The following is a 144,179-nucleotide window of genomic DNA, read 5'->3' as shown; positions in this document are numbered from 1 at the left end:
ATCCAGAAGGCCATTGACAAGACTCAATCCAAACATTGTGTTCAAAGTGCCAACGTCCTCACTTGCCCTGCCACAGCCTGCGCTGCCACCCAACATTGCATCAGTGCCTAAACCATCAAAGGAGGATGCCACGACTTCTTTCAAAAGTCGCTTCTGAGACTGACACTTTATAATTATAATAATAATCACCTCTTCCCTGAGTCCTATTGCTGTGTCTAATCAGATTCTGCCACCACTCTTTATATTTATATTATTATATACTGTGTGTGTATATATACACAATGTTTTTGTATATATTTTTGCTTTGTTTTTATTTTGTGCAGGACATTTTTAGATGTAAATTATGTCATTGTTTATTTTAATGTGTTCTTTTCACTGGTGACACAATATTTTTCCTTTGTGAATAATAAAAAATAAATATCTTCATCTAACCCTGTCTTTTGTACACCAAATTTATACATTATAGACTTGTAGAGGCGCAATGATTACTGTTACTGTGATTTAGCTGTCATTACTTACTTTACAAAGTCATTTGGGTTAAAAATAAAGCCAAATATTATGTTTGTTACACAATTTAGACTTAAACTTTTAAAAAAAGGCAAGAATGCTTTCCTCAAATTGCAGTCACTCTATGTAGCAGCAATAAGGACTATAACACGAACCACAATCAATGTGAGTTTTAACTTTTTATTAAAAAACATAAACAATTCACACTTATAGCTCATCCAGAGCTTCATCCGTTTATTTATAGTCGTTATAATGTCCGTGAGGAGCTGGATATCTACGTCTGATGTCCTGGACAACGAACACAGGCAGGTAAAACAAGTCGATGTCCTTTCCCCAGTCTTTCGCCTTGCAAAACTCATTCCAAGAAATGACGATAGGATGCAAGTCGATTGTCTAAAAACAGCAAGCATGACGTTAGCAATGAAAGCTATTTTGAAAAACAAAATACTCACTTTATACTCATGCCTCCGTTTCTCCTTGCCGTGTTCAAGAAGAAAATGCCATCGCTGAAATTCGCGACAGCAATATGATTCTCTTTCAGTGTCCATAGGCGCACAGCGAGAGCGCTCACACCACCAGACCGGCACCACCTTGGCTACAGCAGCCGCGGTGGCAGCCTCTTGTTCCTCATTCATCCGTAACTGTTCCTCGTTGTATTGCGGCTCGTACAGGTACCACAACCATCAGATTCGAGCAACAGCGAGGCGCACAGCGAGAGCACGTAAAACCACCAGACCGGCCCCACCTTGGCTACAGCAGCCGCGGTGGCAGCCTCTTGTTCCTCGATCATCCGTTCTGCTCCTCGTTGTATTGCGGCTCGTACAGGTAACCACGACCATCAGATTCGAGCAACAGGTCATCCTGGGCAACAAAATCCCCTTCTGCCATCCGTTTTCAAAACTACACTCTGCTGTCGTGGTTTGTTTACTCTGCTTTCTCCACAAAGCAAGATCCAGGCTAGCTTAGCTTAGCGAAGATTAAAGATGGCTGACTCTCGTTTTGATTCGGGCTTTTCCGAATGGACTCGCAGTCCAACCCCTATGGGCGGGGAAAAAAACATGCGGAAGTAGCTCCTAATACTGGCTGTAGTCTTTGCCTCTGGACAAAATCTCCTCCGATGACGCAAAAATCTTCATTTTGCGTCATCGGAGGACTTTTTTGCACAACCAGAATACAGATATCTCTCCTCTCACGGGGACATGAGGTAGGGAAACACGTTCATTCAGAAATACTGCCAGGTTTCTACTGATACAAAGCTGAATGCTAAATTGGTGAAGTATTCCTTTAACAGTGACCCTAACAACTTGCCAAACAACCAGTAGTCTGTGGACATTGGCATATGGCCAGACATGACTTTTCCTGACATATATGTTTGTCTTGCCTAACACTATTAAACCATCCCACCTTTGTAGAACACAAGGCTCATATTAATAAATGTTTTTTAATGAAGGCTCACTGACAAAACTTTGCAATTACAAAGAATAAGAGTAATCATCTATGTGTATTTCATGTTTTTTTTTTGGGGGGGGGGTTATCACAAAATTTTAAATACCTGACATTTGGCTACTGCAACTGATTTACTTCTCCTTTGAGTGACAAAACATTCAACAAAATGGCTGGCTGTTCTAGCGGCGGCGTGAATATGTCAGTATAACTGACAATAGGCTTTATGCCCAGCTGCACTACTTCCTGAACTTCAGCCAGCTCCTTGTTTCCTGTCTGCCATTATTGGACAAACTGATTAATCTAGGTGTGCCTGACCTCAGTAGTCACAAACAAACTGATTAATCCAGGTGTGGCTGACCTCAGTAGTCACAACAACAATAATCAGACACACCTGGATTAATCAGTTTGTCCAATAATGGCAGACAGGAAACAAAGTAGTGCTGCTGGGCATAAAGCTATTATCAGCAAAAATTAAACTTAGTTGCACTTAATAATGGCCCTTGCAACTTGTCAACCCACCTGTGGTCAGTGGACGTTGGGATTTCTCCTTTCGGTGTTTCTTGGCAGTCTGTAAAACAATAGCTCAGAATACTTGTTAATCTGTTCGTACAGTCTATCGCACAACAGCTTTTTCCAATTTAGACGTGTTTTCCCCGTGTTTTTGCTGATTTCACACTTTACACTAATTCTGCCGCTTTGTCTTTTGCCATGCAGTGGGCGTAACCGCAGTAATGTTAGCCGAAGGTGACGTCATGTGTATACCCTCTATTCCCTTGTCTTTGTCTAGTTTGTTAGCTGTAGTGTTCTTCTGTTTACCCTTTTCATGCCAAGCCATGCTTTTGTTTTGTTCATGTTTGCTTCAAATTTAGTGCTTGTGTTTATATTTTAAGAAACTGCACTTGGGTTCACAATTCGCTCGCCTCTCAGTGGACAATTATTCCAATAATGCATCTGTTTTACATGTTCATTAAGCATCATCTTTGCAACAAATAGTTTTATCTTGTTATTTATTTTACAAATTTCAAAGGCAATGACAAACCCGGGTACACTACATTTAAATTTCTCCCAGATGGATGCCAAATGCATTCATAATTATAGGATTTATTCATAACAGGGACCAGCTGCCAAAACATATCAGCCTTGCAAAGGGTGCAAAATAAGTTTAACATGAGAACAGCCATGTTAGCGACAGTAAAACAAAAAAGAGCACTGAGCAAAAGAAATTAAATATATGTCATATACAACCACATACACAAATTCATTGATATTGTTGACCAGATTGTCAGAGAAAGAAGCTGTTTACACTTGGTATTATTATGTGTTTTCGTCAATCGGCTCACAAGTGCACAAGAGAGACACATCACGTTTACACCTGGTATTTAAATCCGTCTCTTTAGTCCAGTTTTGACCGCTTCTGTCTTGAATACTTTGAAGGTGTAGTCTGAGAGAGACTGTGGGCAAGTCATTTAAACTCAGCTGTCATTTAAACGTGAGTGGGAGTAATGAATAGTTTATGGACGCGAACTAATATTATGTCAGAGTCCACTGCTTTTGTTGTAAGTAAACGTGCTGCACAGTGTTTTGTACATGTATATGTTAGAGCTTTCTCTGATATTTCATCGCAGTTGATGAAATAAGATCGCGCAACTTTCACATGCTTGTAAAATGAAACTATGCGGAGATCAGCCACTGTACACTGTGTATTTGCACCAGAAGTCAGAAAAGACGTAAAACGTTGTGTTTAGTACCTCAGATTAGATAAATGGTCGGAGAGAAGGTGGTCCGTGTGGCTGTTCGAACACATTCATCCACCTGTGCGTTTACACTACAAAAGCAATCCGATCGAAAGGGGTTATGACTACCTCTGAATGTGGTAGAAAGTGGACGTGCTACAAACGCTTTGAACACCGTTTACACTTGGCATTAATGTCATCCACTTGTATGGAACGTTTTTGCTGACAATATTAAAAAGGAATTGCAAATGGTATTTGCAATTGCGTTTCCTACTTGTGGGTGTAAAAGTTGTGACTTAATTCAAACGCAAATGCAAACTGTTTGCATTTCCGTTTACGCGAACTTACAAAATATGCCAAATTTCAAATGTAAAATCAAAGTCCATTTGCAATTTAATTTCCTATGTCTTTCGAGTTATGACCCTGCCATATTTCAATCTCAATTGCTATTCATCATTTGCTATTTTACTTCCTCTAGCGTCGCGTACGGATCTTGACAAAACTCAAATGGAATCGCAATCCTCTTTGCATTTGCGTTTCCAATGCCTGTACTTAAACTTGTCAATCACATTGTTGGGGGTGGGGTTATATTATAGGGCGTGCTTGTATTTGGAAGCGACGTCACTCACAGTTGATCACGCTTCACTACGCTTAATTTATACCATTTGCAATTTCTTTTGAATAATGTCCGGAATATCATTCCATACACTTGCGATCCGATCGACGAAAACGCATGTTAATGCCAAGTACATTTTTCGGCATTTTGTTAAAGAAGCTAATAGGAGGACAAATTTATACATGTTTATCTAAATGTATTCTGACAGAATTCAGCCGGTTATATTTTTAAATAATATCAGTACTATTAGTCACATACATGACTATTTAAAATACTGACCTGTTACAAATCTGCTACAAAATCTTACCAACAGTACAACAGAGATACAGGGTGTGTGTGCTGTGGAAAATATTTTATTTTAATGTTGTTTATACACACCCCTAAAACTTCCCAACTCTATGCATTATCATGTCTGTAGTTAAACATGAAATTCCTCTGCACAGCAATAGTGATGAAGGTTTAAGACAGAGAGAGATTGGTATTCAGCACAAATTCACATCTGCATGGAAGAGATAACAGACAGATTGACCAATCAATTTTGTAGCAGTTAAACACACAAACTTTCAGCTTGGTCAATAAAGAGATTAGACTTCAGGGAACATTTGTACATAAAATTAGTCCTTCGAGTTTGTGACAATTGGTTGAGCACCATTTGAACACTATGAAATGGTCTCTCCTTCTTCACAAAGATTTTTAAACACAATTATTTCAAAAATAATTTCCACCATTGTAACAATATTACAACTACTAATCGTATGCACGAATCATAGTCATACTATGAAATATTCAATTAAAGGAAATAAATTGGTAATTTGGGATTATTTATACAAACTCTATTATACATAAACATAAATATAAACACTCTGTTTGGTCATAAGCAGAGATACATGCATACTAATTTTTAAAAAGATGTTCCAACAGCCTTCAAACTAGCAGTTATTAGACCACTTATTAAAAAAACACACCAGGGAGATCTTAATAACTTTAGACCAACCTCTAATCTCCCTTTTCTTTCTAAAATATTAGAAAAGGTAGTGGCAAGTCAGCTCTGCACATTCTTAGTGAATAATAGTACGTATGAAAAGTTCCAATCAGGATTCAGGCCCCACCATACCACAGAGACAGCACTGCTTAGTAGGAATGAGCGAGTACAGCATTATCTGTATCTGTTAACCATATGAATTATCTGTAGCTGTACTCGGAATGGGTGTGGCCTAACACGGAAGTAGGCGGAGTTTGACTGAAATGGGCGGGTCTTTAACCAGAATTTTATTTTAAGCATGCAATTAATATATGGGTTGATCAGAAATTGTTATATTTATTGCAGATTAGAAAAATATTTACAGGACAGCATCCGGATTGAGCTTCAGATCAATGATTTTGATCACGATAGCAAGCAAACTATATTACAGAACAAGTTTTGCAACAATGAAATCAAAACAATGCAGTGCTGCAGTATGCAATCATGAAGTAAAATGTAATGAACAACATAACTTTCTTTTTTAACTTTTGTTTTTTATTATCAGTGGTATTTTATTTTTATTTATTTTTTGGTTCTTTTTATTTTTTTATTTCCAGGTGTGTGTGTGGCTTAATAATTAATTTGTAAAATTTATAACACTAGCTTAATACCTTTATTTTTTATGAAATACAGCAAATGTGTGTAATTGTATAGCAAGCTACATAATATTTTACTTCATTATATACTTCATTACAGCAGTATACATAATTTTATCCTTTGTACATTTCTCCTTATCTTTTCTCTATTCTTAACCTGGGCACTTTGATGGCTCTTTTCTTATCTGTAGTTTAAAATGTGTTGCATTACTACCTCCATATGCGGTGTCTCCATTAGATGCTGTAATTTGATGTGAACTAACCCCACCGCAGCTCAATTTTCTCTGTGTAACAGCTGAGTATCCACCCGGAAGTAACAAATCTTCTCTGGACAAACACTAAAAAAGTCCCGACCAGATTAACTGATCGCATGGTTACAATGATATGATTGACGCGAGGTTCAGTTGAGGAATTCAAATCCGATCACGCATTCCGTTATCCTCGACCTCACAGAGCGCGCGGTTAATGGCTGCGTAGCAACGGGTGACGCGACCCATGACACGGAGTGCAACTTCCGCTCCTGAGCACTTTGGAAAGTAATGCTTTGACTCGTTTTAATGCGTTGTTAGACGCGACATGTGAACGAACACATGAACGTTTAAATCAAAAATCAAACGAATCTAAAACAAAGTGAATAAAAATCTTTCTGCGGGCCAGATTATGTTATATTTTTGAAAGGTTACGCGGGCTGCAGAGAGAGAGAGGGCGGGCCGCAAATGCACGTTAATGGAAAAGAACCGCGAACCCGAGTGACTGAGGGAGAGAGACAGAGAGCTGTTCTGTGTGTGTGTGAGTGAGCAACACTATATCTGTATGTGTGTAGGGGAGGGCGCTTTTACTACTAGCCCGGGTGTGGGCAGGTTCGGTCCTACAGAGCCGCAGTCCTGCAGAGTTTAGTTCCAACATTAATCAAACACACCTGAACAAGCTAATCAATGTCTTTAGGATTTAGACATCAGGTTAGATTATCAGTGCTTAGGCTAAAATATGCAGGAATGGGGCTCTCTAGGACCGAACTTGCCTACCCCTGTACTAGCCTATCACAGAATGCTGACACAATCAGCTACCCAATGATGATTTTCATTTAATCCGAGCACAGATATTGACTCGTATTACTCGTATAATACTTGTACTCGGCAGAAGTGCTTTATCCGTACCGGATACTCGTTTCAGCCGATTATCCGGCTCATCTCTACTGGTTAGAGTTACAAATTACCTCCTTTTAACATTCAATCGTGGTGAAATCTCAATTCTTATATTACTAGAGCTTAGTGCAGCTTTGACACAATAGATCACACAATCTTACTAAATAGAATAGAAAACTATGTTGGCATCAGTGCTCAGGCGTTAGCCTGGTTTAGATCGTATCTAACCAATCGCTATCATTTTGTTTATGTAAATGAGGAAAAGTCATGTCACTCTCTAGTTAAATATGGCGTACCGCATGTATCAGTTTTAGGTCCTATCCTGTTCTCGTTATATATGTTACCTCTAGGAGACAGTATCAGGAAACACAAGCTCAGTTTTCACTGCTATGCAGATGATACCCAGCTTTACATCTCCTCTCATCCTAGCGAAACACTCCAGACAGACAAGTATACTACGATTAAAAATAGAACTTTATTTAAATAATTAAAAGTAAGGAAAGGGGAGGGGAAAAAGGGAAAGGGCACTTTAAAACAACTTCTTCTCGCCCCCCAGGGCAGCTTGGACCATGAAGCGGGTCTGGGACTCCTTTCCTACTTGGTCCTATAATCCGTGGCGCCCTCCGCTTCCTCCTGGAGGCAAAACAGGTAAAACAATTAGTGGCTTACTTTCTGTACGGGGTTACAACTGGCCTAATTTCCCCTCCGTATCTCATGCACCCTTAGGTCTTCCCCGCTGGGACTTCCTGGTCTCTGGGGCTCTCACTGGAGCACGGGCAAGGACAGACTCTCTTCGTTCCTTCCTCTAGGCGTTGCTATGGGCCAAGGTAGGTTACATACCAAGAGGGCAAGTTACTCACACGACTTGCAATCTTTTCACTCCAGGACACTCACGATGGTACGGGGCGATTACACGTCACCAAGGTAAGTTACTCACAAGGCTTGGACTTCTCATTCACTTCGAGATGGCGTACTAGGGCAAAGGTAAGTAGTTCACACTATCTCCACAGTTCGTTCTTCCTCAGGGCGTTGCTGTAAGCACAGATAGATAACACATCACACAGGTAAGTTACTCACGGGGCTTGAACTTCTCGTTTACTTCGGGACGTTTACTAGGGCAAAGGTAAGTAGTTCACACTATCTCCACGGTTCGTTCTTCCTCAGGGCGTTGCTGTAAGCACAGATAGATATCACAACACACAGGTAAGTTACTCACGAGGCTTGGACTTCTTGTTTGCTTCGGGACGTTTACTAGGGCAAAGGTCAGTAGTTCACACTATCTCCACAGTTCGTTCTTCCTCAGGGCGTTGCTGTAAGCACAGATAGAGAACACGTCACACAGGTAAGTTACTCACGAGGCTTGGACTTCTCGTTTACTTCGGGACGTTTACTAGGGCAAAGGTAAGTAGTTCACACTATCTCCACGGTTCGTTCTTCCTCAGGGCGTTGCTGTAAGCACAGATAGATATCACAGCACACAGGTAAGTTACTCACGAGGCTTGGACTTCTCGTTTACTTCGGGACATTTACTAGGGCAAAGGTAAGTAGTTCACACTATCTCCACAGTTCGTTCTTCCTCAGGGCGTTGCTGTAAGCACAGATAGATAACACATCACACAGGTAAGTTACTCACGAGGCTTGGACTTCTTGTTTACTTCGGGACGTTTACTAGGGCAAAAGTAAGTAGTTCACACTATCTCCACGGTTCGTTCTTCCTCAAGGCGTTGCTGTAAGCACAGATAGATATCACATCACACAGGTAAGTTACTCACGAGGCTTGGACTTCTCGTGTACTTCAAGACGTTCACTACAGACAGTGGGTTTTTGCAACAATGTTCATACACAGTATACCTCCACCTGTCCGCTTACGCCTCAGGGGTGTCGTGGGGACTGATGGGTCGAGTGCCACGGAGCCGACCGCTTCCCTAGCTCCCCCTCCTTGCTTTGACGACCGGGGTCGCGAACTGGGGCGAACTCTCGATGAGGCTCCGCACACACCAGTGGCTTCTGTTGAATGGATCTTAACACTGCCACGACCCAAAATCCGTACCGTGCACTTGGTTTGCTACTCACTTTGACGTAACGCTGGGCTTCACCACTGTCTGCTTTCGGAAGTGATGCGGTTATTGCTGACACACAGGGGGCCGAAAAGTTTAGTCTCCTCTTCTCACGGGGCGCAGGCCACAACGTGTTAATATTCCCTCACGAGCCGTCCGAGGCTGGGGCAGTTCTGGTCACTACAAACACAGCATACACAGCAAGCTTTGTGTAAACACCAAACGATAATTGCAACTCACCCACAACACTCGGCACACTCTCACGTGAATTTTCAGACTGGACCGCCTGGCCTCGACCGGTCAGTGAGGCTGGTTGGGCATTGTTCTCGCCTCAGGAGAGACGGTTTAGTACACGATTGCAATCAGCACAACCCCTGTATGTTTCTTGGCTACCTGTTTGGCTCACCCACGCTTCTTGTATCCGCAGGGCCAGACGACATACAGCAAACGGCTCCCCAAACGAGCTTTCCTGTTCGTGCTTCCGGTTGTTCCACGGCTCACCCACGCTTCCCTCTACAGTGGGGCCAGGTACCTTTAACACACTCAGAATACACAACAGCAGCCCTTTGTCCAATACTTCATCCACATACAACAGCTGTTACTCACTCGGTGTTTGTCCACACAATCCTGTATTAACTGCACTCGTTGACTCTGAATTAACACACTCACAAGTATATCTGCCCGCAAATCTCTTCGCCTAGTCACCTTCTGCCTCTTTCTTCCCCAAGGGATCGATGTGGGTCAATACAGCGGGTCTGCACAGCAGCAACACAGCGCACACAAAGTACACCAACAAGCACACCGTCTGATGTCTTCCAAGGTCTTTTTGTACTCTGCCTTCTCTCCTTATCGACCTATCAGCAATCGCTGTGTTAATCGCCTTCACCTGTACGTAATTCAGCTTGATTTGGTGTTCGGGGAAACCCCGGAAATTCCGGTGTTTGGAGTTGGTCGTCCGGGCGGAACCATCGTTGGGCGGAACCCGTCTTCCACACTTTTGGTTCCGCCCTCACAGATCGTCACCTGGTGACAATCGCATACAATTTAAAATACTACTAATCACCTACAAAGCCTTAAATGGCCTAGCACCCTCGTATCTTAGAGAATTAACATCAGAATACAATCCATCATGTACACTGCGATCACAAAATTCTGGCCACTTAATTATCCCTAGAGTATCAAAAGTGTCTAAAGGTGGTAGATCCTTTTCCTACTTAGCCCGTAAGCTCTGGAATGATTTGCCAACCAATGTCGGAGAATCAGACACAGTGGATCACTTTAAGTCTAAACGTAAGACTTTCCTCTTTAACAAAGCATTCACATAATGTGTCTAGTAAATGTACTTATCTTGCAATAGTTAGCCTGTACGGAACAAAGCATTCACATAACTCGTCTGGGTAATATACTAATGCCGCAAAAGCTACCCTGTCTGGAACCGAGCAGATATTAAACCACAACACTGTGTGACACTTGCCTTACATGTGAAAGGCCCCTACGCTAATAGGATATTGTTTTTCTCTTCCTGTCTCGTCCTCGATCCCAAGGACATTGAGACAAACAGACCCAGTATATATCCCAAGTTTTTTTTCCTCCTAGGACTTTTTCCCCTCCTGGCTAAAAATGCAGAAGGTTTTTCTCCTAAGGGGTTTTCAACCCGAGGAGTCAGCCAACATTGGCTTAAACCTCTCATATGTTACATTATTTAACACGCTCGCATGTAAAGTTTATTCATAGCCGCTGTATTTTGCTACTTATGTTGTCTGTCGATTTTTCTGTGTTTTCCCCTGCTATTAATGTAAAGCTCCTTTGAAACAGTTACCTTTGTTTGCTGTTGTCTTTTGTTGGTTATTGTTTGTAGGTATGTTATTGTTTCATCTTATGCTTATGTCTCATGCTGATTAGATGCATTTACATTGAGCGTTGTATTCCAGTTGTGATTGGTTTAAACATTTAATATGAATGTTCCACATAAACAACTTGGTTGTGATTGGTTTAAACATTTAATCTGAATGTTCCACGTAAAGAACTCAATCAGAATAAAAAGCCAGTTTTAAAATCTAATTGTTTAAAAGGGGTTGTTTATACCTTTTGGAATCCATTCAAAAGGACATGTTAACACTTGATTGGATGGAAAACTGCAACTGGGACTCTCTGCAAATGTGCAAAGACATAGTATTGGCTTAATAATGTATGACAAGCAGATCTATCAGATCTTCGGACAGAATGTGTTCTCCAGGGATCAGGTTCTGTTAGGGACTTTACAGTTAACTTTTCGAGATTCCAATCACAGTCCAATTGTCTCGGGCAGTGCCTGAGATTCTGGTATTGAATAAGACTTACATGGATTAAAGTTCTCTGTCGCTAGAGGGATTTCCGTCAATTGCAAAATTATTAAATTAATTTTTCATAAAGAAGATGTGTATTCACCTTTTTAAATAGGATGTGATCAAAGCCTGGAGTGGAGCTAAATCACGTTTCTCTTTCTGCTGTGAGCATTCTGTAATCACTACGCACCTTATCCACTTCGGGTTTTCTGGCTCTAGAGCGTAAGATGAGGTAAAACTTTATTTCAGCTAGCATGGACATACTTATAATGCAGGAAGGCTCCAAAATTTTGGAGATCGATAAAGGTGTAAAAGACCAATGGAGATTGACTTGACTTAGCGAAATGATGAAGATTGGCAAGCCTTTCAGCCAGGTAACTACTGTCTTTGCACAGTATAGGTGTCCTGTATTTTGTGTGACTGCTATGCTGATCTAACCAGTGGCTGATAGAACTGGTTTGTTAAACTTGTGAGTACACTTCATGTGGCGCCACAAGAACCAAGAGGCAGATGACATCCAAATCCCATGAGAGCAGTTCGAGAAATCATAACAGAAGACTGCTTCCGAAATGCTCTCGCGGTACTTTGATATCATCCACCTGTCGGTTCTTGTAGTTGCATTTGCGCGTGGTCACAAAAACGTAACGTTTGTACATCTATTTAAGCACCGCAGTTCAAAAACAAGAGATTTTAAGCCATTCAAACACAAACAACAGTGCTTAATGCACCCGCTGTTTCTGTGTCAGAGGAGTACGCAAGCCGCGCATTTGCTCCTCATTGAGCTTGTGAGCAGGGTTTTAAATTAACTCTTTTGACCACCAGCCAATGTGGCTGGTAACTTTCTAAAGTTACCAGCCAATCAGCATTTCCACTAGCCAAATTTTTTCCGGTGAAAATAAGAGAAATTATGAGTGCCACTGAATGCAACAATGATTCGCTTTTTCTTTCGCGTACATGCGACAATCCTGACAAAACATGACAACATTTTTGTGATCAAATACAAGCTTTCTTCGTTTCTCTGTCGATAGACATAAAGCTTTACTGGGACACAGGCCCCCCATTTTTTGCTAACTTTTTTTTGAAACCCTGCTGTGTGCAAGAAGTGTGCAACACTTCTATACAATGTCCTTTACTTAACGCACTATTCTACAGTGCAATAGGTACTGTGAAAGATAAATATGTATTTAAAAATATTTAAGTATAATCTTCATCATACCTAACATTATTAACATGTTTAGAGGCATAAATGGCATAAAATGTTTGGAAATAATGACAGCAGAGAAATATTTTCTACATTATACAATGATAGCAATGAATTATAAATAATTTTTACAAGAATATTTTAAGAAACCAGTCATTTTATGACTCCTACACTAAATAATCTCAGTCACAGTTACTGCTAACTGTTTATGTAGTGTCCTAGAGTTAAATATTAGTAAACTAAATATTAATTTTATATCTGAAAATACAGAACAGTATAACACATACATCTGTTGATTTTCTCAGCAACAATGCAATCCTATAGACTTGACAAGAGGTTTTCTTGAGATTTTTCCTCTAATGTGTGAGACCTGACAGAGTGAGGATGTAGTTTGTCTTACCTCCCTTAAACTCATCATCTCTCCTTTCTTCTTCCCTTTCCCTGCTTTGCACAAAATATTTCTGATGTCCATCTACAGAAGCCAATAATGATTGAATCAAAATAAGATTAGCATTATTATTTAGAAACTTACTTCTCGTCATGTTTTCATAATTACTCACTCGTGTGGCGTCACCATTTGAATGCAGACGCACGTGGACATGGTTACATGCGGGCACGCGTCAGTGCGACTGCTTCATCGCTTTTACAAGCATAAATTGGGTAACTGCATTGCATATAGATCTGTTTTTGCCGCTATTATCTTTGTGAAGGAATACACTAGTTAACTGCTTAAATTTAAACTTGAGATTTACACCTGGGCACAAAAGATTTACACTGGGGCACATGCCCCAGTAAAAGGGGTGTGGCGACACCCCTGTCTTTTAGTCTATCCTCCCTGCTCTGCCCGTTCGTTCTCATTCTTCCTTGTGCTTTCTAGTGGACGCGCTCAGTTAGTTTCCATGGTTTCTCGCGCTGGTTTCGCTGCAAACTGCGCGCAGCCAAAGTGCGAATACAACATAATCACGTAGAATTACGGCACAATGTTCATGGGAAATGTAGCAAGTACTGCCAGAGGGATAAATGTCCGAGAACTTTATGTATCATGCATGCAATGCCTCATGCATCACCGGCCAAACTGGCTAGTAAGGTTTTATTAAGGTGTTGATTTAGAACCCTGCTTGTGAGTGTTTTTGCCACTTTATTGGCCTTAAATACACATATGCGTCAAAAATCCAGTCTTTGCAAGTATCCTTATAAACACGACCATTTAGGTCTTAGGAGAAAGTAAACAGCAGAAAAAGTAGCCATATTTTGGATCCGGACTTTCGTCTTAAAAGAGAAGTTGCTGTGAACAAGTGCACCAAGGATGCCATTTGTGAGGCCAGGAGTAAATGCACCATAGTTAAGCTTTATACCACAGGGCTGTTAAATGCTTTATTCTTGAGAAATGTTCCACTGGTGTTAATTTTCTGTAAAACACACACCTGCCCTGTCTTAAAATTACCACCAGAGCAATGTCTGTGGTAACCGTGGTATAAGCAGAATAATTGACTACGGTCCTTTCAAGTTTTGAAAATAATGCACACCTATTTTCGTATAATTCAACGGTCCGTCATCAATAATTCATTACGTCAACCACAGCTTAATTGGGCTTATTGTTAGCTATTTCATGTACTTTGCAAGACTTCATAAAATAAACACACAGCATCAAAGTTAATAAGATAAAGATAATATTGTTAAAGTTTTAGAATTAGAATTAATTACTGTATGCTTTTTTATATTGCAATTAAGAATTGCACAGAAAAATACCTGTGAATAGATCAAATGTATTCTGTATTTTTTTGTTTGTTTAATGCCATTTAACATGAAACATAAAAATGAATGCATATGCATTCTCAAGCTTAACTTGAAGACACATTGGTTGTATTTATATACTAAGATGTTTTTAGGACTGATCTTGCAAGCTGCATTCATGCAATCCATTCCAAAATTTTGCTCATCACCCCACTAAGATGCCTCAAAAGAACATCTTGGATTATTGCTGTGTTAAATAAAAGATCCTTTTTTGAATAATCCTCCTAATCTGTAAACATGCTGGAATCCTTTCAGTTCAATTGCTCTTAAACAAGAAATCCCGTAAATCATCTTACTGCCAAACGACATCTCAAGCTAAACTAGGTCGTTTCCCTTAATTCATTATGCAAGCCTTCTCATTTACTTTCTACAACCTTAAACAGTCGCAGTTCTAAAATAAAAACCAAAATCTGCAGTACAGAATCTGAAGCTATTGTGAGAATTACCACACTTTAAAAATACTGAATTGGTTTATTGGTAAAAAAAATTGAACCAACTGTTGGGTTATAAATAAACCTATCTATGCTGTGTGGTTTTTAACAGAAATGCTTGGTTCTTTCATGGTTGTGTAACAACAATCCAGCATAGATTTATTTATAACCCAACTGTTGGTTCTGTACAATATTTGAAGAGTTTAGTTCCAAAACGCAATAAACCCATTTTGACTAATTTGGTTAAAAACGTGTTTTCTATATCAAGAAAGTGACAAGATGAAAACCACTATTTTCTGTTACAAACTTTCACATAAGATGACTTTGAAAAATTTATTATAAAAACTTAATTAAATCAATATATAAATGTGCGTTCATCTATGCCATGTTATATTCATTTAGTTGACTAGTGGTATACACTGATTAAAAAACTAAACATTAATGGCATTTATCAAAACACTTATTTTGTCATATTAAGAAAAATTTTATTGCTGCTGTTACGCTTGGGACGTCGTCGCTTAACTTTTTTGACAGCGATCAGCTGTAAAGAGAACAAGCAACAGCCAGCATTTTTCCTTCGCCCGAGTGCCTCTCGCATAAATTATTTGATTTTGATGGCTTACGTTTCTTCCCCGTGGACCTGAAATCTAGGCCCTGACCCGGCTATGGCCCGAGACGCTTAAGCCCTAGCCCGGCTCTTCTCCGACAGCTTATCAGAATTCTCAACCTAAGTCTGACCTGAGTCCAACCTTTTTAATCCTCCCCATTAGAAATCTGTGACCGCAGATGTTAGTCACTGCATGTGCTGTTTGCTGTTTTTTATGAGAGAAAAGACAAACCATTTGATATTTGATATGTAAAACTTGAAATAAAACTTATCGCAGCAAAGTTAATGAGATCTCTATCGTCTCTGTTGCTATGTGACGCAAAAATTATTTATTATTTCAAATCTGTTTACATGATAAATATATATTAGGGGTGGAACGGTACATGTATTCGTTTCAAACCGAATCGGTACGGGGGTCACGGTTCGGTGCACGAATTTAAACGGAGAATACACGGTATGAAAATAAAAAAAAAACTTGTGTGCAAAATCATTAATGTAATGCGGAACTACTGTTAGATAGGCGGGCTCTTTAGGGATCTGTAGCCTCGCTTTAGCTCTGATTGGCGCAGACGCAGCCAAGCTCCGCCTATGTATCCGCTCTATCAGAGCCCTTCTACATTCTCTGGCACTGCCTGTATTTCTCACGCTGAGAAGTAGGAGATCAATTGTCCTGCTATATACAATTAATGGACGAAGCGCAGGCATACGCAGCGGAGTTCTGTCGAGTTCAGCTGCTTTCATTTTTTTAAGTGTGCTCAACTTTACGCAGCGCCATCAACGTCAGAGTACCGCGAGAAATCTTGCGGAGGAGGCTGATTTCAGATAGCTCTCGCGTTACTCTGACGTCATCCACTTGTCGTTTCTTGCAGCGCCTCATGAAGTCGTACACTATGATGGCATTTCTGTGCCAAAAAGAATCGAGCGCATCACTGATACCCACGCGCGCGCAAAAGTGTTATCGCGAGAGCATAACAGACATATTTATAACATAACATTTATAAAGTAGGCTAAAACTACCTGAAAAGATAATACAGCTTTTAATGTAGGTACGTCATAAAATTTACTGATGATTTAATGTGAGAAATTATCTGTTGCTATTTTCTTGTCTGGTTGGTCTGTGAGCAGAGGCGCGGGAAGATATTTTCGGTAGGGGGTGCGGCGGCGGGGGGGGGGGGGTTAGAATAGAGTTATAGAATTCTAATGTTCACAAGCTCTGTATTGTGCAGACCACTCTACCTATGTCTTCTTTTAAAAGAATCACTCGCCCCTCCCATCCATAAAGTAGCCTACAGTTGAGCTGACGGGGCATACAAACTATATAGCCTATTGCAACATAGTAGAGATTCTCTGCCCAGGACGTTATTTTCCGCTACTATCCTATTTTTAATCATTACTTTATTAGCCCAATTGGGGAGAAAGCTATGCCATAATCAGAAATATTATATATATACTATATTTAGGCCAAAGTAACAAATGTCTCCAAAAAGTTACACAAATTACAAATTGATTTGTAAAAGTTACAAAATGCAACGCGAGTCAGGTGCGGAGTCTCCTCTGGCACGCATCACGCACCGGGCATGCTGTGCGGTATGGTGGAGCTTAAGTGCAACACGGAGTTTGAAGATGTAAAGAAAAAAGAAAAAGAGGAGAATTAACTTTGAGCAAGTTTGGAGGAAAGTCGGAGGTATGGAACTAGTTTATGTACACATATGCATTCTCACTGGTCCCAGTAGTACGCCTTTTTGTTGTCCTTTGGTGAAGTTTTTAATATTTCTAAACTCTAACATAATAACTTTATTGACATTACTCGAGTTAATATACGCGATTATAGTGGACCTTTCAATTCACGGGTTTCATTTAATTCTATTTTTACACGTAAATGTAATATTTGTGTCTTTAAGTTTTGTTTCACTTTGCCATGGCTCCTGCGGTGTAAAAATAAGATATTTTTCGACTTTAAAATTCCAAAATCATGTCCTAAATTGTCGAAATATATTCCAAATGGATTCATTTGAATTTATAGACGTTTAACATTAAAATCGATGCATGGGAATAATTCATATAATTTTTTTGAAATACCTTCTAAATGTCGCATGCATGTTCCTTATTGTACATATATAATTTAGTTCATTTTACGTCGTTTTAATAATTTAATTCAACCGTTTATACTTTCATTCAATAAAGCACATGTTCTGTAACATTTACAAGTGCGTTTAACACCGCAAAACAATTTGGCTATATTTTTAAATATTTTTGAAAAGATGACGAACTAGAAAATCGTTTACTGAATCTAGCTTAGCTTGGACGCATTTTTCCATCGGAATATGTTTAAAATATAAAAATGGGCCAACATAATTTGATTAAAATATATTCTAAAACCATGCTAAATTATTTTAATAGTAGTAGACCTTCTCAACCACACTCCACAGTTCATTCTTGTTCGTTTTATATGTGTTTCATTGTTGAATGCACTTTTTAAGAATGCAAAATAAAATTTTATTTATATAGTGCGACCATTAAATCAATGCGAATCATTGTAAAAATGTATTAGCAATACATGCCTTAATAACTAGTCCTTCTCTTTTTAGACATTGCGAAGCTGATAGTTAAATTCATTCGGTGTTCAGTATGTGGCTGTGAGTGTGCGTGCTTGTGTGTTATGCTTATGCCTATTACAGCATATTGGCTGAATGCAATCACGTCGTCAAGACAGAATCTGATAGAATCTGGCTAATACACACTGAAATAAATTAAATCATTTTAAAATTACTAAAATTATCCCTCTCTTTATCACACACCCAAAACATGGCATACAAAATGTCTTTGTACAGAAACAAACCAAAATCAAGAGATATTTATAAGAAATAATTTTACTGTCATCGCAGTTTTAAATCTCTGCCACCAGGGGGTGCTGCAGCACCCCCAGCACCCCCCCTTCCCGCGCCCCTGTCTGTGAGATTCATTCATGTTAGAGTTCTCTCTAAAGCCCGGAATACACTGCACGATTTTTGTCCTCTTATAAGATCATTACCTTATCACACTGTGCGACATGTATCGTTTAAACTCGGGTACGAGAGGCATGTAGACTGTACGATGATAACACGGAAGCTTCGGCGGCTGCGTCACACATTGCGCAACGTCACCAGCATGCGCTCGTGGTAAACAAATACTGGCACGCAGGTCGTAGCAGCAAACACACTGTGCGGTGATCATGCCGAATTTCTGACACTGCCAGAAAAAAATTGTAGGCTATCTTTGGACGCAATACCGGGAAAACGGCCGTCTTTGAACCTCTCTCACTGTACGACATAGGACCACAGATGGAGAGCCACGATCACAGAAATCGCAACGATAGTTTCACGATGGCAATCTTTCGTCTGGGACGGCCAATTATCGTGCCGTGTATCCCGGCTTTTAATTACAGCTAAGAGTAAAGTGATATGAGTTCTTCTTGAGTTATAATAACATTACACAGTTTCCCAGGAGGTACACATATTACATGCAAAAATAAGTTATCAATGAAATAAATGAAGTCACTAAATATATTTAATAAGCTCATTGTAATTACTATCATATTCATATAAATCATTATTATGGTTTCTATGGCTAGGACTTGCAGTTTCTAAAAGGAATGAAGTTGCTATTACATAAAAAAACAGTTAAAAATAGCAATAAACGATGAAAGAGATTTGTACTATCACACTAATAGTTTTTGCAGTGGATTGCTGAACATGTTTTAATTCCACTTTGACTTCTCTTTCGTTGTCATTCTGTGTATCTGTGCTGTTGTCCAGTTGACATTTTTGCCCCAAAATGGCGGCCGCTGATTACCACGACTGTCCAATCACAACCGGTTTTAAGAATAGTGTAGTAACCAATGACATTTGAGATTACATGTAAAATAATAAGTCCCGCCCCTCGGCTGCCAAAAAGAATTGTATTCGTGCAAGCGAAAAGTAGCAGGTGAGAGAGGATGCAGCGCGAGAGTGTGGGGAGGATTTTGCACATGCTGTAAGACACATCTCCGCGCGAGGGCTTAAATTACGAGCATATGAGATGGCATGCGCGCGCGAGGGTTTAAAAGGAGCTCGCAATCTTTTGTTTCCTCGCTTGCAGATCTGTTGTGCTCTTGGGATGGCACTTTTGTGCGCACGCGGGTGTCGGTGGTGCGCTCGATTCTTTTTGGCACAGAAATGCCGGCATAGTACACACCTATTAATGCATCCTACAAGCCTACATTTTTTTTGTTCTTTAGTACATTAAATGAAATAAATGTGCTAAAACGTAATTTAAAAATGTATTTAGGTAACTTGTAATACATTTGAAACCCATCTTTGTATGAAAGATGAGTACAAGTTTATACATTTTTGCTATACGAGATATGTTAAATGCATTTCAGTTCATATTCATCACATCTCACAATAACACAGATAAGGACACATATGTTTTTAAGATTATCTTAAGTACTAAAAAAATTGCCTTCTGCATTTTTGTTTTGCTTTTCCCTCCATTGTACCGAAATTAAACCGAACTGTGACGTCTGAACAGAGGTACGAACCAAACCGTGACTTCTGCGTACCGTTCCACCCCTAATATATATATAAATACAGTTATAAAACTGATGAAATTATCCTGATTTATGTTACATTGATTATGAGAAGCCTTTTCTTTTACTGTTACACTGTAGACAGTAATATATATGTATTTATATAAAACCTTATGGTCATGACAGAACATTGTCTGTTGGTTCATGTTGGTCCAGTTTAATTCAGAGTAATTCTAAAATAAAATTTATAATAGGCTATAGTTATAAAATATTTTATTATTGTTTTGTAATATTCACAGCGCTTATTCTCTCAGATCGTTTTCAAACATTTTATTTTATATCATTCAGCAAAATTCTGCATAGATTTTGCAAAAGAAATAGCAAAAAATAACTCCTTACACAGATTCCTTACACAGCTGTACTACTTTTGCAGCAATTAAATAGGCCTGGCAAACTCGACTCCTTTTAAGGATCCGGGTTATTGTGAGTCACTCACTAAAGTGATCCGGGTTGTGTGAGTCACTTGAATCACTTGAGTCAGTATTGCTAAATCGCCAAGGAAACTCAGTACAGACCCACTTGTAACCGGCTGATCCACGCGACTCCAGATTCTCAGAGCCGGAAACATTGCAGACTCGCAGACCATGGGACTCACTCTACAGATCCACTAACCGGCTGATTCGCGTAGATCAGCCGGAGCCGGTTAGTGGATCTATAGAGCGACTGAAGTCTCCTCAAAAGCAAATCCACAACAAAAGCCTTTCACTTCTGAGATAACATGCTTGTAGGTTTTAGGTTTGGTGTGTATGGTCGACCATTTAAAAAAATAGGCCTAATAATAATAGCATAATAATATAGAAAAAACTGTGTCCTGCTTATGTAGCCCCCAGAACCGGAGAGACAATTTGCACGGATCAGCCGGTTACGAGTTGAAAGATTCTCGAGTCAGAGCAGATTCGCAGATCTCTCGAGTTTGCAATGTTTCCGGCTCTGAGTGAGAATCTCGGGTCAATTCGCGGCTCACGCGAATCCGCGGGTCTCTCGAGTTTGCAATGTTTCCGGCTCTGAGTGAGAATCTCGGGTCAATTCGCGGCTCGCGCGGATCCACGGGTCTCTCGAGTTTGCAATGTTTCCGGCTCTGAGTGAGAATCTCGGGTCAATTCGCGGCTCGCGCGGATCCGCGGCTCTCTCGAGTTTGCAATGTTTCCGGCTCTGAGTGCGAATCTCGGGTCAATTCGCGGCTCGCGCGGATCCGCAGGTCTCTCGAGTTTGCAATGTTTCCGGCTCTGAGTGAGAATCTCGGATCAGTTCTCGCACAGATCAGCTGGTTACGAGTGGATCTGTAGTGCGAGCGAAGTCTCATCAATAATGTTGAAAGAGGTTTGTGTGTGTGGTGGCGCTGTTTATGGTTTTACATTGAATTGTAGTAGGACTCAACTGATCCGGGTAAATGACACTAGAGACTCGCAACTCATGAGTTAATTTAAAGATCCGGGTTAAAGATCCGAGTGAGTCGCGACTCAAACAGGTCTACAATTAAAGCAGTCCAGTTTTGTTTTAAATGGCAAAATAGTTGAAAAAAAATTTAGAGCATTTTTTGTTTGTTAAAGTTTTTTATGATAACCAACCGGTTAGCTGCCGACAGCAAGTTGACGACATATTTGATCAATTGTGCCCCTCAAATCAACACTTAACTTGCCTACAATAACATTTATATGAAACATATATTTTCATATAAAAACGTTAGTTTACATGTTTATTATCAACACACACTATAAAAAAAGCCAGAGGTCTGGCCCACGTATCAGCTGTGATGTTAAAATTGGTCCGAAACCCGACCAGAGGGGGGTAAAAAGGTCAGGCCCCGTCGGGCTTGGGCTGAAATGCAGGGCTCTACACATGTTTATCAATGCCATCAAAAGTATTATTTTGTTTTTGTTTTGTTTGTTGATCACGAAGTACAAAGTAGATGAGATGTCAGAGACGTTTCAGACTTTTAAAAATAAATATGGAGCTTGATATTTTTCATTTTATTTTAGAGAATGAGATTAAACTACCTAACAGTATATAAAATGTAACAACCTTAGAAATGAACCTTACAAAAGTAAAACGGATCATGCACACTATTGCAGCAATAATCACATCACTAAAATGTCATTTATAATACTAAAACAGTGAGAAGGACCTTGCATTTGCCAAATATACACTTTTATTTAACTACAGTTATGAGTGTTTATTTTAAAACACCCAGACATAACAGGTGCGCGTTGAATCTTGGGATAGCCGAGGCCGTGAAGGGTTCGTCTTTGAATCCTTGGTTTCAAGGGAATCTAAGGGGGCATTTGGAGGTAAGCAGAAGTGATTAACCCAGGGTTCCGCTTTGGTCACTCAACATATACCCTATAAAGCTTTGTGGTAAAATCTCAGATTTTTAACATAGAACTGGTAAGATTTGTACCTTAAATGTACTGTATGTTGCTTTGGAATAAGGCGTATGTCAAATGCATAAATGTTACACTGTTACATAACTAAACAGTAGTAGCTTTTCAGTTAGCTATGCAATTGTGTGTTTCAGATACAAACTCTCTGGTGCATTGCCAGTAAAAAGACTAAACCAAGCTGCTTCCTCTTTTTGAAGGGAAAGCTCCTTTATTTCCCCAAGAAGTTTTTGTTGTTATTTTACCCTTGTGGATGGTACCATAATGGGCATGGCTCCACACACTTCCCCTGCAGGGCTAGAGTGATATGCACAAACACAGTGCATGATCCTCTTACGCCTGCCTGAGCTCTCATCCTCCTACACGGATCGTGCAGTTAACATAAGCAACCTCTTAGAGCTGTGGTCTCTTGCCAAATCTCGCCCCTCCCTGTTGCCTTTTTGTTCCCTTTGCTTCTCATAGAACTCGGTGCATTTTACTGTAATGGCAAGAGGCAATCAGGATTATTCCATGTCTGAAGTGTGTGTGTGTCCTGGCTTTGGGATTACAGATAGTTGAAATAAAACACGTCACAGCACATACAATTACCAGGCATCAATTCAAGACCTCATCAGATAGTATTACATCATAAAACCAAGCCCCATCTGTTAGGTATTGGTTAAAAGGGAAAGTCTCTCACCAAACAATTTTACAGAACATTTTCAGCATGTCTGATGTCAACATGTTATTAACTAAGAGTTATGCATGCAGAGATGGAAACAGAAATTCACCTCTCACCAGAATCCATTAACTGGATTGTGTTCACTAGGGACACATTTCAGAAGCATTTTAATACCAGCTATAAATGTGAATCTGTCTCAGCTGACCACCTGTGATGAGATCACCTGACATGGATTTGAATACCAGGTGTAAATGGGGCTAAGACTTGCCTTTCCGATAGTGTAAATCACTGCATTTTTAACTCGAGTACCGGTAAGTTTATTAGGGTATCACTTAACAGGAATCCTACCTTTTGACTCATTTTAGTTCTTTTGAGGTTTCTGCCTTTGAATGGCGATTTGTGGGATCATGATTTCAGTGCTAGTTAGCTAAAGTTGGCATTTTTCAAAATCAGAAACCTTGCCTTTAAAGAAACTTAAACCATAGCAGCCTTGCTTATTGGGAACATCTTAGAGAGCCTAAACATTCAGGTCTGTCAATCATCATTATTCAATTCAATTCAATTCAATTCAATTTTATTTATATAGCGCTTTTCACAAGTGTTAATTGTTGCAAAGCAGCTTTACATGAGAAGATGTAGAGGAGAACACAGAAAATCAATAGATAATATAAGAAGTAGAGAAAGCGGTTAAACCGTACAAGCGAGCATATTAATAATGTAACGTATACTGTAAAGTGCTAAGTTAAGCCAAAGTTGGCTGACTCTCCCTGGGATTAAAAACCCTCTAGGAAAAAAAACCCAATGGGAAAAAGTCCTAGAAGGACAAAAACCCTTGGGAGGAATTAATATATATTTATATATATATAGAAACGGTAGGGATAGGAGGCGGGTAAGCGAATTAAACTGGTTTAGCCGGTGGTCGTTGGTCGGGCATCGGCTGGTCATCACGTTGAAGGACAGCCAGTAGATCAGTGGTGCGATGACCTTCACAGCAACCGGAACTGGGTCTGTTTGTCTCATGGTCCTCGTGGTTGAGGACGAGACAGGGAGACAAAAACAGAATTCTATTAGCGTAGGGGCCGTTCGCATGCAATGCAAGTGTCAAACATTATAGTGGTTCAAGTCAGCTCGGTTCCAGACAGGCTAACTATTGCGGCAATAGTATATTACCCATATGAGGTATGTGAGTGCTTTGTTCTAGACAAACTAACTACTGCGGGAAATGTACATTTACTGGACATTTTATGTGAATGCTTTGTTAAAGAAGAATGTCTTAAGTTTAGATTTAAATTGATCGACTGTGTCTGATACTCGAACATTATTTGGTAAATCATTCCAGAGCTTAGGGGCTAAGTAGGAAAAGGATCTACCACCTTTAGACACTTTTGATATTCTAGGGATAATTAAGTGACCAGAATTTTGTGAGCGCAGTTTACGTGATGGATTGTATTCTGATAGTAGTTCTTTAATATACGAAGGCGCTAGGCCATTTAAGGCTTTGTAGGTGATTAGTAATATTTTAAATTGTATACGATATTTAACTGGTAGCCAGTGTAAAGATGCCAGAATTGGACTGATGTGGTCATACTTTTTAGATCGAGTAAGCACTCTTGCAGCGGCGTTTTGAACCAGCTGTAGCTTGTTTACCTGATTTGCATGGCATCCCCCGAGTAACGAGTTACAATAGTCTATTCTAGAGGTCATAAAAGCATGTATAAGCTTTTCTGCGTCTGATGCAGACAGCATATGGCGTATTTTTGAGATATTTCTAAGATGGAAGAATGCTGTGCGGCAGATGTTGGCGATATGACTATCAAAAGATAGATTGCTGTCGAACATTACGCCTAAATTCTTAACCGTGGAAGACGGCACCACCGCGCAGCCATCCATGGGCAACCTGCAATCCCACACACCCTGCTTGTAGCGATTAGTTTCAATGATAAGTATCTCTGTTTTATTGGAGTTTAGCATAAGAAAGTTTTGTGCCATCCAGTCCCTAATATCACTAATGCAGTCTGTTAGCTTAGAAAACTGGTGGGTTTCGCTAGGATGCGACGAGATGTAAAGCTGGGTATCATCCGCATAGCAGTGAAAACTTATGTTATGTTTCCTGATAATGTCTCCTAGAGGTAACATATATAACGAGAATAGGATAGGGCCTAGAACTGATCCCTGAGGTATGCCGTATTTAACGGGGGAGTGATATGACTCTTCCTCATTTACATAAACAAAGTGATATCGATTGGTTAGATACGATCTGAACCAGGCTAACGCCTGACCACTGATGCCAACATAGTTTTCTAGTCTATTGAGTAAGATTGTGTGATCTATTGTGTCAAAGGCTGCACTAAGGTCTAGTAATATAAGGATTGAGATTTCACCACGATCGGATGTTAATAGGAGGTCATTTGTAACTCTAAGCAGCGCTGTCTCTGTGCTATGGTGGGGCCTGAATCCTGATTGGAACTTTTCATATGTATTATTATTTTCTACGAATGTGCGTAGCTGGCTTGCCACTACTTTTTCTAATATTTTAGAAAGAAAAGGTAGATTTGAGATTGGTCTAAAGTTATTAAGATCTCCCTGGTCAAGGTTTTGCTTTTTAATGAGCGGTCTAATAACTGCTAGTTTGAAAGCTGTTGGAACGTATCCTAATTCTAGAGATGAGTTAAAGATATTAAGTACCGTGTCTGACACTACATGAAATACCTCTTTTAGTAATTTTGTGGGAACGGGGTCTAGTATACAGGACGATGATTTGGATGACGTTACTAGTTTAGAGAGCTCTTCTATTGTAGTAGGATTAAATGACTCAAGATGTTCGTTTGGTAATCTAGTGGAAAATGTACTATCGGGTAGAGTGATGGCTGCTTGCGTAGTTTCTATGTTTTCCCTAATAAACATAATTTTATTAGTAAAGAAGTTCATGAAGTCATCACTATTGTGTTGGAGTTTACTATTGGTTTCTGTTTGTTCTTTGTTTCTAGTCAGTTTCGCAACTGTGCTAAATAGAAAACGAGGGTTGTTATGATTTTCTTTAATAAGCGTACTGAGATAGGTAGATCTGGCAGTTTTAATAGCCTGTCTGTAGTGTTGAACACTCTCTTTCCATGCTGAACGCCATACCTCTAACTTTGTGCTTCGGTAGTTTCTTTCCATTTTTCTAGCTACTTTTTTAAGGGCTGCAGTATGATGGTCATACCATGGAGCTGGCGGTTTTTCTTTGATTCTCTTTTTTCGAATGGGAGCAACGGCATCCAACGTGCTAGAGCAGACGTTGTTCAGGTTTTCTATTATAATATCTAGATCTTCACGATTATCTGCTACATGTTTCATTTGAGACAGGTCTGGAAGAGTGCTAATAAAGCTATCTTTAGTGGTGGAAATTATTGTTCTGGCTAATCTGTAGCATGTTGTAGACTGAGCGGTCCTATCTAGAAGTATTGTGCATGACACAAGGCAATGGTCTGAAACGGCATCGCTCTGGGGTGATATTTCGATGTCATTAATATTGAGTCCGAGTGACAGAATTAAGTCTAGTGTGTGATTACGAGTATGCGTGGGCCCTGACACGTTTTGTTTAATGCCGAGAGAATTTAGAACATCCATAAACGCACGTCCTAATGCATCTTTTGGATTATCCACATGGATATTAAAATCACCAACGATAAGAGCTTTATCTACAGTGACTGTAAGCTCAGATAGGAAGTCTGCTATTTCTTTAAGAAAATCTGTGTGGTGGCCTGGAGGCCTATATATGGTAGCTAAAATGAACGAAAGTCGTTTGTTGTTGCGATCAGTTATTTCCATATTTAACAGTATTATTTCAAACGAATTAAATTTTAGGTTGGATTTATGGTTTACTTTGAATATTTTATTGTATATTGTAGCTACACCACCCCCTCTCCCTATTAGACGAGGAACATGTTTATAATAATAGTCTTGTGGGGTGGATTCGTTTAAACTGGTGTAATCGTCTGCTTTAAGCCAGGTTTCTGTTAAACAGAGTGCATCTAAGTTTTGGTCAGTAATTATTTCATTGATAATTGGTTCTTTGTTGGTAAGTGATCTAATGTTAAGAAGGCCGAATTTTAACATTTGAGTTTCATCTGTTAATGTATTATGTTCTAGTTTTATGTTAATAAGATTTGTACGAGTCGAGGTAAACGGTGCTCTGTATTTATTTGTTCGAGGAACAGACACAGTCGATATGTGTTGGTACTCTGTTAAAAAAGGCTCTATGTGCTGGGATATATGTGATCTTGACATGTCAAGGCAGCTAACAGACTGATGGGTAAGCCGATCTGTCTGTTTCCTGACCTGGGCCCTGGATAGTCAGACAATATCAAAAGTAAGACTATTGGTCAGATTTCTAGAGAGTATAGCACTTCCTTCCGGAGACGGATGGAGGCCATCTCTCTTTAGCAGGTCAGGTCTTCCCCGGAAATGCTTCCAATTGTCTATAAACCCTACGTTATGCTGAGGGCACCACTTTGACATCCAGCCATGAAGAGACACTAATCTACTGTAAGTTTCATCCCCCCGGTAGGCGGGGAGGGGACCAGAGCAAATTACATTGTCTGACATTGTTTTTGCAATTTCACACACCTCTTTAATAGTATCTTTGGTGATCTCCGACTGGCGACCGACTGATCTCCGATTATGGGCGTATATAAGGCAGCCTTCCGGCCTCCGGGTCCAGCTGCAGTTTTTCCGGCATCCCTCCTCCTCCCCATCTCCTCCTTCACTGCTCTCTTTCTTCCCCTGTGCATTTCTGTTGCAAGGGGGAGTTGAACTTGGGGCTTGAGCCCCGGCCTCAGGTTTGCGCTCTCTGAAGATTCAGAGCTCAGCTGCAGAGCTCCCTTTGAGGACAGCAAGCCAAGTTTGTTTACCATTAATCATTAAGATCTGAATGCACAGGCGAACTATTGAATTGTGTATTGGTTACTTTCAGCAAAACCATGGTTTATCTACACTAACCATGATTTAACTATGGTTTTTGAAAATCATGTTTGTCAAAACCGCTTAGGTTACTCACGTAACCCCGGCTCCCCGAAACAACGGGAACGAAGCACCGCGTCAGTTAGCTGACGCTATGGGGGAAACTCCTGTTTACTCCGTGACTGAAGCCTATTGGTTAACGTCTGTAGAAAATACAGACCAATGACGTTTGAGCCAGCGTGGGGCGTGGCAAATACGTCCTTATATAAGCCCGGGGAAATACGTCAAGAGCTCATTATTATTCGACTGAAGCGCGCAGCCGAATAACACTCGCTGCATAGATGTTTGTAGCATGGCCAGCGACGCAATGCTTCGTTCCCGCCACTTCAGGGAACCGGGGTTACGTGAGTAACCTAAGCGTTCCCTTTCAATACGGTTCACTTCGCATTGCGTCAGTTAGCTGACGCTATGGGGGAACGTAATCCCATCCCGCCGTGCATACACAACGGGCTGAGGTGCCCTTACCGGAGAGACACTGCATGTGGCCCTATACCCAGCGTTTACATAGCTTAGCGAGCGTAAGTGAAAGCACCATATATGAGACAGTTAATACGCATACAGTGAAGTTTCTAAACGCACCATGATGCATATATAACAGAGCACGAGACGGCGGGTTCCCTGAGCGTGCCGCGAGCTGTGCATGATTTATTAATAGGTAGCCATGACAGTGAGCTCGCAGCGCACCATGAAGGCATATAGAAACGCAGTCACGTGAACATTAAGCCGATAAGACCTGTGCTTGTAAGGCAGGGACATCCAGGCTATAAAATCTGACAAACGTAGACGGCGAGGACCAGCTGGCCGCATTACAAATGTCAAAAATAGAAATCCCCGTAGACCAAACCCACAATGAAGCAATACCACGCGTGGAGTGAGCTTTCAAACCGACAGGACAATGTTCATTCAGGGAGGCATAAGCTAAAGCAATGGCTTCGACGATCCATTTAGATAGGCTCTGTTTAGTGAGCGGCATACCTAAAGAGTGTTGCGCGAAGCTTACGAACAGCTGATCTGACTTGCGGTATGAGGCAGAACAGTCCGTGTATATTCTTAGCGCTCTGACGGGGCAAAGCGTGTTCGGGGTTTGACAAGGTCATGTTTTCCCACAGTGTGACCAGCGATAAGGGCGTGATTCGCCGTTATTGCCGCCACATACACTTTAAGCGTTGAGGGCGCGCGACCGCTGTCCGGCATTTCCTGTAGAAAGGAGAGATTATGCTCCACTTCACAGGTGTTTGGGTTTAAGTTTTTCGTCGTGCACCAATCAGAAAAAATAGACCACTTTTGAGCGTAAAGGCGCCTGGTAGATGGGGCCCTAGCTTCTGATAGAGTATTTAACACTCGTCCTGAAAGGCGTGACGGTTGCCGTTCAGAAACCAAACGTGTAGATTCCATAGCTTCGGCTGTGGATGCCATATCGTCTCTCTCGCCTGAGATAGGAGGTCTTTCCTCAGCGGTATTGGCCATGGTGCTGATGTTATCAGCTGCCATAGGTCGGGGAGCCACGGTTGATTGTGCCAAAGCGGGGCGATCAGAATTATTGCGCATTTCGTCTCTTATCCTCTGCAGGACCTGTGGTAACAGAGCCACCGGAGGAAAAGCATATAGAAGACACGCCGGCCATGCTTGCGACAGGGCATCGTGGTGTCTCGAGAAGAAGATCGGGCAATGCGCGTTCTCGTCGGATGCAAACAGATCGATCTCCGCTCGGCCGAAGACGGCCCATATTCTCTCGACCGTCTGAGGATGCAGTCTCCATTCTCCCGGCGGCGGACCGCTGCATGAGAGAATGTCTGCACCCGTATTGGCTACACCCGGTACGTGAGTCGCCTTTAACGAGCGTACATTCGCGTGAGCCCATAATAAAAGCTGTTTCTCCAGCCTGGATAGGGAGCGAGATTTCAGCCCTCCTTGGTGGTTTATGAATGAGACCACCGTCATACTGTCCGACCGCACTAGAACGTGTTGATGTTGGAGTTTCGGTCGCTAAGATAACCGCCCACATCTCGAGGTGGTTGATATGTAGCTGATACAACTGGTTGTTCCACGTACCGAAGGCGGGTTCGCGGTCGCAGTGTGCGCCCCAACCTGTCGCAGAAGAATCCGTAGTTACCACTTTCCTCCTGCTCACGGAGCCGAACTCCGTGCCCGAAAGGAAAAGGTGATGGGATGTCCATATCGAAAGCGCTTTCACGCAGCTGTACGTGATTATGATTAATAAGTGGCCCGACAACCAAGCACGGGGCGGAACTTTCGCTTTCAACCAAAATTGAAGCGGTCTCATGAACAGCATTCCCAACGGTATTAGTGGGGATGCTGCTGCCATCAGACCCAGCATTTTTTGGAATCGTTTGAGAGGGAGATGTGAACCCGCTTTGAACAATGCCGCCTCGCGTCTGACCGTGAGCGCTCATTCCTGTGTAAGCCATGCCCGCATCTTTAACGAGTTGAGCGTCATGCCTAAGAATGCGATTCGCTGGGTGGGGGTAAGCAAACTCTTCTGGAGGTTGATTTTGAACCCTAAATTCTCCAAATGCTGGAATACAACTTCACGCCTTTTTTCAACTTCACGGCTCTGCTGCTGTTTAGGCGGGAGAGCACGGGAAGCCTTCCTTTTGAAGACGTAGAGACGGGAGCGCAGCACCGCGATGGGAAGCCGTTTGCAGTGGGCGCAGCCCGCCTCGGTGAGTACGGTCTCGGCGTGGGCAGGACCCAGACATAGGGTTGGGTACCGAAACGCGGTGCGAAGCCTATATGGGCGGTACCTACCGGCCGAATCAGAACACAGATTTCGGTGCCTCATTTCGGTGCCTCTTAATGCATGAACGGTCGACTGAAGTATTTTGCTCTCTGTAGCGCAAAAAGCATAATCACACAAGCACAGCACAATCACTAGTTAAATTATACTGCACTCATATGGTGTAAATAATTTTAAAAGTCGGAAAGATTTGATAATACAGAAGATTCAAGTTTGATTTCTTCGCTTAAAGGGCGTTTTGCAGGTAAAATTTTTCAACGAATTTGTGCAATTTGCTTGTTGATAATAAACATTTAAACTGTTATCCATTGTATTTTATGTTGTTGGGTATCACAAAACCCGAAAAAGTATGAAAAAGTACAGCAATTTGCAATGATTCTCCTTTCCCTCACAACGCACTGTATGACGTCACGCTGGGGAGAGAATTGACCAAAGCCGCCTTGAGAGCATTGAGAATGACTATAGAAAGACGAGTAAAGTACAGTTCTGATAGCGCAGATAATAGATAAATACATACATACATACATACATACATACATACATAGATACATAGATAGATAGATAGATAGATAGATAGATAGATAGATAGACAGACAGACAGACAGACAGACAGATGGATAGGCTAGTATAGAGAGATAGGCAGACAGCCAGATAGCATAAGGTTAGCATATCTTCGTGTAGAAAGTAAACAAACAATTAACATACTCGTGCATGCTGGCTTGAGGGGGTCCATGATCCTGCCTGAAATGGGTGTAACTTTATGCGATCTTCAGCACAAACGGTTTTGGCAGCATGTCTCTAATCCTGGAAGGTGAGTGAAGCACGTCACGTCTGTTCGCGGGGACCAGCGACCCAAACGCACTCACTTTCTTACAGCCAGTAGCGGAATGGCAATCGAGAGAGTCGGGACTTTCCCGGGCCGATCTGATAATAGTTATACATTTCGAGTTATATTAGCAACACCGTCTGGCGGCGTGATGTGCGCCGGTTGCCGCAGCCCGCTGGTCAAACTGTGCAGGCAGCCTCTCTGCTCAATAAAGTATATAAAAGTGCTCAACCTGTTCGGCAGGTCCAAACATGTACAGGATTTATAAAAATACGGTGATAAATGAGCGGTTCCTCCTCAAATGGCTTAGCCTGTCGTGATGTAAAAAGCCGCCGAACGCCTGTTTATTACAGTATGTATGCGGTCGGATCCGAGTGTGCTGCAGCTGCTGACTGCTGCTGCGTATAAAATGATCGTGTGATTCGTTATAATCGCATAAACAATATAACAAAGCATCCTTTTATTTCACAAAACAATATATTTGAGATATTATTTGATTGCCTAGTAAGTGTGGATTAAGGATGTTTAAAAATCTCTAGCCTGGTGGTCAGGACATGAATGGATCAAATCAGCAGATTTGCGAAGTTTTATTTATCTCCACATATATCATAAATAATAATTAGCAAGGTAACTTTGCAGTATAACACATTATATATTTCCTACGATGTATATATGATTTCCAAATTATATACGTAAGTATTAAACAGCAATAAATGTCTCATCTATCTCTATGGCTCTGGCTGAGTCTTTCTCCACTTCTCCCCAACGTGACGTCATCGCAGAATTGCGTTAAAAAAACCGTTAATACCAAAAACGTAAAAAAAGTGGTCTTTAAGACCATTTTTGAGACATTTTAAAAATTATACACATATCTTGAGTGATTTATGTACCCATTAATCGACAGTGGTGGTTAACCTGCAACATACACTTTAACTTAGGTGAGTTTGTTCATATTTTACATTAATGTAGTTTTATATTGATAAAAAAACGGAAACCAATCATTTGTTTTGAAAAATCTAAGGATCTTAGATTTATTTATGTTATAGGGCGGGTAAAATGTTTTCCGTCTATTCGTTTTTGTTAAACGTTTTATTTAATATAAGCGAGTCATTTTACATTTTTATTGTTCTGTTTTAATAAAAAAATAATAATGAACAAATAAGCATTCGTAGTAATGAAAATTATGTCAATTAAATCTTTCATTTATTTGTGTTTTAACGCAGATACCATCCGTCGAATTCGTTTTATAAAAAAACAAGCAATATAAGCAAGTTTGTCATTGGAGCTACTATTTTATTGGAGTTGAGATTTCGTTAAAAGTAATAATGAACAGACATTTTAAAAATTAATTTCATTAATAAATGGAAATATTAAATAATCTAATGTTAAAGATTAAATAGCCAACTTTTAAACTTCTTTGCCAAATATATTTTCATTTAAAATATGCGCTGTGTTTAATAAGTTTAAAATGTGAAAAAATCCTCATCTGCACATCCCTAATAATACAAATCGAACAAATTTTGTAAGAATATATGTCCAGGTTATTTTTATATTCTGACTAAAAAGAACAATTTGGAAAATGAGATCCTCAGAGGAGCGCGTGAATGCCGCAATTGATCTGACGGCAGCTTATTTTATATTTTATATGGTAACATTTCTTCAGAGAATTTGCTAAAACGTATTACCTCACTAATGTTTTTATTAGTACTTCGGCTAATATTGGCCTGAGATGGGCCGCGGCAGTCACGAGTGTCAAGTTCATCGGAGACAAGCAGCGTCAAAACGTGAATGGTTTTACAAGCCGATAAAAAAATATTTTGGGTGAATTCCAAATGCCGTTTTCCGCCATTGAAGGGCACTTCACGAAGAGGATGTCACATGAACAGTCGATCCAAATAAAAATAAAAAGACGCTGTATTTTATTGCTCTATTTGCCAAGTGTGTTTAATTAGCCACACTATGAGACACAATTGCGGAACTTTCTCTAGAGTTCAAGAGATCTGATCTTCGAAGGGAATAGGACATAGGGAGGATCACTTTCGATTAGAACTCGCCCTTTATCTTTTTGTGAGCGGCAGCCGCGTAGGCCTTAACCAATCATTGAACAGATTATTAACAACCAATCATAGAACATTTTTCTGAGCTCAAAGTGGAGTGTTGAGAAGATTTTATTTAATTCACAAATCAAACATGTCATAAAAAAGAAATCAAGAATGCAGGTCTTAAAAGATGATGGTGCTTTAGGCAAATCATTAATAAACAAATGACAAACAGAGAAGAATTTTCATTGTGTTTTATGCTGTACTTTCATCTACCATCTTTCTGTGACTCTTTTTTTCAAAGTACCGCTTTAGGCACCGTTTAGGCACCGGAACCGTTTTAAAAGTATCGATTTGGCACCGGTATCGAAAAAACCCCAAACAATACCCATCCCTACCCAGACAGATGACGCACTCTTTGTGGAAATCCTCCACAGGCAAAGGGGCTCGGCATGAGCCGCAATGCCGAAGCGACATTATCTCAACGCGCTTCTGCTCTTTTAGATGAAATTCGCTCTTTTATGCTCAACCGGAAAGCGGCAGGGGAACACGCTGGCGTGTAGTAATCCGCTACAGTGCTCAGATCGACGGCGAGTAAGGGCTTCTTCTTCGGAGCAGCGAGAAGGTTAGCGCTGACGGAGAAAGTAATGAGCTCTTGACGTATTTCCCCGGGCTTATATAAGGACGTGTTTGCCACGCCCCGCGCGGGCTCAAACGTCATTGGTCTGTATTTTCTACAGACGTTAACCAATAGGCTTCAGTCACGGAGTAAACAGGAGTTTCCCTCATAGCGTCAGCTAACTGACGCAATGCGAAGTTAACCGTATTGAAAGGGAACATGGTTATTTTGTGGTTACCATGGTTTTACTATAGTAACCATGTTTTTTTTTAACTGTAGTAAAACCATGATTATTTTTCGTAAGGGATGTTAAAATACGTGCCTGCTGCAGGTGCTTTGAAGGGGTATAGGATAAAAGAGACGCTCGCGTTTGCCAAAGTCTCGCTTAATCTCGTGTGTAATCAGATTTTAGTGTTAAATAAGTCTTGCAAGTAGGGAGTTGATGCTCTTCCGGGCTGCCAGTAAACCCACAAAAGAAAGCAACTTCAGTGTACTCACTTCAGTGAGACGTGAACAACCCACAATATGTGCCATTTCTAAGACTGAAGTTGTGGTGCCATCAAAATTTGTGCTAAATCGCCACCTTTTCTCATTCTGACACCAAAAGCTGGCCCTTGGGTGGTAAATATACAGTTCAATGAACTGTGCCATCATTTGGTTGCCAGGTCCATTCATTGCTCTAGGATGGGGATAGTCATAATGTAATTGCTTATCTGTGTATTTTTAATATAATATTATTTACATCAATTAGGTCATCATTTTTTTTCTGAAAGGGGAACCTCTCAAGAGCTTTTACACAATTCAAACACTGCATAAATGTGAATGCTGTGACACGACAGATTTGTTAAAACATAACACTCATTGTTATGCTCATTGTTAGACACATCCACATTTACAAGCTTTGGCAGGTAGTCTACTGAAGTGGCACGAATTCACCCATGAATGTTCTGTGTGTTACATCATATGTCATATAGCTAAGAGCTTAACCAGACGTATGAGTGTTAGTCAGTGCTGTTTGATAATAGGTGTTTTCACTGTAACATTTTTCACTGTAAACAACTGTGTTTGTGTAATATGCTGATAGTTGATGACATTGTGCCATTAAATGCAAAAACATAATTCTGTAGCTTTGCTTGAACTGTTAAAACCCACAGAATTGCACCAGTAGCATGGCGATGAAGTGAAGTTTACAGGCTTTAGAAGTTAAAAGCCAATGGGTTATATCCTTTTTCTGTTGCATCGTTGATTTCTATCTGTTGTTTTTACGACCTCATTCACAGATAGACATTCAGTAGCCCTTTTATCAGAGCGAGCGTCATTCCATTTCGTTCAATCGCTTCATGACGCTCACTAAAGCATTAACAGAGGACCTTATTTCAGTCATTGCTGTGGTGATAGTAATCATCAGTCTCTTCTCTGATTAACTATCCACACACTGGATTTAAACTGGCTGAAGGAGGCAGAGATCAAGGTATATCTTCTTCATAAATACGGTGAACACTGCACTTTTCCATTTCAGTTTCCATTATAGGTAAAAGCTTGTTAATATGTAAATTTGTGCTATAAGGGTATCTTCCCGTCATTAGGGAGTCATCAAACATCCTTTCCACATTATGCTAATGAAGCGTGGAAATGACAAAAGCAAGGGAAACAACATTAAGTTAGAATAGAGGCAGAGTGCACGGTTCCACTTAATGTGACATGAAGTAGTTTGCAGAGACGCACTCACCAAAAAATGGTCTGTAGACATATTGGTGTTCAAGATAAACAAGTTTAGTTGACCCAGCCAGTGTAATGTGGTGTTTGTATTCTTTTTAAGCTGATTAAATGATGCATTCAAAGGCAAGTTAGAGAAACTTACTCTGATGTCTTTTTTATTCACTTATAAATAGTATTTTCTACTGCACAAAAAAAGCTGTGAGAGTATCAAGTTACTTTATTATGCCAGTCAACATGGGATTTTACAATTAGAAAAATGCAAACAGGGATTATTGGTAACAGAATGTATAGTTGGGCTCTGTTTATTTCACGGTAAAATGTTGTTTGGTACAACAAATATTTATCTTTGGTTTCCATTAATACTATACAGTACTGTGTATTGATTCAACTAATTTATTTTATTACTCTATATAACATTGTCCTTCTTGTACACAAGTGGTTTGCAAACAGTCATATACTAAAATTTGTTGTGTTTCAGATTAAAATGTCTATCCTGAATGTCTATCTGGAGAAACCTGATAAACATTTTTTTTAAAAAACTGATTTTTTTGGTAGAGTTGATTTCAAGCTATTTTAAACTGTCTTACCCTATATAAAAACATTGGACTTGATCTTTATGGCTGGATTCTTTACATTCTTCAATTGATTAAAATGTTCTGTATCACTCTCTATTTAGAAAGTAGGCACAGGGTCCTATCATCTAGTCCTTTTTGGTAACATTTATAGATGGTACTGGAGACAATTGCACACATCAACAGAAAAAAATGAATGTGTATTTGTGGTTGTTGGAAAGGGAATTTTTTCCCGTTTCCTTTTTACTTTCACTTGTGTGTGTTATTTGCAGAGCTGCCAACTTCTGAGTTTAGCTTGGAGTGAGATTTTTTTTTGGGGGGGGGGGGTGTAATAATTTTTTATATAAATCCTAACCATTTGCCAATTGATAATAGTGTGGATTTTAGCTATTTCTGTGTTAAAAAGTTGGAAAAGACTGCGTAAAAATGGTTTACAAATCTAATTATATTTTAGAAATTAAATTGAAATAAAAGCTTTTACTGAGTTTAAATGCCTGAGATTAGAGTCTTTATTATTATTTTATACACTTCTATTATGCTTTCCTTCTGATAAAAGTGCCAAAAAAGTTCTTAAAATCTAATGAATACTGGTCTCTGTAAAATATAACTGCAAATAACAGCAGCTTTGATTTAGTTTATGAGAAAGAGAAGCATAAAGTGATGATTTGTGATTGATTGGTGATAGAGGGACTGTCACAATCAAATAAACCAAATGAGTACTTTATATTAAACTAAAGCAACAGATAATGTTCATGTCAAGACCATATAATTATATTTTGTATATATTATTGTTTATAGATGTCAAATATCAATTGACTTTTTTCTTTTTTATTAAAAACTGTCACAGCAAACATCACACAGGCTTTTACTGCTTACAAACATGCACACGCGGGTGAGAGTTGATTGAAATTGCTGTTTTCTGAGGGTATCTGTGTGCGTGGAATCCGGGCAGGTCTCTGCTTTTCATCCAGACCTTGACGCTTTGTGTGTTCGACTAGTGCGGAGCTGACTGATCGGCGTATCAGAGTAACGCGAGAGCAAAGGTAAAGGCGGACCCTTTTGTAACATTTCAAATTGCTCTCGCGGTACTCTGATGTACTCGCTGCCAAACATTATGTGCAGCGTCAAAGTACCAGCAACTGAGAAGTGGTGGCACGCAAAAGACAGTGAAGGTATGCTCAAATATAAAGTGTCAGTACTGCGAGCACTGGTTTGCTACTTACATCGTGTATTGCTCTTTCACCATCACGCAGCCGCGCACTCGCTCTGTAGTTTGTAGCTGGTGCTCCGGCATCTGTAAACAATAACTCCACCTTCTTTGATTTGATTGGCCTTTGCATCATTTTGACTTTGACAAGAGCTGTATGCTGATTGAGGCACATCAGATAGAGATAGGTGTTTTACAGTATTTACAGTTAGGTATATTAGGCAATTATTTCATGACTTTTATTAAACTCAATGGGAACCTCAATGGTGGGCACGAGCCTGCGTAAGAAAATGGATGTGTGGCGTGAGAGCGTGAGAATGGGGTCAATTGCGTGAGTCTCACGGTGAATGCGTGATAGTTGGCAGCTATGTATATGTTGAAAAGCAGGATAACTGTGATCCTATAATCTACAATATAAGAGTATTACACTTTTTTGTTTAAACTATAAATTGCTGTCATATTTCTTTTTTAGCATCAGCTATCTAAGTGCAGTAATGATAAAGTTATTAGGTAACATAACGAGGTAACATAACACTGTATCACCATAGTTACGCTTTTGGAATGCCTCTGCGTGATTGCGTCTTAAAGTGAGATGTAAAATCAGTTCAACAGGAAGGGGATACATTTTAGCCAGATGACGTAGGAACCAGGAAGTATAAAAGGGCATCCGGAAAGAATAGTATTAGCTTATGAGTCTTCAGCAAGTACTCTGTGTGTGTCAGAAACAGGGACGGATGAAACCAAACGCAGACGAAGTAGAGGGGTGAACAGAAAATACTTTATTAAAACAAAACAAAAGCCCTCGAGGGGGCAAACAACAGTAAACGGATATAAATACACTGAACAGACTTAACACACAACTAGACTTAACACTGGATAGGACACTAGACTTCAACAGTAATAACAAAACGAACGACACAGGACAAGAAACACAAGGGCTTTAAATAAGGGAGTAAATCAAGAGGGGAACAGGTGATAGGGATAAAACAATCAAACTAATGAGAATGACAAGGGAGCGGGGTAAAAGAGACAGGACAAGGAAAACACGTGGCCAGCTATCAACAAACCATGGCCACGTGTTCCCACACAGAACATGATACTGTCAGAACCCTGTCAATTTAAACTAGACACTAAAACAAGAGAACAATCTGACAGGACCCTGACAGTGTGTCTGTCTGATTTGTTTGCACAAATTATATAGAGATCAGGGAAAAATAGCTTAACAATAAGTCAGTCGTTTAGAGTTTGTGTTTCTCCTTGTCTGTGTTTCATTACGGGCAAGGATACACATACATTCTGTGTTGTTTGTATAGGAGAGGAGCACACACAGTCAGCTCTTGAGGCAGCTGTATGGAAGGAAATCTGTGCCGTTGGATTTTGAATTCTAATTCTCAGCACTGAATTTTTTTACATCGAATATTTAACACTGAATTTTATTTTGCATCTAAATCAGACTTTAAATTTTAAAAGTCATCAAATTTCTAGCACTGCTTTTTTGCCTACAACATTTTTTTCAATGTGTTTAAAAAATTCAGTGTAAAAAAATTCTGTCTCAAAAGATTCAGTGTAAAAAAATTCAATGTCTCAAAAGATTCGGTGTAAAAAAATTAAATGTCTCAAAAAATTCAGTGCAAAATAATTCAATGTCTCAAAAAATTCAGTGTAGTCAACATCCGGGGAAGCAAGGAGAAGCAATCGATCCCTGTATCAAATGATTCAACATCCAGCCAATCATTTACGCTCCATTGGTCATGTGACGCCGAAACGGGAAGGCGGTGAAGTTCATACGAAGGGTTTATTTGCATTAACATACGAAATCTCGAATTTTTCACATCTCACAGATCGTATCATCAGTATATCAGGACACAGCCCGCTTACATTTATCAACATCAAAGTGGCTTCTGTATCTGAATGTGTGATTGATCCCGTACGGGGAGACGTGCTGGATGAATAGCTGTCAATCACAAATGGCTACAAATGGCTTTAACCATATGATTTAGGGTTGTCGCGGTAACTGCACTCCAGTATTGTACAGTTCTACTGAAAAGCAAACAGCAGAGAATAACTAGCAACTACCTCCAACAACCGTGATTCACATTTTAAGCTTTGTATTTTTAGCTTTAAAGGTTTTAAGTTTGTTTATCTGCAGCGTCCACACCGCGGATGAATGTTTCAGCCGGTGTAACATTACCTGAACTTGACTTTCACCCACATGCTTTTTATCAACAACAAAATTCATGTGAAACATCAGGATGACCATCCCGACTCCACTGTTTTGGTCTGCCCTAATAACGGGCTTTTGGCCCTGCCTGAACGTATACTTTTTGTTTTGTAGCCTACTTTGTTCACTCACATAGCCTATTTCTATATCAACAATAAACTGTTGTTACCTATGATAAGTTTAATATGATTTAAATAAAAGAGCTAACAATTTCCTAAATTTCCTGTTCATGTCTCCCTCTAGTCTAGTGCGTAAGAAGTGAAGCACATTTAGGTATAAGTAACTTACTTTGCATAAAACCAACAATGAACAAATGTATGAGTCAATATGCTCACGAGTCCATGACAAGACCAAGACCATTAAAATATGGTCTTGAGTACTACAACACTGGGATTAAGAGAGGTTTATTTACCCTACTGAAAAATCCAGCTAAGACCAGCATACCCTGCAAGTAAGCCTACAATGTCCCTTTATGGGCCCACTTAGGGCTAGTCTAAGGGCCCCGAGCAGGTTTGCTCATTGGCGGGGTGTTGGCCCTTTGGCGCTGGCCCTGCGCGGGCAGCCCTCGCTTGGCCCCCGGGAGGCCCTCGTGCGGAGAGGTCCCCAGAGTTGGATGAACACTGCTGGATATATATGTACTGTCCCATCTTGCAGAGTGTTAAAAAGTAACAATGAAGCAGAATTAAAAGCTCTGTTATCCTCTTTCTCAACATCTCTGTCTGAAATCTAAAATTGCATTTCACATCTTACTTTAGAGTCATTTTCTTAACTTATGTTAAGATGTTGGCTGTTTCATTTAAAGTCACCATTGTTGTGATCAGTGGTTGTTTTATTTGGACTTTGACTCTTGACCGTTGGCTTGTTAGTGTTTTCTAACTGCTATATCTAAGTGTGTTTAAAACACATGTTATAGCAAAGAAAAGGCAATTGTAGTTGAATATTGATGGTTGATACATCTGATACATCTCTGGATGAGATTTGTAATTTGTTGATACCCAGCATGCATTGCAGCATGAAGCTTTTCGTTTTATTGTCACCATCATTGTGATTCATACTCTGATTCTTGATATTTGTGTGTCTACATTGTAGAGCAGTTAATTTTAAGTGTCAGTGTTTCAAAATTCTTCAGAAAGACAAACTGCTAAGAGAGAGCTCGATCTCATACTATAGTATCACATTGTCAGAGAAAGATCCTTCTGATAAGTGTGCAAACAATAAATTAATACATAAGTTTTTATATGATGATGTTCAGACTTTATTTACTGAACTGACCACCACCAAAGGATCACACGCTGCCACAACAAACATGTTTTAAACACACAAAGTTATAGCAATCAAAAGACTGAACAAGGCAAGAGTCAAGAGTCAAGTTTAACTAAATCAAACACTGATCACAATAGTGGTGACTTTAAATGAAACAAAATCTCAACCTAAAGTAAGAAAATGACTCTACAAGTAAGATGTAAAATGCAATTTTAGATTTCAGACAGAGATGGTGAGAAAGAGGATAACAGAGCTTTTAATTCTGCTTCATTGTTACTTTTTAACACTCTGTAAGATGGGACAATATATACATCCAGCAGTGTTCATTTAACTCTGGGGATTTCTCTATTTGAGGTCTTCCTGGGGGCTAAGTGAGGGCTGCCCATGCAGGGCCAGCGCTAAGGGGCCAACGTTTTGCCAGTGAGCAAACCTGTGGGGGCCCTTAGGCTATGCCCATACAGGCCCATCGTAAGCTTACTTGCAGGGTAAGCGATTAGCTGGTTTTAGGTGGCACTATTTGGTTTACGCTGGTCCTTCCAGCATGACAAAGCTGGTCATGCTGGTGGGCCAGCTGGTCTTTCAGCTTGACCAGCTAAGTCCAGCTAGACCAGCTTAAAAAGTGACCAAAATACAGGTAGACCAGCTTGCTACAGCAGCAAAACCAGCTAAAACCAAGCTGGGAGACCAGCTAAAACCAGCTCACCAGCTTATGCTGGTCTAAGCTGGATTTTTCAGTAGGGTAACCAGTGTTATAAAACTTTAGAGTTGCGTCTAATTTTAGATCTGAACATTTTCAACCAGAATGCAACGAAGTTTAAGATGCCTTGAATAAAACTTGTTTGAAGGATGGTCTTTCCATATACCCATACACCCATAGCATTGGAAGTTTCTGAGGTTTGCTTTTTGGAGCAAAGCATACCAATATTGGGTTCTTTCTTTCGGCCTTACTCTTTCACCTTCGCACGTTTACCAAATGTATTGACGCAGCCCTGGCTCCACTGAGATTTCAGGGCATTCGCATGTTAAATTATATCGACGACTGGCTGATTCTAGCCAAGTCAGAACAATCAGCAGTTCAACATCAAGATGTCATTCTTGCTCATGTGCAAAACTTTGCAAAGTTTGGGATTCAGTATCAATGTAGGCATATTTGTCTCCTGCTTTTGTAGCATTAATCTTTATTACCATAAACAAGATAAGACTAGACCAGTATCACACTGTCAAACTATTTAAAATATTGTTAGGTCTGATGGAAGCAGCATCCAATGTAATCCCCTTTGGCCTGCTTTACATGAGACTGTTACAGTGATAGCTCAAAAGGGTTTTTCCCAAGGGGCAACCTGTTTCACGTCATCAAAATAAAATGCTGTTGTCTTTGATAATCTGTGTTCACGCCCACTATACAAATTGGCACCCCAGATCCAGGTTCTGCGCCCAGGGCAAACTGCTTTCTCTCATGGCAATTTATCTACCTAGGCATGTAAATCAGGGGGCAGACATCCTGTTGAAACAGGGGCTGAGGAATGGAGACTTCATCTCAAGGTGGTAAAGAAGGTTTGTTGTTTTGGTACAAGCGGAAGTCGATCTGTTTGCTACAATTCAGACAACTCATTGTTCGCTCTGGTTTTCCCTCACACATTCAGCCCCATTGGGTTTAGATGCTTTTGTAAAGAGGTGGCGGAGGCGATGTCTGTACACCTTTCCCATATTGCTTTGCTCCCAGTGGTTTTGGTTTGGAGAAAGTTCGACGAGAAGGTGACGGCCTATTGTTGATAGCCCCATATTGGTCGGACAGACTTTGTTTTCTAGACCAGCTAATGTTCATATGCCTATTATCTTGTAGGACTTTTGTCCTCCTTTTTTTGGTACAGTGGAGCAGTGGAGCAGGAAAAGCTCGATTTGATTTGTCCAGTGTGAGCACTTATGTTTAAAGGACTGGACTTAGGAAAACTGAGCAGCTGTTTATGTGCTTTGGTTTGCCCAAAAAAGGTGGCCCAGTGACCAAATCAACCCTGAGCAAATGGATAGTTGAGGCTATCTCTTTGGCTTATGTGGTGATTTTGACACAGGCACAAAATAATTTAGTGATTTTCACATGGGCAACCATTGGTTAATATGCCATACACAGGACACTAGAGGTTTCACCTCAAGTGTGTGTGTGTGTGTGTGTGTGTGTCAGATGACCCCTCCCCCTTCTACTTCGGGGCACCAGCTAAAGAATGTCACTTTAACAATAAGAATGATCTAAATAGATAATTCAACAAAAAAGAAAATATGTAAAGTGGAGGGAGTTTGTCATATAATTTATCTGAATGATTTTGTGTGATATTTTGACTAGCTTGTAGAACCCTTTAAATGTATTATCAACACAAGGAAGACACAGTGGTAATAAAATGGAATTTATTAACAAAAGATAAACAAGAATAAATAAAAACACTACTAAATAATACTCAAATACTAAAGAATAGAAAAAGATAGAAACTAAAATGCAAAGAATAGAAAATTGAAGTGACTGAGTTGAATTTATGGCAGAATGTTTTCCGTGTCTGGTAAGATGACAACCTTATTTTAATTAAAGAATTATCTGCTAAACATTACAAAAATCAGTTATGCAACATTGAAAATCATATATGGCAACACTGATAGAATACACCAATGCCATGGTTTCAGGAAAGATGTGGTTGCGTTATATTTACGTTCTGTGCAGTCGAATGAGCTGTCTGATGGCGGCTCGTTGGCCACGTGTCAGGCTTTCCGTGCTGCAATGGGAAAGAATCAGCTTCAGTTCAACAGCCTTGGACACAAAGTGCTGTGAAAATGCTGATCTCCGGGAAGCAACGAGAGGATCCTCGCGACCTGGAACATGCAGACGCGGTCCTGTAGCCGGTGCAGAAGGTCCTTAACACATCTGGAACATGCAGATAAAAAGCCTCTTGAAGTGTAGGTTTGCTCTTCTGAGCTTCACCTTGCTGCAGACGTAGGTTATTGTCTGTCTGGACGTGAGGCTCGAAACGTGGTGTGATCTGCTTAGTCTCTGGACGCACAGGCCAGAAACTCAGAATTTGTGGTCAATCTGGTTTAGTCTCTGTTGTCAAACTCAGAACGAGGAGCTGTAAAATCTCAAAGAGAGATTCACAAACTTGGTTGGGTTTTCCATGATCTGTTATTAGTCCCTTTCACACATACAGTCTTTACTGGTAATTTACTGGTAAATTGCAGTTAACAGGTCATGTGTGAACAGAACCTTTCCGGTAAATCAGTGCTGCCAATTTACCAGAAAGAGAGGTTGTAAGATTACCAGTAATTTACCGGTAAGCGCTATGTGTGAACACAAAAATATACATTACCGGTATTTAGAACGGACGACGTCAGACCAGGCTGACAGCTTCGGACCAATCATAACGTTTTAATACAGATGATGCGTTTAGCCCCGCAGTGTTTACAGACGTGTCCACACACACGCTGCTTGAAAGTCGAGCACACCTGAAGTTTACGTCCACATTTCTTCACCAAAGTTGTTTAAAACAGCTTACCATCTACTTGCCGAATTTCTGACGTCCTCAGCACACCCTCTGTGAAGCCGAATGTGCAAACAGTACTGTTGTTTAAGACGCATTTTTCGGTTTGACGTCGCCTAAGGCAATGTTGTTTGGTCACGAGCAACTTCGTGACTGTCAGAGTTTACCACAGACGTGAAGACAACAAAATACGGCAGTGGCTATGAACGATGTGGATTGTTTACAAATGCAACACTGAGCTCGCTGCACGCCACAGGTAACTTCCGCTTTCTCACCAAATTTACCGGTATTTTGATACTGATGTGTGAATGATGTCTTGCTGGTAAAAAGACGAAACGTCACTGCGTGTGTGAACAACACATTTTTGTATTAACTGGTAAATTAATTCTGGTAAATTCATGGAAATTTACTGGAATTACTGTGTGAAAGAGGCTATTGTCTCTCTCTTAGCGGGAGAAGTTGGGTGCTCTGTTTCAGTCTCAGCACATGGCAGAAGACTCAGAACGATGGGGTTTGTCCTGTTTCAGTCTCTAGCACACAGGCTAAACATAATACACTCACACCCCCTCCAGTTTATTTCAGACCTATCCTTCGCTCTCTTTTCCCTAGTACCTTCTCTGCTGAGGTGGCATCCTCTCTTCCTACTTCTCATCTTAGATTCTGACAATGACACCTTATGCTCAACACTAACATTCTGTCTAGATGACCTTTGTCCCCCAGACCAACTCGCACTTCTTGCTCCTGTCCCTGGTTGTCTGGTATTTTCTGTGAGCAAAAGACTACACTCTGGGCTGCAGAAAGGAAATGGTGCATGACTTACATTCCTACTGACCTAAGTCACTACCAGTCATTACTCTGCTCTTTTTCTGCTAGTTTTACCACTGTTAAAACATCTTACTTTACCACCAAGATGAATAATGCACCAAACACACAGCAATACCTCCCTGCTCACTGGCACCTTTCCATTCACTTTTAAATAGGCCCTGGCAACTCAATTGCTTATGGCAAAAAACACTTGAAAGGGCTGTTTTCAACCAGGTAAGTTCATCCTGATCTCAAAATAACCTACTGAATGACAAGCAGACATGCTTTAAAAGCAACCACTCTACCGAGATGGCACTGCATTTGTCATGGAAGCACTACGGCTAGCAAATGCGGAATCCAAATCCTCGGTCATGATTCTGCAGCCTTTGATACAAACAACTAACAGATCCTACTAGCCACCCTATCATTGCAAGGGATCACAGATCGTCTCTGATAGATCCTTTATATGTTTCATAAAAATATGATTAAACTGGTACCTGTAATGAGACAATGGTACATTTTTGGTTACTTTGATTTAGCTACAAATACTATATAGTAAAATTATGGTAAATGTAATAAGGGACATGATCAACTTATTAACATTTTGTGTTTGTTTACAGATGTGTTCCTGCAATGACAGACGCGCACAAACAAGGTTTTAGATGTTTGTTTTACAGTTGTGTCATTTATAAGAATCGCACAAGGCATGTCAAACATAGATGCCTTGCATGTTTGTGGAGATGTGTGCCCGTCGGTTTACTGTAACCACAGTAGCAGCGCGACCGTCAATGAAGAAGCAGCTTGGCCAGCTTAACCCTCAAACAAAGAAGAAACAGCAACTTGTTGTGTATGTTTTGAGAAGACCAGCTGTGATGGAAGTAAATAAACAGCGAGTTTTGTTGCAATTTCAGCTAAATCACATGAGGTGCACGTCAAGCTACACCTACGCAGAGCTATGCAGCGGCTAAGGATAACCTACGGTGTTGACCTTATGCCCGACTATAAATTGGACTTACAGAGCACCTATATCATTGCTAAAAAACAATGTTATTTTGTGTATTTGGTATAATACAATGTGTTTGCATGGTTTAAGGTCACATTATTTTCCACATGTCCCTAATTGGCCAGCTAATCTGTATGTTGTGATTGGCCTGAATAACTCTGATGTCTGAAGAAAAGACATTTACGTTGGAGACGATAACTAGTGTCATGAATTGGACAATAGGTGCTCTTTAAGGCTTTAGATGTCCAGCTTGCTGCATAGTAAAAATGTTCAAAGTAAAACAACACACATTCACAGCACTGAATCCAGAAACTGGATGAGGCATTGACTGTCCCTTGACTCCGGGATGGTATGTATATGGATCATCCAAGCTATTTTACTTGTGAATGGTGCGGGGTGTGGCAATCTTAGCTCATTTCAGGAAGTAACAGGAGAAAGACTGTACCTCTTCTTTTTTTATGCAGTTTACACAAAGTAAAAATATTTGTTTTTGATTTAACTTACATAATAAAAAGACATTCCAACCATTATATAGACATTTATCTTTTGTCTGACAAGTATTTGCTAATTTTGTAAAGCGTTTCTGAAAGAATGTCACTGAGGGAGAAAGAACAGAACGCGATAAACAACGTTTATTTTCTTAATTTTGTGAAATGCACAACACTTTGTTTTTATTGAGAGTGGAAACAATAAATATAAATCATATCTGTATGTTCAAATCAGCTGAGTAATCTAAGTCTCTTTGCACAGATAAGTGCTCACTTACAGAACTATCACTGGCACTGCACTGGCATACTTTCAAACCTTCCTACATCCCTACACCCCATCCAGAACCTTATGTTCTGGGAATGAGCGGCACGTTGTGATACCATCAGAAAAGAGCACTAAATCACTTTCCAGCTTATTCTCCTTCACTACTTCTTGCAGCTGGAACAATCTGCCAAATGCAGTACGGTCAACCACATCTGTTGCAACATTAAAAAAAGAAAACATATATTTTCAGTGAATACTTGTCAAGTAGATGCTGACTGCTCTTCCATCTCTTCTATTAAAAAATAAACTCTCTCTCTCTCAACAGGTATTGTTGTGAAAACTAGTAACTTGGCATAAGCACTTCTGGTATTATTGCCTCCATATGACATACTGTATTGCAGGGGTGGCGAACGTCGGGTCTTGAGAGTCCTGCAGAAATTAGCTCCTGCTCTAATCAAACACACCTGAACAGGCTAATCCAGGTCTAAAGAGTTACTTCAAAGCTACAGGCAGGTGAGGTTTAATTAGGGTTGGAGCTAAATTCTGCAGGACTGCGTCTCTCCAGGACCGACGTTTGCCACCCCTGACATATTGCTTTATGGTTTTCTTATCTTTGTTGGTCGCTTTGGATAGTGTCTGTTTATTGCCTCAATGTAAAAATGTTAACCCAGGGTTTAGAAATGGATGATGTGAAATGCATATTATAAATAACCCAGGGTAATCTTTCCAGTTAAGATGCATAATTGTTTAGTATAAATTAAAATGAGCTTTCCACCATCAGAAAAAAATATGATCTAGTCTCTTTTCCTATAAAGAAATGTGTTGATCAATCACTATGCCACAAACAAGAGTGTAAGTGCCAGGTGAACCTTAAAATATACATGCAGCCATATATCAAGGGTGTGACAGGTACATTAAGGAAAGTCAGCAGCGTACAGAAAAGTCTATGTCAAGTTACTCCAGAGTCACAGACAAACACACACTTTATATTCTGCCAGCCAAAAAACAAAAAGCGGACAAATGTGGTTAATATTTTATATAGCTACAACATACTTTAAATAAAAATATTAAGTATTTAATGATACAGTATTAATTATTTGCTCATAATTTTAAGGTGATCAAGCATGTGAGGGTGCTTGAGAAACTGTCCCTTGATGCCCAAAGTGCCCTTCCGTCAAAGCAAAATGTTCTCTTTTTGTAATTAATGGCCAGGCCTTCACAAAAGTGCCTATCTAACTATTAGTAAAATTTATGTTTAATAATTTAGTCAAATAAAATGACCCACATGATGACCTTCACCTGACAACCTCATCACGGATGATCTCTCATGCTCAGACATCTTTATTAATTTAGCACAGGGGTTATTAAACTCTTGGTCACACATGGGTATACGGTTGGTTGTGCAGTGCTGTTGCAGAGAGATTTACATGAAAAACAGTTAGCTTACACAAAAACATTTAAATTATCAAATGACAGAGTACTTCAAGCCCTAGCAATGACAATTGTTCATAGGTTTTAGAGTGCTGATGAAGCAGGCGTTCAAAGTGGCCACATTTCTCACGACTCTAACGGAAATACAACAGGTTAGGTAGTTCACTTAACTAGTTATTATATGTTTAAATTCAAAATTAACAACTAGGAAAGCTTCTTCAAAATGCTTTTATTTACAGTTTTCAGCTTAATGGCTGCAGCTAATGTTAACTTACCATCCTGTTTTTATTATAATTATCATTCTATTCAAATTCTAATAAACAGGATTAGAATAGAGTAGAATTAAAGTTTATATATATATATATAAGAGTTTGGTTCCAAAACGCAATAAATCCATTTTGACAAATGGGTAAAAACGTGTTTTCTATACCAAGAAAGTGATGAGATGAAACCACTATTTTCATAAAAAATTCAAATCCATAACTTGATTTTCAAAGATTTATTATAAAAACGAATTATTTTTTCCACAAAATGCAATAAATCCATGACAAGTTTTTTTTCAAAATGCTATGAATCTAATCAACAATGTATAAGTCATTCATCTTTGCCATGATATATTTATTTAGTTTAACAGTGGTATACACTGATAAAAAATAAACATTAATGCCATTAATCAAAACACTTACTTTGTTATATTAATGACACTGTCATTGCTGCGGTTATACTTGACGCTGTCGCTTAACATTTTTCAAAGCGATCCGCTGTCAAATGTTTTGGTCCTGCTCGATTTTCGTTGACTTTGAGTAAAATAATGGAAAGTTTTTCATAAGATCCCCTGGGGTCAATGTGTGAATCACATAAACTTCACCGATGCTGTCGGGAGAACAAGCACCCGTCTCCCGAGTGTCTCTCGCGTAAGTTATTGGATGTTGATGACTTACAATCTTTCCCGTCACAGAAAAAAAACAGGTTTTATCAATGCCATTAAAGTATTATTTTGCTTTTGTTTGTTTGTTGATCACAAAGTACAAAGTAGATGAGGAAAACTAGGATTCCGCCATTGTTTGTTTACAGTGTGTGGAGGGAATGGTGCGCTGTAATATGTGGAGTGGATTTATTGCGTTCTGTAGAAAATACAGGCATACAAAAGAAAAACAAATGTGTGTTTATTTACACAGACTGTTTATTGCTGCTCAAGTGTGCTATGAATGTAATTTAAACTATAGAAATGATAAAAATATAAACAATGTACATGACACAAACAAAGTTTAATGCTGATGGCTCTTAGTCTTACACAGGAGTAAAGAAGCCTCAGCACTTTCAACCCAGCACTTAGTCATTAACTGTTTTTTTTCTGTTTCATGCATTAGTAATTAAAGATTGCTTCTCTTAGTAGATTGAAAAACAAAACAGTTTTTCAAATTAGGAATAAACAGCATTCAGAAAGCAAGCAAAGAACACTCAAAAACCATAAATGAAACGGTCAGTTTAACCGTTCAAAATATCTTTTAAAGAAATTGAGATTTAATATAAAACAAGCAACTCTCTCATTTTAACAACACTATTAGAATATGTCAATCAGAAAGCCTCAGAGACAAAGCACTGCTAAAAATAATCATATTCCAATGCAAAGCATTAGCATAATAGAGAAATATTCAATAAGATTTAATTAAGGGTATTACTAAGAGAGGAAATGACTGAAAACATATTTTCCATTCATGGTTGACAGATGTGGTGTAATTGTGATGGCAATGCAAGAGGGGGCTGGTTGCTCTCCTCCTTGCCATTGATTAATCCACAGCATCAGCGCTGAGTGGCATAACCTCTACCGGAAGAGATCAAGTTTTCATTCTCTCCCAACCGTGTCATTATCGGACACTTCAGCAGCGTGTGCAAGAGAAGTTGTCCTGCATTGTCACAGTGTTAGACTATGTGGAACAGAAAGGGAACAACTGAGAGATCAGTGTCAAAATAGCCCAAAATTAGTTCAAGAAAATCTGATATATTCTGTCCAGAAACATGTGGAACTGTCGTTTTAAGTGTAATGTGACAACACCACATTATATATTGTATATGGACCCACTTTTCAGATTCATCTTAATTCTTACAATCACCACAATAAATGTGCATGAATCTGACCTTTAACTGAAGCCATGTTAAAGATTTTAATAACTGGAATAACAATCATCTTTTGTCCTAACTCAAAGAGCAGAAACACGAGTGACAGAGAGACTGCAGGAAAGGGGCTAGAGACCAAACACCCTAACAAACTAATTGAGCATTAAGGCTCCATTATCTCATGACCTGTGACCTCACCTCTGTAAATGATTTATTTCTTGTGACTTGTGAATGGTTTGTTGGGTTTAATTATGTGTAATAGGCTTTCCAACATCCTGCATCTTCTCTGGGCCATCAAACAAATGTTTATTGATGAGAAAAATAGAAATCTTCAATTTTATGTTGTGATAAACAGCATTTTCAAGTGTAAGGGAAAAATTTGACTAATGTTCTGTGTGGTGCAGGGCTGGGGCAGCACTTTTGAATGCTAATATATTCATAGTTTGGCATTTGGCCATACGTATTCAGTTGCTAATGTAGAACAAACTTGCAGGAGGCTACGTTTTATGCAAAGGATCCATTTTTCAGCTGAGAGGCTCACAGTTGACATGACATCAAACCAGGCATCTTTTTCTTGGCCAAAGCAAAGCCGAGACTGTCAATAAATATTCTGTGTATATATTGAGACTGCAGAGATTTTTGACACTTCCAGGCCTGTTGTTTTTTCAAAAAGAATTTGTGGATCTTAATCATTTGTTGATATGTTGAGGCGAGTAAGAGCCCTGCGCAGGATTGTTTTTTTGAAACCCGCACCTGCTGAATTTATGACCAGTCCCACCTGCTCCCGCAACCTGCCTGTTCCACTCCCGCCTGCAAAATTTGTGCCGCAAGATTTTCTCGGAGCTTGTGAAAACTGTACACAAATGCTCAGATTAAACAGTTTAACAGCCATTCAACACTGTTGCGTTTAAAATTAGGGATGTGCACGAATGGTCGAATATTTGATCTGCAATAATAATCTGAATGGAGAAAATGCTATTGGGATGTTGGTTTGTTTGTTTTTATTGCACCACCACACGGTTAACGTTACTGCTCATTTCATGCTTTTCAATTCATGCATTGTCTTTTACAGACTTTAATGTAAAATATACATGAAAATGAATTTGTATGTATTTCTGATTGTTTTGGCATTTCAGATTGCAAAATAATTAAGTATTTAGAGTTTTAACACCGGGTTGTCTGTTTTTGTCCACCGGCTCAGGTAGACGTGCTTCTCCGCTGCATCAGCGCGCATCATGAGAGATTTGTTATGTATCAGCTTTCTGTTATGTATTTTATTTTCTTAATACAGCTAAACGAGACTGACACGGAACACGAAACGGAGAACATGTATCATATGCGGTGCTCTGCAGAAAATAAAGCGGATAACTGCAAATGCCAGTTTAACAGCAATAGCTCCGTCTTTGTGAGGTGTTGTTAAATTAAATCAGCTTGCGTTATTTGTAAAATAATGTTAAATTCAGATATCCTTGATAGATCCATCTGTTGTTCTTTCTTACAGCTCTTGGGTTTGGGGTTAGGGTATAATATTTGGTATAATATAATTTCTGTAAGATCAAACAGTACTGAATTTGTACTAACGACCGTTTTGAATGCCATCTTTTTTATTAGTGTTTTGTAACATTAACCGTTAACACAAAACCACAACTAGGGGCGCCTTAGTTTTCAAATGTATACTGCATGATACACACACAGCAAATTAATAATTGAACAAACAAAGTTTAACTGTTAACAACCGGCTGATGTGTCACTAGTGCTCACCAGTTCTTCCAGATGTGATATAACAACATTCCTCGGGCCTGTGGTCCCCGAAGTTGACAGGCTATGTGCCACAAATTAATTTTCCTCTCAACTTCATGTGTTGACCCCATTTCCATTACATGCAAAACTCCCACCGGGCCCCGCAGGTCTCCCGCAAAATTTTTCTGACAGCCAGCAGCAAAGGTGAAACCGCCCACTTGGATACCGCGGGAGTCCCAACCTAATGCAGCCCTCTAATGTGAGTGACTCTCTAGACATGTTATATATATATTGACCACAAATATTTTATAAAGAGTGTCTGAATTTTAAATTATGCAAATCTATGAGTTTGACACCCTATATCCATTTGTTGCACATGTCATTATGCACAATTGATCAAACTTTAAATAAAGTAAAAAGAATCAACCTCCTTGAATAATTCTATAAGATAGGCTACCCAAAAAGATTAAATTAACAAGAAAAGGTTCAACACACAGTACTGTATCATCAACATGTCTAATAAATTAGCAATAGAGATTCCCTATGCTGGTCAGCAGCTAAAACAATCGTAAGGTTTGATTTGTGTAATCAAAATACATAAATGTATTAAACTATACAATGAGTTATATGCAGTGTTATCCAGTTAACATACTGTAATTAGATGAGTGACATACATACTTTAGTCCTTAAAGGAATAGTCTACTCATTTTCAATATTAAAATATGTTATTACCTTAACTAAGAATTGTTAATACATCCCTCTTTCATCTGTGTGCGTGCACGTAAGCGCTGGAGCGCGCTGCGACGCTTCGATAGCATTTAGCTTAGCCCCATTCATTCAATGCTACCATTTAGAGATAAAGTTAGAAGTGACCAAACACATTAACGTTTTTCCTATTTAAGACGAGTAGTTATACGAGCAAGTTTGGTGGTACAAAAAAAACGTAGCGCTTTTCTTATCGGATTTAAAAGAGGAACTATATCTTATGGCGTAATAGCACTTTTGGGAGTACTTCGACTCGGCGCAGTAACACCCTCCCTCTCCCATTATGAGAGTGAGAAGGGGAGCGGACTTTTCAGGCGAGTCTGAAAGAACTACTTCTTCCGCCACGGATTTGAGGGTGGCCAGAATGACAGGAAACACTTTCGGCTGCTTTGAAGCTCATAACAACTCAATGGACGGAAAAGCCAAGTGCACAAAGTGTAGTTTTAAGATTAGTTCAGTCGAGAATGTATATGTATTATATTTAAATCTGCAGTAAAGAAAGCGCCTGTTTGAACGTTTGCTTAGTGAGATTCGGTACGAATGAGAACCAAAGCATGAGCGGACTTCAGTGTTCACTCGCCCCGCTGAACACCGCCCTCTCTGGGCTACATCTCTGACAGGGATTACCTGGCTCTCATGTTGGCCTTGTTTGTTTATGATCATCAAAATGAGATCAAATCAGCAGTATTTGGTGTCATGATCAAACTATTACTTGTTTTTTATTCATATTTAATGTCTTTTGTGTTGTTATTGTTTTGGCGCGAGGTAAAAGTGAATAAAACTATACTTGTATAACGTTACTATTGCTTTCTCATTTATTCTTAACACGATACGAGCACTCGATTATTATTATTATTAAACTTTGTTCTTGTCAGTACTATATAAAACGTTTTTTTATAAGTGTCAGAGAGATGTTTTTGCATGCTGCTTATAAATATACCAGTGGCGATATCTCATAACATGTTTTAATAGTCACGTCACGATAAAGTAAATGATCAATGTCCACATTTAAAAGCTGCGGTGCTTACCTGCAGTTCCACGGTGTTTTTGCGTTCTGATAAGAGATAATAGGTCCTGAAAAAAACGAGTGTTTATATTCCTCTTTCCAAGTGTTAATCGTCCACACGATGTGACAAGAAATTTCTCCCATTAACTTTAACGTAACATCCAAGAGCGCTGATCTTTGACATAATAATAACTTCCGATTGGGGATTCACGGATTGATTTATGAGCTAGTAAAATAATGAGACACACGGAGAGTGATTCAAAACAGGGCGTCTGCTTCTTCTTCTTTTCGTTTAATGGCTGCTCACTCCTTGGGAGAATTACTGCCACCTACTGTATACCTTGCGCATATGTTTAATGGATCAGGGCGTCTGTGTTTTTCCATTCAGAGATGAGCCTGCTTAGGACCTCCATTCACTAGGTGGCGGAATGATACGAAAGGTGAAGCGGTTACAGTGCCGTTATCAGCACAATATCGCATAGCTCTTAGCCAATCAGATTCGAGAACCAGAAAGAACTGTTGTATATATATATATATATATATATATATATATATATATATATATATATATATATATATATATACCTACAGTATATTGGAGGATGTTTTATGCCTTTAAAAGTGTGTCTATATAAAATCATCAGTGATGGGAATAACAGCGTTATAAATCAACTGCGTTACAAGCACCGTTACTTTTTTCAGTAACGAGTAATCAAGTAAATTACTGTTTTCCTCGTTAGAACGCTGTTACTGACATTAAAATGCTGGGCATTACTATAATTGATCTCAGTGAAGCGATTTTCACCCAAGTAGGCTCCCTCTCTCAGCCAGACCGGCAATGTTTTTCTTTTGTGTGTGTGTGTGTGTGTGTGTGTGTGTGTGTTGCTTAACACCACATTGATGATTGGCTTAATTTCCATTGTTAGCCAACCAGAGGCAGAGTTCACACACAATCACATGCACAGTCATCTGGGCAGTTAAAAAAAAGTCTGAGCCGCTAGATTTAGCAACTTTCTAGAGCTCTTTAGCGAATTTATTTATTAAAAAAGGGATTAGGACAAATCTATAGCAATCTTTTCTGGTGTGGTTGGAAACTTTTGGAGACTGAGGTGAAAGCATGAATCGTTCTCTCTTCTCAACGAGGAGCGGGTGCTGCTCCTGTTGGCCCCATCCCCGTTTTAAGGCACTCACAGGCAGCCCAGTCCTCGTGTAGCAATCCCTCCGAGTCGCACACACCAGTTACAGAGTGCTGCCAAGTACAATGAGCTTAAAGGTAGCGGTCACAAACACAAAGTATAATAAGCACTATCGTTGAAGTGAAAGGCAAGAATGTTTATTTAACATGGAACTTATGTCTCTCCACATCTGTGGCAAGTAATTTTTATCTAATAAAGCAACTCACATAGTCCTGTGCTGTCACACAATTAGTGGTTTCTCTTTAGTGTCTATTTCCTTAATTTAATATAGAGGGCATCCAAGTTATTTTAAATATTAGATTTTTTTAGTAATGCAATAGTTACTTTCACTGGTAATTAGTTACTTTTATAATGATGTAATGCAGCTACTAACTCTTATTTGTGAGAAGTAACTAGTAACTAATTACTTTTTTAAAGTAACGTTCCCAACACTAAAAATCATATATTCCAACTGAATGTGTTGTATTATGTGACAGAATGAGATGGCCACATTTGGGAGGTAATGTTTAATTCCCTGAAACGCTACAAAGTTTGAAAAATAACAGATCGATACAAAGCTTTCTTTCTGTAAAGGTCTGTTATTTCTGATTTAATTAAATTCTCTGATATTCTCTATATAATTCTTTCCTGGGTATCAGATGTAACTAAGTTAGGTGAGTGGATGGCAAACAAAAGCAGTATTTGTTGTAGTAATTGCACACCTTAGCTTAGAGAAAGTGTCAGTGAGTAAATTTTCATCTAAATCTGATCATCACTGTGCAGTCTAACCACACTTCACCAGCTTACACTGTGTGGGCTTGGGGGTAAATTGTGACCTAACACAATAGTATTAAATGTTGACATGCCTCAAAAAGACTTCACAACAGCATCACACATTAACCAAAGGACCCATCAGAACATGACACACAGGACAAGGGCACAAACGAGACAACAGTGTCTTAATGTAAGATGTCAACAATGGCAAAAGACATTCAGGTCTTAATTAGACAAGTCACCTGCCCAAGCAACCACTATTAATAGATATTCAAAACACCACAATTGCAGTGAAACAGCAAGCTGCTCTGATAAATGTTCCTGATAAACAATGTCAGATTCCGTTTATTCAGACTCTTGCTGGTTGTTTTACTTTTTATTTTTGTGTTGACGAGATGTACTCACCCTGCACTGCAGAATCGATGTGCTTACAGTAGTAACAGCCAGTATAGCTTGTGTCGTCAACATTCTTTACATAATTACATTTCATTGTTAAAACTGCCAAAAATTATGCTTCGTTGGTTTTTTCAAAACTGGAATGTTTTAATAAAGGCCAGTCTATATACCTGATATCAGATGGGGGCACAAAAGCCTTAATTAAATGTATTTTAGTTTCTGTCAAGTTGTTTGAGTATGTCTCAAACCCCTCTGAGAGCATACAAACAGCAAAAACAATATTTACTGAATAAAGACAATAAAATAAAAAAATCAGTCCAATTTAACCAACCCATTTTTAATTAGTTGTCTTTGAAGAGGAGAACAGAGGCTCATTGCGTAGTACTGTTGCCTCACAGCAAGAAAGTTCCTGGTTCGAGCCCTGGCAGGATCAGTAGGCCCCCTTGTGTTTTCAAACACAATTTAAATGTTATTTCTACATTAAGTACATGTCACATGAAAATAAATAAAGTGGAAATTAAAATTAAAGGCAAAATATGTAAGATTTTGCATTAAAATAGTTGAAAGTGTACTAGTGTCACACGCCAGGGGCTGGCTGCTAATTGTTAAGCCACGCCCCTTCTCAACTTCCACCTCGAGGAGGTCCCCAAAACCAACCCAATGACCAGACAACAACGAGGACAGGTAGTATAAAAAATATTCTTTATTTATTTAAATATTTAAAATGTACTGGGACTTGGGGAAGGGGAAATTAAAACTAATGTCAGGCTCTGCCCTCCAGGGGGCCACGGCCGAATGAGTGACAGAGGGTGGGGGGTTGCGTCGAGGAACAGGCTCCCGCCTCTGGTTCCTTCTGCCCGTGGCGCACTCCTCTTCCTTCCTGGAGGCAGAACAAGGGGGCCACGGCCGAATGAGTGACAGAGGGTGGGGGGTTGAGTCGAGGAACAGGTTCCCGCCTCTGGTTCCTTCTGCCCGTGGCGCACTCCTTTTCCTTCCTGGAGGCAGAACAAATTACAATCAGTGTTGGTATTAACTTTTTCCTGTCCGTGTGCCTGTATGTAGCTCACGGCGCTTCGACGCCTTTTTCACACAGCTCCTTGTTTGTCGACTCACTCTCCCTTCCTGTTCTCTCTCTCTCTCTCCACAGACTTCAGCTGGGACACTAGGACACAGTGGATCGATCTCAAAAGGGTTCTCTCACCTCTTCACCGACTGCAGCTTCTTGGTAAGTATGGATTTCCTTCACAACTCGTTTCTTTAGTGCTCACACTTGTTCTCTCTATTCCTCCACAGACGACAGCTGGGACACAAAGGCACAGTGAATCGATTTCCAATGGTTCTCTCACCTCGTCGCTGACGACAGCTTCTGGTACGTATGGTTTTCCTTCACAGCTCGCTTCCTTAGTGCTCACGCTTGTTCTCCCTCTTCCTCCACAGATGACAGCTGGGACACACAGACACAGTGAATCGACTTCAAATGGTTCTCTCACCTCTTCGCTGACTACAGCTCGTTGGTAAGTATGGCTTTCCTCCACAGCTCGTTTCCTCAGCGCTCACGCTTGTATTCTCTCTTCCTCCACAGACTACAGCTGGGACACACAGACACAGTGAATCGATTTCAATTGGTTCTCTCACCTCTTCGCTGACTACAGCTTCTGGGTAGGTATGGTTCTCTTCACAGCTCGGTATCTTAGCGTTCACGCTGGCTCTCTCTCTCTCCACAGACGACAGCTGGGACACAGGGACACAGTGAATCGATTTCGATTGGTTCTCTCACCTCTTCGCTGACTACAGCTTCTGGGTAGGTATGGTTCTCTTCACAACTCTCACAACACACTCCTCGTCCCTGTTGATCGGCAGACTTAACAGGTTATGCTGTACTTTACAGGGGGGCGGACTTACGATAGCTGGCTTACGCAATGCGTCAACTGGACAGTGGTTTCTATATGACGCCGGGGACCAAAACCCTCTCGGCGAGCTCGTTGGTCTACAGAGGGGCGAGAACGTCACGCCGGCACACCGGGTCAAGCGCTGCCCTTTCCTCGATACCCGTTGGGCAATCGAAAACTGGACCGGGGCGCCCCTTCGTAGAGACCTCGGGGCGGCGGATCTCCTTCGCCTCTAGCTCTGCGATGATGAAAAGACACAGGTAAGGTAGCAATATTATTTGTAATACTCACACACCGCCAATTGCACAGTTCTTCACCGCCACTCCTAAACACGAGTCCGCCAAGCGTTTGGCTGCGAAAATACTTCAGGATGCCACTCCGTGATTTTAAGACTGAAACACACTCACAGCATAATCATATACAGGTTTGCTCTAGAACCGCTTTCCTCTTCGTCGTCCCGGGACGAGTGACTGGAGGCGGGGTTATGTCGGACAAGACACAGCAATCTCACTGCAATACACAGCATTACACAGCACCACTTCAAAGTGAAAAATTCCTACATCCAAAGACTCACCCACCACACTCAGTGCACACAACAGACGCCCGTCTTCCTTCACTTTGCTCTGGGCGAGAATACGGTGATGGTAACACGGCCTAGTGTTTGTTTTCGTCACTGTAGCTGTTTCAATACAAGGACCCTTCGGCTCACCCACCACGCTGACTCAGGGGTAGGGCCTCCCACTCTCACTTGGAAACACTCAAAAAGATATACAGGTCAAGTACATGCAATTCACTTCCATAAATGGGTTCTGTTACTCACAACTACTGCACTTTCTTCGTCCCACGTTCCCCTATGTCGATTTCATACTGCAATGACTCCAGATACATAGACGGGGCGGTTTCCAGTCGCCAACACCACTTTTCCACAGATGTATACTCACAATGGTACGTTTCTTCTTCCTTTGTTTCTCTCATCCAAATGTCAATATCCGTTTTACTCTTCAACCTATAAGGTCTTCGGTATCTCCATCAACATAAGTCCACGATACAAGACGATAGAGAGAGCAAGTACAGCGATCCAATAAGCGTAACAGGCGAGCCCAACTCAGCGCTACGATACACACCAACAACAGGAACAACATGAACCCAAACTGTGGTTTAAGCTGCTCTTAAATACTCTCCTGGGTGTTGCCATCGTCCAATCACCCGGCGCTCCTCTTAATAACTCACAGCTGCACGTAGTTTGGCTGATTACAGCCCTCGCGATGCTACCGGATGTCCGGTGTTTTCTCTTTCCGGGCGGAAACATCCGGGCGGAAACAAACTTTCCCAACTTTTGGTTCCGCCCAAAAGATCGTCACCCTGTGACACTAACATAGTGATACATACTTTGTTCAGTATAAAATGGCTTCCGCTAAGCTTTGGTGTTCCCTGTATACTCTTTATCATGCTGCTCTAAGGTTCATAACAAACTGTAATTTTAGAACCCATCATTGTGAACTGTACACTAGAGTAGGTTGGCATTCCCTATCTATATACAGATTCAAGCTTGTTTGTCTAGAAGTCTATCATGGGTCTGCTGCCTTCATATCTTAATTCCCTGATGCAGAAGAAAATTGATGGGTTGAATAATTTACGTTCACAGAACTTGTATACCTTTTCAAGCCATTTGTACTCACCAATCCTTTCCGATATGCAGCACCAAAGGACTGGAATGGTTTCGCAGATGCAAACGTTGGTGTCAATGAGTACTATAAAATATTTGATTTGTGAGCTGCTAATGGAAGAGTCAAATAGCAAACGTTTTTAAACCTATCTGGGTAATGTGCTGATGTTTGTGATGTTGTGAGATTCGGTTGTAAGACTTTGTTGTGAGACTCTGTAGCTGCCTGTTTTGGCGAGGACACTTCTGAAAAATAGGTTATTAAGCTCAGCAAGTTTTTAACAATGTTTGGAATTTGTAGTTTTGAAAAGCATTTCGCCCCTGTTCATAGGGCCGCCTGCCAATGGTGTCATGTCTGCATTATTTTCGGTTTGAATTTTTACTGTGGAAATCATAGATGTGACTTTATGCAGTGCTGCACAGACCATTTGGCAATTAACATAGTAGCGCAGCCCAAACTTTTCCACATAATTTCTTACCTGTGGCATTGTGCTGTGTGAAAACGGCTTATTTTAGAGTGGCCTTTTTTGTTCAAACCTCTCTCACTGCATGACATAGGAACAACGATTAAGATCCATGATCACAGAAATCTGCACAATTGTTTCCCAATGGTAATCTTTTGTCTGGGACCGCCAAAAATCGTTCAGTGTATCTCGGACTTAACCCCGATTTAGACAGATTTGTGAACAATAGTTGAGAGGCATTTTGTGTACATAGAAAAAGTCTTACTTCTTTGAGTTCAGCTCATGAAAAATGTGGGCAAAAACAAAAGTGTTTATAATTTTGTTTAGTTTGTAAACAAGAGTACATTGGCCTGCCCACAAGGATTGGTCTGCTTTTAAAAAAGTGCATATGTGACAAAAATTTTGGTTTAAAGGTGAATTTGTCGATTTTATTGTTTTATACTGTTGTCTGACGTCTACTTATGATGTTCGCGTGGTTTTTACATTAAAAAACATCAAAAGCAATAAGTAATAGGCTATTTTGTAACATGGATTAGTGGCTCTCTGGAGAAAAGCTTCGTTGGAAGGGGCGGGCTGCATTGAAGACCTGGACGTAAACACCCACTGCTATGATTGGACAGCTTCATTACCCGTCATTACATGTGGACAAATGTTTTAAAAACATTAATGTGTAAATATAGCAGCCGAACACAAATATGTTTGAGCCACAAAAGATTCTGGGTGCTAAAGATGATAGACATAAATGACAATACATATAGTAAAGTAGAAACAAAACTTTCAACTCGACGTGACTAAAGTACCGTAAACAACACAGTAAGGGCGCATCAGAATCTAAATTGCGGCTGATAAATCCTTATAAATAACTTTGTATATTTCTATTGTGCTTGTGAGGTTGCTCTGACATACACGTAACGTTACATACCACAGTTATATGATAAAAAAACTTTGTTGAGTGACCTTTCAAACGCAACTTGCCTAAATTACCGTATACAACACAGTAAGCGGGCATCATAATCTAAATTGCGTCTGATAAATCCTTCCCTATTACTAACTTTGCATATTTCTACCGTTAAATTACAATCGTATTGTTAAGTGTTGCACCTTTATTAATCGTTTAATGTTTTTAGTAAATTAAAACAGTCAAACATACGTGTTTAGACACGGATGTTACAACAGACATATCAAGCGATCTCTAAGCAATAGTGAAACTCAGTAACTTAGATGAAGTAAAATGTCTTACTTGCTGTGTCAGATCCAATATTAGTGCTGCTTTTATCACAGTCTCTCTGCAAATCCAGCATCGACTTGCTTCTTTAGAAATAAATCCGCAGTACACAAAGTAATCAAACACTCCCCACGCGAGCTGGAACTTCTTAAAAAACAACCTTTATCCACACATTCCTAATGTTATGTTCTGAGCCTCCGAATTAAAGTATTTAGCTTCTGTGTTGTTCCCACGTGGTTCTTCCACCACCCAAGACTCCGTTTCCATGGAAACCCTATCATAACAGATCACCGCGTCAAAAAAAAAGTCTCTCAGAAAAATGTCATTTTGGTTACATTTGGCAATCTTTAAAGACATGTTTACTGATTGTTGAGACACACGTGTGTCACGCGAAGCTGTGGGCGGGGCTACAAAAGTGGTCATTGTATTTGGCTTTGGGGAGGTGCTTCAATTCTACTTTGACGTCATATTTTTTCGAATTCCACACTCCCTTGTAATACTGGCTTGGTGCTAAAAACTGTTATATTTCAGTAGCACAGACATTTTTTCAGTTCTGAAACTTGCATGATGTTCATTTAACTATGATGACCTCTCATATAACAAATTATCAAGTTAAAATTGAGTATTTGATTCACCGCTCCTTTAAAGCGTAACTAAACCCCTGGTCAAAGCCTGACTCCACCCACTGGCAATATTTGAAAAAATGCAAGAAAAGTGGGCAGATCCCTACGGAGATAGAGGGGACGAACTAAGCTCGTACCAAGTGTGTGGTGAGATCGTAACAAGGGCGTGGTGAGCTTGAACCTGCTTACGTCACGAGTCATTTTTTGGACCCAACATCCAATAGGAAAATTCAACTGCAGTAGCCACCGTTCAACCTGAAGAGGGCAGCACTTAGACGTTTTTACACCATATATTGCAGTATTGAAACACTTTATATCCAAATGTCAAAAAACTTACTAAAATCAATGAACAGCACTAATAAAGGATCATTCTTACAGATCATTAACTAAAAAAGTTGGTTTAGGGTTTAGTTACTCTTTAACAGAAACGAAAAAGTCAGAATTTAGAAGAAAAGGTGCAAATTCTTTACTTTTTTGCTTACTGGTTTACTTATTAGTTTCTAAATGTTTTTGTTAGTATAATTCACACCAGGTTATTCATCATTATAAAACAGGCAGTTCTGGTTCTTCATTCTGAAACGCACGATAAAAAACCCGGTAAACCCACGGTTCAGACCGCATTACATAAGTATCACTGCGCCACTGTTGCTGCATACTGATTTATAAAAATAAACACCACAGTCTTTAATACAGAGAAATGGTTAGCACTTTATTTTACAGTACGTGATTTACCTTGTACATATATGGTAAATAATTTGTACTTACCGACAAATGTATGGTACTTACTTTTAGGTATCTACATGGTAAAACACTGGTATTATTAGTGTTCTTACCAGTGGTACATACTTGGTAGTTAAGATGACAAAATCCTATTAGCGTAGGGGCCGTTCACATGTAATGCAAGTGTCACACAGTGTTGTGTTTTAATACATGCTCGGTTCCAGACAGGCTAACTATTGCGGCATTAGTATATTACTCAAGTTATGTGAATGCTTTGTTACGTAAAGGCTAACTATTGCTAGATATGTACATTTACTAGACACATTATGTGAATGCTTTGTTAAAGAGCAAAGTCTTAAGGTTAAAATTAAAGTGATCGACTGTGTCTGATTCACGGACATCAGTTGGCAATTCATTCCAGAGCTTAGGGGCTATGTAGAAAAAGGATCTACCACCTTTAGATACTTTTGATATTCTAGAGATAGTTCAGAGACCAGGGGCCTATACCATGAAGCTGGTTTAGTTGGTTAGCCAGCTTTGTTTAGGATTAGTTTGTGCAAATCCTGGGTTTTGGGTACCATGAAAATAGCTTTTACCAACAAGGCCTGCACATTGGCTTGGTTTTGTCAACCTGAAACTAATCCTGTAACCCTGAGTTTGTTTAACCATTTTCATGGTACGGGCCCCAGAATTTTCCGACTGGAGTGTACGTGATAGATTGTATTCTGATATTAATTCTCTAAGATATAAGGGTGCTAGGCCATTTAAGGCTTTGTAGGTGATTAATAGTATTTTAAATTGTATGCAATATTTGACTGGTAGCCAGTGTAAAGATGCCAGAATTGAGCTCATACTTCTTAGAATGAGTCTCTTGCAGCGGTGTTTTGAACTAGCTGAAGCCTGTTTACCTGATTTGCATGGCATCCCCCAAGTTACGAGTTACAGAAGTCACCGTGTGACTTTTCTATAGGCGGAACTAAAGTTGGGAGGATTAGTTCCGCCCGAAGATAGTTTCCGCCCGGACGATTTACCTCAAACACAAGAACTTCCGGGTGTGTTCCGAGAGGCAAATCAGGCTAAACTAGATGCAGGTGTGTACAATCAACGCAGCGGTTTGAGATTGGCTAAGGAAAGGAAGAGAGGGAGTATAAAAGGAGCCCTCAAAATGCAAGTAAGGGCTGTTGGGGTGCTGTTAGTGTGCTGTTGTTGTGCTGTTGTTGTGCTGTAGTTGTGCTGTATTTCGTCTGGATCGCTGCATTGTGTACAACCACGGAAGCTGGTCTAGTGAAGGCTTGAGGAGAATCTTCTTAGAAGAATCAGAGTTCGCCAGTGACTGAGTGCAGGACGAATCAAAGATACGATCGACTGGGCTGAGTACAAAACAAATCCTTACCGTTGTGATGTGGATGTGCGGTCATATGTTGACGTTGTTGGAGCAGTCACATTGAAGAGTCTTCCCTAAAGGCCTTGTCGAAGACGAGTTATAGCAGTGGGTAAGCTAAACAGGAAAGCAGAGTAACAGAGTGTCATCTATAGAGTGAGTATCCAGATGTGTTTATATAGTATTGAGGAGATTTCTTTACCTGACGTGTGTTGTGAGTTTACTATTCAGTGTGCAGCCCCACTGTGAAGAGAAGCATGGGTGAGCCGGGAAATAGTACTGGGAGGCCACCGTGTCGTGGAGTATTGGTGCATGCACGTGAGTAACATTGTATATCATAGCCAGTGCTATTGAAGAGGGTATTTTACCTGAAGTGTGTTGTGAAGTTTAGCACGCAGATTTGCGGCCCCACCGTGGAGAGGAGCATAAGCGAGCCGAGAAGTACACTTAGGAGTAAACACAGGAGGTTCGGCGTTCATCCCTTAGGCACTTTTTCCCCCTCCGTTAAGAACTACGCCCAGCCAAGCCACACGACGAACCCGGGTCAAGTTTTGGCTCCGTCCTTAGTCACAAAAAGTGTGAGGAGTGCTGTGGGTGAGTCATTACCTTTATTGTGTGTGTGTGTACACTTAAGCTTGCAGAGGAGTGCTGTGCTTGTGTCGACAGGAGCTACTATAAACCCGAGAAGTCGTGAGGAGAGAACAGCCCACTGAGGCTAGGGGAGTGTGGGCTTAAAGCAGATATTTATTAGACCTCCTGAGTGTAAAGTGACGGATCCTTTCTACTGTGAAGTAGGGCAGTGGTGAAGTATATCTACGAACTAGAGTGAGTAAACCATCTGGTAGCTGTTACCTTTGGACGAAGGGTGCCTGTGATTTTGCTGTGTGCTTTAACCACTCTTGTGTGTGTGGAGCCTCTTCGAAAGTTCGCCCCTGCTCAGCATCTCTGGACCCATACGTGGAGGAGGAGTAAGGGAAGCGTTCGACTCCACACGAGTATATGGGCCGTCCCTTCGACCGACAGTGAGCCTTAGGTGGGCTGTGTGCTACCCCGGCCCTTCTGGAGGCCCGTCAAACCAAATGCATGCTGTGTGGAACCCCACCCCGTAAGTCCACTGCCCCAGTGTAAAAATGGTGCAAACCAACCGTTGTGCATAAGAGGAAGCAGTTAAAGTTGCAGTTACCTGTGTAAACCCTTACCTCTGCTTACAGTTCCAAGCCTGAAAAAGAAGTTAAAGTTGCAGTTACCTGTGTAAACTCTTACCTCTGCTTACAGTTCCAAGCCTGAGAAGGAAGTTAAAGTTACGGTCACCTGTATAAACCCTTACCTCTGCTTACAGCTCCCAACCCGAGGAAGGAAGTAAAAGTTACGGTCATCCGTGAAATACATACCGTTGGTTCCAGCGAAGAGCTGCTCCGTCGGATCACCCCCGTCGGCTGGAGAAGCGCACAGTCGGAGCCCCAGCAGGCCACCTAAAGAAAGAGAGAGAGAGAAGAGTGTCAGTTGTACAACAGACCACAGTGGACGTATCCACCCCTGGGGACCCTCGAAGTGTGAAGTCAAGGTAGTCGATCTCTATCTCACGGAGTGTTGACTGTGTCTCTCTTTTTAATTCTGGCTCCAGGAAAGCGGAGGGCGCCACGGGATCAAGAATCCATATTGGAGGAACCCCGTTCCCCTCTCCCCACGAGAAAGCCTATCTGGAGGATAGAAGGAAACAACTTCCCCTTTCCCCTTCCCTGAACACTATTTTAAGTAATTTAATAAAGTTTGTTTTAATTATACTTTCCTACTCTGTGTGTCTGGTCATTGGGGTGGCTTTGGAACCTCCTTGAGGTGGAAACTGGGAAGGGGCTTGACTCCATAGCATCTGAGTCCGCTCCGGCCTGTGACACAATAGTCTAAGCTTCTCTGCTTCTGATGCAGACAGCATATGGCTTATTTTTGAGATATTTCTAAGATGGAAGAATGCTGTGGGGCAGGCGTTGGAGATATGACTATTGAAGGATAAATTGCTGTCGAAAACCACACCTAAGTTCTTAACCGTAGAAGATGGCACCACAGTGCAGCTATCTATGGCCAACTTGTAATCTGACATATTTTGTTTTGAATGATTCGGTATTGTTGAGTTTAGCATAAGGAAGTTATGTGCCATTCAGTCACTTATATCGCTAATACAGTCTGTTAGTTTACAGAACTGGTGAGAGAGAGACGCAAGAGGGAGACGCAAGAGAGAGACGCAAGAGAGAGACGCAAGAGAGAGATGCAAGAGAGAGACGCAAGAGAGAGACGCAAGAGAGAGACGCAAGAGAGAGTGGAGTGGCAACACTGTTATCGGAGCTCCGTCGAGTTCATCATACAAATCCTATTTTCTTACTATCTTGTTACTATCTATATAATATAACTTACTAGTTCATCTTAGGAATACTTTAGCGTGACGATTATTCAACAGTATTTATAACTAAATCGATTTATCACTGGTAAACACTTAGTGTTAGCATATAGCCCGCTAGCATTAACAAACGTGCCGGTTGAAGTTTGTTTACAGTTTCCTCACTGTTTGTTTACTGTAAATCTGCCTTCCTTTTCGGTCTAATGGCGGACTCATCCGATGTATGCTTTTCAGACCTTTCCTCACCAGAGCGGGAAGCTGTGGAGGAGTTGTGGCCCAGCATTCACAACAGACGGTACAGCGTGCCTCACATCACCCTGGCTCCAGACACCCGGAGACGACCGAGGCAGCCAGCGAGCGAGCACCGGTCTCGATGCAGCTTCACGGACCGCGTTCAGGCGAACAGAGACGCCATCGCCCAAAATGAAAACGGTAAGACTCCGCTTGTCATTGTAACCTGCACTGCTTGCCACATGTACAGTTTAGCTTCTTCCGTCAGCACAGAGGGGTTTACATGTGTTAAGTGTATTGAAGTAGTAAGGCTGACGGAGAAGGTTGCAGAACTAGAAGCGCACATCCGAACGCTCGTTGAGGACAGTAAGACCGCTAATGCTAATGTTAATGTTTCAAACACTGTTTCGGGTGCGCCTACGGTAACGCATAGTACACATAGCTCGGTTCCGGCAACGGAGTTAACACGGCCGACTAACTGGGTGACTGTAAGGCGGCGTAGTCATATTCGATGCCCATCGAAGTCCCCCCTAGTAATTTCTAACAGATTCGACATTCTAAACAATAAACCGGCTGAAACATCTGTTAAAGGTGCCCTTGTTATTGGAGACTCGATACTTAAGAACGTGAACATTGAGGCACCAGCCACCATAGTTGACTGTATACCGGGAGCCAGATCGTCAGACATTAGATCCAAACTTAAAGTACTGGCTAATGCTAAGCGTAAGTTTTCTAAAATTGTTATTCATGCCGGCGCAAATGACACCAGACTCCGCCAGTCAGAGATCACCAAAGATAATATTAAAGAGGTGTCTGAAATTGCAAAAACAATGTCAGATAATGTAATTTGCTCTGGTCCCCTCCCCGCCTACCGGGGTGATGAAACTTATAGCAGATTAGTGTCTCTTCACCACTGGATGTCAAAATGGTGCCCTCAGCATAACGTAGGGTTTATAGATAATTGGAAACACTTCAGGGGGAGACCTGACCTGCTAAAGAGAGATGGCCTTCATCCGTCATCGGAAGAAAATGCTATACTCTCTAGAAATCTGACCAATACTCTAAATTCTAATAAAGTCTGACTAGCCAGGGCCCAGGTCAGGAAACAGATAGATCGGCCTACCCGTCCATCTGTTAGTTGCTCTGACATGTCAAGATCACATATATCCCATAACTTAGAGTCTATCTTACCAGAGTATCAACACATTTCAACTGTGTGCGTTCCTCGAACAAACGAATACAGAGCACCGTTTACCTCGTCTCGTACAAATCTCATTAACATAAAATTAAAAAACAATACGTTTACAGATGAACCTCGAATATTAAAATTCGGCCTTCTTAACATTAGATCGCTTACCAATAAAGAACCCATTGTTAATGACATAATTACTGACCAAAACTTAGATGCACTCTCTTTAACAGAAACCTGGCTTAAAGCAGACGATTACATTAGTTTAAACGAATCCACCCCACAAGACTACTATTATAAACAAGAACCGCGTTTAAAGGGGAGAGGGGGTGGTGTAGCTACAATTTACAAATTTTTTTTTAAAGTAAACCATAAATCCGAACTAAAATTTAATTCATTTGAAATAATGCTATTAAATATGGAAATAACTGATCGTAACCACAAACAGCTCTCTTTTGTCCTTGCTACAATCTATAGACCTCCGGGCCATCATGTAGATTTTCTTAAAGAAATATCAAATTTCCTGTCTGACCTCGTAGTCACTGTAGATAAAGCTCTTATCGTTGGTGACTTTAATATACATGTTGATAACCCAACAGATACATTAGGATTAGCATTTATGGATATTCTAAATTCTCTCAATATTAGACAAAACGTGACAGGGCCCACGCATACTCATAGGCACACATTAGACTTAATTCTGTCACTCGGGCTCAATATTAATGAAATCGAGATATCACCTCAGAGCGATGCAGTTTCAGACCATTGCCTTGTCTCATACACGGTACTTCTAGATATGATCACTCGATCCACAATACGCTACCGACTAGCCAGAACAATAATTTCCACCACTAAAGATAACTTTATTAGCACTCTTCCAGACCTTTTTGTTCCAAATGAAACATGTAGCAGATAACCCTGAAGATCTAGATATTGTAATAGAAAACCTGAACAGTATTTGTTCTAACACGTTGGATGCCATAGCTCCAATTCGAAAAAAGAGAATCAAAGAAAAAACGCCAGCTCCATGGTACGACCATCATACCGCTGCCCTTAAAAAGGCTGCTAGAAAAATGGAAAGAAATTATAGAAGCACAAACTTAGAGGTATGGCGTGCAGCATGGAAAGAGAGCGCTAAACACCACAGACAGGCCACAAAAATCGCCAGATCTACGTATCTCAGCAATCTTACCAAAGAAAATCACAACAACCCTCGCCTCCCCCCCAGCACAGCCGCGAAACCGACCAGAAACAAAGAACAAACAGAACCCACCAATAAACTCCCACACAACAGTAACGACCCCATGAACCTCTCCACCAAGAAAATTATGACCATCAGGGAAAACATTGTAGGTACCCAAGCAGCCACCACTCCACCCAGCAATACACCTAACGCTTGCCCACCACACGAACATCTTGAGTCATTTAAACCTACTACAATAGAAGAGCTATCTAAATTAGTAGCGTCATCCAAATCATCGTCCTGTATATTGGACCCTGTTCCCACAAAATTACTCAAAGAGGTATTCCCTATAGTGTCTAACCCAGTACTAAATGTCTTTAACTCATCATTAGAATTAGGCTACGTTCCAACAGCTTTCAAACTAGCAGTTATTAGACCGCTCATTAAAAAAACAAACCTTGACCAGGGAGATCTAAATAACTTTAGACCAATCTCAAATCTCCCTTTTCTTTCCAAAATATTAGAAAAGGTAGTGGCAAGCCAGCTACGCACATTCCTAGCAAATAATAGTACGTATGAAAAGTTCCAATCAGGATTCAGGCCCCACCATAGCACAGAGACAGCGCTGCTTAGAGTTACAAATGACCTTCTCCTAACATCCGACCGTGGTGAAATATCACTCCTTATATTATTAGACCTTAGTGCAGCCTTTGACACAATAGATCACACAATCTTACTTAATAGACTAGAAAACTATGTTGGTATCAGTGGTCAGGCGCTAGCTTGGTTCAGATCGTATCTAACCAATCGCTATCACTTTGTTTATGTAAATGAGGAGGAGTCACATCACTCCCTGGTTAAATACGGCGTACCGCAGGGATCAGTTTTAGGTCCTATCCTGTTCTCGTTATATATGTTACCTCTGGGAGATATTATCAGAAATCATAACATACAGTTTCACTGCTATGCAGATGACACACAGCTTTACATCTCCTCGCATCCTAGCGAAACACAAAATTTTTCTAAGCTATCAGACTGCATCAGCGATATAAGTGACTGGATGTCACATAACTTTCTTATGCTAAACTCCAATAAGACAGAGATACTTGTTATCGAACCGAATCGCTACAAATATAATATGACAGATTACAAGTTGCCCATAAATGGCTGCACTGTGGTGCCAACCTCCACTGTTAAGAATTTAGGTGTGATGTTCGACAGCAGTTTATCCTTCGACAGCCATATCCCCAATGTCTGCCGCACAGCATTCTTCCACCTTAGAAATATCTCAAAAATACGTCATATGTTGTCTGCATCAGATGCAGAGAAGCTTATCCACGCTTTTATGACCTCTAGAATAGACTATTGTAACTCGTTACTCGGAGGATGCCATGCAAAACAGGTCAACAAGCTTCAGCTAGTTCAAAACGCTTCTGCAAGAGTTCTTACTCGATCTAAGAAGTATGACCGCATAAGCCCAATTCTGGCATCTTTACACTGGCTACCAGTTAAATATCGTATACAATTTAAAATATTACTAATCACCTACAAAGCCTTAAATGGCCTAGCACCCTCATATCTTAGAGAATTATTATCAGAATACAATCCATCACGTGCATTGCGGTCACAAAATTCTGGCCTCTTAATTATCCCTAAAATATCAAAAGTGTCTAAAGGTGGCAGATCCTTTTCCTACTTAGCCCCTAAGCTATGGAATGATTTACCAACCGACGTCCGAAAATCAGAGACAGTAGATAACTTTAAATCTAGACTTAAAACTTTTCTCTTTAACAAGGCTTTCAAATAGTTGTTTTAACAATGGTACTTATCTCCTAATAGCTAGCTTGTACAACCTTATAAATAAATAAATTAATGAATAAATTAAAACCTTTTTTTTCGTTAACACTCCAAAGCATGGTAAATCTCATCAATACTCTTTAGTAATATGCTGAAACTTTGAATTGGTTTTCGATTGAGTCTTAACTGCCAAATATGGCCGGCTTGCAATTTTGGCCTTTTCCCATGACCTTAAAATAGTATGTCATACAGAACCGTTTGCCACTGTACGTTAGTATTAACGACGGCAGTGGGGCCTCTGGCCTTAGTCAAACGAGTTCTGTTTCCGTTTCTAAAATCATCAACTATATGTAATACACTTAACCAGCAATAGTTAGCCTGTCCGGAACCGAGCTGACTAAAACCACATTACTGTGTGACACTTGTTTTCTATGTGAACGGCCCCTACGCTAATAAGATTTTGTTTCTCTCTCCCTGTCTCGTCCTTGACCCCGAGGACGAGACAAACAGATCCAGTTCCGGTACATGTGAACGTCGGCGCACAACTGATCTACTAGCTGTTCTTCAACGTGATGTCCAGCTGATGCCTGACCAAAGACCACCGGCAGAACCCGCTTAATCTCCGCTTAATCTCCGCTTAATCTCCTTCCGTTTCAATGTGTATATATATATATATATATATATATATATATATATATATATATATATATAACTCCCAAGGGTTTTTTCCTCCTATGACATTTTTTACTTCCCCGGCTAAAATTCCGGGGGTTTTTTCTCCTAGGGGGTTTTTCAACCCGGGGAGGCAGCCTTTTTGGGCTTAACTTCTATACGTTACATTAGTAATACGTTTGCTTATAATGTTGATTTATAGCCGTAGCAAATTTAACTGCTTGTGCTATCGTTTATTATGTTGTGCTATCTGTCGATTTTCTGTGCTTTTCACTGCATCTATTATGTAAAGCTGCTTTGATACAACTGCCAAATTGTGAAAAGCGCTATATAAATAAAATTGAATTGAAATTGAATTGAAATTGAATTGGTGTGTTTGGCTAGGATGTGACGAGATGTAAAGCTAGGTATCATCCGTTTCCTGATGATGTCTCCTAGAGGTAACATATATAACAAGAACAGGATAGGACCTAAAACTGATCCCTGGGTACACCGTATTTAACTGGGGAGTGATATGACTCTTCCTCATTTACATACAAAGTGATATCGATTGGTTAGATACGATCTAAACCATGCTAGTGCCTGACCACTGATGCCAACATAGTTTTCTAGTCTATTGAGTAAGATTGTGTGTTCTATTGTGTCAAACAGGGTCCCTGTGGGTCCTTAAAAAGTCTTGAAACGTCTTAAATAAAATCTTCGATTTTTAAGGTCTGAAAATGTCTTAAAATCTGGAATTTCCACTAAGGAGGTCTTAAATTTCATGTGGGACTTTAAATTTCATACATTGTTATATTTCATACATTTTCTATATGTATTTGTAGTATTATAATTGTAATATGTTAGTATTAAAACTGCTTTATTCATTGTTTCGAGCGCTCAGCGGCGCCTCTCTCGTGTGCGCGTGCTTTCTCTCTCTCATGCTGCGTCGTGCAGCACCTCGACATGCCTCTCACACATGGCACGTGGGGGAAAGAATTAAAAGTTGGCAGTGTTTATTCTCTCATATTTTATACGCTATCTATAATAATACTTTTACTTTAAAAAGCGCTCATAACACAACATGATGAGAAGAGCAACAGTAAAACTCTGCACTGCATGAGACACACAGGTAATTTTAAATCAGCTCTTAAATGTAATTATATGGTGATTTTGTCAGAGGCGTTTAGCTATAAATCAGGATTTTAGCAGTAAGTAACATGGTTAGATTAAAGGACAATCCTTCCTAAAATGCATTAAACTTTCATTTACAAAGACGTTAAAACTCACCGAGTGGTCAGGGCTGTTCACTGATATGCTCACACAAAAATCGCTGCAAAAGATGCTTTAAATTCATATATTTTGATTAATAATATTTTGATTAAAGTAAAATTAGTATTCTAGCAAAAACGGCAATATTAAACGGCAAGCTATCAAAGACTTACTTTTATATGTAATTATTATTTTTAACAAAACTCTACCCTACAAGTGAACCTATCCTAAACACATAGCTTTCATTCCGATTAATACTGATGTGCTTGGCAATTTTCTGATCCTGTGTTTAAAAAAATGAGCAACAGAACATATTGTACCACACCATGTACTGCATAAAGGTGAATGACATATTATACAATAGATGCACAAAAGAAGAAAGTCTACATTATAAACAAAATCATGTAAAGTATGTGTTTTTATTAACACAGCAAATTTGACAAAATACTATAAATTGCACAGTACATTTCATGCAATTGGCACAATAAGTGTTTATACAAAACTTAAATTAATTTGGGCTGTAAACGTCGGTTAAGAACTGCAGTATAACGTGAACCAGATGCTAAAACATGACATGGATACATTTAGTACAATGTAGCCTACACTGCCGAGTCTATACAGGATCAATGTATTATGTACTACTGCTCATTAGCACAATCCTTGCATAATAAGTCTCTTTCAGAAAGCCCATTTTAGACTCGTGAACCTCATTGTTCTTTGTGTCTCATTGAGTGTGGCTCTTTTGTACAGTGGTGCATTCAGCCCATAGTTCAAATCTCTCACTGTATCCTTCCTCATTAAGAGCACACACCTCCACAAATCAAACTGGAAAGCTTTTATTCCCTGAAAAGTCATTTGCTTAGCCATCAGATTTTGCAAGTCACATTGTTGGAATTATTAGATAATGATATTCCATTGGGGATTGTATTGCGATTTTGATCTGTACTGGACATTTTCAACAACACAGGTTGGCTCCTAAGCATTAAAACCCTCTTGTAAGATTTAGGTGTCAGTGATCATAAATTCCTTAAGACTTTCAGGAGAAACAAGGCTTTCTTGCCCAAAAGACACACACTAAAAATAAATCTGCACATACTTTTTTATACCAAATGGACACAAATAAGGGAGCATTCACATATATGTGCATGCTTAATGATTTTTGTATCACAGCTAGTGGCTGGTCAATTCTCTTCCGAGGGGTGCAAATTCAAAATATGTGTTTGTTGCTTTATGTAAACCTATGTGAATCATGCAAAGAAAGGGTTTATGATAAAAAAAAAGATGCTCCCTTACTTCGAAGTGTGTGCAGCAGGAAAATATTTAGACATGATGTGTGATGCACATAGGGTCACATGATGCGGCAAACACATATTTTCACATGACGAGCCACAAACGACGGGCTAAATACATGTTTTGATGAGCTTTGCATTGTATAGGTAAAATTAAACATTGTGCTAACTATGTGTTATTAACGTGCACTGGAGTTTCACACTAGTAAACAAAGGTGGGCTGTCATGTGTGGGCCCTAAATTCATCAACTAATAACGGTATTTAAAAGGAAAGGCACCAGATTCCAATCTCATTGCAAGAATATGTTAAAACTACCCTTCCAACAAAACATTAACCTTGATCTTAAACACATGCTGTTCTTCTGTGGTCAACTGTGAGTCTTGCAATGGTAATAACTGTGGTTCTGATTTTGCCTCAAAAAGCAAATAGCAATAAAAGAAATATATAAAATATCAGTTGAGCCCAGAGCATCATTAACTGACATCAACAAGATCAAGCTCATGTGAGCACAATTTTTCCAAGTTTTTCCATCTGCATGTAATAATTTGTAAAAGATCTTCAATACTGACTTCAGATCCTATCATCTTTAGGTTTCAGAGCCTCTTGGTGCTCTAGGACTTCAGCATTCTCCCAGCTCTTCATGCTAATTGCCACTGTGGGAAGCCACTGATCCAGTGTGTAGACTCTAAGACCTTGTCTACACTCTCAGTCCAAATCTGTTTTACTACATATCCGATTGGAATCCAATCATATTTAGCACATGTGAATGGCAAAAAAAAACATGAAATCTGCAGCTACACATTGTCAGATTGTAAGACAACTTAAGTGTTTAATATAACATCAAAGTACCGTGTCTGCCGATCAGTCTGGACAGTGCAACATGAACTCGAGCACACCTATTTCAACCATCTCCCTACAACGTAATTTCTATAGACCGTTTCATCGGGCGCACGTGCGCTGACATGATACACATCTGGATCTGAACTTTACTTCCAGTTTTGTTTTTTTAATGGTCTGACTTGCTAAACTGATCTCTTGAACAAATGCCTCGTCGAAAATAACAAATGTTTTGGTTTCCTAGGTAATCTATGTGTTGTTGTTTTTTTGCTTGTTATAATAATAAACTACGTTTAAAGGACTTTGTTGTTATTTATTCTTAGTGAAGTTTACCGGAAGTTACGTGCGGACCACGACAGCCGCTTATTTATGTTGTTACTGCTGAAACCGTCTATAGAAACCAATGCAGCTATTCTGAGAAACTGAAAAGTTATATCGGACACACAAATCAGACCTGAACAGTTATCTAACACAAATCTAATTTAAACTGACAGTGTGAGGCAAAATTGCCTAAAGGTAAGGCCCTGTTTATGTTATTGAGTTTACGTTTAAAGTAGTTGAAATGTTAAATAGTTAAATGAAAACCAGAGGTGGTTCTAGACCCTTGTTAGGGAGCTTCAGTCTGCCGTCTATCATCTTACCCCTCCTAAATGTAGCCCCTAGGCTTCTTAGGGATGACTACTCACTGAAATGTAACAATGTATTAGGCCAGATAGATCAGAAGACAATATGGTTCGTAGGAGGCAATGGCACACACACACACACACACACACACACACACACACGTATATAGTTTGAATGTAAATATTTATGTGTTATGTTTAGAATTATTAGACTTACTGAAGAAAAGCAAATTTTAGTATGACAATATCACAATATAAACAAATTAAAATAAAAGGAATGTAAAAGAAAGCAAACCAACTTTAAAAGTAGAGTAACAATTCGTATAATTAACAAAATAAACTTAAATACCAAAAAACTCCTTGGAGTGTATAGTTCAACAAGGCACAAAAATCAAGTATATCAGTTCAAATGAGATTAATAATTTCTCTTTCTTCAGTTCCTTAGAATGAATGTTCCAGTGTTTCAATAATCAAACCTTCAATAATCCAGTAAAACAATTTGTAGAAATTGCAACGCAGATATCAACAGAAGAAAAGTAGGTGTCTCATGGTGGCTCGCCATCTCACACTATGCACATTCGAAGTTCCAGATTAAGGGGCCAGTCACACCAAAAGCGTTTATGGCAGTTGCAGGCGCCTTTTTTGAATGATATTCTATGGGTAGGGCGCGTTTGCGCGCTGTTTATGCGCGCCGAGCGCCTTGCGGTTTTTTGCCGTCTGCCGCTCACGCGTTTTTGAAGGAGCGCTGAGAGCGGAGAAGCGCCCAACGTCATTCGCGTCTTTCCATTGTCCAATCGAATGAGGGAAGAGGCGGACCTTACGTTGTGGTGAGGGAAGTTTACAGTTGCTTTGAAGAACCGGACTCCACTCGCTCACTCTCTCCTGCGTGTTTGTGCACCTCTCACCCTTAAACAAGGTCAGAGCAAGCGTCCTCTTTTTAAAGTTTCTGCTAATATGACAGTTAACAGCAAAAGAGGGCTCATGCTTCAATATTTGATTGACAAGACAGCTGACTCGGTGGTTGCTTAGCAATATGAAAAGCGCGTCGCACTGCTCTTTTTTTAAAAAAGGCAGTGCTTCGCGCCTTGCGTTTGCAAGCGTTTAAAGCGCTTTTGGTGTGACTGGCCCCTAATGCAGTCCACAGTAAAGAGATCCAGAATCTGATTTCTCAGATAACAAAACTGGCCTGTGCACAACACACAGGATACACACTTAATCAATGTAGACTTCACATGCATCTCTCATTATACATACACTTTAAACTTTTATACATATCTACTTCCATATAATACACACACTTATTCAATATAAACAGAACATTTACCCTTTAACACATGAACATAGTATTAAATCATACATTTTCACATATACTCAAAATAATCATACAAAACTCACCGATTCCCTCATATAACAAAAATATCGGTCAGGATTTCAACACGAAAACAGCACGTGGATAACAAAACAAAAGGTAAGTTCTACTAAGATCTTTTACATTTTATTTTTCAACAAAATAATGACAAAATAACTTACAGTTTTATCTTCCAGGTGTATTTTGCAAATAAACCTCTCAAAAATCCAAACTTTGTCAAAGATTTGAGCAACATGTAGCTCATGCTTCAGTTCTCATGCTCTCTATCTTTCCCCTTTCCAGCAGCTTCTGCCTAGGGTGGAGTCAGCGTGACCTACTTACACGCAACTGGCTGCCCAGTTGTGTAGTGCAGATCAATAGAGGGGTTGCAAGTTTACAAACATTGCAGGGTGCGCGCGCATCCAGGAGGCAGAAAGCCCGATTGGTGAGCTGATCCGCTACTGCAACAACCTTAATTATTTAAGCGTTCTTTATTGTTTGTATATAAATAAGACTTGATTTTAGTTGGATCTGTTTTTCTGTCTTTATTTTTGCAGTGTTACTGTGATACATGTATGAATTATAATGTTATAATTTTAATGCTAGTAACGTAATAGTCGCATCTACTGTTATGTTAACATCAGGCACCCAGCACTGACTCTGTTGGTACTATTTTCCACGCAACAATTCCTTGACATTTTGACTTACAGACACCGCTACTAGCATACAACACAATGCACTTCTCTTCTTTCTGCCTCTCGGTTGCGCGCGCAACCAGTTAGTGACGTCGCCGTGCAACCCGTCTATAGCACAAATCAGAACAAGGTTTACTGCAAAAGCTTTTTCTTTCGTTTTTTTTCCTTTAGTGCTATATATTTTTCTTTGTTTTTATTTATATTGTAAATAAATCGTCTTTGATAGAAAACTTTATCTTCATTTCACTACTTAGAATCTTCTTCATTTTCATTTATCATTTAATAAAATTATTCATTTTATCACTACCTCAGACTACAAATGTTTTTGAACCTGGGTAACATAAAACTAGCAACTCTACCAAACTCTATTTCAGGGTATGATTTTATTTCAAAGTAAAATTTATTTTTAAATATAACTAAAAATGCAGGAGATTTTGATGGAAAAAAACAACAACAACAACAAGCAGTTTGACTCAAGTTTTTGGTGTTCTGCACATGTTTCTTTAAATATCCAGCTTGGAAGATCATAGAAGGTATTTATTTGCTTATGTCATGATCGTAGATCAGAAATTAAATGGGTCACGTATGATTTTTGTCAACCCCCCTAAAGCCCTATTCAGACGTGATTAGTTTTACGGGGGTAGATGGCGTAATGCAATTTTACCACAGGACGTCTGTAATATTGATTGTCAATTCGGATGGGATTAGAAATCTCAGTAAAACATTCAGAACTGGGAGGGGCAGCGTGTCACCTCTCTCGTTGCAATTATGTGTGTTTTTGTAGTTGTTGGTCCATTCACATTGTATTGAAGAGTCTGATGGGTTCTGTCATGCAGTCTGACCATGAGGGCCTGTACCATCTGCCAGACAGCAGGAGGGTGAAGAGTTTATGTGAGGGGTATGTGGGGTCGCCCGCAATCCTGGTGGCTTTGGGGAGGCAGCATGTGGTTTAAATATCTGTTATGGTACATAGGTACCCTGATGATCTTCTCAGCTGTCCTCAATATACACAGCAGGGTCTTGTGATGCAATTCTTGAACCAGACAGTGATGGGAGTTGGCCAGAATGCTCTTAATAGTCCCTTTGAAGAATGTGGTGAGGGTGTGAGATAAGAGATGGGCTTTCCTCAAACACAGATGCTGCTGGGCTTTCTTTGCTATGGTGAGTTATAATAAATAATAATAATAATAATAATAATAATAAGCTTATTTTATATAACACCTTTTACAAACTCAAGGTCACTTTACAATAGAGACACAAAGCCCATTGGATCAGAAGATAAAGGTGAAAGATGAATAAACATGAACAGCATGGCATACATTATATTAGGAATTAGGAAAACATAATGTGAAAATATATATTTTTAAGTTGAGTATTGAAATTGTGTGAGGGAGTGATGTTGCAGATATGTTGGGTAATAAAGTTCCATAGTTTGGAGACAGTGACAGAGAAGATACCAACCATAGACCAGATTTACAAGACCTTTGTGTACAGGCATGAATAAAAGATTGTGAGCGGGCAAGACCATGGAGGGCTTTGAATGTAATGAGAAGTACCTTGTATTGAATCTGCCCCCTTTCACCTCTGGAATATTTTATTCAATATTGTATTTGTACAAAAGGGGCAGATTTTGTAATTAAGGAGATATGAGAAGAAATGGTTTTATTTAATCAATAAAAGCAGATATGGAGTTAGTAAGAATGGGAATGAATGTAGAACTGGGTGTTATCAGAATAGAAACAAAAGTTGATGCCTTGACAACAGATAATGTTACTTAAAGAAAGCATGTCGATCAGGGCCAAATCCAGCCCGGATCCAGTGGCGTGATTACCATTTTGGTGGCCCTTAGCAAAGTCCAAGAACTGGGGCCCCTCATGCCCCAGCATTGCCCAAGGTTTTACATTTGAATTGCACATGTAACAGGTACCGTAGCAACGGCACTGTAAAGAACAGATTAATTCCTGTAAAACAGGAGAGAAATGAGGAGACAGCGTTCAGGTTTGAGCTCTCTGCAGTAATTTATTTTCTGACTTTCCTTCAGCAAACACCTCTATTGTTAAGAGTCATTTTATGTTTCACATATTACATATTCAGTGTCTCTTTAACATAACAATGAATTTTCAGTTTCTATATCATTACAAAATCCATAATAAAAGAAATCTCTTTGCACCAAATACATGTTCACTTACTCTTTGTACCTGTATTTTACTCTATTTATCAAAATGAAACGCAAAGACAATGGTAAAATCCACCAGCTATTTTTAAAGATACTTGGAATCTTTCACTCACAGTGTTTTATCAGTATCATGTTAATATAGTACTGCAAAATCATGCTCAAAGCTAATAAATTGATTAAAATGATAACTTTATACTTCATTTTTTAACTGTAAACATTTTTGTATAGACTTATTAAACAAAAACATTTTCAACCAATGGTGAAAAACTAACAACCAGTGAGTTAATCATATCTGTTAACCTTACAAGCTCAAAAAACATCTTCATATGGTTTATGTACATGAGAAAGTGTGTGTTTTGAACTGACTCGTTTCAAACTCATTATAAACAAAATCATTAACAGACTCTGATGACAATTATTTCACTAAAACAGTCCACCCTTATCCCATTTACATTTCCGCATGACCAAATTCTACACCTGATGTGTTTTTGTACATTTACCCACCTGTAAAACAGGAGAGAAATGAGGAGACAGCGTTCAGGTTTGAGCTCTCTGCAGTAATGAGAAACTCACAACTCACGCAGCTACAGTAAACCTGTCACCCGACACTGCCCCCTGCTGGCCTGGAGCAAACACTACTCAATTAACTTTAAAACAGGAAAAGTCACATAAAAATAGAACCCTTTGGATACTTATATTTTCTTTCTTTAAAAGAAATACAATAAACTGTTTTCAAATAAAAGACAATAGTTGTGAATATTCTTAAAAACACAAATACAACACTTTTGTGGTTGTCACACACAACAATAATATTCAGTATATAGAATTAAGTGAGATATATATAAACCTGTTTTATTTTGTTTTACACTGCTTAAAATAACACTAAATTGTTAGTTTGGTGTGACAAAAATTCTTGGTTTAAAAAATGTTCACACCCCTCTCAGATATATATTTTGCTTGAAAATGTCTTATAGGATGTAAAAACAATGTAGTTAATACTGCAACTTCAGTGTCTGACATCTTACTAAAAAAAAAAAAATGAGGAAAAAGAGGAAGCATTAGATTATGATTCAGACTGATCTAACAAACTGAACTAACAAACACCATTGCTTGAATTTATAGATGGGAATCACATAACTCTCATGTTCATATTGCAAAAACAAACTTCCTGTGAGATACAACAAGCATATAGACTAGAAATACACTAAAGATGAGATTTTAATGACAATGATGAGATAAAGAATATGATTTATGTATTTTAGACATGATTTAAACCCCTGCGTGGTGTCTTTATCATGTCAATACCTGTACGAGCGAGCGTGGAACAAAAGATGGTTGTCACTGATCAAACCAAAACACCAATCACAGGTGTGAAGCCCAAAGTCTTTAACCCTTTGGGGTCCGACCATTGGGACACTGTCAGAGGTTCTGACATGCTCTTACATTTGGTCTTTTTTCAGTTGCTTTAAAACATAATAATGGCAAGTGTCTCATACCACTGCGTTCAGCACAAACTGGGCTAAAATATTATACGAGCTACATGTATGTACATGTTTGTATTTTTGAGAGAAAAATGTTTATGCGTGGTTTTTAAAAAAAGCAAAATTTTTAAGTCACTGATATAAGTCCACAAAACCCATACTAAACATGTTTTAACAAGACTTTCCTTAACAGAATCTAGTAGTTTAGAGTTTTTTCTGTAAAATGATGTGAAAATCATCCTGCCTACTTATTCACATAAACCAATTGATTTAGAAATTGTAAGACACTTTTTGTTTAGAAGGGCCGTATGCGAGAAGGATTGATTGACAGCTAGCAAACAAAGACTCGCATAATGAGCTGCATAATGAGACAGGAATGTTGGGAACTACAGTAAAGAATGTGAGGACAAATGTATACATGTTTGTTTGAGGTTTATTAAGTTAACAATATAATCAAAATAGAAATGAAGGTCAGTAGGACATTTTCAGTTTATTTGGAAACAAACCTATTCAAAAACCTTTTTTATAAACTATGAAACTGATACACAGCAGAGCTGTAAACTTCATGTGGCTCATGTTACCATATAACTTTATGTCCAAAAAGTGTTTTTCCACTTCATAGTTTTGTACTGATGAGAGAGATGCAGACCTCTAAGAGAGTTATAAACAGCTGTTAGCATAAATTGTCCACAGAAATACCCTTACATATATAACTGATGGGTAAATATCACTGATACTACATTCATATAAACTATCTTGTACATAAACTAAATCTCAGATAAACATCTGCAGCGATTAGTTTTTAAAAAGCTGTTTTCAGATGATTGTTTTCAGATGCCCATCCCCTTATCGTCTAGCTTCTGTTTTAAACATGTTTCTGTAAGCGCGTATGAACTTTAAAAACACATCGCATATGGCAGGGGTTCTCAAAGTCCGGACTCCGGACCGGACCCGACGGGAACTTTATCCGGACCCGCGTCCACTTCATATTACAAGTGCATTAATTTCTATGTGATTGCTAAATGTGTGCATTTGCTACTTTACAAATGCATATCAAACTTGTAAACCATTCGTTTAGTTTTTTTCTTTTTAGATTTAAGAGTATTCCTGGTCCGAAAATAAAACGAGTTATTTAAAAATTTCCTGTGTGATGCTGTAGCCATCACACCCAGATATTATGCACAGCTACTTCATGTACTACAGCTTTTGATCAGTAAGTCCATATCAATCTGAAATCACTGTTGGTTTGAGTCATTTAAAACATGCATTTGAAAAAGCAACACTCGTCAAACATAATCTTTATACATATTCTTTATTATCATGAAAATACCTGAAATGGTTTGAAGTAATATAAATATATCCTTTAGACATTTCCTGGAGCTGCATGTGTCTGGTTCTTCGTCTGCAGCGCATATTAAGTTTCTGCCCGAGAGCGCCCCCTGGCTTTTGGATGTAGTGGCATTTCACCGTAATTCATTGAGAAGCATAGTAAGCATTATCAGCCAATTTATAGGTGCACCCCTAATTTAGGTCTGTGTCTCTGCCTACCAACCACACTTTTTTTTGCCATGGTTTATGCATCTGGTGGAGAAAAAACTGTGCCATTTCTCTAATTAGGTTGTTTTGCACATGGTTACTTTTGGCATATTTCTTGTGTTTATGTTTAAAACATTATTTTTAGCTTAAATGCAAAATACACTTACGGTATGTTTTTCCCAAACTATGTGTTTATTTGTTATATAAACAAATGATTTACATAAAGCTTTTCCGGACCTATGTAAATGATGAGAATTCAGATTTGGACCTTTGAATGTAAACTTTGAAAACCCCTGGTATATGGTGTCTATGTGCGCAAGCTCGCGTCTCCGTGTAACGCGGCGCTCATAAAAACGGTGTCGGGTGTAAAGCGCAATGTATGGAATTACCTTGCATGTAAACAATATGGAATCATTTTACAGCAAATCCCGCAGTGCAGCATTACTCAAAGTTGCCATGAAGGATACGAAAGTGAATAACTGTGTCTAACACTGTAAAACATGTAAAAGATATCCGCCATTACGGGAGGTCACGCAGATTTGTTTGTAAATAAGCATGTAAACATGGAATCATATTACAGCACACACTTAAACGATCCAGCAGTTCTGGCATACTGAAAGTTGCCATGAAGGATATAAGTGAATAACTGTGTTTAACACTGTTACAGCATGCAACAATGAAATCCATGAGATTGCGTCCATTTGTAAACAATGCGAAAGTTTTTCAATCTAAAGCGTGCAGTCTGCTGAGGTTGCTTACTGTATGTAGGCTGAACTGCACAAGCCATGAGCATATTACATAATAGCAAATATAAATGTTATAAATTAACTGTTAACATTACTTACTTCTAATCCAGCTCCAGTGCGTCCTCCATTGTTCTTCTAAGGTAACGTTAAAGATAAATGCTTCTCTTCCTCAATGTCCAGTCATAAATGAAGATATTCCTCACGTGTGTGTATAAAGTTTATAATCCAAACATGCGGTAAAGTCTTTAAATCTGATAAACTTTACACTTTGTTTATTATGGTTTGAACCGCTCATCTGTTGATTATCATGTCAACAGCGGGTACCGCCTGTGGACGTGACCGAATTAAAGATAATGAAGTCAGACAGGAAAAACGGTACTCTCTTTACTTCAATGCAGATTACATAAACAGGCATTATTTGTTTTCGATTATATTTAGCTTTTTGAGGCTGCTAAAACAAAAGCTTGAGTGATAACGTTGATGATAGCAGGAAAGAGAATAAGCAGAGAGCCTCACACATGCATATTCTCTTAATCTAAAAACTAAGCACAGTCTCTCTGCCCTCTCCTTCCTTGCGGTTATTCATAAGAACAAAACAATTTTGAAAAGTTGGGAGACCAAATCCTATCCAGTGGGGAAATTTTGTTGAATAGTTGGCGGAGTACATTTGACCCCCAAAGTACAGTTTATTTGTAATTACTGTGATGCTTCGCAATGTAAAAAGAGATGGGCTGCGTCCACATTGGCATACTGTGAAAGTAGGTACTGAATTAGATGAAGTAACTACTCATCGACAGTTAAAATAGTACTTTCTATATAGTATGAATGTGGATAGTATGAATGAATTTGGACGTACTACATTCGCCATGTTAAAACAGCATGTGACATATGTCGTCATAACATCAAGTTAGTCGTTAACTAGAATGACGTTAAACCAGACATGGGGACTTGTGACTTGGTGACTTGGACTCGAGTCAACTTGAGTCGCTATTTTTGTGACTTGTGACTTGACTTGACAAAAAATTAAATACTTGAGACTTGACTCGGACTTGGAAGTAAAAGACTCGGGACTTGACTTGACTTGAGACACGATGACTTGAATGACTTGAGTGTTAATCACATCATGTTTTCAGTTTGAATATAAAATATATAAACTATTTAAAAAAATAAAGTTGACCCAGCTGGAGCGCAGGCTGAGAATGGCGTTGTCATGACTGAATCACGACACTATCATCAGTCATGCCCTCTCCGAACACCACGCCCACTTAGAACAGATATCAACATGTCAGCCGGAGGGGTAGAGGGGTTCATCGCTTTCGGCTTCAACAAGATGGCAAAAGACGAACAGTGCGTTGCAAGACATGCAACATTAAAATCACGGGCAGCCAGATGACAACCTCCAATTTCGTCCGTCATAGAAGGTTAGTTAGTAGTTAGCTACTGTAATAATAGCTAAAGTAGCCATTAACCCTCATCATACCGTGTTGGGGACAAATGTGGGCAAAATAATTTTGATTTATTTTTTAAAAATTCTTCCCTTGATCTGAGCGGTACAAGACTTGGCTACTGTGTCTAAGTTTGCCACCTGAACACACACACACACACAGAAAAAATACTGGATTCTACAATGTTAGGGCCGGTTCACATATCACGTCTTTTGCATGCTCAAGTTCGTTATTTCAAATGTAGGCGCGCGAACGGAAGAGATTACGATTTTGTTTGATTCCATGATGTATTTTACTGAACATGAGCATTTCTTTATATTTTATAGTCTATATATCTTTATTAAGATCAGATTCTGCAGATAAAATTACAATAATAAGGTGACTTGACTTGACCTACCACAGGACTTGACTTGACTTCACATAGCCTGTGACTCGACTTGACTTGCCCAAGAAAAAAAATACTTTGGACTTACTTGAGACTTGAAGGTTCAGACTTAAGACTTACTTGAGACTTGCACATGTGTGACTTGGTCCAATCTCTGCGTTAAACCAGTGCAATTTAATCACAAGGGACAGCTACTTAATATGTATTTGCATTTGAATAGAGCTGCTTTACCGCTTTTGGACATTTTAAATAAAACAATGCCAATCCTTCTTCTTCTTCATTGGATAACTTAGTGGGGCAAAGGGGTGGCAAGAGATCTTGGCAGGGGGAGACAGTACATGGGAATCCCTTTATGTGAATCCCTTTATGTGAACAAAACAAAAAAACGTCTAAACTACGGTAGTTATGATTTAATCATGCCCTTACACACTACAAGGATTTTTAATTCACAACATGATGGAATAAGCCCAGTGTTCAAACAAAACTGCATCAGGACAGTAAAGACAGATTTCTCTGTTTGCTGTGGAGACAAATTAGTAAGATGAATATAAAAAGTATGTCACATTTTATTAACCTTTGATTATGTTTCAAAACATACATGCTTTACCAACAAAGAACAACAACCTTAAATGCTGACTTATGTGTCTTGTCATCAAATGCAAGACTCAAGGATCAAACTAATACTATACAATCCCTGCTTTTCATGTGTGAACAATTAATGCATCAAGACACCGATCATCACGCAACACTGTTCTGAGCCAATGGTCTCAATATGCCCTAATTAAATAATACATTAAAATACAAATGTGTTGTTCCATTGAGTTGGTATATTGTGTATGTTAATACAGGTGAAAAAATAAATGTGACATTCTTTACTTTTGTCTCATATTCATCTTTTAATGTCTAGACAGCGAACAGAAAATTTTTGCATGTATTGTCCCAATACTCATAAAGGACACTTATACAGTATTATACAGTATATATGTGTAAAATTGCAACATACACAAACAATACAGATTAAAGACTTTAGACAAACACATAATAGACAAGCGTTTTTATGAAATTAACTCAAGTCTCAATGTTGATGTATACAGCTAATCTGAAACAATCAGACAAATAAACTGACAGAGTTTTGCATTCACTAGTATGAATATTAAACTTAACTAAACTCAGAGAATCTCCTAAGATGGTCTGAGGACATTGACAGTGTACACTTAAATGAAATACAAACTGATTTTAGACAAAACTCATGTTTTCTCATGTTATGAATCTCATGTCACGTGTGTGTTGTAAGAAGCACAACATCATACAGTACAGAATACAACAGCAGATGTCAATCATCGGTCGATTTTCTTCATTCTCTGCTACACGTTTAGGGGCTGATCACAACAGACGCGTTTATGGCAGTTGCAGGTGCCTTTTTTGAATGAATTTCTATGGGCAGGGAGCGTTTGCGCAACGTTTATGCGTGCCGAACGCTTTGCGGTGTTTGCCGCCAGCCGCAGCACACGCTTTTTGAAGGAGCGCTGTGAGAGGAAAAGCTCCCGATGTCATTCACAACTTTCCATTGTCCAATCAGATAAGGGGAGAGCCAGGCCTTTCGTTGTGGTGACGGAGGTACAGTTGTTTGGATCAACCAGACTCACTCCACTGTCTCCTGCATGTTTGTGCACCTCTCACCCTCAAACAAGGTAAGAGCAACCGCCCTCTTTTTAAAATTTCTGCTAATATGACAGTTTACAGCAAAAGAGTGCTCACGCTTCAATATTTAATTGACAAGACATCTGACTCTGTGGTTGCCTAGCAATATAAAAAGCCGCGTCGCACTGCTCTTTTTTTTTTAAAGCAGTGCGTCGTACCTTGCGTTTCCAAGCGTTTAGATCACGTTAGGTGTAATTAACCCCTTTTAAAGTATTTAAACTTGTGTTTAATTAAACTACACCTGGTTGCTTTCAAAGGGCCAGTTGTTTTTGTAAGACTATATGACTGTATTAACTCTTTTATTACAATTATTATCTCTGCATTTAGTTCAGTGTTGTACAGATCAGAAGTTTCAATCGTTCATTAAAATTAATCGGTTCAGATGAGTCATTAGTCTGCGTATTTAGCAGAAATAGACGCGTTGTGTACTCATCACAGCTGGACATCGCAAAACATTATACTTCAGTTACCATGGGCCTCATTTATAAAGCGTGGGTATGCAAAGATTTGATCGTAAAGTGTGCGTAAGCAAAAATCCACGGCAAAGTCCATATTTATAAAAACTGTCTGAGCAGACGTATGCACTTTTGCTTGTCTGATTGCTGCAGGTTTTTTGAAATATAAGCCATTCTTGTTGTTTAAAATTGGGTTTAAACATTGTCAAGCACTCTTTTATATGTCTATGACATTAATTGGGCATCGTTTAAAGGCGGAGATCTGAAACTGCTCGGCTGCGTGCACAAGTTCAAGTTCATTTGCGATTTATAGATTTGAAAGGGGTACACGCGTTTTCTGCACGTACGTTTGGTTTATAAATCACACCTACACATTTCTGTTAAATGATCGTAAGATCAAATGTAGGATGGTTTTTATGCAGCATTTTATAAATGAAGCCACAGGACGTTTTCAGTTTTGAAACTTACAGTATGTTTGTTAAATATGATGACCTCTTATATAACAAAAAATCAAGTTAAAATTTATTCTTTGATTAACCACTGCTTTAAAAAAAGTAATACGTTTGTTTCCTACCATTGTTACTGTTGCTATTAACTCATTCACCGCCATTGACGAGTTATCTTGTCATTTATGAGTTCATATTTAACTAATAAATATGCCTTTTTGGACGAATTTCAAAGTGAAAGTGTAATACCAAATCGAATTTATCCAAAACGGAAGTTAAAAAGAGTTAATGATTTTTTTTAACTGCCTTTATGTTTGATAGTCATTCTGAGTCTGATCTCTAACATAAATTCCTTTACAAAAACGCAATTTTTTAAGCTTTTTGCTCAAAATGTTGTATTTTTGAAAAGAAATATCCATATTTCAGTGGTTAAATTAAGTAGAAAAAGTAAATATATAATGAAACGTTTTTTCCCCATTTTGTTTGTTTGTTTGTTGTTTGTTTGAAAGCAGAGGGTGTGTTCTTTAATTTGATATAATTTGTATGTTTATATATTTATAGAAAATGATTTTTCCTGCAAGGAATTTTGTGAAAATTTTGTTAAAATCACAAAAATGCAGGTGGGCAACTTTTCTCAAAAAGGCTGGCGGTGAATGAGTTAATGTTTACAGGACATTAATTACAACTGTACATTCCCAGGATAATAAAAGTCTTATTTATACCTTTATCATTATGTTCAACTTCTTCTCATATTAGATAATTCAGCCTATTAGAACTGGTACTAAACTGTGCTGTTAAGTTATTGTGGCCATTCCTGTCACGAAAAATAAGACGAAGCAAATGCGAGTTAGGATGTTTATTGTAAATACAGATGATTTGAAAATGATGGCAGCAGATCGGGTGACACAGGATACTGAGATGGCCATCGTGGAGAAACAGATGAATCCGGTTGGTGATATAATCCACATAACAATTCTGAGAACACGAACAAGAGAGCAGGAACACACCAGACTGGAACACACAGCACAAGACTCCACGAACTCCACAACGATCTGACAAAGGACACAAGAAACTGGGTGAGCATATATAGCCGAGTAAGTGAGCTGCAGCTGGAGCGAGTGATGACAATCAGGTGAGCTGGAGGTAAGTGCCAAACACGCCCACTACACACTAGTGATGGGCAGTCCGGCTCTTTCCATTGATTCGGCTCTTTCGGCTCAAGCGCTGGCTCTACATTTTAGTGATGGCAGTCCGGCTCTTTTCATAGATTCGGCTCTTCTGGCTCGGCTCCCTTAGAAGAGCCGGCTCCCCTGCATGCGTCTGAAGATTCGGCTCTACTCGTTCGCTACAAAGAATCAGCTCTTAGAGCCGCTCGTTCGCGAACGACCCATCACTACTACACACACACACACACACACACACACACACACACACACAACACAGCCATGTGAATCAGGAAGGAAACAATGCATTCATAAACCGTGACAATTCCTATGTGCAGAAATCCTGTGAGGATTGTTGAATAGGATAAAGGGGGAATTATAAAAAGTAAATACTCTAGTTATAATAGTTATAATTCACCTAAAGCTGCTTCTGGCCTTTGGCAGATCTACAACCTTCGGGCGTTTTGACCTTCAAGGTCATCGGGAAATCAGTTAGAATACACAAGAGTCTGTGGTCTTTTACCACATTAAGCCTTCCATTTAATAATAAAAGCAACATGGTTTGCATTTTCCCCTAAGGAAATATCAGTGCTTGAAAAGTAGCAAAAGAATAAAGGTTTAGTTTAGATTCGAAGCTTTTACGTTCATCTATTTTCAATATTGTTTATTCTAGGGTTGTTCAAAGAAACTGGCCAGCCCATCACATAGTTTGAGTCTTTTTTCTGTCTAATGCTGCATGCACAATGCTAGTCTCTTTCAATGAGGTCCTTGTAACAGCTGTAAACAAACAAGTAACTATCCTCTCAGTAAATGAGTAAATGTCACTAAGCGTCCATTGAAATGAACAAACTGTGTCGCTCTGCCATTGCTAGTTGTGGAAAAAATGATGACAAAATCTTTGGGTGAACTATCCCTTTAACTACCGGGGTCGACCGCAACCTCTTTATTTTTTAATCACTGTGCAAAGAGACTTAGATTACTCCGCTGATTTTGGACATAGATATATAATTTATTAACTCGATTAACTCTTTCCCACTATTGACAAGTTATATCACCAATAAAGAGCAAACATTTGCATAAAAACGTGTTCCTGATGAATTTTTATGTTAATCTGCAAACCGAGATTATCCACTAGATAGGGCACTTACCCAATTTATGTCACGGTTAATCCGTGTCATGTCTTGTTTCTGTTCCGATTGTTGTCACCTGGACATTCATTAATTAATTATCTGCCTCATCACACCTGTATGTCATTTAGTCTGTGTATTTATACCCCTGTCTGTGTCACACTCACTGCTGGATCATGGTCTCTGATTCCTTGTGTGTACCTGTGTTTACTTACCTGACGTTGTTTATTTTTCGGTTTTTGTTTCTTGTCTATTTTTATTAAATGTTATTTATTCAACCAGAACTTTGCACTTGCGTCCTCACTCCTCCCGGTCGTGACAATTTATAGGAAAACTGAAGCCAAAACGTTATTTACTTATTTTAAACTCTGTGTATGTTTTGATAATCATTCTGAATATGATCTCTAACAAAATTCCTTCACAAAAATGCAATTATTTCAGCTTCTGCAAAAAAATTATATTTTTAAAGAAAAATACCCATATTAAGTACTTTATAATCAGAGAAAAAACATAGATACTTTTTTCCCGTTTTGTTTGTTGTTTGTTTAAAACCAGAGTGTCTGTTTTTTTCATTGGATATAATTGTATGTTTATATATTTTTAGAAGAAAATTTTCCTGAAAGGCATTTTGTGAAACTTTTGTGAGAATCACAAATATGCTGCCGGGCAACTTTGCAAAACAATGGCTGTCTGGGAATGAGTTAAGTAAGAGACAATAGTATGCTCGGACTAAGCTTAAAAGTATGTGTATTTCGATCCGTGGAGTAATATTGTGGAGTTTGAATAATTTGATAAAAGAAAGTGTTTATATATCACAATAAAAAAGGATAAATGATTTATTTTTGATAAGTTTATAAGGAGGAGTGAGTTTTTTTTTCTGAGAATTTTTATTAATGTTGCCCGATTTTTTTCCTTCTTGATTATTTAGAATTATGTGTTTGATTTTTATAGCTTGATGTGAGTTTGTATAGGTCATTTTAGGGGATAGGATTTGATAATCCTAGGGCTTCTACTTTTCCCTTTTCGAGTGAGCTGAGTATTATTTAAAAAAAAATTTTTTTATGTTTTTTTCTCAGTTCGAAATAAATTATACATTAATTCAACAAATTAAGGCATTAGCTAATGCAAACTAATAATGAAAATAGTTTATTAATCTTTGCATTTATTTATATATGTGATCCTGGACCACAAAACATAATGGTCTTTTTTTATTAAGATTTACACATCATCTGGAAAAATTAGCTCTTCATTGATGTATGGTTTGTTATGATAGGACAATATCCTTTTTCACGCAGTAATTTAATAAGTTTGGTAAATTACCATAAATTTACCAAAATGACTTTACAAGTAAATACCAAAACGTGCTGTTGAATCCTAATGATTTTTGGCATTAAAGTAATTTGGTTTTGTGGTCCAGGGTGTAATATTTTAATATTACACTCTTAAAAGTAAAGATGCTTAAAGGGTTATTTTTTTACACTACAACAATGCAACAAAGTAACTTTACATCAAATTATTTTCTACCTTTTCATCCATTGTGCACTACAATGTTGTACAAGGGCAACACAAGTCATAAACTTAATAAACCACACAAAATAATAAATATAATTGAAATTTATTCCTATAGGGCTTTTAATTAATTTGCATGATTGCTTCACAAAAAAATACATTTTAGTACAGACAGTAGAGATATTAGAGCAGTTCAGTACAGAGATATTAACAGTATAGATATAAGATATACAATTTTATGATGCATGACAATGCAATAATGGCTGACTTGTTGCCTGGCTGCCTCATGAGGCAATGACTTTGGCAGCATGAAAGCAGCTCTGGGAAACAAATTCGGACATACTTTATAGACAGCAATAGCAGAATTCTGTTTGAAATATAAACAGAGAGCACCTTTGATAACTAATCCCATATTTGAAAACTACAATTCTAATTTCAGACTGGAAGTAACAGAAGTTTTTGTCCCAAGAATATTTTTTCATAGATCATAAGAATATGTGGTTAAAATTGTCTTTTATTTTCAACTCCAGAATTTTGCACTAAGCAAAAATATTAGCAACTCATAAAGTCCATATACTAAAATTCACACTCAAAAATAAAGAGTTTTAATTGGATAGTTGAACTTCTTTGCTTGAAAACATAGCACAAAAATGATCAATCGCTGACATCCGTGTTTATTGAAATCCCTGTTGCACAAACCTTTCAAATAATACACATTTTCAATGATTTGTTAAAATAGTTGGATTGTTGAAACATTCATCCAGCTCTGAAATACAAACCAGTAGGTTTTGATTGCAGTGATCCATGTTATTAGCTTCCACTTTCACTGACAGGCTATTCATCTTGTTTTTTCTTTTTCATTCATTTCTTTTTTCGTTCCAACATTGCCTTATTCCGACAGCAGCTAAAATACAAGCTTTGTCTCCCTACTGTTGCTTGAAATTAAGCATTATTGTTTCATTTACAGTAACTTTACGTGCAGTGTAGCACCTCCTTGCTATATGACAAGCATACTGTAGATTTTCTTTTTTTAAATCAAAAGGTATATTATTAAAATCTGCATAGCTAAAGTTTATTTCTTATGTTTGTAGGGAATTTTCACTAAATTATTTGGAATCACAACTCAGGACAGGAACCAAGAGCCATGAGGGGTCTTTATGACATTTAATATCTTGTCACATCAGATATGAATATGATTCATTGATGGGTCAGTTTAGATTCTGACAGATTAAGCTACTATCCACCTTATTACAGGTAACTGCTTGAGAACAGAAAAATTTGTCAAGCTACCATGAACAAATACAGTTGAAAGAAAAAGTATGTGAACCCTTTGGGCTTACTTGGATTTCTTCATAAATTGGTCATAAAATGTGTTCTGATCTTCATCTAAGTCACAACAATAGAGAAACACAGTGCTTAAACTAATACCGCACAAGCATTATACGTTTTCATGTTTTTATTTAAAGCTATGGTCTACGATTTCAAAGATTGTTCATTATTAATAACCTCGTTTAGATGCTGGTTATGGTTCTACAGTAACATCCTAACAATATGAAGAGAAAAAAGAATTTAAAAAATCCATTCAGTCTATTGGGTGTATGGTAGCAGATAAGTTGACCAATGTAAACTGTCCGGCCGGATAGCTTACATTGGTTAACTGCTCTCATCCAATCCCTGCTACATTTGAAAATCCACCTCGTGCTCGCGTCTCCACCCCATCGCACACCACCCCGCCCCTCTCCTGCCTGCGACATGAAATTTGTGTCAGTGTATGGTAGCTAGCGAAGCAGCAACATCTCACTAATGGAAAAAAAACTAAACGACAGCAGCAAGCAGCCCCTGCTTGTCCCTACAGTAAAGGTTGGAAGAAAAAGGAAGTCTGTTGAAGAAAGAGCAGAGGTTAAAAAAATTTGAAAAATGCCGGACTCCAAGTAGAATCAATATATGGTCCGCCATTGACCGTTGGAGGAAGCTTCAGGGAGATTTGGGGCTGAAAACCGACGCGGCAGACTTTTTGTTGAACAGGTACGCACTTATTTATACTTTTATTGTGTGAGGTGTTACATAAATATATTTTTATGAGTACATGCTGTCATTCGGCATCGGAATGTTAGCCGTTTAGCATCGCGTATCACGGGTCAAAGTAATTATATTTACTAAGATTGTGTGAGGTGTTACATAAATAGTATTATAATCTGACTACATGCTGATGCTGCCGGTCGGCATTGGAATGTTAGCCGTTTAGCATTTTGTTATTTACAAAGATTGTGTGAGGTGTTACATAAATATGATATTATCAGTCTGACAACATGCCCATGCTGCCGGTCGGCATTGGAATGTTAGCCGTTTAGCATCGCGTATCACGGGTCAAAGTAATCATATTTATAAAGTCATTTCTTGAAGCTCATGAGGGGAAACGTATGCCAAACGTTGTTGTGAAAGTAAATAACGTCAATTACAATCATAATTGTAATTGTTCATTCCTTCAAGCCTTTATGTGTTTACTGCTCGGTAAATCTCTGTTCTGATGTTTACTACCAGTGATCACAGCTTGAATGAGTGACGTTGTTCAGGTGGTTTCCCGGTGGGAGGGATCAGGTAGCACAGAGGGGCGGGATGAGTTTTTTAAAACTTACTAACCGTCTCAGGCTTTCTAGACCGATTTTCAACATCGTAGACTACAGCTTTAACAAAACATGTAAACATTCATAGTGCAGGGTGGAAAAAGTATGTGAACCTTTGGGTTTAATAACTGGTTGACCCTCCTTTGGCAGCAATAACCTCAACCAAACGTTTCCTATAGTTGCAGATCCAAAAGTGTTTCAGTTCAGCATTATTCTTGGGATGCCTGGTGTGAATCGCTCTCTTGAGGTCATGCCACAGCATCTCAATCGGGGTGAGGTCAGGACTCTGACTGGGCCACTCCAGAAGGCGTATTTTCTTCTGTTGAAGACATTCTGTTGTTGATTTACTTCTATGCTTTGGGTCTTTGTCCTGTTGCATCGTCCATCCTCTGTTAAGCTTCAGTTGGCGGACAGATGCTTTTAAGTTTTCCTGCAAAATGTCTTGATAAACTTTAGGATTCATTTTTCCATCGATGACCGTAATCCGTCCAGGGCCTGAGGCAGCAAAGCAGCCCCAAACCATGATGCCCCCTCCACCATATTTCACAGTTGGGATGAGGTTTTGATGTTGGTGTGCCTTGCCTTTTGTTCTCCACACATAGAGTGTGTGTTCTTTCCAAACAACTCAATTTTGGTTTCATCTGTCCACAGAATGTTTTGCCAGTAGTGCTGTGGAACATCCAGGTGCTCTTTTGAAAACTTCAAACGTGCTGCAATGTTTTTTTTTTTGGACAGCAGTGGCTTCCTCCCTGGTGTCCTCCCATGAAGTCCATTCTTGTTTAATGTTTTCCTTATTGTAGATTTGTCAACAAAAATGTTAGCAAGTGCCAGAGATTTCTGTAAGTCTTTAACTGACACTCTAGGATTCTTCTTCACCTCATTGAGCATTCTGCGCTGTGCTCTTGCAGTCATCTTTACAGGACGACCATGCCTAGGGAGTGTAGCAACAGTGTTGAACTTTCTCCATTTGTAGACAATCTGTCTTACCGTGGACACGAGGACATCAAGGCTTTTAGATATACTTTTGTAGCCCTTTCCAACTTTATGTAAGTCAAAAATTCTTGATCGTAGGTCTTCTGAGAGCTCTTTTGTGCGAGGCATGGTTCACATCAGACAATGCTTCTTCAGAACAGCAAACTCAAAACTGGTATGTGTTTTTTATTGGACAGGGCAGCCTTAATCAACACATCCAATCTCATCACATTGATTGGACCCCAGGTTGGCTGACTCCTGGCTCCAATTAGCTCTTGGAGAAGTCCTAGGGTTTCACATACTTTTTCCACCCTGCACTATGAATGTTTACATGTTGTCTTCAATAAAAACATGAAAACGTATAATATTTGTGCAGTATTAGTTTAAGCAGACTGTGTTTCTCTATTGTTGTGACTTAGATGAAGATCAGAACACATTTTATGACCAATTTATGAAGAAACCCAAGTAAGCCCAAACGGTTCACATACTTTTTCTTTCAACTGTATATATTTCCAAACATTAAATGATATTTAATGTATTATATATTATATTATCTTGAAGTGAAATTTGTCCATGTCAAGGCATCATGTCTTGGCTAACATGCTGCACTGTACCTTTAATACACAATTAACATAGTTTGTGTGAATTATTTCAGTTTTTCTGTCTATTCAGTATGAAGTTCAGCAATAATCAAAGTAGAGGTATCGATAATGACTCTGAGGACTGCCCCTGAGTGTAGTTCAATCTGAAGCGAGATTAAACCTGCCCTGTGTGCACTGTTGAGGGGCCTGGGGAGAGAGACATAAAACAGGCTTCCATTCAATCGCTGCTTCTATTTGGCTGAGGCACAAGGCTTTGCGCAAGGACAAAACAACCATAAATCTTAACATAGGTGAAAGCGGTTAAAAATGAATAAAGTCATGGCTGATGACAGATAAGGCATTTCCACACTATGACAGATAAGCTCCAGGAGAATCACCTAGATATGTCGTCAAAAATTCAATTTTTCTACTTCGATAGTAGACAAGTGATGGAAGATAGCAATCTGTGTCAACACAGACCAAATTAAAAATGTGGAGACTTAAGAATTGATACTATTTGTGTTCCATGATGCAATTTATTCTGTCAACATTCCATGGTTAACGTAAAGAGTTATGGAAGGGGCTAGGTGTTGGTTTTTGATAGTAAATGGGGATAACGTGTGAAGAACAATAATGTCTCTCAGGTTAACAGATGTCTTATTTAGAATGAACACTTCCTTCCAATAAACTTTATTTTATTGGAAATAAGGGCAGTTATAGCCTAGTAGTTGGAAAGTCGGGCTTGCAGGTTTGAGTCTCATGGCCAGCGGGTTGCGACTGTGGTGCCTTGAGCAAGGCAGGCACCTTACCCTAATTGACTCATAGGCACTGGGATAGCTGCTCAGTGCTGTGTGTGTGTGTTCACTACTTGCAGTGCATGTGTTCACTACTCACTGGGATGGGTGAAATGCAGAGGTCACATTTCGAGTATACGTTGCATACTTGACAAGCTTTTCACTTTCACTTTTTTCACTTTAAACTCTTTAGACCAATAATACATTGGTGACAATTCTGTAGAAAATGAGATAGCAGATAGAAGGAATGACTAAAATGCGAATTAGTAAAAATAATTTGTAAGGAATTTAATATAAATACAAGAATTACATAGACCTTTTGCGAGTCGACGTCACAGTTACGTCACGCGCGCATGTGGTGGCAGAAAAACAGTGAAAATGAATGAGACACGAGTGAGACGAACAATATAACTCACTAGAAAATGTTTTGTTGTGCTGTTGAGTGTCAGAATAGAAATGCCAAAATAGATAAACTTCATTTTTATAGTATACCGTCGTCGAAGACACCATTTGAAGATAAACGTAGGTGTTTATGGTTGCAATAAGCCCTCAACCGGACAGATTGGAGTGATGAAATCATTTGGAAATTTTTTAATAATTACAATAGAAAATAATTAGAGAAGATATCCGGTGTTCTGTCGAAGTCTGATCCCTCTATGTGTTTCTTATAGCGTTTTTTATCACGTTACGTTTATAATTTATTTAGAAAGGTTAAAGATTTGAATGAGTTCATAATATCAATAATATTACCATTTATTAAAGTTTTCGTATTTTTTCGTATTTCTTTTGGTAACACTTTATTTTACGACCCGCAAAGTACCGCGTAATTAAACCGAATTTACAGCGTACCTATTTGTAACAACAGGGTACCTCTACAGTACGTACTTGTAGGTATAAGGGAATAAATAATATGGGTAATTTGGGGTAATAAGGGGGTAAGAATATGAAGAATTCTAAATTATTTATACTCTAAGTATTTTATAACAACAGGGTACCTATTGTAATATTACGTGGTATGTATGACTTAGTCAAGTCTATGGGGAATATATGTTTTATTTTTTTATTTTATTTTATTGTGAATTTTTCATATTGACTACTGAATGTTGTATACAGTCGATGTCTACGAGCCACATCGGCAAATAAATATAACAGCACATCACTTTAATTTTAGAAGCCTATACTTGCTTTTGATAACAAAAGTCCAGCTGATTTAATGTGGTTATCTTTTTTTAAGGTAAGTACAATAAAAATAGCAACTTATTCCCTATTTACCAGGAAACTCTAACATTTGCGGACCTATTTGAAGTGGTGCTTTGCAATTTATTTACTTTTATTTCAAATGACACAATAATGACCACAAAGCAGCACGCTATTTGTTTATTTTTAATAGGTGTTATCATTGGTAGAATAAAACTTTGCAACATGTGTAAACACAAGTATTTTATGCAATGGCAAACCAGAATGAAACAACAGCAGATATCAGCTCCTGCTAAAGCAAAAAACGTCTACATGCGTAGGCTACTGCGCAGGTGTAGAGCGCGCGGCCGTCTGCAGGAGGTTTGCTGGAACGCGATCCTGAGGTGAAATTTCTTTAAGAGGTTTTAAAAACTTTCTACACTGTGGAGTACGGCTGCGAGTGATGTGAGCAGGATCCGAATGCTGGATAACGTGACTGGTTTTGTAAATACATGACTCACGCATTTCAAACAATGTTTTTTCAAGAAAGTTGCCAGCTAAGGGTAGCAGCAGGTTAGCTAGCACATAAATTAGCCTTAAGTTATTAACTGGCTCAGAAAACTCTGTTTCTGTCAAGGCACAGCGAAGAAACATTTACTGAAGGCTTTCATTTATGCTTTTTATATGTAATGCGGAACAGCATTTGTGAGACGACATCAACTCAACATCCGAGTGGACAAGAACACCAACAGAGGAAGCCAGCCGCAAAAACAACGAAAAATTGTCATGACTTTTTATTTGAAATAAAAGTTATGTGATAATAAACATTAAGTGTTGGCTTCATTATAGTGTTTTAAAGATGTTTTGAAATAAGTTGTTTTAAAATAAAAATAACAATATTCTGTATGTTTATGGTATTCACCCTATAACATTTATAACAAGAGGTGAACAAAGCGCCACTTTAATTTACAGCCCGCAAAGGTAAGAGTTACCTGGTACGTACACAGAACAAGCCGGAATAAGCCCCACTTTAATTTACAGCCCGCAAATATAAGAGTTACCTGGTAACTCCTGTATACATATACAGATCAAAGAGGTACAAGTTGCTATTATTTTTATTGTCCTGTTATATTTTATTTGCCGACGTGGCGTGTAGAGATCAACTGTAGGCTATACAATACACTTCATCAGGTAAGTATGAAAAAAACATATTACACATAGACCATATTACCCATAGACGTAAGTCATACATACCACGTAATATTACAATAGGTACCCTGTAGTTATGAAATACTTAGAGAATAATTTTCCATATATTCTTACCCCCTTATTACCCCAAACTTAAAATATTGTTCCCTTATAACTACAAGTGTGTACTGTAGAGGTACCCTGTTGTTACAAATAGGTACGCTGTAAATTCGGTTTAATTACGCGGTACTTTGCGGGTCGTAAAATAAAGTGTTACCCTTCTTTTTACCTTCTATCTTAGCCTATGTCTTCTTCCTGTTTGTTCTAAATTATGATGTTTACTAATAAATATATTAATAAATATATAAACATAGCACACACACACACACACACACACACGATGTAAAGTGTTAATAATATATAAACAGGCCTATACAAATTAATTTGTATGTAAACATAATAGTTTTAGAACAAACACGTAGGCTATAAATATAAGGAAGAAATTGAAAACAGGAAAATGATGAAATATTTAATAAATGATATTACACAGAATACATGATAGAATTGCTCTTATAAGTACGTCAGCGATTCATACTGTAAAAATAATTGATTTACCAATAAAGAGCAATACATATACATTACGCAATTAGTAGCCAAGCCATAAACGTAACTTGGTGAAAACATTATAAGAAACATTACACTTAAGAGAAACATGGGGAAACAGACTTCTACAGAACACCGGATCCATAAAAATCACAGTTTAACGCTAAAACACTGGAAACACAGCTATTGAGAAGCATTCACTTTCTGCCACCAGTTTGGCGCTGCCCACAAAAAACGTCATCTCTGTTTGCAAACACGCAAAAGGTCTACTGGAACCACATTTAGATATTGAGTCGATTTTTACAGTTTGTGGATAGGGCCCATTAAGGTATAGGGTTCTGGTGGATGCTTACCTCATGGTATTCAATTATCTTTATGTCTCCCAATGTCCAAACATAAAGCTTTCCCACCTCATCTCTACATTTATGTTAAGTTCCTGTTGTGTTAATGTATTCATTCATAATTTGTTCAATCCATAAATGTCCCACATCAGGGTTCAGCCTCCTTCAACCTGTGTTGATTATTTAGCAAAACACGTAATTGCTTCTATGTCAGTCATTTAAATTGATTTGATTCTCCACAGAAATACAATGTAAACTGCATTTTTATGTGCATCTGGATTATTGTAGAGAGAAATACAATGTGTTTAACAGGATCCAACATGTTTAAGACAGCTCTCCTGGCTGTGCCCAGGAGGGTCATGGAACTGCTGACATTCTCTGTGTCCCGTAAGTGTCTTAAGGTTCCCTTCACTCCCTCAGGAATAGGGATGGGTATCGTTAAGGTTTTAACGGTATAACCGATATTGCTTAACGACCTGATACTTTAACGGTATTCTTATTGGTACTTTGGCCAATGTTAACATTTGATCATGAACCTATGTTCACATGATTAAGTTAATTATGTGTCTGCATTTCATTTTTACAAATTCATTTCTGGATATCATTTCTAAATAATATACATATATTTGAACTTGCACCAATGGGAAACGTGCAGAAAAAATACTGTAAATAGGATATTTATATGTAGGCTATTTTGTAAACTAACTTGAAGTGCTGTGCATTTAGCCAAATAAATGTTTACATACTGATTTTTCTTTATTTGGGATTTTAAAAAAAGTAGAAAATGTGTTAAATGCATAACGTAATTTCTCCCAAAAGAAATCAACAGAATTTCAACATAAGGTAAGCAAACCAATTAAGGAGATTGTACATTTATTTTAAATGACGTGAACAACGTTGATTCAACACGGTTTTAGCATTCATGCCTGACAGGCGCGGTGGGCGCGTGTAGCAGGTGACGCAAAATATGGGTCCTCCGAGGGTTAGACCGTCTCAATTCAGTTATTTTTGCGGACTTCTGAGGCTGCCACCTTGAAAGACTGAGTGCTCGTCTTTTAAGGTCGCATGCTAAGAAGGTCGCAAACCTTGAATCGGGACACAGTTTCTGTCTGCGTAATGCACTTTTGAAAGATGCTTTGACAGATTGCTTATGTTATTTCCGCCCTTACATGCAAACATCTTGTTGCATTTACCTGTATGACAAATTTATCCCTCTGGCAGTACTTCCTACATTTCCCATCAACACTGTGCCGTAATGCTACGTGATAATGATTCATACACCCATTGGCTACGCGCAGTTTGAGTGAAACCAGCGCGAGAAACCATGGAAACGAGTGGAGCACGTCCACCAAAACACAAGGAAGGCGGAACGTGCCCCAATGTAAATCTCAAGTTAAAATTTTAGCAGTTAACTAGTGTCATAGCGGCAAAACGGATCTATATTAAATGTAGTTACCCAACTTACGCTTGTAAAAGCGACGCAGCAGTCGCACTGATGCATACACGCACAAATCTATGTCCGCGCACGTCTTTGCGTTCATGCATGCACAACCGCATCCAAAAGGTGACGTCACGCGATTGAGTAAGCAGCTTATGAAAACATGACGAAACAAAAGTATGTTTCTAAATAATAATGATAATCGTATTTTGACTCGATCATTATTGGCTCCTGTAGATGGACATCTGAAATGTTTTGTGCAAAGCATTAAAAGGGAAGCAGAAAGGAGATGATGAGTTTAAGGGAGCTAAGACAAATTACATCCTTACTCAGTCAGGTCTCAAACATTAGAGGAAATATCTCAGGGAAACCTCTTGTCAAGTCTATAGGATTGCATTGTTGCTGAGAAAATTAACACATTTATGTCTTATACTGTTCTGTATTTTCAGATATGAAACTACTCTAGGACACTATAAATACTTAGCAGTAACTATGACTAAGATTATTTTAGTATAGCAGTTATAAAATGACTGGTTTCTTAAAATATTGTAAAAATATTCTTGTAAAAATCAGTTATTTAATCATTGCTATCATTGTATAATGTTGAAAATATTTCTCTGCTGTCATTATTTCCAAATATTTTATGCCTCCAAACATGTTAATAATGTTAGGTATGATGAAGATGAGGGAGACTTTTTGGAGCGAGAGGAGGCAAGGATATAGACAGAGAAACAAAGAAAGCTTGTGTTTGATCACAAAAATGTCGTCATGTTTTGTCAGGATTGTCGCATGTACGCGAAATAAAAAATGAAATGTACAATTTCGTGGTGGGAACTAATAATTTTAAAGTTAAGGCAGAGGCAAAGGACAATGAGAGTGCCCGCAGTCATCACAGAACCTAACGTTAATTAAAACTGCCAAGACGGGTCGTATTGAAGAGAGCCTTGTTGTGAGAAGCTTCACTTTATGTGTGTTTTCATGCCAACAATGTTAATAAAATTGTCAAATGCATTCAGTGGCACTCATAATTTCTCTTATTTTCACTGGAATTTTTTTTTTTTTTTTTTTTTCCTTTTTGGCCCGCCACCACCCCCCCTCTTCGGAGGACAACTTTTTTTTTTTTTTTTTTATATAAAGTGCATTTTTTTACAGTACGGAAAATAGAAATACTTCTTTACAGTGCACATAAGGGGAGGGGGATTAAGCACCACGTAAAAGTGTAACACATAACATACATACAACAAAATAACAGACAAATTACAAAAGGACAATACAGTTGCAGTGAGACATTATTATTGCTGGTTGAATAGAATGATCTTGAGGTTCACGTTCGTTAGTCACAGTTAGAGTATTTAAGCGGAAATGGGTTTAAAAAGGGTTGGAAAAACATGTTATGCATGAGTTTAAATAGTGTGTGCCTATAGAGATAAAATAAATAAAATTACATAATAGAAGAGAGAGATGTGTGAATGGTAATGTACACGGCTTGTAGCTATGTTTTTGTGTTAAGAAATGATAGAAATGGGGACCAGATGTCTTCAAAGGCTGATATCTGCTTCCATCTGCGTGCATTATATTTCTCTATTGAAATGTGTTCAGAAATTAAATTTATCCAATGATTGATGTTGCAAGATTTCTTTGATTTCCAGTTTTGGAGAACTACTTTCTTAGCGACAGCTAGAGAGACGAGCAATGGATTCCTGTATTTTTGGGGGATATGGATTTCAGAAATGTCGCCAATGAGACAGGGTGTTGGAGATAATGGGATTCTGTGACTCAGGACGGTGGATAATGTCTCGGTGACTGTAACCCAAAATAATTGAACTGGTTGGCATTGCCACATGGCGTGTAAATAGTCATCTATCCTACCTAAAGTGCATTGTGAACAAATATTGGTGTTGTGTAGGCCCATTTTAAACATTTTACTTTGGGTGATGTGAGTTCTGTGAATGACTTTATATTGTATAAGCTGCAGGTTTGTGTTATTGGTCATGAAAAATGTGTTCCTGCAGATTTGTTCCCAGTACTCAGGGTTGGAAGATAAGGCCAAGTCAGCTTCCCATTTGGTTGTTGGGAGTGTTATTGTTGTGTTTTGGTGGGAAATCAGTGTGTATAGTTGGGAGGTTAATTTTTTGAAAGTATTAATTCTCATAAGTTCTTCTATAAGTTGAGATGGTTGTAATGTGTTGTTGATAAGTCTGGTTTTGTGTTTAATTCTAAGTCTAAGTTGTTGATATTGAAGAAATTGTTCTTTCCCAACCCCATATTTCTGTGTGAGTGTGTCAAATGACATGAAGTGGTGGTTCTCAAATACATGGTGAAGATGTGTGATTCCTTTTTGTGCCCATGTCGGGAAAAAAAGAGGTTTATTTTGAATCTTGAATTCTGGGTTGTGCCAAAGTGGGGTAAACTTATTTAATTCTAGTGATGATTTTGTGATTTGATTTGTTTTCCACCAGGCTGTCAGAGTTGATTGTATAGTAATGCTTTGGAAGAGGTTGGATTTCTTAATTGATTGTGAGAGGAAGGGGAGATCTGAAATTGGGATATTTATGCATTGGTTTTGTTCCAATTCTAGCCATGGGTAATTGTACTTGTGTATATTGATCCATTTAACTAAATACTGTAATTGATTCGCCAGGAAGTAATGATGGAAGTTTGGAGCCTCAAGCCCCCCATGTGATTTTTTATTTTGTAGTGTTGAGAGTGAAATTCTGGGTTTTTTATTTTTCCAATACAATTGTGTTGTTAAAGAATTAAGAGTTTTGAACCATTTATCTGTAGGAGTGACAGGGATCATAGAAAAAAGGTAGTTAATCTGAGGTAGGGTTTTCATCATAACAGCGGCTATTCTTACGATTAATGTTAGTGGATGTTTATACCCTCGTTTATATTAGTCTTCAATTTTCTGAATGAGAGGAGTTTAGTTGAGAGTGAAATGCTATGACAGCCTGGGGGAAGTCTGAATCCCTAGGTACTTGATGTTGCCTGTGTGAAGCTGGAGAGAGGGGTCCTGAGCTCCAGAATCCCATGCATCATCTGATAGTGGTAGTAAAATTGACTTGTTCCAATTGATAGTGTAATGTGAGTCATGTGAGAATCTACTGATAATATTAAAAGTTTCTTTAAGTGTCACTCGTGGGTTCTGTAGATATAGTAAAAGATCATATGCATATAAACTGATTTTGTGTTGTACATTGTCTACCTGAATTCCTTCGATTATGGTGTTTTGTCGTATTGCTGCTGCGAGAGGTTCAATAAAAATGGCAAAGAGGGAGGGCGAGAGAGGACATCCCTGTCTGGTGCCCTGATGTAGTGTGAAACTCTGTGAAGTAATTCCGTTGGTGGTGATGGTGGCCCTGGGTGATGAGTACAGTATTTTAATCCAGTGAATGAACGACTCTCCAAAACCAAACTTGTGAAGTGTATTGAATAAAAATGCCCAGTTTACCTTATCGAAAGCTTTTTCTGCGTCAAGTGAAATGATAATTGTTTTCTGTTGTCTTTCTTGTGATATATTAAATAAATTAAAAAGTCTACGGACATTATCTGTAGCGTGTCTATTTTTTATGAAACCTGTCTGATCTGGATGAATGAGTGTGGGGATGACTGTTTCTATTCTGGTTGCTAATGCTTTGGTGATAATTTTCAAATCAGTATTTAATAATGAGAGAGGTCGGTAACTTGAGGGATGAGATGGATCTTTGTTGGGTTTTAGTAGTAATGTCATGGCTGCTGTATTCATGTGTGTGGGTATGGTGGATGACTTTTTTATTTCTATAATTACTCTGGTAAATAGTGGTGATAATATGTCCCAAAAGTGTCTGTAAAATTCAGCTGGTAGTCCATCTGGCCCGGGAGATTTATTGCTAGGAATTTTATTGAGTGCTTTAGTAAGTTCATTAATGCTTAGGGGTGCGTCTAGAATGTTGGTTTGTTCTAAAGTTAATTTTGGCAATGTCAGACTGTTCAAAAAAGTGTCGATTTCCGATTGAGTAGGTTGGTGAGTGGGGGAATAGAGATTGCTATAGAAATTTCTAAATATATTATTTATATCCTGTGAGTTTTGGTTAATATTTCCTGTGGTGTCCAAGATGGCTGGGATGATTGATTTCTCCTTCTTGTATTGTAGTAGATTTGCTAAATATTTACTGTTTGCTTTGTTATTGTATTGAAAACCATTATATTTCAGTTGCTGAATTTGAAATTGTGTTCTTTTCTGTATGATATCATCAAATTGTGTTTTGAGTTCTTTTAATTCCTTCTGTTTGGGTTCACTGGGATGGTGAGATATTTCATTTGTTAGGAGTTTGATTTTTTGTTCTAATGTATTTTCCAATTGTTGTTGCTGTTTTTTCATATATGAAGAGTATGATATAATTTTCCCTCGGATTACGGCTTTACCAGTTTCCCATAGCAGTGAAGGTGAGGTGTCTGGAGAGTCGTTCATTTCCAGAAAGAATGCCCACTCTCGCCTTATAAGGGTTGTAAAGTTGGGGTCTTCTAATAGTGAGGTATTGAAGCGCCATCGAGTTGATGTTTTAGCCTGTGTTTGGGTATTTATGGACAGAGAGACAGGGGCGTGATCACTAATTACAATAGGGTAGATTTTATTATCTGATATCTTGGTTATTAGTGAATTGCTGATGATGAATAAGTCGAGTCTAGATGAACATTGGTGAACTGTAGAAAAGTATGAATATTCCCTTAAAGAGGGGTTCCTCATTCTCCAACTGTCGCTAAGGCCGTAGTCCTCCATATATTGCTTTATTATGTCAGTGGAGTGCCAATTTCTTAAGTTGCCAGAAGAGCTTGAGCGGTCAATTGTGGGATTGATGACTGTATTGAAGTCTCCTGCTATGATGAGGTTGTTTGAATTTGATAGTATTGAGAAGAAATTGTGGAAGAAAGATGGATCATCATTGTTAGGGCCATAAATGTTTGCCAATGTAAATGTTGTGTGGTTTATAATTGCATTGATAATGATGAATCTACCGTCTGGGTCCATAATAGATTGGTTAAGTGAAAAGTGAATATCTTTATTTATTAAAATGGAGACGCCTCTTTGTTTGCTGTTAAATGTTGAAGAGTATATTTTGTCAAATTGTTTAAAGTTGAGATATTGCAATTCTGTGTCTGTTAAATGTGTTTCTTGAAGGAAGCAAATATCAGCCCTCAGTTTTATTAGGTGATTGATTACTTTAAGTCTTTTGGTTTGGTCACGAAAGCCGCGTACATTCCATGTTATTAGGTTAAGTGGTTGCATGTATGTCAGATTTGTCAAAGTAGTGAGCTAGCTCGTATAAATGAGTTAAGAGACATATAAAATAATAAAGGGAAAGAGAGAGTTGAGAAAGGGAGAGAGGGATAGATGGGTTCGTATGAGGTAATAAGGCATGGGTGTTTTTGCTTGTCAATATTGGGAAGATGTATGTCATATTGCACATTACATGTTTTCCAGTGTTTTTGCTTGGGGTTAAGCTGAAAGGTAGTAGTGGTATGGAACGTGAATACAAGAGTAACCAATAGTTATTGAGCGACTGGACTTTACATATATAGACAAGGAGACACAAAAATACAAGACATAAATACAAATAAAGGCACATGCTTTATAGTAGTCATAGGTAAAGAGAGAGAGAGGGAGAGAGGGAGAGGGAGAGAGAGAGAGAGAGAGAGAGAACAGACAGAGAGATACTGATAAACAAAACCAACAAATAAAAAAAATAAAAAAGAAAAAAAAACAAGAAAAAAGAAAAAAAAAGCTGTAGAAAGATAAAGCAAATGAGGAGATAAGGAGAGAGAGTGTGTGTGTGTAAGCACAGAACTTAACCACTGGGCTTAAAAAGTCTGTAGGTTAAGAGAGGTGTGGAAGAATAAAAAAAAAAAAAAAAGGAAAATCTACAGATATAATACACATATACATACATATATACTTATCACTGGAAAAAATTTGGCTAGTGGAAATGCTGATTGGCTGGTAACTTTAGAAAGTTACCAGCCACATTGGCTGGTGATCAAAAAAGTTAATTTAGAACCCTGCTTATAAGTGCTATGTTATTACTTATTAGGTTTTAAGGAGAATGCAACAGGTTCCAGGGCCTCTTACCTGCGTGATTCATCATCCAGGTTTTGCACAAATTGTGTAAATCCCTACACACAGAACATTTATTGTACCGACTATGGGCCTTTGAGGCGCAGGGCACTAGAGTAAGTGTTTATAAGTTGTTACATTTTACATTTTTAAACTAATAACACTAAAGTAGCATTATAGTAACAAAGTACCCAAAAGAACAAAATATGTAGAATATATAATAGAAGAAAATATAGTACCCAGTCAAAAGTTTTTTTTATTTGTTACAAATATATTTAAATGTTAACCATATTGTGCTCTTCTTTCAAAAATTGTTCAATTCACTTCTTACAGCTATCTATACAGATAAATGACATAGCATCAGCTGACAAAGCTTTGCTATCTAAGACGACACTATAGGGTTATCATCCTGTCGTGTGTTGTTCTCCAGATACGCTTGGAGCTTGTTGATCAGACTGGTCAGTATGTTGGCTTCCGACGACCCCTGCACTGAAGCGCGTGAGATGGCATGCAATCATGTCCTCCTTTGAAGGTCTCTCAAACTGTGATGCCAGGTCCATTGGAATCGGGGTTTCCTTCAGCTTATCTTCAAATACCTCATCAAACACAAGCCTGATCACATAATAACTGTACAAATATTGCAGTCAATAAATATTTTGTTTTGATCATTTATTTCCCTGCTTCATACATTAAGTTTTTATTTATGAATATATTTGAAATAAAAACATTATTGCTTACAGTATGTCACTTGTGTGTTTTGGGAACATGGCCTTGTACTTTCCCTCGTCTGCTTTTGTTACGGCTTGGTGACATTGTAATGGATTGCTGCAAGGTACAACCTGTAAAAATATAAACAAGCAATACATTTATTGTAAAAGTAAATACTACTTTAACACAGTTACTAAAATACTTAAATACCTGCACAGCATTCCAATAAAGGGAAAATCAAATTTTTTGCTGCAAATCTGAAATCTCAGGCTACGGACGGCAAAGGCATCCACTGATGATGGTGATGGAAACATTGTGAAATGATGCTACTGCCTGGGTTCCTATGATTATGCAGAGAAAAAAACCCTTTGTCATCATCAGTTATACATTTAAGACTGGTAGTGGTATCACTAGCTAAATACATCATATGTGTTACATACCTTTGCTCCTCATATGCCAGTATGACTCCTTGTACTGTGTGCCCACTGTCATGTTGCATGTTTGACATTGTACATCACGTCTACTGCTGCCTACAGTGTAGAAGGATGTGTCCAGCTGTGAATCTAGGATACAGACAAATAAAACAAACATGTATTCAGTCAAAAAGACATATTATAACAATAGGGTACAACGACTATAAATCGTTAGACTATTCATTAAAACGTTCATGTATTACATATTACATGGCGTAACATTAGCAACACACATTACGTGTTTACTTCGTTTCAAAATCTAAGAAAGCTTCAAGTAAATACAACAGTAAAATACATATAACGTTAAACAAATCATCTGTACTTAGAGTTTCTTGAGTTTGATCATGAGAACAAACTTTACCGGTAACAGTTTAGCTGGTAACTTAGCAAGTTTGTAAACACGTCTAAATCAACATCGATAAAAAACGATAGTCTGCATAATTCAACACGTGTGTAAATATGGTACGTTGTTTATGAAATACAATATTACAACACAAAACAATTAGCTTGCAAGGTTAGCTCTACACGCACATAATGTTAAGCTCCGGTTACCGGTAACGTAACTTACAGTAAAAGGCAAATAATAAACATGAATACTTACAGCCTGTGATCCAGAAGTCCACAGTAATCCAACTTTCAGGAGGAGACGTCGCGCAAATCCAGCTTCGGTTCATGAAGCAGTCATTGTGAAAACTCAGTGAACTTACAAACAACCTCTGACTGGATTTTGCCGGAACCGTATTAAACATGATGTCCTCTGTGGAAGTCCATAAAGTGCTATTTTGCCCTCGCATCTAAAGAGACAGCGTCTACTCGAGAGATTTAATCGCTTAAACGATGAAAGAGTTTACAAACACACTCGAACCAGGGACTCCCAACCTCCGCCATTTCAGCTCTCTTCAGACGCTCTCCACCCCCGTCTTTGAGGGCGTACCCAAGCAAAGCAGAGAGGGCTGAACTATGATAATGTTGGTCTTCTCTACGTCACCAATCCCAGGAAGTAAACTGTTGCCTACAATCCGAGTGTTTTTTGTAGTCCTAGAACGTTAGAGACGATAACTCGCATCATCGTTTTCTTTGAGGTATGTACTTTTTGATTATCGTTAGCATGTACTAATACACACCTACACACAAAAGGATGTTTAAAAACATGTATCTCATAATAGGTGCTCTTTTAGCGGGAGTTTTCGTGCCGTTATGCGTGTGCGTGCGCCGCATTGTGTGTGTGACAGACAGACTCCGCAGTGTGCATGAGAGATCTTGCAGATCTTGGGAGAGTTGCTGTGTCCAGTGTGAGCTCTTTGTCTGCTTTTGAGGACTGGAAGGGGATAACTGTCTACAAACAAAGGTTCACTCAAATGTTGCTGTGCATTCTCTAGTTTCATGTTGGGTTCCCTTTAGTAACCCTGGAACATTTTTTATATTCTGTACTTGACTGGTGGAATGGTCAGGTTTCCAGGCGGGGTATTTGTGGCTTCTCTGTTGGTAAACGCATCTTTTGGGTCTATGTTTGCTACTTTGAGTTTCCTTTGGTAAAACTTAATGTGTCATTTCATCAACACAACGTCTTGTTCCCTCATCAGAGAATGGAGGTTACAGTCATACAGTACCTGAGACATTCCAGCAACATCGGACCATTCAATATTATGATTCCCAGTTTTGTATTGCATTACGCCCATATACCATGTCTTCTTGCTAAAACCATACCAAAAGTTTGGAGAAAAAGTCTTACATTATGCCTTACCATTAGGCCTGGCAAACTCGATTCCTTTTAAGGATCCGGGTTATTGTGAGGCACTTACTAAAGTGATCCGGGTTGTGGGAGTCACTTGATTCACTTGAGTCAGTATTGCTAAATCGCCAAGGAAACTCAGTACTGACCCACTTGTAACCGGCTGATCCACGCGACTCGAGATTCTGTCGAGGATCTGTAGAGTGAGTCCCATGGTCTGCAAGTTTGCAATGTTTCCGGCTCTGAGTGAGAATCTCGGGTCAGTTCTCGCGCAGATCAGCCGGTTACGAGTGGATCTGTAGTGCGAGCGAAGTCTCAACAATAATGTTGAAAGAGGTTTGTGTGTGTGGTGGTGCTGTTTATGGTTTTACATTGAATTGTAGTAGGACTCAACTGATCCGGGCTAATGACACTAAAGGCTTGCGACTCATGAGTTGATTTAAAGATCCGGGTTAAAGATCCGAGTGAGTCACGACTTAAACAGGTCTACTTACCATTTACGATGAAGCTTAACTGTGTTTAATTGTAGAGAAAAAAAATGAAAGCTTCCAACTGATTACCTTGGGCTTAATGTGATTATTATTAATTTTTTTTATATCCCTTGCTTTGTTTTGGTTCCATAGAATAGATGAGAGAGGCTCACATATATTTTGATCTTTATATAAATTATACCTGTGCAGTGTATACAACCTGATCTGGATGAATGAAAGACGTCCTGTGTTACCATCATGGCCCCCTATAAATACTCATTCTTTCCCTTCGGACTTTCAGATGCCTCAACAGTGTTCCACTTGCTTATGATTCTTCAAAAACATGATAAATAAACATGTCATAGTCAACAGTGATCAAATGTCGAACCCATGTACTGCACTGTTTTCTAAGTTTCCATCTTTGAATTTTTGGGTTAAAGGTTGCTTGCTGGGTGAGGTATTTGTAGATATAATAATTAAATACAATAGACTAGTTTTTAATAAGTCTCTTGGTGCTGATGGCGCAGTGGATAAGACACACGCCTTTGGTGTGAGACCCGTAAAGGAACTTAACCCCTAGTTGCTCCAGAGGCAAGGTGCGACCTCTGACATATATAGCAATTGTAAGTTGCTTTGAATAAAAGCGTCAGCTAAATGAATAAATGTAATAAAATAGATTTTTAGGTGACAGCATACAGTACATTTCTGTCACAACTGAATAATGTTGGTAGTACCCACTGCGTAAAGTGACGTCGGAATGACGTCTTTTTCATGTAATTTTTGGACGTCCGAATCCGGTCCATAAAAGGGGTTGTCTTCTGCACATCTAAAGGTTGACATCCGTAGGACCTCTGTGTAAGGAAAAGAGACATGAAAAAAGCAAAAAGAGATGATTGTCTCTGGGTTACAAGCAAGTCTCTCTAACCACTCAGCCACACGGCCATATCTCTACTTCGTATATGAGGCACACTTATTGCATTCATACCATGAACTCAACATTATGAAAATATGTGAGAATATTTTCATGTTAAATTGTTAGTATGGTCATATACTTTTAATATAACGAACTACACATTTAATTACAGATTTTTAATTGTACATTTAGATTAATTTGTATATAATTCAAGAAAGCAGAAAAACTTATAAATACTGTATAAATAATATAGACTATTCGTAAGTATTAATCATGTTGGTACAATAATGCTGATATTTGTAAATAAACACATTTTTATAGGCCTAATCATGTAATATAGACATAGGCCTGTCATAGACGTCCAAATGACGTCCAAAAAATTACCAAGTTCAAACGTCAAATGTTTCCGTAAATATGACGTCCAAATAACTTCCAAAAAATTACCCAGTTTAAACGTCAAATTTTACCCGTTATCCAAATAGTGGACCTAAATTCCAGAGATGGATTTTAGAGTAATATTTCAACTCAACATTCAGGCACAGATTAAAAAGCCAAAAAAAAAAAAACATGTCATGTCAGTTAAAGGAATAGTCTACTCATTTTCAATATTAAAATATGTTATTACCTTAACTAAGAACTGTTGATAAATCCCTCTATCATCTGTGTGCGTGCACGTAAGCGCTGGAGCGTGCTGCGACGCTTTCAATAGCATTTAGCTTAGCCCCATTCATTCAACTGCACCATCCAGAGACAAAGTCAGAAGCGACCAAACACATCAACGTTTTTCCTATTTAAGACGAGTAGTTATACGAGCAAGTTTGGTGGTACAAAATAAAACGTAGCGCTTTTCTAAGCGGATTTAAAAGAGGAACTATATTTTATGGCGTAATAGCACTTTTGGGAGCACTTCGACTCGGCGCAGTAACACCCTCCCTCTCCCATTATGAGAGTGAGAAGGGGAGCGGACTTTTCAGGCGAGTCGAAGTACTCCCAAAAGTGCTATTACGCCATAAAATATAGTTCCTCTTTTAAATCCGCTTAGAAAAGCGCTACGTTTTATTTTGTACCACCAAACTTGCTCGTAGAACTACTCGTCTTAAATAGGAAAAACGTTGATGTGTTTAGTCACTTCTAACTTTATCTCTAATTAGTACAATTGAATGAATGGGGCTAAGCTAAATGCTATCGAAGCGTCGCAGCGCGCTCCAGCGCTTACGTGCACGCACGCCCGCCGACAGGGGGGGACAAACGGGTCTGTTGTCCCGGGCCCAGGGTGGGGGTGGGCCCAGAGGGGGGCCCAGAACTGGAACCTATGGAATAATTGTTAAAAAAAAAGAAAATATTTGATTCATTTGATTTGAAGTTCAGTACGCTCAAAATGTCCGGTCAGACTCAGCACAAGTCCGGTGCTCAGAAAATAAAAGAAAAGAAGAAAATATAGGCCTTATAGAGGAAAATAGAGGAAAATAGAATTCCTAATTCTCCCCTAATCTGTGACCGCAGATAAAGTCACTGCGTCGCGTGTGTTTAGAACTACCCGTTCTCACCAAGATGCGTACAAATGACACGCAGTGTGGTGAGGTTTTTATGAGAGAAAGCACAAACTATTTAATATTTAATGTGTAAAACTTGAATTTGAAATAAAACTTACCGCGGAGAAGATAATGAGATGAGATCTCTATTGCCAAGTGACGCGACAATTATTTATTATTTCAAATCCGTTTACAAGATAAATATAAATTGTTAAACAGATGAAATTATCTTGATATAGGCTACATTCATAATGAGAAGCCTTTTCTTTTTACTGTTACACTGTAGACAGTAATATATGTATTTTATATAAAACTCTATGGTCGTGACAGCACATTGTTCATTATCTGTTGGTTCATGTTGGTCCAGTTTAATTCAGGGTAATCCTTTAATAAAATGTAATTATAAAATATTTATTGTTTTGTAATATTCACAGCGCACATTCTCTCAAATGTGCTTAATGTGCTTAAAACATGTTTAATTATTCTGCAAAATTCCGCATAGATTTTGCAAAAGAAATCCGCAGAAATAGCAAAAAAATAACTCCTTGCACAGATTCCTTATACAGCTGTAGGCCTACTACTCTTGCAGCAATTAAAGCAGTTCAGATTTGTTTTAAATGGCAAAATAGTTATATTTCTTTTTTTTATTTACATTTTAGAGTATTTTTGTTTGTTCCAACAAGCGGTTAGCAGCCGACAGCAAGTTGACGACATCTTTGATGAATTGAACTCTCAAATCAACAATCAATCAATCAATCAATCAACACTTCACTTGTCTATAATAACAACTACATAAAATATATATTTTCAGCATATCACAGTGTTAGTTTAAACGTTTATTATCTACACACACTATTTTTTAAAAGCGGAGGCAGGTTGCTCTGCTGCTCGCAGCTGCAACGGGGGCAGAAATATAAAAATGAAAAGGGCTATAGCTACAAAACGAAACGAAATAAACATGAAACCGAATAAACATGCAACCTGCTAAAAACTTCGCTATGCATATATAGATTATGTATTGGATGCTGTTTGCATAGATTATGCGCAGTATCCAAGGTTTTAGTCCTCCATTAATATTTTTTCCCGGTGCGCTGCGGTACTGCTGTTAAATACGCAACAGCTGCATTGTAAATGTGTGACTGGCTGTGCTTATAGCGGACTCGTGCTATAGGTTAAAAGTCTTACTACGTTTGTTTTGCAATCATCGTCTGTCAAAATGTTATTTTAATTAAATTGAAAAATATAAAAAGACGGAGAAGCCTAAATAAGCTCAAGGTCCGCCCGCGTATCAGCTGTGAGGTTAAAATTGGCCGAAACCCGACCTGAGGGGTGTAAAAAGGTCGGGTCGGGCTTGGACTGAAATGCAGGGCTCTACCCTCAGTCGCATTCATTGAGAAAAATGCAATGCATGCTCATCATGAAAGCTCTTTACAAAATAATATCCCTCTGGGCTTTTGGTTCAAAGGCGTGCATGTTTGGAGAAATTTTGATTGAGTTTATATATGTTTACTTCAAATTTCTAAAGAGAGGAGTAATATTTATTCAATTTTTAGTCCAAACACGGCATAATATTAGCTGAAGTTGTTTTACTGATATTTCCAATAGTCTGTTCATAATTCATACGTGATTATGATATTTTGTGTCAGTATACAGTGTCAGTACACTGAAAAAAAATATTCATTGAATTTAATCAGTTTTTTAAGGTAAGTGGTTGCAATCAATTTATTTAGGCTACATTTAAACAAAAGTTTTATATTTTATTTTACTTTACTAATCTTTTTTGTTTAAATGTAGCTTAAATCAATTGATTGCAACCGCTTATCTTAAAAAATTGATTAAATTCAATGAATATTTTTTTTCAGTGTACTACATTTAAAGGTGCAGTGTGTAAATTTTAGAAGCATCTAGTGGTGAGGTTGCAAATTGCAACCAACGGCTCAATCCACTCACCCCTCGCTTTTGAAACGCATAGAGAAGCTATACAGTAGCCACCACCGGTAAAACATGTCATCGTCAGAGACAACTTAGTAAAAAAAGTTTGTCCGTTAAAGGTTTCTGTAGAAACATGGCGACACAAAATGGCGACCTCCACGTAAGGGGACCCTCTGTGTATGTAGATAAAAACTTCTCATTCTAATGTAATAAAAACATAACGGTTCATTATAAAAAGGTCTTTATACACCCCTGATAATATAGTTTTGTATATTATTTTGCATTTCTGTCAAGAGATCCTTCTAAAAATTACACACTGCACCTTTAACTAAATGTTTTATACAATGTATAATATATGCAATATTCGTGGGTCCTGAATCTGACATTGCCAAATGTCTTGTTACCAGTAAAAAGTAAGGGGGGGCTCTAGGATTATCTTGTCCTGGGCCCAGACAAGACTGTCAGCTGGCCTGCGTGCACGCACACATATGATAGAGGGATGTATCAACAATTCTTAGTTAAGGTAATAACATATTTTAATATTGAAAATGAGTAGACTATTCCTTTAATGCACTTGGAACAGAAACTTAATTTGCAGCTTATCTACTAGAAAATCAACAAAATTTCAAAGCTTCCAAAGATGCAGGAAGACTTCAAAAATGTTTTCAATAAACAGATCTATTAAATGACCAAAATAAAAACTCCCAGAGGAACCTTAGACATAACTGCAGACCTGACAAATCACAGAGACACAGGCAAAGTCATGAAATTTTTTCAGCTGATAACCTGTCTGAACGTATTTTTCATCGGGACGCCAAGATAAGAAAACCGTAAAGGTTGTCCTTTCCTCCAAACTGACTGCCAAACATATGTTCGGAATGGAGTGCTGAAAGCGATGATTATAAATAGGGAGGTGCGAAAAAGGTTGCACTCACAAAGTAAAACTGAATTGACATCTGCCTTGCCAATTATTGGAGAAATCTTGAAAAAAACAGAGAATGACAGATAAACTACTTTTGCAGTCAACAGTCATTTTATAACTGCATCACTAGTGATTTCTTTTTTCTTGCACTCGTACTGATGATTGTTTTGTTTCTAATCTGAATTTTGAAATTGCCCTAACCACATAGATGCAACCCTTCATTTATTCACCGCAACATCTCACATTTTTTCTCTTTCTTAAATGCACACTGTATGATTTTGGTCACGACTTGGCTTTTTGAGACATATTCTGAGAATTCTAGAAGACTAGGTTGACAGACATTTGATTAATGAGCATTGCAATCAAAATTTCCTTTCCAAAATGTATGCCAGTGTCAAAAGTTTTGAGAAAGTCTTGAAGTGTGATGGTGACGAATGATGGTAGGTTTTTGCATTGTAGCCTCCGCATTAGCCATTGGGTGCATTTGACTTGATGTGGTGCAGTGCAGATCGACAGGCAGGTCATTTAAAAGTGCCATGAAGAGTGATTCAGAAAATCATACGAAGCAGTTCGCTCTGAAATCATTCTCGCAGTACTTTGATGTCATCCGCCAGTCTATTTTGATGTTGGTCTATGTTGTGCTAAATCAAAACAAACACAGCTATTTTATTAATCGAAGTAGATGCAGGCATGTTATCCAAGCAGTAATAGCAAGGAAAGCCACTTATACTTTAAACAGACCACGTATGGGCTGTTTCTAGGAATTCATATGTGGTTTCATCGGACGCACGCATGTTGTCGACCCAAAGTTAACTTAGTGTCTGTGCTCGTTTATCTGTCTGGCCAGTGACTAAACTGACCTCTGAAACAAATACCTTGTGAAACATAAACATTTTTTGTTTTCCAAAAGATGAGGGGAGACAGTTGATCACCACTTTACGAAGAGAGGTTTGGCAGCCAATCTGTAGTTAACATTGAATACATTAACCCTCTGGGATCTGACCCATTTGAGACACTGCCAGAGGTTTTGACATGCTCTTAAATTTGTTTTTTTCAGTTGCTTAAAACACTATATTGGCTAATATCACATAGCACTGTATTCATTACAAACTGTGCTACAGTAATATTTGAGTAACATGACATGCTTGTATTTTTAAGGAAATTATGTTTATGCATGGTTAGTACTTTTTAAAAAGTTTCTGAAATAAGGCCAAGAAACACATACTAAACATTTTTCACAAACAAGAAAGTTTTACAAACAAGAAAGTACTGGATCTTGCAGTAGTTTCCTGAAAAGTTCTCTTAAAAATTTGCTACAAGGGGGACACGTGATGGCGGCATAAGAGACAGACGTATTGGGGGGGCTCCGCGGGTGCCCAAATATTTTGCAATATTCCGTTAGATATTTCCTTCTTTCTGCAAATGCTGACGCTGTATTATGACTTTGGAACACTTTTGGACTAAACAACACGAAACGATGCCCTCCGGTAAGCGAAAGAACGTCAAACTGGATCAGCAGGCCATGGACACCTCGGCCTCAGTGCTAGTTCAACATGGCGAACAAGACATCGAAAATGGCAGCAACCCGTCTGAACCTGTACTGGAGCCCGGACTTGCTAAAGCTTTTGAAGAAATGACAAAAAAGATATTACTCCAAATTAGCGAAAAACTGGATCCTTTGGCGAAAACAGTCGCGTCGCATACAACTGAGCTGACACGAGCTAATGAGCGCCTGGACGAAGCGGAAGACAGAATAGTACAGCTAGAAGTGGCGACGGAGCCTCTTGCTGCTAAAACAGAGGCCCTAAAGGAGAAAGTCAGGGCCTTCGCTGACCATATTGATGACTTAGAAAACAGGGGACGGCGAAAGAATATATGTATCTGTCACGGCCGGGGGCGGACCCAAGTTGACTAAAAGGCCACGCCCCTCTCTAACTTCCACCTCGTGGAGGTTCCCAAGACCACTCCAATGACCAAACAGACAAGTATACTACGTTTAAAACACAACTTTATTTAAATAATTAAAAGTAAGGGAAGGGGAGGGGAAAGAGGGGAAAGGACACTTTAAAAACACTTCTCGCCCCCCCAGGGCGGCTTAGACCATAGAGCGGGGGCCAGGACTCCTGTCCGACTTGGTCCTTTAATCCGTGGCACCCTCCTCTTCCTCCTGGAGGCAAAACAGGTAAAACACTGTTAGTGACTTGTTTCCAACACAGGATTGCAACTAATCTGATTTTTTTTCCTCTGTATCTCCTACACCCTTAGGTTTCCCTTGTTGGGGCCCTCACTCTCTTCGGGACGGTGTACTAGGACAAAGGTAAGTAATTTACTCCTTCTACACAGTTTGTTCCTTCACAGGACGTTGCTGTGGGCACAGATGGATCAACACATAACACAGGTAAGTTACTCACGGGGCTTGGACCTCTCGTCTGCTTCGAGACGGTGCACTAGGGCAAAGGTAGGTATTTCACTCTCTCTTCACGGTTCGTTTCCTCCGCAGGACTTTGCTATAAGCACAGACAGATTAACACATCACACAGGTAAGTTACTCACGAGGCTTGGACTTCTCGTTTGCTTCGAGGCAGTGCACCAGGGCAAAGGTGGGTATTTCACAGTTCGTTTCCTCCTCAGGACTTTGCTATAAGCACAGACAGATTACCACATCACACAGGTAAGTTACTCACGAGGCTTGGACTTCTCGTTTGCTTCGAGGCAGTACACTAGGGCAAAGGTAGGTATTTCACAGTTCGTTTCCTCCTCAGGACTTTGCTATAAGCACAGACAGATTACCCCATCACACAGGTAAGTTACTCACGAGGCCTGGACTTCTCGTTGGCTTTGAGGCAGTACACTAGGGCAAAGGTAGATATTTCACTCTATCTTCACAGTTCGTTCCTTTCTCGGGGCGCTGCTGTAAGTATAGGTAGGTTAATACATCACACAGATAGGTTACTCACAAGGTTTGAACTTCGGACAGTGGGCTTTCGCAACAACGTTCATGCACCGTATACCTCCACCCGTCTGCTTACGCCTCAGGGGTGTCGTAGGAGCTGATGGGTCGAGTGCTACGGAGCCGAACGCTTCCCTAGCTCTCCCTCCTTGCTTGGACAGCCGGGGGCCGCGAGCTGGGGCGAACTCTCGATGAGGCTCCGCACACACCAATGACTTCTGGGGGATAGATTTGAATATTGCCACGACCCAAAATCCATACAGTACACGTAGTTGCTAATCACTTGGACGTAACGCTGGACTTCACCACTGTCTACTTTCAACGTGATGCGGTTATAACTGATACACAGGGGGCCGAAAGATTTGGTCTCCTCTTCGCACGGGGCACGAACCACAACGTGTTCTTCTTCCCTCACGAGTCGTCCGAGGCTGGGGCAGTTCTAGACACTACAAGCACAACACACACAGCAAGCTTTGTGTAGACACCAATGATAATTGCACTCACCCACAGCACTCATCACACTCTCACGTGAATTTCGGGACTGGACCACCTGGCCTCGAGCGATCAGTGAGGCTGGTCGGGCGTCGCTCTTGTCGCAGGAGAGATAGTATAATACACAATAGAAAAATCAGCACAACCCCTGTGTGTTATTTTACTACCTGTTTGGCTCACCCACACTTCCTATGTTCGCAGGGCCAGACGACCTACAGCAGACGGCTTCCCTAAACGAGTGGTTCCTGTTCGTTCTTCCGGTAGTTCCACGGCTCACCCACGCTTCCCTTCACAGTGGGGCCAGGTACCTTTAACACACTCAGAATACACAATAGCAGCCGTTTGTCAATACTGCATCCACACACAACAGCGGTTACTCACTCGTTGTTTGTTCTCACAACCTGGGGTTTCACTGCACTCGTTGACTCTGGATTCGCACACTCACAAGTAAATCCGTCCCCCAATCTCTTCACCTAGTCACCTTCTGCCTCTTTCTTCCCCAAGGGATCGATGTGAATCAAAACGGCGGCCCTACACAGCAGCAACCCAGCGTGTACAAAGTACACCAACAACCACACTCCGGTGTAGTGCTCCTTTAAATGTCACAGCTCCGTCCTTTTCGCCTCTCTTGGCTGCCGCACTCTTTCCTCTCGCTATAAGCGCTCCGTGGATCAACGGCGCCCTCCGGCTCCTCCAAGGACGGAGTGTGTGTTTGGGTCTGCCCTAGGCAGTAAAGGAGCGCGTGCCCGAAACAACTTCTCTCGTTTGGGATTCTTTGGGCCTTTTTATGTGCGTTGTCTCTTTTCCCTCCTCCAATCATGAGTTCCCAGCTTGATTTGTCACACCTGTTGCTTGTTTGTCCATAATCTGTGTCGCTAGGGAGACCATGAAATAAAATGGTGCAGTTAAAAATCGGGCCCGGGCGAAAACCATCTTCAGGCGGAACCTTTCTCCGCCACTTTTGGTTCCGCCCTATCATAGTCACCCAGTGACATATCTTTAATATCCCTGAAGACACGGAAGGCGTAAATGCTCCGGGTTTCTTTGAACACTGGCTGCCAACTTTCCTCGGCGTAGATATGAAGGGTGGCCGTGTCAAGCTTGAGCGTGCACACCGCTCCCTCGCACCCAAACCTGGTGATGGCCAGCGGCCGCGCCCGGTCATTGTCAGATTCCACTCATTTCCAGATAAGCAGAGAGTGATGGCGGCAGTGCGACGGAAAGCGGCGGAAGGCGACATTACTATGGGCGGAAAGTAAAAATACACAAAAAAACTACTCAATTTCAGTAACGTGAGTAAATGTAATTCGTTACTTTCCACCTCTGGTACTGATAACACAGTCTCAAAGTCTTCAGTGAGCAGCCAGATCGATCCTGAACAGCTGAGAGCACAGTTGAGCACGGGCAAACGAACAAAACAACAAACTGGGCAAAACTGACAAACGAACTACAAGACAAGACAAGACTTGAACTAGCTGGTTAAGTAACTTGCAGGTACATACACAGCAACAGGCGAGTACATAGACAAACGGACTTGCAAAGACACACTAAACACACAGGGATAAAATACACAGACCAGATGAGAGGATGACAAGCAACAGGTGAGGATGACATGAGGAGACAATCACATAGAGCAGGAACACCTGTGAGGGAAGCACATGTGAACCTGTGAAACAAACACAAAAACACAGGACAACCAAAGCACTAACAAGACAAAACACATAAATATATTTATATATATATAAACATATATATAAATATATATACACATGAAAACAGTACACTAGACTAAACAAGACATAAAAACAAAGACTAGAGGAAGCAAGGGAGCAGGGAAAAATGACTACACACAATGACAAGAGAATACAAGGGAGCGGGGAAAAATCACAAGACACGGGAAAAACGTGGTCTAATATGACAACACTAAAACCACGTTCTCCCACACAAAACATTGTACTGTCAGAACCCTGCCATACAAGACTAGATATAATTACCAAACAAGATTATGGCAGAGTCCTAACAATGACAGGAGAGGGATTGTCCACAGACCATCTCCTCAGTAATCTGGAGAGAAGCTGTCGAAAATGGACAAAAAGAGACGGATTTAAACACCAAGTGTAAACGTGATGTGTCTCTCTCGTCCACTTGTGATCCGATCGATGAAAACACATCTAAATATCAAGTGTAACAGCCCCTGGGATATTTTTCCTCGCGTGGATGAAAAAGGAGTGTCTTAGCTACGTATATGGTTGCTTTTTGTATGTGATTTTAAGCGGACATATCATGGCAATCAGACTTTTTACATGTTTAACATACATCTGTGTGCTTTGACGGATCACAGGCAAAGTACATTGCAAATTGTTCATTGTTTTCATTGCTTTTGCTTTGTAGCTACTGGAAGCCATGTTAACCTTGGCATGACAGGGCCACCCTACTAGTTAAAACGCGTTCCGAATGGGGGGGGGGGGGGCTAGAAATTAATATTCAGTTGGTTGTCATATAGAATTTTACCGCTAGATGGGAGTAGATCCTACACAGTGGAGCTTTAAAATATATAAAACTGTTGTTGTTCATTAGTTCACGTGTTTATTGTGTTATTATTATAGATTTTAGCTTTGATTAGTTTTAATGTGGAAAATTTGTTGACCTTATACAAGCAATAATCAAGTGGAGCTGTTTCTTTTGAGTGTTTATAAAGAATATGGCAGGGGTCGGCAAGGAACTTTGGCCGCGGGCCAATATTTTTTTTAGCTAGTAGATGGCGGGCCAACTGTTGTTGGCACACTTACGTCTTATTTTGAATTAGCCTAGTATAGGCTATCTGATCTTTTGTCAAGAAACATTGTCTTTATTTCCTATTTAAAAGACGAAAGACGGCATTAAAAATTGCTAAAAACATGGTAATGGGTCTGTGTATCATTCGTTCGATCGTTTTTTTTTTTTCAAATTAAAAACAAAAATGAAAAAATTAACCACCACGGGTTTTCTGATTGTGTGCTCAGATAAAAAAATTAATTACTGGATTAGACATTTTTTTTATTTAACTTTATAGGCATAATATATCAATGAAATCATTTTAAACAGATCAAGTACTATAGTGGTAATATTACAGGCATTTATGCTCTCATGAAATACTCAGTCCGACTTTTGAACTATTCCTTTTTTTATTAATATTTATCCGGGACACACACATACACACCTAAGGTTTAAGGAGGTCTCCGCTGGACTGTTTTTTGTCCAGCTCCGACAAGGTTCTATTCATACATTCATACACTTTGTGTTCACTCGCTTTATTTCCCGACCTGACGGGTCCGCAAAACTTAACGTCACGTTTCGTTTCCAGAATCTCACATTCAAATGTCTCTAACGAAAAGAGACAGATAATTTTAAATGTTATACAAAAATTGTGTTCGTGCCAATAAAAATATTATTTTAACATTGTATTCATTGTATTTATAATGAAATATAAATAATAAATTAAATAGGACAAAGCCTCTCACTCAAATTTCTCACAATCATAAACCGAGTTGGTTGCGGAGTTGCTGTTCAAATTGCTGAACATCCTCCTTTGCCAAATTTATAACGTTTTAAATGGAGGTAAAGATCAAAGAACTATGCGTTAGGAAAATTAATAATGGCTTTATTTTAATAGACATGTAAAACCATATTTTGGCGGATTACTTTCATTTTTTTAACGAATTTACCTGCCCATTTAGTCTTAATAATTAACGGTAAACGAACTTGACTTGCTGTTTTCGAAGGCAGGTCGAACCTTAGGTCGGGCTCGAGCCCCAAGTTCAAGTAGCAGAAAACAACAGTATTCCTTTCAAATCTACTTTAAAAGTGTATTAGTTAAAATATTATTGCAGTAAAAGAGTTTATTTTTATCATATTTTGTAGTGGTTTCTAAAAGCCAGTAATTACTTTTCAGTAATTTGCAATGTCACGGAGTTTAACGTCTTCACGCGTGATGAATTGACATGATTTACGAGGTAAATTTGCAAATGATTCATGAAGTCATACCTCTGCAATTATTTGATCGATTGTGTTTTAGAAGTATGCTCAAACTCTAATGACAGTTATGATCGCGGATGCGCTGGTAGAGAAAGAGAACGAGAAAAAGCGGCCCGTTAAGATAGCTATTATACGCATTTTTTTCCAGGACATTCTTGCTATTTGTCAGTGTGTTATAAGCGAATAAATAATAATGAAAAAAGTTCAAAAGTCGGACTGTAAGCGAATGAGACTTACAGGAAAGCATGGTTGCTATTCAAACCCTTATTAAAACCCTTATTAAAATGTAATCTGTTGTTGATCTGTTTAAATTTATTTTATTGGTATATGTCTGCTAAGGTGTTCAATTAAAATTTGTCCGAACCCGTTTTCATTAATTTTTTTTATTTTTGGCCAGAAAATATTGCTGGCGGGCCACTTTTGGCCCGCGGGCCGCCTGTTGCCGACCCCTGGAATATGGCATGCAGCTGCCTCAAAGTTAGAAAACATTAAAAAACTTTGATGCAAAGTACTCTTAACATCAATAATAATATTTAGGAAAATCAACAATTATGATGTTGTGATGAATGTGCTCCCATGGCATGCGATTTTTACTTGATTTGTTTTATTGCAGCTAAAATAGCCGGTAAACTAAAGATTTAACGAATTTGAAATTCACAAATGAAATAGTAAGATTCGCTGTATAGCTAGCTGCCTGCCATAGTTTCACCAACTCCTCCACCCAAACTCTTTTTTTAAATAGTTTCTTAAGCCTGTAAAAATAGTTTGAAGCTGATGTTCCTTTGGGAAAAAAAAATATAAATCTAACAACCATCAGTATAATAATGTCTATGTGAATGTTTTATTCTTTAAATAAAAAAAAATGCCTAATTTAACCCGGAGATATTTAGTTATATAGACTGCAATCTACACAAGCTTTTATCACAGTCATGGCCCCTAGCGGAGTCAAGTGGGATAAGGTATAGCTAAGAGTGCTCCAGAACAACCTTCCGAAACGAATGACGTACAGAAGTGATACGTAACTAAGAACGTTTCGGGAAAGAGGTATTAACGATAAAGTGCAGCTTAAGGTACAACTTAAGAACGACGTAAAGCTAAGAAGGTTTCGGGGAACGCAGCCCTGGTCAAGATTGTTTTCTCTTTTAGCTGTTCACTTTCTCTTAAGCACTAAATAGTCGTGTTTATGGGGATACTTGCAAAGATTGGAATTTTGACGCATATATGTATTTAAGGCCAATAAAGCGAAAAAAATGCTCACGAGCTTAATGAGCAGCGGTTGCGCGACTTGCACGTTCCTCACAGACAGAAAGAGCATTGGTTGCGCGACTTGCGTGCTCCTCACACACAGAAAGAGCACACGCATATGGATCTGTTGTGTGTGTTTCAATGGCTTAAAATAACTTGTTGCGCTTCAATACGGGTACAAACGTTACGTTTCCGTGACCACGCACACAGGAACATGACGTGGGCACGTAACCTCGATAGAGAAGATAGTCCAAAATCTCTACCGGTTGAACATGATACATGATAGCAAATATAAATGAGAATAAATGACTTAACCGTTGATGACTTAACTTGACAGGAATAATATCCTCCTCCAGTCAGTCTTGATGCAGCCAGAGTTCCATTGTATTCTGAGGTAAAAATTAACTTCTAACTCTTCCTCACCGTCCAGACATAACTGAAGATCTACCTCATGCGTATGTATGTTTATCATCCAAACATGCAGTAAAGTCTTTAAATGTGATAACTTCATGCATTGTTTTAAGTGGTCGCCTATTTATTTCCAAATTAAGATGATTACAGATAATGAGATCAGCCTGGAAAAATGGTACCTCTCTCTACTTTCATACATATAATATGAACAGGCAATGTTTTTTCAATTGTAATTTGTTTGTTTAAAAGTAGACATTTCAGGCTTTCTTTGGATATGGGGTGGTTTCCTGGACAGGGATTAGTTTAAGACAGGACTAGGCCTTAGTTTAATTGGGTAATATAACTAGTTTTAACAAACATGCCTTACTAAAAACATTACTTGAATTTTAAGGCAAAACAAAAGGAAATTATGTATTTTAGGATAGGTCAGTGCAAGTTGTTTTCAGTTTGGACAGCTCTTACATTTATTTTAGTCTAGGATTAGTCTGATCCCTGTCCGGAAAACCGCCCCTATATGTATTATGTTTGTCTGATGAGTATTTCCAGAGTTTTTGTAACATGTTTTGTAGGGGTGGCACGGTTCATGAAAAAATCCGAACCGTTCGGTTTGCTTGTCTCGGTTCGGAGCGCATGTGCGTTGCCCGGTTCAACGGTTCATGGCATGTGCAATGTAGCCTCATGCCCTATGTGACCTCAGATAGCGTGTTTCCCTTTTGCGCGAAAGAACAGGTGACTGGTTTGGAGCTTAAGTACTGCAGTATAGAAATCGCAAGTGGGAGAGAAAAAGAAGTCTGCCCAGAGTTGGAGGATGCGCCAGCGTCGTATAAGTTTGATGTGTGGAAGCATTTTTTATTTCATGTTACCTATGATGACAGCGGAAATTAAACAATAGATAGAACTGCAGTCTATGGGTTGAATGTGTTCGAACAGCCACAGGAGACCGCCTTCTCTCCGACCATTTATCTAATCTGAGGTACTGAACACAATGTTTTACATCTTTTCATATGCAGTATTTAAGCAGCCTCTCAGTAATAAATCTTAGAGCTACACTGAAGTTGGCAGTTTGATAAATGCAAGTTATCTTTGTGTGCTAAAAATGCACATAAAGTTCATGGAGATGGCAAAACACATTCTCTTTTTTGCCAATTAAATGAAAAGCATGTTGAAATCATCAATTTCTTCCCTCTTGCTGTATCACAATCTCACCTGGCTTTCCTCAGAGATGGTCCCAATAATGTGCTTAAAGTCAAATTCAGTTTGTGCATGATTACATGATATAACTTTTTTAATGATGTATCCTAAATTATAGATGATTAATACATTAATAAGATAATACATTTCTGGAGTTTTAAAAATTAAAAGAAAAATAACAACAAGAACCGTACCGAACCGAGAACCGTGACCATAAAACCGGGATACGAACCGTACCGAGGGTTTTGTGAACCGTGCCACCCCTAATGTTTTAAAAGACAGCTAGCGGAGACAGAAACGTCTGTAACCACACCGTGTAAATTATATTTATTTGACAAAAGTACAAAGATTTGTTGTTATTGTGAATGTACACAAATAAAAGAAGACACTTCAGTTTCAAATATTAATTATGATTTTAAATTGATTCAGCTTTGATGAGGAGAAAACATGTCAAAACGCAGAGCCATCCTTTGTTTGAAAAAAAAAAACCTGTCCACATGAAAACGCAAAACACCCTATGAAGCGAACTCATGGCTAACCAACAGATGGCGAAAGTAACACATTTGTCAAATTTGGAACGCATACTCAAATTAGTGTCGCAAATAAGATGATGGTCCTCAGCTTGAGTTTAGCCCCACTGACATCTCAGCTGAAAATGTGGGGTGTAAAATCCCAGGTAATTAAGTCATAGTACATTAAAAAGAACTGGATAACAAACAAAAAAATAAGGTTTACAATAAGTTTTAAAACACCTGGTATGGTGTGACTTTCTCCAGTAAATAAAAATTGCAGTGCTTGGCAAATAATATTTTGAGTTACATATGTTCCTCTGGCATTTCAAATAAACTTTTACAATTGGAAAAAATCTTCTGCCATGTACCACACACTCTCTGATCTCTGTGTTGCCTCTCCTATCAGCAGCAATTACAGCCATTTCAAGTGCAAAATGATTTAACACTCTGAGGTCGACCACGACGCGGGCGCCGCCAACTCTTTATTTTTCAATCACTCCGCAAAGAGACTTAGATTACTCTGCTGATTTTGGACATACAGATATGATTTATACATCATTAAAAGTGTCTAGTTTATTTTTCTATCTACTCCCAATAAAAACAGAATGTTGTGCTTTTCGCAAAATTAAGAAAATAAACATGATGCGCGTTTTGTTCTCTCTCCCTCAGTGAAGTACTTTCAGAAACGCTTCAGAAAAATAACTGTAACTTAACGTCATACAAACAAAAGATAAATGTCTACATAATGCTTGGAATGTCTACTTTTAAATAGGGTTGGGTACCGAAACGCGGTGCAAAGCCTATATGGGCGGTACCTACCGGACCGAATCAGAACACAGATTTCGGTGCCTCATTTCGGTGCCTCTTAATGCATGAACGGTTGACTTAAGTATTTTGCTCTCTGTAGCGCAAAAAGCATAATCACACAAGCACAGCACAATCGCTAGTTAAATTATACTGCAATCATATGGTGTAAATAATTTCCTCACTTACAAAATTCACGTGAATGTGTAAGTCGGAAAGATTTGATAATACAGAGGATTCAAGTTTGATTTCTTTGCTTAACTTAGGTGAGTTTGTTCATATTTTACATTATTGTAGTTTTATATTGATAAAAAAGGGAAACCAATCATTTGTTTTGAAAAATCTAAGGATCTTAGATTTATTTATGTTATAGGGTGGGTAAAATGTTTACCGTCTATTCGTTTTTGTTAAACGGTTTGTTTAATATAAACGAGTCATTTTACATTTTTATTGTTGTTCTGTTTTAATAAAAAAATTATAATTAACAAATAAGCATTCGTAGTAATGAAAATTATGTCAATTTAATCTTTCATTTATTTGTGTTTTAACGCAGATACCATCCTTTGAATTTGTTTGATTAATAAACAAGCAATATAAGCAAGTTTGTCATTGGAGCTACTATTTTATTGGAGTTGAGTTTTTCGTTAAGAGTAATAATGAACAAACATTTTAAAAATTAATTTTATTAATAAATGGAAATATTAAATAATCTAATGTTAAAGATTAAATAGCCAACTTTTAAACTTCTTTGCCAAATATATTTTCATTTAAAATATGCGCTGTGTTTAATAAGTTAAAAATCTGCACATCCCTAATAATACAAATCGAACAAATTTTGTAAGAATATACGTCCAGGTTATTTTTATATTCTGACTTAAAAGAACAATTTGGAAAATGAGATCCTCAGAGGAGTGCGTGAATGCCGCAATTGATCTGATGGCAGCTTATTTTATATTTTATATGGTGACATTCCTTCAGAGAATTTGCTAAAACGTATTACCTCACTAATGTTTTTATTAGTACTTCGGCTGATATTGGCCTGAGATGGCCCGCGGCAGTCACGAGTGTCAAGTTTATCGGAGACAAGCAGAAAGCGTCAAAACGTGAATGGTTTTACAAGCCGATAAGAAAATATTTTGGATGAATTACAAATGCTGTTTTGCGCCATTGAAGGGCACTTCACGAAGAGGATTTCGCATGAACAGTCGATCCAAATAAAGAGAAAAAGACGCTGTATTTTATTGCTCTATTTGCCAAGTGTGTTTAATTAGCCACAGAGACACAATTGCACAACTTTCTCTAGAGTACAAGAGATCTGATCTTCGAAGGGAATAGGACATAGGGAGGATCACTTTCGATTAGAACTCGCCCTTTATCTTTTTGTGAGCGGCAGCCGCGTAGGCTTTAACCAATCATTGAACAGATTATTAACAACCAATCATAGAACATTTTTCTGAGCTCAAAGTGGAGTGTTGAGAAGATTTTATTTAATTCACAAATCAAAAATTTCATAAAAAAGAAATCAAGAATGCAGGTCTTAAAAGATGATGGTGCTTTAGGCAAATCATTAATAAACAAATGACAAACAGAGAAGAATTTTCATAATGTTTTATGCTGTACTTTCATCTACCATCTTTCTGTGACTCTTTTTTTCAAAGTACCGCTTTAGGCACCGTTTAGGCACCGGAACCGTTTTAAAAGTATCGATTCGGCACCGGTATCGAAAAAACCCAAACAATACCCATCCCTACTTTTAAATGATGTAAGTGAAACAAATATTCTCATTCGGTGTAAACTGTATGAAAAGGAGGAAAAATGCCATCTTTCTCCTGTATAATGAGCTGAGATCAGCACACCTCGCTCCATTGAAGTGGATCAATATGCATTACTCTTGCCTCCTGCCTGCAGTCAATCCCCAATTCATCAATGTTGAATTTGATGACACTGTTTTATTTCATTATCTAAGGTTTCATGTAATGTTCAAAACTAAATTGTTTGTCATAGATGTTATGATAACACTTTACAATAAGGTTCATTAGTTAAAATTAGTTAATGTATTAACTAATATGAACAAACCATGACCAATACATTTGTTACTGTATTTATTCATGTTTGTTAATGTTAGTTAATAGAAATAAAGCTTTAATTGTTTGCTCATGTTAGTTCACAGTGCATTAACTAACGTTAACAAGATTTTAATAAAGTATTAGTAATTGTTGAAATTAACATTAACAAAGATTAATAAATGCTGTATAAGTGCAGTTCATTATTGGTTCTTGTTAACTAATGTAGTTAACTTATAATAACTAATGAACCTTATTGTAAAGTGTTACCGATGTTACAGTATTAGGCCTAATCTACAATTATTTTTTACATAATATGTATTGACAGTACAATTCTTATTGTGAGTTTAGGATGTAAAATTATGATAGCTACACTGTAGCTGCTACGGTAACAAACTATCCAATACTGGATTTATTAAGTGTCTGAAAATGACCATTTTGAAATGAAACCATTGAATGTTGCGTTATGTTATATTGCAGTACAATACTCTTGATGTGCACTATATCGTCTGCGGGAAGACGTACTCATTACAGTCTAAAAACTAATCTTGTGATCGATATAATAGCATAAGATTTGACAGATCTGTATTCAGGAGAGAGTATCAGCGAAGTGTACACCCTTTTCTTAGTGACATATGACAAATTAGGAGGGCGGGGACACAGAGCTGCAGCACAGAACCCGCGTAAACTGCATACGCTCTCATCTTGAATGTGGATGTGACTAAGATGGCGGCATTACAGGAAGCTAGTTATTTTCATTTATAAAGTTTTCAAATATGGATATTTCTACAACAACACCTCACGGATTACCCTCAGAAGGCCTTTGTTTATTATTGTGGAGCCGTTTGGATTCATTTTGTGTAGGATGGATGCACATTTTTTGCACTTGAAGGAGTGGACCCCGTAACTTTACATTTGATTAACTGAAAGATCTAAAACATTTTCTAAAATAACTGAAAATGTGTTTATCTGAAAAATGATGGACATATGCATCTCGGACAGCTTGGGGGAGAGTAAATCATGGGTTTAATATAATTTTTTGGCCGAACTATCCCTTTAAGTGAAATATGTGCAAAGGTGAAACGTTACTAAATTTGGCTTAGCCAGAAGTGGTACTAAACAAAGAGCTGAAAGAGCCAGCTCTTTTTACTAATTATTCTTATTATTTATAATCTGGTTCCCTAAAAAGAGCTGAAATTTCCATCACAAGTTCCTATAATCCAGTGGTTTTTAAAGTCCAAGACAGCAGTATTCGCTTTATACACAGTTTACACAATGGTCCCTCCCCCAATAGGAAGTGCAGAAGTCAAAACATTTAATATGCAGTTTAATATGTAAATGACCACTCTTAGGAAAATTTTCTTCTATAAATATATAAACATACAAATATATCAAATGAAAGAACAGAACAAACCTATCTTCATTTGTTCTCTTTTTATAGCCTCTTAAATATGTGCAGGTTTCTTCAAAAATAAAATAATTGCATTTTTGTAAAGGAATTTTGTTAAAGATCAGATTCAGAACAATGATCAAAACTTTGCTTCAGTTTTTTATAAATTGGGTAAGTGCTCAATCTAGTGGATAATAGTGGAATTACAGATTACCATAAAAACTTTTCAGGAAAGCATCATTGGCAGGGGTATGTTATCTGTAAGTAATAAGCATTTCACACAAAATAGGTATAAGTACTGTATCTTACTATTATCATTTCAGATCACATCTTTAAAGGCCATGAACAGAATTAAGCACATGACCGTTTAAAAACAGCTGCCTATCAGCATGTACAGAATCAAATCAAAGTGGTCTTTTGGTTTTAGATACGCAGTTTGCCCGTGCCTATTGATTCCCGACCGGCATTCACACCTCAAATGACAAGTTAATATTATTTCACATGAAGTATGAGCACTTCACCTGTGGAGTACCTGAAAAAACAGCATACCAGCAAGACCAGCATATGTTGTGTTTTGGTGCTGGTGACCACCAGCTAAACCAGCATCAAACCAGCATAGACCAGCATAATACCCATGCTGGTTTGATGCTGTTTTTTTCAGCAGGGCATGTGTAGAACTCTGGAATGAACGAGAAAGATATTTGCCACAAGATACTTATGATTGCGGACAGGAATCTCAAGATATATGCATTCATTCTGTATGCTGTATGAAATAACTGTCTGTGATGCAACGACCTATTATACTGCGTTTCTCTATAACATTGATGGTTTATATAGCTGTGGTATTGTTATGATGGTATGAAGAGGTGAATTAAATCAGGTATATGATAACACTGAAGGTCTATAATCATAGTGATGGACGCAAATATGAAAGTTGATGGCAATATTATTTTCACTATGGACGGTGCATTATAAAACACTAGTAGGTCAGATTTTATTTTCAATAGTAAACAGTCAGACACTGACTGTGGCTCAGATGATATAAGGCACACATGTGCGTCTCTTTGAAGTGCTAAAGCCATGTGCCAATGTAACTTAAATGCATGCTCGATATTTAAATAAGGGTTGTCCTTCATTTGTGTTGCATTGCATTGAATAATATTACATTATAGCACAGATGTTGTCAAAAAAGCAGCTGTACATGATGTTACAAAGCAATTCTGTGAGGCACTTTGCTGTGTCAGCTTCATGCACTGTACCTTAACACTGACGAGTGACGTCAAAGTCAGTGACAAATAGGAAACGTTTCAATTACTAGTATAACCTCCATGTAGCAGGGACTCTCTCAGCTCCTTAAAACAAACGCGGTTCATGTGAGCGGTTCAGGCATGGGTGTCGGAAAAAAATGTGGGTGGGTCCAAAATATTTACTAAAAAAGATGCCATTTTCTTATATTCTGGTGATTTTAATTAAACAGTTGCTTTTGTTGCTTAAAAGCTTTGTTTAACTTTAGTTGCGGCCCTCGAGGGAGTGCAGTTGGCGAAAGTAGCGAAAACATAAAATGGAGTTTAGTTTATATGGACTCTAAATGAGCCAAGTGGAATGGATTTGAGGAAGCAGCAGCGTGGACGCTAAAATGCAGAACAGAGATTAAGTATAAAGGCATTCCTAGTGGAATGTATTTGATTGAAGGCGCTCTTACAAGTGACATATGTGCTAAATTACATAAATAGTGAGTGGGTCCAATAGCAGTAGTTACAGGTCCAATAGTTGTTAATAGTAAATGTTAAAAACTGTTTGTTTCCATGTTTAAAAATAGGTTTTATTGGAGAAAGGATATTATTTCTGTTTCCCCTCTGTATCTGACCTTGAGCTTGTCCTTCATCCCTCTCTCTCATCATGCTTCTTACACATTAAATCCATTAAAAATTAAAGTTGCTATGTTCATGCTCTGTCATTCTTTCTCTCTGGCTCTATCTTTCTTGTCCTCTCTGTAGGTCTTTTGTAAAGCTTCAAGAGCCATATATTCATTATCTGACATCATATTCATTTCTATGCTAATGAGGACCATACCCACTGAAATCGGTTCTTCAGATAGAAGAAAGTGGCAATCAGGTTTTGTTTGTTTTGAGAATTCTTTTGGAATGGCCAATGATTTTCCAGCACCCATGAGAAATGCAGTATTCGGTAAATGAAAACAGTAAAAGACTTTTCTTTTAGGGAGCAATGTTATACTATTATACTAGATGCCTGATTTCACAATATCTGCTTAGCTATTTACCTGCAGTTTCAATATTATCAAAAGATACTTTCAACCAAATTTTAGGATCAAGACTTTACAAAAAGATGATATACAGTATGTAAAAATGTATTTCTTTATCAAATTTGATAATATTTTGTAGCTACTAATTCACGTACAGTAGGCTAATAAGCTTAATATTTACGTTCAGATATCTCTTAGGGTGATTTTACACCAGTAGATTGATTGCTTTGTTCCAATCCAAACAGACCAAACGTTGTTAATACAAGTCATGTGCGAGTAAACACTCCTTTATTTGTAGCCTTCGTAGATCCGACGTGCAGTACAGCGCCCACTTCACCCTGCCTCCAGACGTCAGAAGGCATGCAGCAAGAGAGTCCCCCATGCGATGCATCTTCACGGACTGCATTTGGGTGAAAGGAGACGCCATCGCCCAGCATGAAAGTGGTAAGAATCCACTTGTTATTGTAACCTGCATTTCATGCCACATGTATAGTTTAGCCTTCTCTGCCAGCAAAGAGAGTTTCACATGCACTAAGTGTAAAGAAGTAGTAAGGCTGAGGAAGAAAGGTTGCAGAACTAGAAGCGGGCATCCGAACGCTAGTTGAGGATAGTAAGACTGCTAATGTTACAAACACTGTTTTGGATGTGCCTAGTAATGGTAATACACATGGCTTGGTTCCTACATCAGAGTCAAGGTGGCTGACTAACTGGGTGACTGTCAGGCGGAATAGTCGTATTCGGCACCCACCCCAAGTTCCTGTGATTCTATCAGATTCACCCCCCTTAGCAGCATACCAGCTGAGACGTCTGTTTAAAGTGCCCTGGTTATTGGTGATTCTCAGGAACGTGAACATTGAGGCACCAGCCACCATAGTCGAATGTATACCGGGAGCCAGAGAGTCTGACATTAGATCCAAACTTAAAGTGCTGGCTAATGCTAAGCATAAGTTTTCTAAGATTGTTATTCACGCCGGCACGAATGACACCAGACTCAGCCAATCAGAGATCACCAAAGATACTATTAAAGATGTGCTTGGAATTGCAAAAACAATGTCAGACAATGTAATATGCTCTGGTCCCCTCCTCGCCTACCGGGGTGATGAGACTTATAGTAGATTAGTGTTACTTCATGGCTGGATGTCAAAGTGGTGTCCTCAGCATAGCATAGGGTTTTTTAGACAATTGGAAGCATTTCTGAGGGAGACCTGACCTGATAAATGGGAGATGGCCTCCATCCATCCCGGGAAGTGATATACTCTCTAGACATCTGACCAATAGTCTTACTTGTGATATTGTCTGACTATCCAGAGCCCAGGTCAGGAAACAGACAGATCGGCTTAACCGTCCGTCTGTTAGCTGCCTTGACATGTCAAGATCACATACATCCCAGCCCATAGAGTTTATTTTACCAGAGTATCAACAACTTTTTGACTGTGTCTATTCCTTGAACAAACAAATACAAAGCACAGTTTACCTACAAATACAAATTCCTTGAACAAACAAATACAAAGCACAGTTTATCATACAAATCTTATTAATATAAAATTAGAAAGCAATACATTAACAGATGAAACTCAAATGTTAAAGTTCGGCCTTCTTAAGATTAGATTGCTTACCAATAAAAAAACTATTATCAATGAAATAATTACAGACCACAACTTAGATGTGCTCTGGTTAACAGAAACCTAGCTTAAAGCAGACGATTACATTAGTTTAAACGAATCCACCCCACACGACTGTTATTATATGCACAAACCTCGAGTGGTGTAGCTACAATCTACAATAAATTATTCAAAGTAAACCATAAATCTGAACTAAAATTTTATTCATTTGAAATAATGTTGTTAAATATGGAAATAACTGATCGTAACAACAAACAGCTTTCTTCATTCAAGCTACTATCTACAGACCTCCAGGCCACCACACAAACTTTCTTAAAGAAATTGCAGATTTTCTGTCTGAGCTACTAGTCACTGTAGATAAAGCTGCTATCGTTGGGGACTTTAATATCCACATTGATAACCCAAAAGGAGCATTAGGACTAGCATTTATGGATGTTCTAAATTCACTCGGTATTAAACAAAATGTGTCAGGGCCCACACATACCTGTAAACACACATTAGACTTAAAGGTCACATATTTTTAGGCTTTCTTGAGTGCTCAAAGGGGGCGTTCTGGAGAGACTTTAGCACCACGGACAGATCCCAAGAGGGTATGGAGGGGGGACGGGATGGATTCAACCTCCTTGCCCCCCTACGAAACCTGATGACCAGGTCGTGCTGACCGACCGACCTGCCTGCTATAGGAGCATGGTAGGCGGAAATTGCCGCAGCATAGACTTTAATGGTGGAGGGGGACAGCCTCCTCTCCAACCGGTCCTGTAAAAAAGAAAGCACGACGCCGATCGGGCATTCCTGGGGGTTCTCTTGCTGAGAGGAACACCACTCGACGAACAGGTTCCACTTCAGTGCGTAAGCCTGTCTAGTAGACGGTGCACGCGCCGAAGCAATAGTGTTTGCTACCTGCATGGGTAAACCACTCAAAACCTCCGCGTCCCGTCCAAAGACCACACGTGGAGATTCCACAGGTCGGGCTGCGGGTGCCATATTGTGCCGCCTCTCTGAGAAAGAAGATCCTTCCTCAGGGGAATTCGCCAGGGAGGGCTCTGGAAACCACGTCCTCGTGTGCCAGTATGGGGCCACGAGGAGGATCCGCTCCTTGTCTTCCCTGACTTTGCACAACGTTTGTGCAAGAAGGCTCACTGGGGGAAACGCGTACTTGTGAAGACCCCGAGGCCAGCTGTGCCAGCGCATCCGTGCAGAGGGTTCCCTCGGTCAGGGAATAAAACAGCTGGCAGTGGGAGGTTTCTGGAGACACAAACAGGTCTACCTGTGCTGCTCCGAACCATCTTCAATTCAGCTGAACCATGCGGGGGTGAAGTCGCCACTCGCCGGGGCTCACCGCTCGTGATAGCTCGTCGGCCGCACGATTGAGCACCCCCGGGATATGAATGGCACGAAGGGACCTCAGATGCTTCTGACTCCACAAGAGGAGATGGTAGGCGAGCTGTGACATGCGACGGGAGCATACACCACCCTGACGGTTGATGTAGGCAACAGTCGCTGTATTGTCTGTACGGACTAAAACATCTTTGCCCAGTAACTCGCTCTTGAGGCGGACCAGAGCAAGATACACCGTCCACAGCTCGAGGCAGTTGATGTGCCAGTGCAGTTGGGGCCCCGTCCAAACACCTGAAACTGCACGCCCGTTGTAGGTGGCGCCCCAGCCCGTGGCCAAGGCATCCATGAAGAACACCAGCATGCCTGGAGACCTGTTCCAAGGGTACGCCTGCCCGGAGAAAGGAAGGGTCTGACCACGGCTGAAGGGTGCGATGACACGCCGGTGTGACCTGCACCCGGTGTGTGCCGCTGCGCCACGCCCATCTCGGGATTCGGCCGAACAGCCAATGCTGAAGCAGTCTCATATGGAGCAGTCCGAGCGGTGTCACAGCCGCCGCCGCTGCCATATGCCCCAGGAGTCTCTGAAACACTTTCAGGGGGACCGCCGTCTTGTGATCTAACGAACTCAAGCACTTGAGCATTGACTGAACACGTTCCTCTGTGAGACATGCCGTAAGTTCGACCGAATCCAAAATCATACCGAGATAAAAGATCCTCTGCGTGGGGCAGATTTTGCCCTTTTCCCAGTTGACCGGAAGACCCAAGCGAGCAAGATGCCTGAGCACCATGTCCCTGTGTTCGCAAAGCTGCTCTCGAGTCTGTGCTACTATGAGCCAGTCGTCGAGGTAAGCAAGGATGCGAACGCCATGTTCCCTGAGGGGAACGAGGGCACCCATCGCGACCTTTGTGAAGACATGGGGGGACAGGGAGAGCCTGAAGGGCAGGACTTTGTACTGATATGCTCGCCCCTCGAACGCAAAGCGGAGAAAAGGCCTGTGTCGGGGGAGTATCGAGACATGAAAGCACGCGTCCTTCAGGTCGATGGCTGCAAACCAATCCCCTGGACGGACGCATTGAAAAATGCGTTTCTTTATTAACATTTTGAACAGCAGTTTGTGAAGTGCGCGATTCAAAGTACGCAGGTCGAGGATCGGTCGTAACCCACCGCCTTTCTTGGGTACTATGAAGTAGGGGCTGTAAAACCCCGACCTCATGTCGGCTGGAGGGACCGGCTCTATCGCGGACTAGAGGCACCACAGATGTACCCACAGTGGGGCAGCCAAGCGAAGCCGAGATGCCCACAGCGGTGCGCTGTGTAGGTGCCCGTAAGGGGACAGGCGAGCGTATGGGAACACTCGCACGGCTCCGCTGTTGGACAGCGGGCCACCCAGCCTGCTCATCACTCTCTGATAACCTGGAGAAGGAATAGAAAATTGCTCTTTTGGTAAAGTTGTGGGTGCCAGCTGAAAAGCCGGCTGACCAGAAATTAACTTGAAAAAAAGATTCTCCACCCGGCCCTCCTGTGGGGGAGGGAGCGGTGCGGTCACCGTCTCCCCAAGAGCAGTCCTCGCCATCTCCAGGTGGCCCGTCTCAGGGCCGCTTACCTCTGTGCTTCTTGCCAGGGTTCACGGGAGCCTGGACGTGGGGGGCGCCATGCCGACGACCGGATCCACGACGTCGCTTAGGTCGCTGAAGGGGCGGCGCGGGACAGGGGGCGTCTTACCCTGGAGGTAAGACAGCCTGGTCTTCAGCTCCGAGATGGTCATCTTCCCGCAATGGGAACATGAACCATCCACGAACGCTGCCTCAGCGTGTGTAACACCCAGACACGAGAGGCAGCAATTGTGAACATCCGACGGTCCCATATATCGACCGCATCCAGAAGCACACGGACGGAACGCCATCTTTAAAAAGACTCGAAACCGCCCGTGGAGCACAGAGAAATGTAGTCTTAAAAAGACACAAATCACTGTGCAGCTCTTTTTGTGAGGAACTACTCTTTTAGTGCAGATGGAAGATGAAGCACACAGGGGAACAGTAACCACACGCTCTGAATTAAACTTAAAAATGAACAAAGGCAGTGGAAGCCGCTGTAGTGCTATCACGCCAACAACCACGCGCAGGTTCCTATCAATAAACACACAAGTTGCTTCTAACACAGCAGCAGTGCACAGCTGATGGCTCCGAAGCGAAAACCTACTGAATGCCATCTGTTGCTGGCATTTATGCAAATACTGCATGCCAACATTCATTGGCTCTTTTACATACAAGCAAAACTGATTGGTCTCTCTATGCGAGTTCCCAATTCGTTGGTCACGACGTGACTTCGTAGTGACCGACTGAAAGGGAACAAACAGACACCAAAAGGGCTTGTGTCTGAAACTTAAGAATACAAACAACGTCTGGTTTCCAACAGATATTCTATCAAAACCGGTGGCTACCAAGACTTTAACGTTACAAAACAACACTTTAGCATCTAGTTAGCAAACACGTTAACGTTGCATAATTGTTTAAAATATATCATTTCAGTTCGCATGCGATTGTCTCGTGCATCTCTTCAGTAAAGCCAGTTCATTGATTATTAGTAAATCACCATCAGCTGCTTTTAGAAGTGGCAACCGGCAGCCGGTTCTGAGAGCAGGTGATGCCACTTTACTACTAACAACGAGATTCGCGTGACAATCGCGTGCAAGTTATCGTGCAGCCCTGTTTAAGGTCGGATCCAACAAGGTAAAGACTGCAACATCTTTGATGAGTAGATTCCTGGACAAACCAGTATGAACTGCCACACTGAAGCAGTCACTTGTGAAATGTTTAGATCAGATGGCTAAAGTTTAACTAATTGTTGAGGAATTTCTAATTAAATGAATATTAGTCTCGTATATTAATGTTTTCAGAAGCCTTTGCAATGATTTAGTTTCCTGACATCCATCAATTGAACAGCATTTTCTCACGTGGTGTGATATAACTTCGGAGTTTGTTTAGCAACAAGGGGGTGGGACAGTGGACGGTGGACAGTGCTCGGGGTGGAGACTGAAGGCGGCAACTGTCTCACGGTGACGTAGCAACTTCACGGAAGTACAAACAAACCATTTTAACTCACAGCTACTTCAAGCCGGCTAGGTGTGAATTTGACTCTTAAATGACTGTTTTAAAACTTATATGGTCCTTACATAGCCCCTAGACCACAGTTATCATGAAAAAAGCCACAAGATTAAATTTTTTTACCATATGTGACCTTTAATTCTGTCACTTGGGCTCAATATTAATAACATCAAAATATCACCTCAGAGCGATGCTGTTTCAACCCACAGCCTTGTCTCGTACACCATACTTTTAGATAGGACCACTCAGTCCACAACATGCTACTGATTAGCCAGAACAATAATTTCCACCACTAAAGATTTATTAGCACTCTTCCTGACCTGTCCCAAATGAACCTGTAGCAGATAACCGTGGAGATCTGGATATTGTAATAGAAAAAAGGAACAACATTTGTTCTAGCACGCTGGAAGCCGTTGCTCCCATTCAAAAAAAGAGAATCAAAGAAAAAACGCCAGCTTCATGGTATGACCATCATACTGCAGCCCTTAAAAAGGTAGCTAGAAAAATGGAACGAAATTATAAAAGCATAAAGTTAGAGGTATGGTGTGCAGCATGGAAAGGGAGTGTTCAACACTACAGACAGGCTATAAAAAACACCAGATCTCAGCAACCTTATTAAGGAAAATCACAATAACCCTTGTTTCCTCATTAGTACAGTTGCGAAACTGACTAGAAACAAAGAACAAACCAAAACCGACACTAAATTTCAACACAGTACTAACGACTCCATGAACTTCTTTTCCCTAATAACCGTAATTTTGTTATTAAACACCAAAGCTACTCAAGCAGCCACCACTCTACCCAATAGTACATTTAACACTAGATTATTATGTGAAAATCTTGAGTCATTAAGAGCTACTACAATAGAAGAGCTCTCTAAATCAGTAACATCATCCAAATCATCGCCCTGTATATTAGACCCCAGTTCCCACAAATACACATACTTGTTGTGTCTGTATACTACAGTATGCTTATTATTAATATTCTATCATTTGGATTCCTTGTTTTGTTTAAATATTATTCTATGTTTATGCTTTGTAAATCACAATACACATGAAATTATTAAATAATTTAAAATAGTACAGTAGTTATTGTATTCTTATTGTTATTGATATTAGTAACTTCAATTCAGTCATAATTTATAGGACTGGTTATGTTATATCATGTTTTATAAAACAGGCAGTTCTGGTCCTTCATTCTGATTGGTTGAAACGCGGTAAGCTGTGATAAAATACCCCGGAAACACCACGGTTGAGACCGCATTACATAGCTTAAGTATCACTGCGCCACTGTTGCTGCATACCAATTTAATGAAAATAAACACCACAGTCTTTAAACTCTGCGGACCCTGTACAGGGTCCAAAATGACTTCATATAAAATATTCCTTTAATTTATAAACCTAGTACCCCATATGAGAAACTGTTTGAAAGCTTAGAATCTCTATTTTCTGCAGATATGCATCACTTCAACATATATTGTACTGTAAGAAAGTTATTTACACTTAATTTACATTATATAAAAAATGGGGGGGGGGTGATAATTTAATATTCACATATTTCAGATTTTTCAAGTATGACAAACATGGGCTTATATCAAATGAAAGCGCTCACTCTCAGGAATAACATTGTTAATTTTGTTATATTATCATCACATATGCAACAATCGTTGAATGAATGAGGTAAAAAAAAAATATTTTGTAAACTTGCATGGGAAACTTGAGTATGACCTGCCTCAGACAGCACAGATAGCCACAAATGCTACATCATCTTGTAACGATCAGCCCTATCAGCTGAGTTACAAATAGTTAAAAGGGGTCAGATCTTACTGTGTGAGTTTAAACAATGTTAAAAGGATGACAAACAAGTGAAATGAAATTAAATAAGTGTATTTACAAGGATCACAATGAACTTAAAACAACACATTAAAACTTAAGAAGAAAGGAATACTGTTAAAAGAAAGGAATACAAGAAAACCAAACCTAAAACAATCTAAAAGTTCAAGCGTGTTAAAAGTCCAAATGTGCAAAGTGTTCTCCAGTAGTGATGTTAGGTTCTTGAACGAATCGTTCTTTTGAGCCGGTTCTCAGGAAGTAACCGGTCGAACCGGTTCACAAATCGAACTGAATCAAACGTTAGTTTTGGGCATAGGTTCCGGGTTGATGACGCAGGACGCACAGCCGAAATAGCACGTCGGACTCAAGAACCGGACGATTTTTGTCGATGATTGCCGAGGCGAGGATTGCCGACGATTCTGACGGATGAGTTGCTGACACTGCGTGTGAATCATTGAGGATTTGAATGAGCCTGAAGCGCGAAGTTTCTTTTTTTTATTAGTTTCTTGATAGACTTGTTTATTAAAAAGCTTTAGTTTTGGTACGATTTATTGTGCATGCAAATCATATTGTAGTTGTTTAAGGAAGACCAATGAGTTTAACACACAAGTGTATTTATTATTTATACACATCCGCAATTGTACATCACTTTTAGGAATCTTATTCAAGTTGTAGGCTTGTCAAAACTGGTCAGTTGTATCTGGCATTTATTATTTATCATCCGCGATTGAAACTGTGACCACAAACATTACTAACTTCTTGTGAATGAAAGGCAATAAATCAGCTATATGCCTTCACAAAAACGTTTTTTATGTTTTAATGTGTTGACACAAACGACTTTATTTGAATGTTTCATTGATACAGTAAATGCAAAGTGATGTCATTTCTTGATGACGTCAGGAACCAGTGAATCGGCTTTTTGAACCGGTTCAATGAGCCGAACTGTCCGAAATGAGCCGGTTCGCGGAAATGAATCGGACTTTGCATCACTATTCTCCAGTGTATATACAATCCAGTTATAGTGATAAACCAAACTCTGGAAAGGAAAGTCCAATAAAAGCAACTCCACAGACCAGCAACAGTTTGGTTGAGCTTTTGCATTAGCTCCTCATGTGCTCTATGCTAGTGGTCGTTTTCGAAGCACTGCTTCATGAGGCTTCGAAACATTTACGAATCTTTTGTTTCGAATCAGTGGTTCGGAGCGTGTTTCAAACTGGCCAAAGTCACGTGATTTTAGCAAACCAGGCTTCATTACGTCATAACTGTTTCAAAACGTTTCGAAAATCCGATGGTTCACCACTAGGGGGAGTTGATCACATGATCAGTGTCTAATATGTTTCGATGAACTCGGGTCAGTTTTATTATAAAAGTTCATAAAACATTTATCCTTCTGACTAATAACGCTGCCATTTTGTCTATTTATTGTTTATAGACAGATTTAATGACAAAAATGTGCATAATTAAAAGGGTAGTTAGTTTTTAATGATTTGTTTGCCCTAAATAAAACTTAAAACACATAATACACTTTTAACTATGTCTTAATTAAGTTAAATAATTTTTTTAACATATTTTAATAAAAATCTTGCTATTATTTTGTAAAAAAAAAGTGTAAAATGTTTGGCCATATCTGCTTTACACTATTTTGACCAGCAGGGGTCGCCAGCGTGTGTGGTGTTTTGAACTGCTTCGAAAAACTGAACCAATTTTCGAAGCAATTGGTTCAATTGATTCGAAGCTTCGAAAAGCTTAGTTTCTCCCATCACTACTCTATGCTACTTCCTTTTATAGTGTTACTTCCTGTTTCCTGTCATGTGATCACTCACATGACAGGTAAACCATATCAAAATAAAAGACATACACACAAATTAAAAGTAAGATATAAATTGGAATAAAATGGCTAAAACTACATGTAAAACCTAGTTAAAACTCAAATATACCTAAAATCAAGAAAGACATATTGAGCGGTTAAAACATGAGTCTTGT

Source organism: Misgurnus anguillicaudatus, chromosome 10, assembly GCF_027580225.2.
Source record: "Misgurnus anguillicaudatus chromosome 10, ASM2758022v2, whole genome shotgun sequence".
Lineage (NCBI taxonomy): Eukaryota > Metazoa > Chordata > Actinopteri > Cypriniformes > Cobitidae > Misgurnus > Misgurnus anguillicaudatus.
This window is presented reverse-complemented; position numbering follows the sequence as displayed.